Source organism: Heloderma suspectum, chromosome 1, assembly GCF_057233095.1.
Source record: "Heloderma suspectum isolate Gila_16-S chromosome 1, 16-S_ref, whole genome shotgun sequence".
NCBI classification, from domain to species: Eukaryota; Metazoa; Chordata; class Lepidosauria; order Squamata; family Helodermatidae; genus Heloderma; species Heloderma suspectum.
In genome coordinates, this window is record NC_139458.1 from 273,777,718 (window position 1) to 273,915,448 (window position 137,731).

Below are 137,731 nucleotides of genomic sequence, written 5' to 3' on the forward strand. Positions count from 1 at the left end.
ATTGATTATGTCCTTTGCAGCCAAAGATGGAGAAGCTCTATACAGTCAGTAAAAACAAGACCTGGAGCTGACTGTGGCTCAGATCATGAGCTGCTTCTTGCAAAATTTCGGCTTAAATTGAAGAACGTAGGGAAAACCACTAAAGCGTTCAGGTATGACCTAAATCATATCCCTTATGAATATACAGTGGAGGTGACGAATAGATTTCAGGGATTAGACCTGATAGACAGAGTGCCTGAGGAACTATGGACGGAGGTCCGTAACATTGTTCAGGAGGCAGCAACTCAATCCATCCCAAAGAAAAAGAAATGCAAGAAAGCCAAGTGGCTGTCTGATGAGGCTTTACAAGTAGCTGAGAAAAGAAGGGAAGCGAAAAGCAAGGGAGAAAGGGGAAGATATATCCAACTGAATGCAGAGTTCCAGAGAATAGCAAGGAGAGACAAGAAGGCCTTCTTAAATGAACAATGCAAAGAAATCGAGGAAAACAACAGAATGGGAAAGACTAGAGATCTCTTCAAGAAAATTGGAGATCTCAAGGGAACGTTCTGTGCAAAGACGGGCATGACAAGGCATGTCCTGTGCAAAGGACAAAGAAGGCAGGGACCTAACAGAAGCAGATGAGATTAAGAAGAGGTGGAAAGAATACACAGAAGAACTATACAGGAAAGATCTTAATGTCCCTGATAGCCATGATAGTGCGGTCACTGAACTTGAGCCGGACATTCTAGAGAGTGAAGTCAAGTGGGCCTTAGGAAGCATTACTAACAACAAAGCTAGCGGAGATGACAGTATTCCAGCTGAGCTATTTAAAATCCTAAAAGATGATGCTGTTAAAGTGCTGCATTCAATATGCCAACAAATTTGGAACACTCAACAATGGCCGCAAGACTGGAAAAGGTCAGTTTACATTCCAATTCCAAAGAAGGGCAACACCAAAGAGTGTTCAAACTACCGCACAATTGCGCTCATTTCACATGCCAGCAAGGTTATGCTCAAAATCCTACAAGCTAGGCTTCAGCAGTATGCGAACCGAGAACTACCGGAAGTACAAGCTGGGTTTCGAAGAGGCAGAAGAACTAGAGATCAAATCGCCAACATTCGCTGCATCATGGAGAAAGCAAGAGAATTCCAGAAAAACGTCTATTTCTGCTTCATTGACTACGCTAAAGCCTTTGATTGTGTGGATCACAACAAACTGTGGCAAATTCTTAAAGTGATGGGAGTACCAGACCACCTTACCTGTCTCCTGAGAAACCTGTACGAGGGTCAAGAAGCAACAGTAAGAACCGGACATGGAACAACCGAGTGGTTCAAAATTGGGAAAGGAGTACGACAAGGCTGCATATTGTCACCCTGCTTATTTAACTTATATGCAGAGTACATCATGAGAAATGCCGGGTTGGATGAACCAGAGGTCGGAATTAAGATTGCTGGGAGAATTATCAACAACCTCCGATATGCAGACAATACCACCCTAATGGCAGAAAGCGAAGAGGATCTAAAGAGCCTCTTGTTGAGGGTGAAAGAGGAGAGTGCAAAAGTTGGTTTGAAACTCAACATTAAAAGAACTAAGATCATGGCATCTGGCCCTATCACTTCCTGGCATATAGAAGGGGAAGAAATGGAAGCAGTGGCAGATTTTACTTTCTTGGGCTCCAAGATCACCGCAGATGGTGACTGTAGCCATGAAATTAAAAGACGCTTGCTCCTTGGGAGGAAAGCTATGGCAAACCTAGACAGCATAGTAAGAAGCAGAGACATCACCTTGCTGACAAAGGTCCGTCTAATCAAAGCTATGGTTTTCCCAGTAGTAATGTATGGCTGTGAGAGCTGGACTGTAAGGAAGGCTGAGCGCCGAAGAACTGATGCTTTCGAACTATGGTGCTGGAGAATACTCTTACGAGTCCCCTGGACTGCAAGGAGGTCAGATCAGTCCATCCTAAAGGAAATCAACCCTGAGTGCTCATTGGAAGGACAGATACTGAAGCTGAAGCTCAAATATTTTGGCCACCTAATGCGAAGAGAAAACTCTCTGGAAAAGACCCTGATGCTGGGAAAGACTGAAGGCAAAAGGAGAAGGGGACGGCAGAGGATGAGATGGCTAGATAGCATCACTGATGCAATGAATATGGACTTGAGCACGCTCCGGGAGAGAGCGGAGGACAGGAAGGCCTGGCGTGCTATGGTCCATGGGGTCACGAAGAGTCGGACACGACTGAGCGACTGAACAACAACAACAATAAACAGGGAGGTGTCAGGTTTTGGCCTAAATGGGAAACGTACCATCTAACTTGTGGGGGGAGAGGCTGCAGTTGTTCAGTTTGTTTGATTTGGGCCCAATTTCCAGAAAAAAAGGGGGCAAGATAGTAGCTTGGTTATTTTAAACTGTACACCGTAAGTCAGGGGTAAGCAACGTGGTGCCCTCCATATGTTTTAGACTACAACTCGCACAATCCCTGACCATTGGCCATGCTGACTGGGGCTGATGGGAGTTGTAATCCAACACAACTGGAGGGCACCATATTGCCTTACCCCTGCCTTAAGTGAAAGATAGCATTGGGTTCCATTCTTAGACTGAAATCCTATACCCATGTACCTGGAAGTAAGCCGTATTGAACTCAATGGGGCTTACTTCTGAGTAGAAATTTATAGCCTCAGACCCACTAAAAACTACCATTGGGCTCCACTCCAGATCTGTCAAAAATAGCTGGGCTATATTCCCTTATGCCATCACTGCATCTATTCAGGCTTCTACTCCTAGGTACGAAGTATCACATTATTTTTTCCCAATATTTGGCAATCCCGCTCACTGGACAGAAAAAGGCATTCGTTATATGTTCAGAGGTGCTTTTATTGTATCATGTTGCTTCATGGCTATTTCTTTTAAAGGAGGCGCTACAAAAAAGGGGGGGGGAAGAGGAAGGGGCATGTCCGAAAAGGTGGGCGGTGTGTTAATTCAACTTTTCTTTGTTGTTGTTGTTCAGTCGTGTCCGACTCTTCGTGACCCCATGGACCATAGCACGCCAGGCCTTCCTGTCCTGAGCACTCTCCCGGAGTGTGCTCAGGTTCATATTCATTGCATCGGTGATGCTATCTAGCCATCTCATCCTCTGCCGTCCCCTTCTCCTTTTGCCTTCAGTCTTTCCCAGCATCAGGGTCTTTTCCAGAGAGTTTTCTCTTCGCATTAGGTGGCCAAAATATTGGAGCTTCAGCTTCAGTATCTGTCCTTCCAATGAGCAGTCAGGGTTGATTTCCTTTAGGATGGACTGATTTGACCTCCTTGCAGTCCAGGGGACTCGTAAGAGTCTTCTCCAGCACCACAGTTCGAAAGCATCAATTCTTCGGCGCTCAGCCTTCTTTATAGTCCAGCTCTCACAGCCATACATTACTACTGGGAAAACCATAGCTTTGATTAGACGGACCTTTGTTGGCAAGGTGATGTCTCTGCTTCTTACTATGCTGTCTAGGTTTGCCATAGCTTTCCTCCCAAGGAGCAAGCGTCTTTTAATTTCATGGCTACAGTCACCGTCTGTGGTGATCTTGGAGCCCAAGAAAGTAAAATCTGTCACTGCTTCCATTTCTTCCCCTTCTATATGCCAGGAAGTGATGGGGCCAGATGCCATGATCTTAGTTTTTTTAATGTTGAGTTTCAAACCAGCTTTTGCACTCTCCTCTTTCACCCTCAACAAGAGGCTCTTGAGATCCTCTTCACTTTCTGCCATTAGGGTGGTATCGTCTGCATATCGGAGGTTGTTGATAATTCTCCCAGCAATCTTAATTCTGACCTCTGATTCATCCAACCCGGCATTTCTCATGATGTACTCTGCATATAAGTTAAATAAGCAGGGTGACAATATGCAGCCTTGTCGTACTCCTTTCCCAATTTTGAACCATGCGGTTGTTCCATGTCCGGTTCTTACTGTTGCTTCTTGACCCTCGTACAGGTTTCTCAGGAGACAGGTAAGGTGGTCTGGTACTCCCATCACTTTCAGAATTTGCCACAGTTTGTTGTGATCCACACAATCAAAGGCTTTAGCGTAGTCAATGAAGCAGAAATAGACATTTTTCTGGAATTCTCTTGCTTTCTCCATGATGCAGCGAATGTTGGCGATTTGATCTCTAGTTCCTCTGCCTCTTCGAAACCCAGCTTGTACTTCCGGTAGTTCTCGGTTCGCATACTGCTGAAGCCTAGCTTGTAGGATTTTGAGCATCACCTTGCTGGCATGTGAAATGAGCGCAATTGTGCGGTAGTTTGAACAGTCTTTGGCGTTGCCCTTCTTTGGAACTGGAATGTAAACTGACCTTTTCCAGTCTTGCGGCCATTGCTGAGTGTTCCAAATTTGTTGGCATATTGAATGCATCACTTTAACAGCATCATCTTTTAGGATCTTAAATAGCTCAGCTGGAATACTGTCATCTCCGCTAGCTTTGTTGTTACTAATGCTTCCTAAGGCCCACTTGACTTCATTCTCGAGGATGTCCGGCTCAAGTTCAGTGACCGCACTATCATGGCTATCAAGGACATTACTATCATGGCTATCAAGGACATTCAGATCTTTCCTGTATAGTTCTTCTGTGTATTCTTTCCACCTCTTCTTAATCTCATCTGCTTCTGTGAGGTCCCTGCCTTCTTTGTCCTTTATCATGCCCATCTTTGCACAAAACGTTCCCTTGAGATCTCCAATTTTCTTGAAGAGATCTCTAGTCTCTTCAAGAAAATCCATTATCTCTATGGATTCTCTGTAGACGCAGAGCAGCGCCGCTCTATCCCTCGACACCTCGATGGTGAAATCCTAGAGATAGAAAGAAGACTCCGCCGTGTATGTGGCAAACGCATCGATTACATTTTTATATCTATGGTTGGGGGTTGCCCATGCGGAATTACTCTCTCTCTCTCCAGAGTCTTTCTCAACTCTATGGTCGGAAATCTTTCCTCGTTGATTCCGGAAGGGAAAGCCGTTCGCTGAGGGAGAGAGTAAGTAGTCATGCAGGTTTCCAGCCTCAACGAGGTGAAGATCTACAGCCTAAGCGCCGGCCGGAGTCTGCCTGAGGTGAGGACGCGCGCGCCGCGCCACACTTCCGCGCCGCGCGCCCCAGCTCGTGCCCCCTTCCGACGCGGCTGGGCCCGTCCTGCCCCCGGCCTCCCTTCCCCGCCCCTTTCGTGCCCGGGGGAAGCCGTGGATTCACCTCTGCCGGCCGAAAGCGGCTCACGCGCTTGCATTCCGTGTCGATAAATCCGGACTAACAGCCGCCGTGTGTTGCTAGCGAGGTGTGGAATGATAATCACACCCATGAGCCTCTATTGGGCAAACATGCGGCCCTCCAGAGGTTTTGGCCTACAACTCCCCTCATCTTTCACCATTGGTTATGCCAGAGCTAGGCCTGATGGGAGTTGTAGGCCAAAACATCTGGAGAGGCACAAGTTGCCCACCCCTGCCTGTTGAAGGGGTGTGTGCTCACTTGGGAGTACCCCTCTGTGTATTTGCTGGTGCTTGCTCCTGAGTGAACATGCCTAGGGTCGGCCTCTAAGAGCCCAGATGGAATCCGCATAGGCCTGAGTGGATCCTGTTTAAGGAAGGAGATGAATGGTTACAGAACAAACAACAGGAATACCAGTAATGTTGTGGGTGAACCTTCCTGGACATTCTCTCAAAGTGAATGGTGCGCTGGAAATTTAATTGTGTGAACTAAGGTCTCTTAAGGTGCTTCCAGAAAAGGTTTTCATCATGCCATTGCCTTGGTTCATTTTCAGAATGTTACAGTTTGAGAATAACAGGCTTGGAGGATAGTGCTTGTTCCTATACAACAAGCTGTAATAACTAAAAGTGTACTTTTAAGTACCTAACGTCACTCACAGTGCAATCCTATACACGTCTACGCAGAAGTAAGTAGATATAGGATTGCACCTAATGTTAATAATTATTAGCAGATGCATGGAAAGCATAGCATGGGAGTTTTTCTTTCTCTCTCTCTCTCTCTCTGTCCCCCCTCTGTTTATGCTTCTTTTCTGTAAACATTTAAGTTTAAGTTTTCTTCCCCTTTTGACATAATTTAGGTTGGTATGCAACCTATCACCTCAGTACTATTTTACCTGTAAAATAAACCTTTGATCTTTAATAAAACTTTGACTCAGAATCACAGCCTTGCAGCTCAATCATGTATCTTAGTCTTCCCCAACCTGGTGTTCTCCAGATGGGTTTCAGTTATAACTCCCATCACCTTTGACTATTGGCCATGCTGGCTGGGGATGATGGAAGTTGTAGTTCAAAACATCTGGAGGGCACCATGTTAGGGAATGCTGCTATACATGTTTAAAGAGAGATAAGTCTCATTGAGTCTGATAAGATTTACTCTCAAGTAAGTATTCATAGCCGCATCAGTGCTGGTTCTATGGCTGTCTTGATGGCTGAATAAGCACATGGAGGAGGCAGTCATACCATTCTAAGTAAGCGGCTAGATGGCCATAGAATAGGTAGGTTCCTGGTGAACTGACCCCCCCCCCCCCCGGTGTCGCCTCATAGGCAGCGCAGATTGGCCCTGTGCTCTGCTCTCGGAAGAGCAGCGTAGAGCAGCAAAAATGGGGCGTTCCCATAGGCGGGTCAGGGCAGAGAAGTTGGAAATCTGGTACAACACATCCTATGTGTTGTCCGGCCGCTGCTTCCCACACACTGAGGTCCCGTGGCTAGACAGCTGAAATTGGCTGTCTAGCTGCAAAAGTAGGGCTGGGGGAGTGAGGAGGAGATCCGCTCCTCACCACTCCTCCCGCCCTGCACTGGATAGGCGGTTGCCCCTGGGGTCAGAGGCGACCATCAGTCTTGATAGGATTGCTCCCTCCATGAATCACATCTTCATTCCAGTGCGTCTGCATTGCTTAGCATCTATTTCTTTGCCAGCCTTCCTTTGCCTGGTAACACTTTGGCCAGGTTCACACAATTGGGAGGGAAAATAAGCCATTGTGCCTTATTTTCCCACTCTGCATGTGCCACCTAATTTTCATAATTACTCTCACCGGGCGCAGGTTGTTGTAACATCTGAACTCGGCAAGAGTGGGTGGCATGGGTGGTTTACATACAAGAACAAGCTACGGGTTCCAGGGTGGTTTGTAAACCACCCCCACCACCAACCCTCACCAGGTTCGGATGTTATGACAAGTCAAGCTTGGTGAGGGTCATTATGGAAATTAAGCCGCATGCACAGGGTGGGAAAATAAGGCACCATGGCTTATTTTCCAGTTGTGTGAACCCAGCCAAGGTGTTACCAGGCACCGTGGCTTATTTTCCCTCCCTGATCATACCTGGTCATTCTCTTGTAAACAGCTCTTTTCTGTCTCAGTTACCCAGTTTGCTTGATCTTGATTGCAAGATTTCAAATTTGTGAGCTGCCTGGCCTGGTGCAGTTTGCCTGTTTTCAACTCCCTGGGGAAAACCCCCCCACAGCATTGGTGTGGAGTTCTGTCAGTCTCTTGTTCAACCGGCATGAGCTTCTATAGTCAGTCACTTGGATATTCATTTATTCTTAGCAATCTGTTAGTTGCAAAAGTGAATGAGTGTCTGGCTGCCTTGATGGGTATCTGATCAGTACATCTGAATGCTCAGTTACAGGACTGGATGCCCAGAATAAAAAGTCTATCTTGGACTGCACTACAGTACTGAGATCTTCAAAGAGTATACATCCCTTGATTTAGATTTATTATTTGTAATGCTGTAACTTTTATCTGGCCTACTGCTTTACTGGTTTGTTGCTGTTTGACTTTATTGTATTTAATCCTGTACAAACCACTCAGAGAGCCCTTTGGCTGACATTTCCTAAATAAATGGATTAGTCTTATGGAACATAAGAGTTTATTGATCTTATTTTATTGTTTATATAGCACCATCACTGTTCTTTCCCACTGAACACTAGCCGTCAATTTTATTTTTTGTTTTGCTTCGTTACAGTGGCTGTCTGACAGAAAGAAGAGAGCATTACAAAAGAAAGATGTTGGTGAGTTACCCTCATTGTACAGTGGAAAGAGCACAGCAACATCAGTATGGGTGTCATTTTTGCTCTCAAAAAAATGGTCTGGTGTTACTGAGTGGAATGCATGAAAGCCATGGTTCTGTTGACTATAACCTGTAGACCATAGCTTGTGATGTGGGTCAGATAATTTTCTGCTACAGTGTTTTTTAGTGGAAATGTTTGTTTCCAAAAATGCATCATTTTATAACATTTAGGCTGCAGTCCTATGGCTGTCTAGTCAGCGGCTAGACAGCCATAGGATAGGTCAGTTACCTGAGAGCTGACCTCCACCACATCCCTGCACTCCACGCTCAGAAAAGCAGCATAGAGCAGCGAAAACAGGGCATTCCACAGGGCGGTGAGGGCGCAAGTGCCTCTCTGACGCTTCCTATGTGTCGTCCCCTGCCCTGTTCCAACTTCCCATGGCTAGACAGCCAAAATCAGCTGTCTAGCTGCAAATGCAGGGCAGCTGAAGCTGCCATGCATTGAATAGGCAGTCACTTCCAAGTTCAGAGGCGGCCGCGTATCCCGATAGGATTGCGCCCTCCATTGACCAGTTACATTGCTTGCTCTGGACACTTGTCTGTATATACCAACTGAAACCTACTTCTCTATATTTAGAGAATAAGCTGTTCGGAACATGAATGAGTGGGGGTAATTTTAACAAAGAGTCTTGTAGCACCTTAAAGACTAACTAATTTATTCTGGCATAAGCTTTTGAGGACACTGTCCACTTTTACCTCTAGTGCAATGATGATGCCTCCCATCTGCAGCTGTAGTTTTGTTCTGCTGGAGGACAGGCTGCAATTCAGCCAGTAGCAGTGTTCCTGATGGGAGTTTTATCTAATCCTTCGGAGCACAGCTTCTGTAATGTCAGGAACTTTGGTCAAGGTGGCAAACAGCCCTCGTAAGGTACGCTAGAGGAAATAACAGAGGCAAAGCCAGAGCTTTTCCAGGAAAGGGTTTTTTTATTGATGAAGTACAATAAAAAGAAAATTGTAAGGCAAATTACTGAAAGCTTGTCCCAGAGTGCAGGGGGAAGAGGAAGAGAAAAGGATGAGGTGGCAGTGAGCCAAAATCAGCTGCTCAGTGATGTTTCAGCTTTCAAGGACTGGGAGCATTGGAAGCTGTGAAGTTGGCGAGGGAGGGAGAAAATCAGAATGAGAGAGGGAGAGGCTGAGGTATGCCTGTCCTTCCTTTTATAATCTATCAGAGCACATTGGAGGGAAGGGGAGTGGCATTCACACTAAGCTAATTCCAAAGTAGGAATGAAAGCCAGCATTCCAGCAACCACGGGAAGGCTTTACCAGGTCAGATTGCAGCAAGTGAGGGTACAAGCAGGCACACTCTGATCAGGGCTTCCAGGACAGGGTTGGGCAAAATAGCTGTCTGCTGGACCACTCTGGGAGCAGGCAAAAGTCCAGAAAAGAGGCTGTAGCCTGTGCCTCTGTCAGGATCTTCAGGGAAGAAAAACGAAGAAGATCTAAGAGTCCAGGATCCAAGACCAGTTATAATCTTGAGGTGGGGGCGGGTGGGAAACGCACAAGGATGATGTCTGAAAGGGGGATTTCTGGGTGAACAAAAGAGGAGGGCGATTGTGTCTTCTAAAAACTTGACTCTTGATGGTTGAGGTTCTGTGCCAGTTGGAGGTTGCACAAGAACTCCGGGCTCTCTATAGTCAATTAATAAATTATAAGGTGTTGTCTTGATCGCATTAGGATACAAGAAGGGGGATTTTTGCTTGTCCAGGAGGTCCTTAGCCCAAGGCTAAGAGGGCCAGGGTGCTCTCTTGCCATATCAATGGAGGGTGGTGACATACCCTGTCTTGATAGCCAGCTCTTGTTCTACACATAAGTTTGCCATTACTGTTGCAGTTGCTGCTAAATGGTAATTTGGTTAATTTTGCTGCATTGGTTTTGGCCTATCCATCCCTAAGGCCAGGATCCAGATTGTCATAAGCAGCTGCTCTGCTTTTGTGTAGGACCTTTGAAGCTCCCACCTTTAAACAGCTACTACTGAAAAGTCCTTTTCCAAGGATGCAAGATCCTCCTGAGAGACAGCCTCTAAGGCACGCAGGGCTGTCATCAAAGGACATTTTGCTCTCCTCTCACCCTCATGTGCAAAGTGAAGCACTTTTCACATGCATTATTTGCGGGTGTGGGGGTGGATCTTACCCTAAGATTGGAAAGGTTGCTGTTAAAAGCATTTTTGAATTGCACTTTTCTCAGTACTTTTGCCATTTAAAGCTCTTATTACTGTGATGTATTGGCTAAGCAATCCTTTGTACAATTGTCGTTATTTTTTTAAAAAGATATTCATAGGAGAATTGAACTTATCCAGGATTTTGACATGCCTGCTGTTAGCACCAAGATCAAGGTGTCACGAGACGGGCAGTACGTGATGGCAGCTGGTGAGTATGCCAGCAGCCAGGTCCCTTTCAGGCTTGTAAATGTGTCTGCTCTGAATTGTAAAATGCTAGTAACTCTTGCACCAGAGATATCATAGTTGAGGAAGACTGGGCTCTAAAGATTGCATCAGATGTGTGCAAGTTCTACTGGACAGTAAACTCTAATAAGCTGGCAAAGGATAAGGTGGCAGAAAGCATATTTGTATTTGAGGATGGTGCAACTACAAGCTTAATCTATCATTCTGTATCTGTGCATCTTTCAGTTTGCTTTCACAGCATCGAAGCAAAAATTTGAAGCATTTTGGGGGGGCTGCAAATATAGTGTCTGAAATCTTAAATGACTTACATTCTGAGTAACGTGTATGGACTTGATTTTCCCCAACAATGTCTCCCCCCCCCCCCGCCCCCGGTCAATCATGTGGTTTGGTCCAATTTTAATACTTCCTTAGATATGATATGACCTATAAAGCCCTTTATGTCTTGTGACTGGGCTACCTGATATGAGTCTTCTCCCATATGAGCTTTCACAGGTTTTAAGGTCTTTGGGGGGGGAACCTTCTCTCGGTACTGCCACCTTCAGAGGCTTGTTTGGTTGTGATGCAAGAGAGGGCCTTCTTGGTGGTCACTCCTAGGCTCTAGAATTCCCTGCCAATGCAGGCTAGGTTGGTGCCCTCTCTGCTGTCTCTCTGACAGCAGTCAAAGATATTTTTATTCAAGCTGGCCTTTGGCAGGTAAGCTGGTCTGATGAGTTGGGTGCTGTTCTTATTCTGTAATTGTTGTGTTTCTTAATTGCCTTTTTAATGTATTTGTTTTATGATGGTTTTAACAAAGTTATAATTTTTTATTTTGGTTACTATTGTTAGCCATCTTGAGCACCATTTCCTTGGTGGAAAGGTGGGGTATAAATCAAATAAATAAATAAATAAAATCTATTTAAATTTCTTTTCTATGGTCAAGGGTAAAGAGAACATACTCTTCCTGGTCTGATTCTGTTGAATGTGTGTGTTTGGCACTGTCAGCTAAGCTGACACTGATCATCAGCAGTCACACTGATCAGCTGTTTGGGAGAGAGCATGAATGGGAGGCACTAAATCTAGCTCCCCCTCTCCTGTATTAGTCCAAAATATCTGGAGAGCACCAGGGTGGGAAAGCCTGGGCTATGGAATCATGCATGTAGCACCCATTTGTGTGCGTAGTTTTCCATCTGGCTGAGGATATACATGTGGAGGCTTGGATTGGGGTGTTCTTGGCTTGATCGTTTGGGATAAAATGTCAATAATATATATTCAGAAATTAGAACTTGGTGCCTTTCAGTCCAACATCACGTTGCAGTTGCTGGAATTTTTGGCAGGGTTTATTGTTCATTAGCTTTCTGTATTTGAATGTTATTCCATGTATGTTACATATATATACCCTCTAATAAAATGTATGTAAGACTTTTGTATACACGTTAGAGTTCAGTGGTTTAATTATAGTAGTTGTGTGCTCTCTTGCACTTGGTTAGTTGGCTGCATTTGCAACTGTTGTCCTATTTGAGTGAGTCCCATTGTTTTCAAAGTGATATAAGTGAGCTTTTTAAATGTATATCGCACTGAACTCAGACAGAGGTAAGGAATTAGCACTGAATAGAACTTGGCAGGGAATAGTATTTGATTGCTATTAATGTGCTGTTTTGTCCATTTATATGAGTCTTTTTTATTACAAATTACTTAGGTGGAAATAATGCAAGTTCACCGTTATAGTTACAAGGCATTGCAGATTAGTGAATTTTAATCTAAAATGTTATTTATATATAAACTGTGTTTTTAAAGTGGATGATGCATAAGTGGCTTGTGCTGCAGTCCTATGAACTAGCTATGTTTGATTAGTGCCATTGTTGTTAATAGGCTAAAACTCATGTGGACACAGGCTTGTAGACTTTTTTTGGAACACCCATTAATTTCTAGATCAGAGACTCGTTCAAAACCTTGAATCTTCTTTCCTCCTAAGCTAAATGAATTGAAGAGCATTGAAGCAAATTTATGCTTTTTTTTAAAACAGGGACATATAAACCAAGGATCAGATGTTTTGATACCTATCAGTTATCTATGAAATTTGAGAGATGCTTAGATGCTGAAGGTTAGTAAAACTAATTATGATGAAAACTAACTACATATTAGTGAAGGAGAAGAAAAAACATCTTAACAGTGCAATCCTATTCATTTTTACTCAGAAGTAAGTCCTATTTTGTTCCATGGGGTTTACTCCCAGGTAAGCATATAGAGGATTGCAGCCTAAGTGCCTGAGCCTGCATTGCTCTCTGTGACACTGCTGTGCTTCCTACATAGATCAGTTTTTCTGTTAGCCTGTTTGCCCTTCTTTGGAAAATATATTGATGTGGAAAATAGGTTTTAAAAAACACACACCTAAGTTCTAACGTGCTGCTTTTTAAACATTCCTGATTTTAAAAAGCAGTTTTTGATGGGAGGAGAGAGGGCCTTGATATTAATCCTGCTTATGCATGGATCTTCCAGTGGAGTTCTTTGGATCATGGCCATTATGTATGCCAGAGAATAATGTACACATGAATGTTAAAACTTTATACAATATGTATACACTGAGGAGAGGCATATATTTGAGAGTGTCTTGGATGATCTTCTTGTAAACCCTTGATAGAGCTCAGTCCTTGGTAGGATGTTGTACTAGTATATGGGCTTGTAATTTGTTGCTCACTTGGGGCAGATAGCTCTTGTCCATGGGCAAGCACTAGAGCAGTAAGCTAAGCTGGCTAAGCAGTAAGAGTAGCTGGCTGAGTGAGCTATATTGCAGGCTCCATGTTGTTTGAAATGGGAGCCAGAAGCCGCGGCTACCATGTTAGGTTTTGTGCATATCTCTGCTTCTCTCTTGGCTTATATGCTACTGGTTCTCTCTAAGGCAGAAGGAATTAGAGAGCCGTGAGAGTAGCTTACCAACACATGGCAAGTGGTGGTGGGAAACCTTCTGTTGCCTTCTTCCTGTGGCCAGAGGAAGAGCTCAAGGATGGACCCCTGCCACTTCAAGTGGGCACTCAGATCCTGATGTAGCAGTAGCATGGATCAAAAGCAACACTAAAGTGGCTGCCCTCACAACAGAGCGAACGCAGAGACGCGCTAATGGTGGTGCCTGTTTCAGCGCCTTCCCGCTCTTTGGCCTTAAGACCAGAATACCGACAGACAGGAGCATTATGGGGTTAAACCTGAGGTGGGTGGGATGTACTGTCTTGTGTAGAAGTGACTGTTTTAGTGACACCTGTTCATAATCTGCTTTTCCTCTCTTCAGTGGTTACGTTTGATATTTTATCAGATGATTACTCAAAGGTATGTCTACTTTTAATTTTTAAATTGCGTACTGAAACAGTAACAAATGTTGCATTTCAGAATTGTTCAAAGCATCTCATTGCTTTAGTTTGTAATTACCTTCCCCTTTTAAGAAACAGAAACTGAAATAAAATTGGTGTTTACCCCTCTGTTTATATTCTTTTGAATGTTTTGCTTATTAAACAAATGGTTAACCTATGTAGTGCAGGCGGGGAGCTAAAGCTGAGAAAGGATCGTTGGCCTGAGGCTGCTGAATGCATTCTTTGCTGAGCTGTGATTTGAACCTTCCATAGCTCACGTCATTAACCCCCGTGCTAATTATTAGTTACGTATTTTATTTCTGTCCTGCTTTTCTGCCAAAAAGTTGGCACTCAAGGTAGCTAACAAAATCCAGATTAAAAACAAAATCTGAATTAAAATATAGCATAAACACAAATCAATTAAAAACACAACTCCAACATGTAAGCTGCTTAGGGATTTTATTATATTAAGCAGTATATAAGTATTAATAATAGAAAATAAATAATTAAAATTAGCAGTATGCAAGGGTCAGTGTAGATTGCATGCTAGGTACTGGTAGCCTTTGTGGAAGCAAATATTCCATTGCTAGTATCAACTGCTAGATCAGCCTTCTTCAACCTGGTGCTCTACAGATGTGTTTGACTGCCCAGCCATGCTGGCTGGCAGTGATGGGAATTGTAATCTAACACATCTGGAGGGCACTAGGCTGGAAAAAGCTGTACAAGATCAACTTTGGACAAATTTTAACATCATAGATTAATGCTGTATCAAAGTTAGATATTCCATATTGCTCTCCTGCCATTTAAAAGTTGGGGAACAGTCTTCTCTATACCAGGTGTGCAGAACCAGGTTGGAGGGGGGGATAACTGTTTAAATTAAAGTAAAGGTAGATGTATAATCCAGGAAATATGATTTAGTAACTATGCAAAGCCTGTTTTACTTGGGTGGGGGGCCAGATGACATCCCTCCCAGCCCTCATGGGCCAGATGATGTCAGGTGGGCGTAGCCACACCCACCTGACATCATTTGCTCCCTGGTTCAAGCGCTGGGTAGATCTTCTATCTGGCACTTGGGCCAGAGACCAGACTTCCCTGTATGTGGGCTCTTCCGGTTAGCAAAGCTGGCTCCAGTGGAGGAGCAATGGGACTAGGTCAGCTCTGCTCCGTCTTCACCCACCCATCTCCTTCCCACAAGGGAAGGAAGAAGTTGGGTCGAGTGAAGCAGAAGCAGCAAAAAACAGTTTTTCCCCATTTTTTTCCAAGGGCTGTTTTTGTTTTTTTCTGAAAAATTTAACAGCTTTGGATTATGAAATATTTTCTTTCAGAATTTAAGACAAGGTGTTAATATATTGTTACCAAGCCTTTACTCCCCCCAAATGATTTCTAAAAACTACGTAATAAGAAGACTTTTATAGAAAGACTAGAGATGTAAAATGTCTGGAAATAATGAAGCCATGGGGGGAAATGTTTTTTATTCCTCTCTCTAAGACTCTCAGCATAGTTATTTCTTCTATTTCTTATTAAAATTATTGATCCAATGTATCTTTTACTGATAGACATTTTGGGGTGTTCTAAGTCATGCTCAATTTCCCAAATGTACATTCTTGACAGTTTGGGTTTTGTTGTACAGAGTCCTGTGTTTCTGAACTTGTCTTCCACTTCCTCCAGTTCTTCCTGCTTCTGGCTTCTAGGATGATTCAGATGTTTCAGGGATCATTTGCTGAAGTTCCCTCTGGTCAGACATAAACTAGGAATCTGGCTGGCTCGGGCATGCTGGAACTGTAGGACTTTTTTCTGTCTAAACATGCATAGGATTGCACCTTAAATCATTTTTCCTGGATGATAAATCTACCATTACTTTGAGTTAAACAGTTAAATGTATTTGTTTTGATTATGCATCTTAAAATAACTAGCTCCGTTCTAGGGGTTAAGCAAGGGGGAGAAATATTGCCTTCAAACTCAGTTTTCTGCCTTATATTTTTCAGATCGTTTTCTTGCAGTCTGATAGATATGTTGAATTTCATTCACAACATGGCCGTTACTACAGGACAAGAATACCAAAGTTTGGTAGAGATTTCTCATACCATTATCCATCATGTGACCTATATTTTGTAGGAGCAAGGTATTTTAAGCAATGACTCCTTATTTAATTCTACTTTTTAATTTAGTGCTTACTGAATGTTCATACTGCATATTTTAAATGCTTTCTGAATTAACAGGTACAAATACGTTGTAGGAAAATCTAAGTAGGTTAAGCAGGATTATTGGGATGTTCTTTGAAAGGTCAGTTTGGTTTCTGAAATAGATGTGGGGCATTTCAATTTTATTGTGATTTATTCAGGATTTAAGTTCATTTCAGTAATAATAAAAACAATTTTTAAAGTATATAAAATCTTAACTGTGGAATTCCTGGGAAAATAAGGGAAGGAGAAGATTGAATTCATTTGACACAATGCAAACTTTTCCATACAGTCTTAACAATGGAGTAAGCATTTTCATTGGCTTGTTGGAGACAGGGAAGGGACTTTCTCTAGTGGAGTGGTTTTCAAACCTTATACCGACCTTCCCCAACATGGTGCCCTCCAGTTATTTTGGACTACAAAACCCAACTGCTCCAACCAGCATGGCCAAGAATTATGGGAATTCTAGTCTCTAACATCTGAAGGGCATCATGTTGGGGAAGCCTGCCTTATACTTTCAAGTATCCCTTTCCACGTTGCAGAGAATCTTGGGGAGTGTTTAGAGCAGAGATGGATAGAGTGCAGGGGTTCCTGACTCCCAATTGTCTAACAATAGCAACAACTAAAAGGTTCCCCCTCCCACCTAGGAGAGCTTGCTAAAGAGGAATGCTTGGAGGGAAATCAGGAGTGGATTTGTGTTTGAAAGGACTTGTGAGCTTGGTTCTGGTAATGATCACAAATTCCTGGGCTGACCATGTGCACAGAGACACACAACTCCTTAATTCTTAGCATATGTCCATCCATTTGAGCAAGTGTTTTGCACCGGGCTCCAGTTGGTGGACCTCAGGATTTTAGTTAAAAAACCCAAAGTAGATCCTGCAAGCCTAAAGTCTGCTCAGCCCTGTTTTAGAGCACACACTCATTTCACTTTGGATCTCACTGTCTCCTTGTGTGAGTGGGTTCTAGAAAACACATCCAACATTTTCCTGATTGCAGGGGAACAATGCACAATTATTCTTCATGCAGATGTCATATGGTTTTTATATATACTTGAATGGCTCAGTAATCAAAAGGGAAATGAACAAGTATTGATTTTATTGTTGTTGCTTTTGTTGTAGTTCTGAAATATACAGGCTCAATTTGGAGCAAGGAAGGTTTCTGAATTCCCTGCAGACAGATGCTTCGTAAGTATCTGCAGTTTATTACTCGCATCTCCTTCTTCCAGCAGGTGGAGCCAAGTGACTGGGCGTTGTATTGCTGTAAGATCCACACTGTGAGCTGCACAGATGCATTGAAAACTGCACTTATAAATGGGAGGTGGTTGATCTGGTTTATATTTTAAAATATGATCTAACAAAAAGTCTAATGTGTTTGCTCATTGGTAGTGTTCGCATGTCACGCGAATCCCAAAATCCTGAATTAGTAAACGAGGATCTGCAAGAGCAGCATGCGCCTGCACACAGCCCATTTCCTGCCAGTTTGCTCCTCCGTTTGCATGAGTGGTAAAGCATGCCAGGATTCAGCCCTTAAACATAGCTTCCCATTACATATGAATTGGGAACTATAGTTAAGTGCTGAGTCCAGACTTGTTATGTGAAGGGGGAAGCAAAGATGGGTGCACACCATTCATGCTTATCCTGGTTTATTAATTTTTGTTGGCTTAGCATAATGTGCAGGCCATTGTTGCTCTATCACGAAAGGAGTATATTTCATATTCAAGGTATTTTAGAAGGAAACCAGCATGCAGTTTGTTATAGGTATAACTGATAAACAAACAAGTAGGCCTGTTAATCTCTTCAATGATAAGGAATTTGATAAGATATTTGCATAGCTATGCTGCATATGTTACATCAGATCCAAAATAGAGCGATCAAACACAAATAACTGAGAAATATTACATGTCAAATATTGCTCTTTCTGGCAATATTTATTTGGTTTTAACGCTTTTCACCAGTTTCACAAGCCTGCTTATTTTAATATTTTATTCCCAGTCAGTCATTCAGTTTGTTTTTCTTTTCTAGGGAGAATCATGTATGTGACATAAATTCTGCACATGGCTTATTTGCTACTGGGACAGTTGAGGTAAATCACCTTCCTAAGAAACATGACACTGACTGTTTTCTCCTTAAAAGCATATATAAACATATAAAAATAATCTCCTGGAGGGAGCAATCCTATGGCTGCTAGTCAGCAGCTAGATGGCCATAGGATATCTTGTTTTCCGGGAACTGACCTTGGAGCCTTTGCTCCCTTCTGCTCTGCCTTGCAGGCAGCACGGAGAAGCCCAGTGCTCTGCACCCGCAAGAGGAGCGTGGAGTGGCCAAAACGGGGTGTTCCGGGGCGGGGAGGGCGGAAATGCCTGTATGACACATCCTATGCGTCGTACAGCAGCTTCCTCCCCCTCTCTGTCCTCCTGCAGCTTTCAGCTGTCTAGCCAAAAAAGCAGGGCAGGAGGAGCACGGAGGGAACAATCCCCTCCGTGCTTCTCCTGCCCAACATTGGATAGGCAGTCGCCTCCGAGTTCGGAGGCGGCTGCCTATCTGCATAGGATTGCGCCCTTATGCTAATAGCAAACTAATTCTCCAAACGTGGATCCTTACTGTAGCTCAAACAGCACCATCCACACACAACGGGGGTATCCCCAGGCTTGGGGAGCCCCAAGGTTTACAGAAGTACAAATGTTTTTTAGGCAGAATCACTCCAGGATATCCCAAAAACATGTCGACAAGGACTGAGCATGCTCAGGGCACACAGAATGGCTGTGGGGAGTGGAAAGGAGTTTAAATGAGGGGAGCGGGAGCGGAAACAAGTATCCTGGGAAATGGCATGGCTGGAATCCTGATCAGGAACTTTCCACACTGGAACATTTTGTTGAAGGTCCCATTGTCTGTGTGCATGCAATATAATACTTTTGCTGGAGGTATTCACATTGTAAAAAATATATCAAGATAACAGTGGAATATGTTTTCATTACATTTGCATTGAACTCAGTGGGACAACTTCTGACTGGATATGTGTAGGGTTGCATTGAAAGTTCAGGAAAACCAATCCTGCAAAATCTGTTTTAGATATGGAGTGGTAAACAAATACTGTAAGTAAATAAATAAATTGTTTTCAGGCATGTAGAATTATTTTGTGGGACCAAGGATGCAAACTATATTTTATATGCTGGGTTGGGTAATATGTTGGACATGTCAGTAGAAACAGAAACCCAAATAGCTTTGGGAGAGGTCAAAAAAGCATGCTGACATTTGCAAACATTGAAGTTCTGTTGAGTAGAGACTAGGTGTGCAAGCCACTTGTTTGGATGATGAAGAAAAAGGGGAAAATAGATTGTCGTCTAAGTTGTAATTCAGTTGTGACATGCACTTTTGGCATCACTTCCATCAGTGTAGGCCTGCTTTGGGGGAAGAAAGCCCACCCACAGAGCATGGCATAATTATAGCATCCCACAGGGTGGTTTGCTGCCAGCCTAGGTCCCTAGTTGGCAAGATTTAACAGGAACCATCTTTTACGTTGCGCAGTAGTTGCAGGACCAGCAACACTGGGCAGTATTCAATGCTGCCACTCTGCTTACGCCACTCCATTAACGTAGCATTAGCATCCCTAGTGCAATGCCAATAGGGTAGGCTGGCATGACGGGTTTCCCCAGAAAACCTATTGTGCTAGCATACCCTGTTGGCTTTGTGCTAGAGGTCTAGTACTACATCAGTGATGTAAACGGAGCAGCAGTGTTGGATACTGGCTGATGACGCTGCCCACTGATTAATTCCAGGCAAGGGCCCTTTCACCCAGTCTTCCATAGGGTCAACGTTTCCCCTCTTAATATACTTATTCACACTGGGGAGGAGGGTGTGAAAGAGCTATTCTTACATCTCTTTGCTCCTGCAGAAAGAAGTAGCAAAGGATTAGCTGCTGTGCTGGGGGCATGCTTTGTCCCTTGCTGCCAGTTTCCTGTTCTTGGTTTAGATTAGGGGTGTTGAACCTCAGAACCATGGGCCAAATTTGACGCTCCAGGGATCCCAATCCGGCTTTCCAGGGTTCCTCAGATGGCCACACCCCTTTTCCCCTGACCACTGATCATTTGGCGGTTTCTCAGCTTTTGCTCATGTTTTCTCCACTCTAAAATGTTGAAATGCTTCTTGGAAGGGTTCATTACTGGCAGCAAGTGCTCTAAGCTAAACATATTTTGGGAATTTTGGCCACACCTGTTTTGCCTTCAGCTCCCCCCCACCCCATGAGTCCTCCAGGAGCTGCTCTGAAATGGAATTTGGCCCTCAAGCTGAAAGAGGTTTGACGCCCCTGGTCTAGATGGAACTTGGCAGGAAGCCCTGTCAACTGTGGTGTGTAATTCAGTTGTTTCGCATGCTGCACTGACCAGGACTCTGTAGCCACAGTTGTTGAATTCCTCCTGGTTATTATTAGGAATTGCTCAGTGCAAGTATCCAGATCAAATCACTTTTAAATGCAGCAGAAAATTGATAGCATCAGGATAGATCTGGCATGACTCAGAACATCCCATTGAAAGCTAGACAGAGCAGATGAAAAGGGAAAAATTTGATCACTAGGTACATCAAATGTGCTGAATAATTTGGAAGTACTCAGTGGTATTTTCTTTGTTTTCCTCAGGGGAAGGTGGAATGCTGGGACCCTAGAACAAGAAATCGAGTTGGGGTGTTGGACTGCGCTTTAAGCAGTGTGACGGCTGATAAGGAGTATGAAGGATATCTATTTTCTTTTAAGTTCTCTTTAACTTTTATAAACTTTCTCAGTGCAATATTTTTAACAGATTACTTTAAATTGCCACCCTTCAGCTGCAGATTGTACCTGATGGTAATAAGCTTTAAAATTAAGTGCAATAACATCTAACTAGAGTGAAATATATTTAAATTATTTCAGGATAGATGGCCTGCCATCTGTTTCAGCCCTGAAGTTTGACGGAACTTTGCATATGGCTGTTGGAACATCCACGGGGCAGGTAGCTATGCTGTCAACTTATTTGCTGTGTACCTTGAGTAAGATTTCTGCCCTGAATGGCGGCAGGAGTTGTATTAAGTAAACCATTTTGCTGTTCAATGTGGAGTGAGCCAAATTGTGTGGGGTGGTCATATATAAATTGTGGACCGTGAATTCTGTGGAGTGTGAATTGATTTTGAACCAAATGTGCATGTTACCGAGTTAGCTGACACTGAACTGGTTTGCATGTAATGACAGCCCATCAGTTCAAGAACCCATGGGTTGTTGTGCACGAGCGGCAGCACAACATCCACTTTTACTGCACAGGCCACAATCAGCTCCTCCGTAGGTTGTGGAGCATGACGTCTGAACCTAGACTGTTGGGTTGTTTAGGGACGAAACAACCAAGTAGTTAACCCAACAAATGACCATGGTTTAACCACTGGGTTGTTTAGCCTCTAAACAACCCAACAGTCTGGGTTCACATGTCACATTCCACAACCTATGAAGGAGCTGATCGTGGGCTGTGCAGTAAAAGTGGAAGAAGCGGGTACGCTACAGCAGTATGCCCGCTCTCTCCTGCTCATGCACGACAATCCATGGGTTCTTGAATTGATAGGTGGTTATGTGCGAACAGCCCCACCGTGTGATGGGGGTGATGCTGAAACTTCACAGTTTTCCTGTCTCTGCTTTGCAAGGACACCAGCATTTCAAAGCAAAACGAATTGTTCATTCTTTCATGCTCTCTTTCTCTTTTGGGGATAGTTGATTTGTTGCATATCCAGTTTGGTTGATGATTATTGCTTCTTGTGCCCTCTTGTTGCAGTGGTTCCCGATAAAGAGAACTGATTGGACATGATCTTGAAGTATATTAGGCATGCAGAGGATTTTTGCTTTATTTCCTCAGACTTTTTAAGGGTGAATAAAGACAGTAACTGGGTTCGGACAATCAGTGGGCGAAAGAACACAGCATTAGGTGTGTGCTGGTCTTGAGACCAGGATTACCCCAATTACCCGCATTGCAGGTTGCTGTGTCATCTAAACCTGGTGCACAGCGTGGCTGTGGTGACTTTTCACCCACCCTGCAACCTATGGTTTGCAGTAGCGGTTGTAGAGCGGGTGAAAAGTCACCACAGCTGCACTGCACGTCAAGTTCAGACGACACAGCGCAGGTATTTATGGTAAACCTGGTCATGCAACCAATGGGGACGGGGGAAACCATCAGCGCTGTGTTGTTTCCCCCTCTGATCGTCTAAATACCCCCAACAATTGGATGAAGTGATTGTACATTAGTACAAGCCTGGCCTGCCAGACACATGGCCAGATGATCCAGTATCACAGATTACAACCTGACAAGAACAAAACCCTGTTCTTGCAACCACTGGAACCCAATCTGGTGGGTTATCAAGCATATGAGTACAAGTGAGAGGGCTTTCTTAGTGGTGGCCTCACACCTCTGGAATCAGCTTCCATTGGGTTTCGTCAGGCCTCTTCTTTGCATGTCTTCAGGAGGCCTGAAGACCCACCTGTTTTTGCTGGTATTTCTATAAGTTCTTGGGTTGCTGCCTTTATCTTATATGCTGCCTTGAGAGGGTTTTACTTTTATAGGTGGCCTAAAAATGATTTTAAATAAATAAAATACATGACAGAGAGAGAGCTTAGGCAGGACTGGAAATTCAACAGCTCTTAGGCTCGCTCGTGTTCAAAGAAAATGTCCAAATGAGGGTTATGCTAATGCCTAGCACTGCTTATCTCATCTGCTCACCAGTAGATCTTAGTCCTTTTTATAGATTGTATTGCTTAAACGTTCGTGTATAATGCTTAAGAGACAACCACACCCCTCTGTCATACACAACCCTTCAGTAAGACCAAATTTAAAATTCTCTACATTTATTCATTTTCAGTGTACTAAGAATCTAAAATGATCTTTTACCTCTGCAGGTATATTAAATTTGAGTGAATGTTGAACACAAAATCTAGTTACTTTTTCTTGTTACCAGGTCTTGTTGTATGATCTCCGATCAAGTAACCCATTAATAGTGAAGGATCACCAATATGGCCTGCCTATTAAATCAATCCAGTTCCACAATTCGTTGGATTTAATTATTTCTGCTGATTCACGAATCATAAAACTGTGGAACAAGGACACGGTAGGTCTTCTATTGCTTTTGTCTTTCCATTGAGCAACTTCCAGTTTCATTACTTCTGATATACCTGAATCTTTTAGTTCACATGTAACAACAACCCAGAGTATGGGTTGAGTATGGATTGTTGATGAATTGTGGGTTGTTGCTGAATCGTGGGTTATTGTTACATGTGAACCCTGCACTATGGTTTAACTATGGGTTGTTAAGCACAAACAACACAGAGTTCACAACTCAACAACAAACCATTGGTTCTCTTCCTGGGCTGTTTGTGGTTAACAACCCATACTTAAATCATAGTGCAGGCTTCGCATGTAACAACAACCTGTGATTCAATGACGAGCCATTCTCAGTTATTACTCTGGGTTGTCGTTATGTGCAAACCAAGCCTATGTTTTGCTCTGAACGTTACATGCCAGGTAAGGAGAATGTATGTATTTGATTAGTATTGTTGTTCAGTGTTCCAAACTATGTTTCTTCTTTAGTGAAGCATGGGTGAAAATGCATAGATGCTTTTTGGTTTTTATAAAGTTAAGAAGAAACTCTTCAAGGCTTTCATTGAAGAGATTTGAATTTCTGTAATTGTGCAAGAACTGAAGGTAGAAAGCCATGTTCTGATATCTCAATCCAACGTAGTTACTTTCTGGGCCAAGTCATTTTTCTTGTCATCAATCCAGTCTGGTGAAGACAGCAGTGAGGTAGCACTCTATGATCTTGTGCAATCTCCTTCTCCTTTTCTCTCTCCTCTTGCCCCCTGCAAATAATCAGGTTGTATGGCTTTCTTCCACTCCTCATAATAGCATTTCCTTGCCAGCAGAGAGATCCAGAAATGACCCACTTCCACAGAATTGCAGATGGGTATCAGCAACTGAAGCAAGGAATATACCGTTTTTAAAGTTTTGCTGTTTTCTAATTGTGTTGACTGGACTTAGAGTAGACCACCTCCTAAACCTATGATCACTTTGTGAAATGGGCTAAAATACCTCTTAGTCCTCATCTCCACCTGAAACAAACATTTGCCTGCCTTCAACCTTTGCTTCCCTGGTCTCCTTAATTCCTTCCTTTCTCTCACTTGGATGTCTCCTTCAACTGTTGGCATTTTGATTGTAAGCTGGAGGGGAGGGGCAGAGACCTGTTTCTTTTCCTTAAGTTACTCTGTAAAGTGCCATGGACGTGATGCTGCTATAATACAAAGGGAACAGTGAAGCCTTTCACATTCCTGACTCTTGCGTGTGGCAAGCAGTAATTTTGGTAGGCTTAACTTCAAAGTTCTCTGATCATGTGGTTTGTCACTGTTTGTCACTGGCTTTTTCTGAGATGTTTAGGGTGATGGAATTCCTCATAGTTCTCCAGTGGCTGGGTTCCTGCACCCTCTAGCTTTCCAGAATATATGTATTTTATTATCGGGGTCATTTGCATACGTTAGCAGTGGAAATTTGCTGTCACCAGGGACCACAGTTTCTCTCTGCTATATATTTAAGAAAATAATATTCACAAACTTTTTGGAATGGCTACTTTGTCCTGGTGTATTGGTGGTTATTAACTACTGCTTTTGACACTAGTTCCCGTTTTATCCAGTTTCCCCAACTTTGCCTGTTCTCCAAAGCACAGTTAAACACACAGGCCACACAATCCTGCAGGTAGTTGAACGTGCTTATGCCCATGGTTGGGAGTCTACTTACCTCTGGAACGTAGGAAGTTGCCTTATGCTGAGTCCGGTAATTGGTCCATCTAGCCCAGTATTGTAAACACTGACTGGCAGCGGCTCTCCAGGGTTTCAGGCAGGAGTCTTTCCTAGCCCTACCTGGAGATGCTGCGGGTTGAAACTGGGACCTTCTGCATGCAAAACGGGTGCTCTGCCACTGAGCTATGGCCTGGATTTTGGTCATTACGCAGTCCTAGAGGCAATGGCGGGGTGGTGGTGGCTGTTTTCCAGATGATTTGTAAATTGCACCTGCAGCAAAACTTCAAAGTGGCTTTTGGTGTGACAAATGGGGAGATTTCTTGCTGTGAGGCAGATCCAGTTTCTTCCTCCTCTTTGAAAGTTTTGTGTTTTCACTGGCCTCTCCTTCTCTGATTATGGTTCCTAACTATCTCTGGCTGGGAATCAGTGGAAAAAGAGGACGGCACTGAGCAGCCGTTAACACACCAGATTTTGCCTGCAGGCTGGGGAGCATCCAGTCCTTTGTTTTCAAAGAGTGAAGGTGGGGGAAAACTTCCTTCTGTTAATTATCTGAGGGAGAAGCAGAGGCAGGTGGGGTGGCAAAATTAAACAGGGAGGAAAAGGAGGAAATGCCCATGAGGGAGGTGAGGCAATTAGAAAAGTAAACGAAAAAGGGAGGAGTCCAAGGGAAACAAATTGCCCCATTTTACTCTTTGAGAGTCAGACTTGTGGTCAGAATATCCAGCTGCTTGTATCCTTTTATCTGCTTAATTTGCTGATTTGGTGTGAAACTGGCTTAGGCTATATTTCTCCTCTTTCCACAGCAATGGCCACTAGGTGTGAATACAGGCTGCCTGCCCTCCCCAGGCCTTGGTGTGGCTTTCCCTCAGCTCTAGTGAGGCAGAGCATAGACCGGTTTCTGTGCCAGAACCAGGCATACAGTCCTCTCATTCTTTTCCAGGCACGCCGCAGACCTCTGTGCCACTTGTAGCAGGTGTGCCACAGCCACGAATTAGCATTTCACTTGCATGCAGGAAAAAGTTCTTGTCGTAATGGACAGGAAAGCAGAAAACAAGAAGGGGAAAGGGGGAAATTTGCACAGCAGCCCGTGATAGGGATATGCAATGCATTGCTCCCTCCAAAGCGGCAGCTCCCCCCCCCCCTTAAATTAGGGCTGGTTCCGACCAAACATCTTTTTCCTCTACGTGAATCCTTTGGAGTGATTTCTCTGGAGACATATATGTGGAAAATTTTACAGTGGAGTGGAAAATCCACACACTTCCCATGAAAGGGGGGAAGCTGTTTCTTTGAAAGGTCCAGCAAGTGAATGAAAAGCACAGGGCAATTCCTCTACTAGCCAGCAGGAAGTCATTCTGGTTTAGCAAAAGATTGCACATGGGTCCCTTCTCATCAGCAACTGTTAAAGAGAGGAGGTGCTGTCAGTGTGTGGGCCTTGCAGTGTTTCTCTCACCTTCAAACATGGTGAGAAAATTTTGCTGCCTGAAGCAGAGCCCAAATGAGGTCCTCCACTCCTACTAGGACCAACACTTTAAAAAAGATTTCACTGCTTTTTTCAGACCCCAGTTCCTGCCTCCACCTGTCTTCCCCAACCTTGGTACCACCCAAAGCAGGTTGCTTCACCCAGCTGTGTGGGAGGCCGGCCTTGGCATGATTTGAATAGAAACACAGAGGTGGCTGCTTGAACCATCATATAGTGTGGGGGTGTCGAACCTCTTTCAGCCCAATGGCCAAATATTGTGAAAGCTCTTGGGGGGGGGGTGCATTCCAGTCGTGGTCAGGGCCAAACGCAAAACAGGGCAGCCCTGAAGGCAAAGGGTCCTGCCAAAATACAAGCATATTCTAGGTTTCGTTTTTATTTCATTTATTTAGTGAATAGTAAAAAATATTTAAGCTTTTATTGCCAGTAAGGAAGACTTAGGGGAGGCATTTCAACCTTTTAGAATGGGGGGAAAACTGCACAAAAGCCAAGAAAATAACAAACCAGCAGGGAAAAGGGGTAGGGCCATCTAGGAACCTGAGGCTGCCTGGATTTGTCCACAGGCCGGAGGTTCAACACTCCTGCTCTAGTTTATGACCTGGATGCCAGTGTGTCATAAATCTCTACTCTTACTACCCACCTATTTCAGCTGGCAGGATTCGCCCTGTAATGGGGATTATCCTGGTGACATCTGTACCATGTTTAGCTGGAACCCCAGCACAAGTGCATTGAGCCTACAGTTCTTGTTAAAGCAGAGACAGACTTGTTCAGAAGCTGATGAGATTGCCTGAGGGGCATATTTTGATATGTGCAAATTGGAAGAGGGGTGTGTGTGTGTGTGTGTGTGTGTGTGTGTCAGGGAGGAGGGAACATTGCAGGCACTTTGTGCTACATCAGCATACCATGTGGGAATTGTGTTATGGCTCTGTCATGGGTATGCTTCAACATGACAAGCCAAGTACACTTTAGGAAGTGTACTTCTGAGTACTGTCCACTTCCTGTTTGCGACTTTCCAGAGGCATCTGGCTGGCCAGTGTTGGAGACAGAAGGTGCTGGACAAAACAGTTATGGGTCTGAGCCAGCATAACAAGGAATAAATTTGTTTATGTAGGACTGAGATAGGCCACCTTCAGAATCTGTTTCACCTGTCAAAAAGCAGGCTATAAAATGAATTAGGGCTACAAATCTGGAGCAACACAGACTCTGGAGCAACGCAGCAGTTCAGAGAGGCAATGAAAAAAAAACCTATTGTGAGAATTTAAGTTGAAAGTGTAATATGACAAAATGATCAATGTCAAACAAGGACTTTTGGGTTGTTTAAATTTGTTTGTTTTCAAATTACTACAGCAGTGAAATGGGTCACATTGGGTCACATTTCACCACAGTTGTATTTGTGTGGGTTAATTAGATGGCTGTGCATGCTCCCTCTCTCTCTGTCTGTGTATATGTGTGGTGTGTGTGTCTATTGTCTGTCTCGATGCTTCAGGTTTGTTCCAGTCCAATCTTTTCCTAAATGTTGATGCCTTAAAGAGTGCAATCCTGTATATGTCAGCTCCGATGTAAATTGTATTGAGTTCAGTGGGGCTTACTCTTGAGTATAGGATTGCAGCCTAAATCATAGCGTGTCTCACTTTGTCATATTTGTGTCATTTATAAGTTAGACAACTCAGTGCCTGTCTCAGTCATTGCTAAGTAAGCTAAAGCAATGTTTGGTGTCCTTAGAATGGTCTTAAAGAATATAAAACTCTGATTTGATAAGCAGTTGACATTTATCTGATTCTACAGTATAATGTGCCAAATAAAAACTCACCACCAGGTTTCTCGTTTGAAGAACAAGTACTAACCATGATTTGCCGACTAGGATGTCATGGCAAACTATGGTTAGTGCTAAGCAAGGAAGTGAGGGGAAAGCTACATGAAGAAGAGGAGGAGGAGGAGCTCTGAACTGAGCCAGCCTTTATGCATACATCTGTGTATAAAAGCATCCTTGTGAAATCATAACAATATGCTTCTAATTCTCTATATTGAATTAGTTGCAACTGGAAACATTTTATAGGACTTCTTAAAGTACAGTATACTACAGGTCATAAAAAGTATATAATGTCTCATTTTATGTCAGACAGACGCATTTGGTGGAACCAGATTCTGTGCTCAGCCTATCTGTGTGTTCATTTATATGATGACACAAGGCTACATAGAACTGCTATTGTTGTTGGTACTGCTGTTAACATTGCTGCTGGTTTTATTGTTGGCTTTTACTGTTGCTTTTATAGTTTTTATCACTTTTAATATTTTAACTGCTTTTATGTATTTTATTGCTGTAAGCCACCTTGGGGAGTCTTCTGCCCTGAAAGGCGGCCAAGAAGTATTTTAGATAGACAGACAGACAGACAGATCGATCTCACATATTCAGCCTAACTGGCTACTGTGACAAATTGCCAGAAGCACTTTGGGTGGCTTCATCTGACTTACAGAAATAAAAAATGGGGTCTGCTGCAGACACCTGCATAATAAATGTAGAGTGTCAAGCTAGAGGAATGCATAGTCCTACATGCAGTGTTTACCTTCTGAACTGGAAAGTCCATAGGCCACTTCTTGGAAGGGAAGGGAAGGGAAGGGAAGGGAAGGGAAGGGAAGGGAAGGGAAGGGCCACTTTATGCAGTATTCTTGGGAAGGGCTAGACAGCAAATAAGGTTGAGGATGACCTAGCTAAAACTCAACACTTCAGTCTCTCTGCTTTGAGTGGAAGAAGTTTGATATGCTTGACTCTCCCACTGAAGTCACTGGGGCACTGAACTCTTTAACTTGGATCATGCCTTCTGATGAAGCACAAGTTCCTCATTTGGTTTTATGCTTCTGTTCATAATACACATTTTGTTTTACAACAACATGAAGTTTTGGTCGTGGACTTTGCTCCTGAATATTTTTGCAATCATCTAAAGTTCAGACAGAGCTGAGAACATCCTGAATGTACAAGTTGAGCAATATCATATTTTTGCCCTTCTTTTTTAACAGTGCCCTTAATTTCAAACTACAGTAAGAAATACTTAAGTTATTTAGTAGGTTGGAAACTGCTGCTAATTCAGCTCTTGTGAAATGCAGAAAGGGCTCTCCGGTTCTGTTCTTCTCTTCTGCTCTTGTCCCCCCCGCCCGTCTCTCCTCCCCCCCACCACGTATGCACACATATATAAACACCATTCTTCTTCTCATCTTGACTCTTCTGCACCAAGTTCCCTCCTGTTCTTTTCTTTTTCACACTTTATTTCCAAAAGTTCAAACTGGGTGGGAAAGTTTCTGTTTTTCAGTTTAGTTCTTATCATAATGAGCTATGCAGGAAGTAAAACTTAGATATGATCTGACCATTTTCACAAGCATCAAATTTTAGTAGATGGAAATTATCCAAATGTTAGGCGAAAATTGATTTAATAAAACCAGCTGAAAATGAGAGAGACCCGGGCTACTTATGGTTGCTTCTCTGGTGCTGTATAGTTTCTTGATTGCTGCCTTAAAAAAAAGATTTTTGGTGCATTTATAATTTGATGTATGCAACCTTCAGAATCTGTTTTACAGGTCAAAGGGCAGGCTGTAACATGGATTAGGGCTTCAACTTTTCGTTGAATCATTTAATTGATGAAAAAACATTTTGCCCAACTAATTAGGTGTCTCTGATTAATCACGCTGCAGATTAAAAAATAATAATACAAGTACATATAAAAACTACAAGTGCCATGATAGAAGAAGCATTCCATTTTGTGTGACAGAAGTGGAGATGCCTGCTGTAACATGTCTGAACCAACTAAAAACAAAAGAAAGATGCATTTTTCTCTAGAACTGTTGATTTTTTTCGTATGGAAATTTGTGAAAAATTGATTGATTGACTTACTGAAACTCACATGATTGACTGAGATTTGTTTAATTGGGTGATAGCACTAACATTCGGGATGTCAACAGAGAGCATGTTCCTCTAGCTCAGCTTTTCCCAGCCACAGGTCCCCAGATGATGTTGGACTATCACTCCCTTAATCCCTGAACCTTGGCCATGCAGTCTGTGGATGATGGGAATTGTAGTCCAACAGCACAAGGGGAGCCTCTGTTGGGAGTGGCTGCTAGCTGGTAAGCATGAGTTAAGCTCATGAGCTAATGAGGTAAGCATGAGTTTACTTGGGCAAACATGAGTTTACTTTGGAAAGGGTTATACTGTGGCCAGAGTGCTAATTAGTTTTTTTAAATTGCATGCATCTTCATTTTTTCCCCAAATCGTGAAATTAAAATACTAGCAAGGAAATGGAAAAGAGCCATAACAAAGCACCTGGCCAATGGGATTGGGGCGGGTGGGGGAGAGACATTTGGAGAATCCTGGTCTATAGTATAGAACTCTTTGCATTGCCTTCTGCTATGGATAGAGTATATTATCTAGTTATGTTACTGGTTCCTTTGATTATATTTGCTCTGTGTGTTCTTTTCTTAAAAGAGCTGTGTTAAATCCTTGCTGTTGCATATCCTTCTATTTCAGGGGAAAATATTTACTTCCATGGAGCCTGAACATGATATTAATGATGTTTGCCTATATCCTAATTCAGGTATGTAGAAAATATTTCACCAAGTGAGAAACATGCTAGTCTAAACTGGACTCATAGCATTCCTGCCTAGTGGTAGTTGACTGTGGTCCGCTACTGGATCATAATGGCTTCTTGAGAGTTTTGAAGGAAATGACACCTGTGTTCCTTTCTTGTGATAGTGCTTAAAGGTTCGGGCATCTCTTCGCCACTTCAAAATTCCCAGCTGTTTTAACCAAAATAGGAATTTTACATCATGTCCAAGCCAGTTTGTGGAATATTGTATGAAGAGAACTTGTTTTGCTTTGGAAAAAGGATTGCTTTGTTCAGAAGAAAGTTGCCACAGTTAAGAAACAGCAAGCAATCAGTCATGTATCAAGGTTTTAGTTTGAGTAGAGTTCTTTAGCATGTTAGTTCATTCCTTAATTCCAATTCCCTCCCTTTCCCATTAAAATGTTGTCATGTTAGAACTGGATATTTTATTCTTCCATCCCCAAGTTTCATAGTGAATCACCTGTAATGTCTGATTTCTTAATATTGTCACCTTCAGTTCTGTTTAATTTATGGGGAGATTATTCAAAGTAGTCTGAAATATTTTTCATATAATCAGATTAGTCTGCTCTGTCGTTTAATGGGTGCGTCTCTCCTCCAGTAAAAAAAAATGACCAAGATTAACACGTTTAAGAGGTCTAGGAATCTCTTAATTGTTTTTCAGATTTCCTCTATGATATGCATCCAGCCACTGCCCCTTCATTCTGAGGAAATCTCACTTCTAGAAGGAAGCTTTTTCCTCTTCCGTATTGCACTAGTTGAAACATAATTAAATCCTTTCCCCCTTTACTTTCTGCTGAACAAAATTAGTTTCGCTCCTTGTGACATACTGGAAGACTTCTGAATGAGAAAAGTAGCCCCAAATCTACCAACATGTTTTCATTTGTGCAAGTTCTCACAGAAGGTGTTTTTATAGCCCGCAAGGGTTCCTATGCTACCATAGCCTGTATTTATCTTATTCACCGTATCTCTCATACTGTAATCCCCCCCCTTGTATTTATGGTGTTGCATTGGCAGAAGACTTTTGCTAACTTGCATAAGAGTTCACAGAGCAGCACTAACACACTTTCTTCTCCAACTCATGGGTTTTTTGGATCCAAGCCAATATTAGTCTGAGATTGATCCAGTTCACATGTCATAATAACGCAGATTTTTTTTAAAAATGTGGATGCTGGCTTGTAACAAGAGCATCTAAGCAAAGCACAGACCTTCCATCAATGCTTTGGTTGGAGTTGAACGTGAAATAAGAACTCTGGCTTATCTTTCCTGCAGCCAGCCAGAGAAATAACCCATAGATTATTCTTGCGTTATTTTCAGGTTTGCCAAGGGAGAGACAAGCCAGAGTCTCTGGTTCGCACATAACACTAACCAAACCATGGACAGAAAGTTCATGCTTTGTTTAGCTAGCCGTTCCCACTGATCAGATCATTTAAAAAAGTTCTGGGTTATTGCATCATGTGAACCAGGCCATTGTTTCTTGCATTCTTCTGTTCAAAATTATTTTCCAGAAACTTGTTTTAGTTTTACTTTGTTTATGAAAAAGTGTGTGGCTGTCCTGTTCTGCTACAGATAGCTATCTCTTTAAGACTGGAAAATGTCTTTGTTATTTACCCATTAATTTTTCTAAATATGGAAATAAGGCAGAAGTCATTGCCTCACCTGCATTAATTGTGTGCATCTAGCTGGGAAGGTTACATTGGCCCCCTCTAGCTATAAGATGATTAACCCCACATTCATGGATTAAGTTAGGTGGCATCTGTTAGGACACACTTTTAGACTGATTGTTTTTCCACTTTAAACTTTTTCTCATTATTATTAGAGGTCACTGACATGTGAAAATGCAGAACTGAGAAGTCAAAATTTGGCCTACGTTTCCGGCAAGATCTATGGAGGGCAAAATGACTGGGTTTACTAATAATTAAACCCACAACAGAAAGTTTAAGTATTTTGATACCTGCTCCATTAAAATCAATGGCAACTTTGCTATTGAATTCACTGGAAGAAGGATGACATTCACTATTTTGAGGGAAGAAAAATAATTTATCAGATATTTGGATTGCATTGAAGATTGGTTGAAAAGGTTGCTCTCTGACTTAAACTGCATGTACATTTGGCTGGGAGAGGGTGTATCTGGTGGGGGACAGGAGTGAGAAGGGAATAAACCTGAGCATTTCATAGTAGCAGGTTCTTTTTTTAACTGAGCCAGAGCTGCTATATTTATTGAGCTCTTCAATTTCTGTTTTGGAATGGCTTTGGAATTCATGAAACATTGGCTTTATTCTCACTAACAGTCTTGTTAAGTTCAAACTCCTGGAAGTTAAAAAGGAGGGGGGAAACTTCTATTTTTTCTCAATTCTGTCTAGGAATGCTGTTCACAGCCAATGAAGCCCCCAAAATGAACATCTTCTACATTCCGGTAGGTAAAGCAAAATTATTTTCTGGCCACTATTCTATTCTGGTCTCTGGACATTAAGTGATAGCCTCGTGCTCTTTGTTTTTAAAGCTGGCATAGAGGTCTGGTTATTATATGCATGTTTCACTCCGTGGCTTAAATTTGCTAATGAAAAGTATACAACAGAAATACATCATGGATGCATTTCACTCCCAGTCCATTGAAATCATGCAAATCCATTGATTTTAATGGAGTAGCATTATATGGCATATTGGTAAGAATTACCTGTATTATTGCCTTGAACCGGTCCTGAAGCTTTTCCTTGACTCTTGACAGTTCATTTTTGGGTTTGCAGCACTGGGAAATTCACAGAGAGAGAGAGAGAAAAGAGTTTTCTGTTTTAAATGGAAGTACACCTAAAATGTGCATAAATATTAAATCTGGGATCAAAGCAGCTACTTTCTGTATTTTATTAAAATGCAGCAGCTTGCAATATTAAATAAAAACTGATGATGATACGGACAACAACAAACATAATTAAAACAAACAGCTCAGCAAGAATAAGTCAATCAGTGCAAACACTTCCTTAAAAGGTCAGGTTTTGGCTATTTCACTGAATGGCTGCATTCAAATGTCACATTAAACCAATGTTTTATCACAGTCTTCCCCCAACCTGGCACCCTTCAAATGTTTTGGACCACAAATCCCATCACTAACCATGGGCTATGTTGGCTGGGGCTAATGGGAGCTGTAGTCCAGAAATCTGGAGGGCATCAGGTTGGGAAATGTTGGTTTATTGTGAGGGGAATGAGCCACTGCAAACTTCAGGCTCAGGTACTCCAACTCCCTTCTCTAGTACAGCAACAAGGAGTTTGGAAGCTTTTGATTCCATTTTTGTTTATCTACAGTGTGTTGTTTCGTCTGAACCCAACAAACGGGTTAATCTTAAGTGTGGCTTGTTTTAAACGAGTCAGCTTCAAATCATGGGTTATGAAGCTGGCTTGTTTCAACAAATCACAGTTAATATTAACCACAGTTTTGGCTTGGAAGTAACACTAAACCATGGTTAATTAAGAAACAATTGGATGTTTCCATTCTCATAGCTACACTGGAGTAGGGAAGCAGATGGAGCACAAAGGCCTGAGACTTGCTGTGGCTTGTTGCCATAATGATAAATCATGGTTTATCATGTCATCTGAATGCAGCCAGTGTATGTAGCAAGGTGGACAAATGGGCCACTCTAGGGAGGGAGGTGCAAAAGTAAGGGACCATCATCGAAAAGCCCTGTCTCGCATTCCATCTGCTGCATTTTCACATGACACGTAGGAGGCAAAACCAAGGTCCCAGACCATTTAGGGCCTCAAGGTTAAGAGCAACACTTTCACTTGGGCCCAGAAATAAACTGGCAGTCAATGAAGCTGGAATAACATTGAGCTAATGTGATCTGAATGTCATGCACCAAGTAACAATCTGGCTGCTGCATTGTGCACCACATGAAACCTCTGGACACTTCTTAAAGCCAGACACATGTAGAGTGTGTTAGAATACTCTAACCCACTTTAGGCATGCCAGTGTGGGATTTTTGACTTTTTCCTTTTGAACAGCAGATTCCCATTCCACATGACAACTGATATTGAAAGCCCCCTTAATTTCAAGAGTAGCTTGTGATATGGCATGACGGGGTGGAGTTGTATTATTTTGAGAAACACATGCAAAGCTCAGTTTGGCATGCAGAAGTAAGTCATGGTCATGTAATATTTTAAAGAGACATTCTTCTCATCATCAAGTGGGCCAGAGCAGGGAGAAAGAGAGAGAAAATAAACAGCCCATTCACTCTTGATTTCACAGAGTAAGGGCAAATTGTCTCATATGTAAAAAATGTAGGTGTTTATTCCCAGATTATATTGACATATTTTGGTTTCAGGTGCTTTGTGGCTTCTTTTTTCCCTCACTGAGCTTTGATAGAACTTGAAAATATCCAACAGAATTTTAGTGCCATCAGCCACATCCATCTGTGATGATTACAAGGAAGAACAGTGCTGTGAAATCCCCCAAATGACTGCAATCCGACTATAGAAAATCAGTTTGCATTTCTGCCTGCAGCCGTACTTACAGAGCCTGGCTTTCCTGGTTTTGTAACTTGGGGTTTTGATTCAGAAAAGAAGACAAATTAAAATTCTCCTTCTCCTGTACTCGATATGAAAGGATCTTGCTTATTCACCCCACGTAGAAAATGCAGACACAATGGATCCCGTATAGAAAGTGCACATACTAGTGGACTTGAGTGGGGAAAGCACTAGAGATGGGGAACTACCCCAGCACCACCACTGCTGTAATTTGCATAACTGAAATATAAGACCAGGAAGATAAGATTTGCACTTAAACAGTACATGCTTTGTTAACACCTTTGGGAAAACCCTCACTTGCAGAGAGTTTTATGTTAGGTATTTGTTTTGTTTTTAATTCTGTGTTTATTCCCACTTAACTCTAGCTATGCATCATGTGGCTTGCAGTGTATCAGCAGATTAGAAATTCAAATCCCACCACCACCCATTTATCCTCAAGCTTTCCAAAACTTTGGATTTACTTAAATTGATGTTTGCTTTTAATTCCTCTTGCACATCTTAAGGCGCAATCCTATGCATGTTTAGATAGAAAGAAGTCCTACAACTCCCAGCATTCCCCAACTAGCATGGCTGGCTGGGGATTGCTGGGAGTTGTAGGACTTATTTCTGTCTAAACATGCACAGGATCACGCCCTTTATATCTAAGTGACAGCAGTGGCTAATCTTCCCGTAGCTTGCTTAGACACACTTTGCCTCTAGATGGGAGTGAGGTTGAGAGCAGGCTTCTCTACTAGGATCAATCTCACATGGTTAGGGAGATCTGCATTTCAAATAAATGTGCAAATGTCCTAGTTTGTTAGTTACCTTCTACTGTGGGGAGAGGGGGTAGACAAGTGAGGGAGGGGAGAAGTGTGCATATGAGTCTGAGACGGGCTTTCATGTTAACCTAATAACAAAATCTTAAAGTGTACAGTTTGATTTTATGAGACACTCATATTTTCTAAGTGGGCTGTTATACTGACCTGTCCACTGGGTTTCTATAGCTTTTCTGGCACTGTTCAAGACATTGGTTGTAAGCCCTAACTAATATGTTCCCCACATATCAGCTGGATCTCACCTTTGTTCCATGGTGATCTCTGCACTTGGCAGAGAGTAACCTCTTGGTGGTGACCTCCACCCACTTAAGTCTGAACTGGCATATAGGGAGGCATTCTCATTGGCTGCTCCCCAACATTGGAACTTGAAATGTCTGAGAAATTGCAAGCTTTCTGGCCGTGATGCAAGACCTTTTTATTCAACCATGGCCTCGGAGCTGGTGGTTCCCCTTTCAGTTTGTTACTAGGTCTGCTAAGCATTGTCAATTAATCAAGGCAGTTTTTAAAGTGACTAAATGGGCTTTAATCTATTAAACTGCCTGATGAGGCAACCATTTTTAATTAAATAGTTTTTAATACCAGTACGTAAAAATAAAGGGGGGGGGCATGGATCTTCCTCAAAGATAGTAGGAATGCCTTTTCTAAGAAGATGTCTGCTGTGACATGTTTATGGGTCATTTAAGAACAAGGTAGGCTTTTTCCTTCAGGACTATTATTCATATATATTTATGCAGATTAATGGATTAAAAGAAATACTCTTAGTTGGCTAAGGTTTCTGTAGTTTGGCAACAGCCCTATTAGTGCATGCTCTTATTAACTTGTTTCTAAAGGTTGTTGCTCACTCTGAGACATCAAGAAAAGGCAGGAGAGAGGCTCTCAGGGATTACTTCAGTCATACGTTATAGGCATTTATATGAAGGATGGGAAAAGGCAGAGATGGGGCTGTGAAAGGGAATGGTGTTGTATCTTTCTTTTGGATTTCCATTGTCCCCCTTTATTTTGTGCCTTTAAATTTATATAAGCTCAGCAGGACCATGCTCATTTATAATAGAATTTATTTGCAAAAGTTGCTCCTTTGCTTTCTACTAGTTATAGGACACTGTGGGCAAAGTTTGGTAATGGGTACTTTGGTTGTTCAGTATCACTTTTGCTATTATGGTGAAGTGCAACATAGTCAGTATTCCAATTCTGTTAAAACAACATGTCTGTTTCCTTCTCTCTGCTCCCTGCAAAAACTACTCAGTCTTTCCATCCACAGCAGAGATGAATGCCTGCATAAAGCTACTAGAACAGAGAGAAATGTGGGATATATTGACTGCATTTCATCTGTGCAGCAACTACTAATTCTATATACATCCTTTGTTATTTCCATAGAATTTTAGTGTCACTCTTCTGGGTCTGTCTATAGTAGGATGGATTTCAGGTGAAAGGCTATGGTTCGTCCGCTGGTATTTTTAAGTATAACCTACTGAATGGTTGTTGTTTCTTCACAAAACAGGAAATGTGGGTTTCCTATCTGTTTTCAGATAAGTACTTTCAATCTAAAAAGTAGCACGTTGGGCTTATTCACAACAAAGGAAATCCTCTACTTCCCATCATAACATGTTGCCTCAAAGGAAATGCGCGTGTGTGGGCATAGGTGCGGAAACCATCCAATGTGTGACACTCAGGAAGTAATTTTGTGGCCATCCTGTAGGATCTTTTAACACATTTGGATGTCCTGTTGGGAGGCTATGTGTGCCTGGTAAACAGTGCATCAGTGATCAACAGGTGGGGGTGGACAGATTAGATGCAGCCTGTTGATGGCTTAAATAGAAGCACTTTGATAGGGTCACCTTAGGAGCTCTAGAGTTTGAGAACTGGAGGAGAGACACCTACAGAGAGGCACAAAGACTCTACATTGCTGTATTTCCAAGAGGTGCCATTGGGAAGAGAAACAGCTCTTTCCCAGTTACCAGTGAAACAGCTTAATTCAGGGCAGACTGTGTATTGCCCAGCGGGCCTGCCCAACCCACCAACATGTCCTAAGTAAAAAGGCCTTGTTTGTGCAGTTCTACAGAGTGATTGGAGTCTTGCGCACAGGGTAAAAAAATCTCCTGAGTGATTCCTGTGGTGTGCATCTTTTGAATGATAGTCTCAGAAGGCTTGTCGGTATATAAAACCCACAAAAATAATAAAATAAAAGAGGGTTTTGTGACTCCCCTAAAAGCTTACCAGGATAGGTAAGATATTTATGTTTGCAATCATGTGTACATTTACTTGGGAGTAAGCACTATTGAATATAGAGGGACCCGTTTCTTCATAAACATGTGTAGGATTGCACTGCGTGACAGTTACCTGGTCTGCACATAATGATAACCCATGATTTATTTAACCCATGGGTTGTTGTGATGTGCGAACCTAGCCACACTAACAACCCAGAAAGATAACCCAGAACTGTGGGCTGTTTCATCAGGCTACAGAGGCAGTGGGCAAGAGTGGTAAAAAACAAACAAAGCCACTCTATATGCCAGTACTACAGCGCTGCAAAGGGAGTTGTGATACAGGGAAGGAGAGGGTGATGGAGGAGGGAAATCCAGGGATTGAGAAAACAAACCACAGTTTGTTTGATCATCTGCCAGACAAACCCTGGGTAGGGCAACAAACCATGGGTTAAGTAAACCATGGGTTAGTGTTATGTGTGAACCAGGCCAGTGAATGACCTAGACCCAAATATGCAGTCTAGTGTGCCTGTCAAATATTAGAGATTGCTGGTAGGTCTGCTTTGTAGAAGGCTTTGTCCAGAATGTGTGGGAGGTGATGCACTATATGGTTTGTGTCCTATTTCTGACCTACCAAAATTCTTGCTTTTTCTTCACAACCACCATTACCAACCCTCACTGCCAGCCTCCATTGCCCTATGATGCTGTTCTGTAGTGGCAGACCTGCAGACTGGGGGAAGAGCTTTTGTGGACAGGGGTATTTGTAAAAGGCCTTGGCAGACTGACTGTGCACCATATATTTGCTCTTGCAACCTATATGACTCAAAGTCTATGAAGTATCTGACTCTAAAAAAAAGCAAGTTTGGACTCGGGAGGGAAATAACAGGAATCTTATACTGGGGACATTCAGAGGCCTCCAAAGACAGTAATTAGACCAACTGTAGAGCAGGGAAATAAACGATACCCAGTAAGAAGGAAATGAGTGGAAATTGTCAATAGTAGAGCTATTTGTGTTCTTTAGAGTTCTAAGGAGCAACTTACCCTGTCAGCTCTGACAAATTGTTAATGCATCCTCTTCCTTGGGGCAGCTTACTCAGGTGATGATGCATACATCCATAATCCTCACCAAAAAGCCACAAGGCACCCCTCGTATCTGGGCGTTCAACCTCTTGGTAATTAAGACTGAACAAAACTCTGGCAGATCTAAGGATGACACAGAAAGTATAAAGCCAAATTTGCCAGGATTATTAAAAAAAACTGGGTTGATTATCAGATAATACTAGAACAGAACTCTAATAGTACACACTATGCTTATTTTGGGCACTCATTCACAGCAGGATGTTTTTGTCTGTGTTTAGTGTCAAAAGACGTTATCACTAAAACTAAGGTTTTGATCTGCAGTCAATTAAGAATATTAGAAACAAAACGCCACCACAGGGCAAAATTTGGTATGAACTCCCCAGTTTCCACGTATACGTATTTATCCACAGTGGGAGTTTTCTGCAGTGCTTATTGAATTGCCTGCTGTTGAACCTTATTTTTAAGGATTCTGAAACTGCCGTTTTGCTTTGTAGATTTAACACATACCTGCGAACATTAGTTAGAAAAGAAAAGTAGACTGTGCATCCTAAGAATCGCACAAGACACTTTGGGGCTGTTGAAAAACTAAATCTGAGCTCTCCTGTTGACAAAGTAGAGCTGTTACTAACAAATGTCCAATCTACATTGAGGACTGAACATACAGTTATGGACAACCAGTGAAAACAGAAATGCTTCTCATCCTCTTCTTAAGATACAGAAGTCTGAAGGATAACTTAAAAGAATAAACTCTAAATTGAGTTGCAGTCAGAGGTTAAAAAGTGCTTGTTCTCAGGATTTCTTATTGATGAAGAAAATAAAAAATGGATGAAAGGGGTATTTCCCTTTTGTGAGGAAGGGGTCGAAGAGATCTCCTATGCTTAATTTTACAAACACCTCACACAGCAACTAAACACAGACTGGCTATATATTTTAGTTAAACTTACTTTAGTTAGCCTGGAGCAATTTTAGCAGGCACTATGAGCAGTACATGAGTAGGTGTAATTTCCCCCCCTTGCTGTACATTGCAGTAAAAAACACTTATGAGGTTTTCTCTAAAGCAGGGATGGGCAACTTGTGGCCCTCCAGATGTTTTGGTGTACAACTCCCATCTCTCACCATTTGGTTTGCTGGCTAGGGCCGATGGGAGTTATAGGTGAAAACATCTGGAGGGCTCAATCCTTCTCAAACTCAATCCATCTCTCAGACTTTTTCCTGCAAAATCTTTCTCTTTGCTGTGTGTGTCTTCATGTAGAATTAGGTAGTGAATTCATTTCCCCCTCCCCTAGTTTGGAAAAGAAATTAAATACTTTGAATTTAGTCTCTGTTGCCCTGGAGTTTTTCTTTTGTGTGTGTGTGTGTGTTACTATATCTCTATTTTTATCTCCCTCTCTTGCTTTGCTTTCTCACAAGGCAATTTACCATACCTTAGTTCTTCTTTCCCGTTATTGAGTTTTGGTAACGTTTTTTGTTGCCCCCCCCCCCCCCGTTTTTGGTCCCATTTTCCTTTTGTTCCTGGTTTCATTCAATATGTTTTGCATTATGTCAGCATTTATTAATTATAATTTATAATATTTATTCATTCGCTTTTCTCCTGAAATTCCCTCAGTTTTGTGTGTCTTAGGGAGGCAGTCCATCAAACAGGGCATGGCCATTCTTCCAATGCCACCAAGAGTTCACCATGGAAGAGCTTTAAACTGGTTTTCAAGAGTCATAACTTATTAGTCCCTGCACATGTCCTTCTGAAACTTTGCAGGCTTCATGCCTGGAGGCACCTCTATGACATGTGCCACTTACATACATATTGACCCTCAAACCATAGAGGGTGGAACAGAAAGCAACTCACTTCCTCCTCCCCCCAAAAATTTGAGAACTCCCTTCCACAGGAACTATTACACCTATACTTCTGAAACTTTTCAGGTTCCTTACTTAGGGACACCTCTAGGCTGTCTGTCATTTTCAGAACACTGTTCTGACCAAAGGGGCTCTTGCACAATCCACCTGCCCCTGCAGCTACCACTTTGAAATATGGCATGCTTGATTCCCTCAGAAGGAGCAGCTATCCCTGCAGTTTGCATTTAGTTCTGCCAAAAAATAAAAAAAAAGTTATTGATAGTTTCATTTACTAGATTGGAATTTACTATTTACTAGTAAATTTACTAGCTCTTATATTACTAGAGCCAGTGTGGTGTAGGGGCAAGAGTGTTGGACTAGGAGCTGGGAGATCCGGGTTCTAGTCCCCACTCGGCCACGGAAGCTCACTGGGTGACTTTGGGCCAGTCACAGACTCTCAGCCCAACCCACCTCACAGGGTTGTTGTTGTAAGGATAAAATGGAAAGGAGGAGGATAATGTAAGCTGCCTTGGGTTCCTTGCAAGAGGAAAAAAGGCGGGGTATAAATGCAATAAATAAAATAAATAAATAAATTTACATACATGTGCGTGCGTGTGTTTGCGCGCGCATGTGTGCATACAAAGCACAACACCCTTTCACCTATTTTTCTGAAATTTGGCAGGCATAATCCTTTCCTAAAGGGCTACTATGCCTGCACATATCTAATTCTGACCAAGAGGGAGAAAAAGGCAATAGCTGTTTTAAAATTTCCCATGATAGTCAATGTGAGGCATGAGGCCTTGGATTTCCGAACCTCAACTCTGGTTCGGGTTGCCAAACCCAGCCTGCAGCAATTTTTGCTATACTTTTTGTCTAAAGTGTATAAATCTGTAAATATCTTTAACTAGCAGCCAAGGGCTTCCTAAATACTGGAACTGCAGTTCAATAGCACTCGGCTCCAGCAAAATCCAAGACAGCATTGATGATGCCAAGGGTATATTTTAAGCAGCTAGGAACTGGAAAATATATCCACGAGGAACAGATAGTATGCAACATTCAGAAACCTTTGGGGCTTTAAGAAACAAACAAACAGTTCTTAACAGTTAGAAACTGCATTTTTGCAGAATACCTGCATTTATGTTGATTTTACAACCGTTGTTTTTACCCTAGTCTATTTTAGATGTTTTCCCCACCAAAAGATATGATCCAACAGTGTACAGTCTCTCTGGTTGACATAGTCTCAGTCATTCTGTTAAGATCATATTGTACAGCATAGCGCTCTCTCTGTCTCTCTGTCTCTGGTAATCAAGCAACATACATCTTTGGATAGCAGCCACTGTCTTTTGGTATTTCTTGTTTATTTCCATCAAAATTGTAATCACTGATATAATCAAAAAGGAAGCAGGCCATCTAAAGTTCCATTTTGTAGGTGCTTTGGGTTGGAATACTTGCCATTCTTTCCCATTTCCTTCCCACTGGAGAGAGGGCTTTTGATGTTCACCTTGATGCACTGTATTCAGTACAGTTACTCAATTAATCTAGGTTCAGTGGGTGTGACTGTGCTCATGATAGTGGCAGAGAGATTGATACCATCAGTGGAAAAGAGTTTAGCAGGTCTAAATTTTGGAGGAAATGGAAACCTGCATTTTGAGATACATCCGTAACATCATATCTAGGGTCATAACTGGCACCCAAAGGGTGGGTGGGGATCCATCTATGAACTTTTTTCCACTTCACATGTGCCATTTCATATTCCCACGAATTCTTGTGTAATGAAAAGGTTGATCATGGTGTTTCACCCTGCCCCCCTTCCCAGTGTTTGTGTGCTTTAATTTGATGGTGTGTAATGCTATATAAAGCAGGGACGGGAAACCTCTTTCAGCCTGAGGGTCAGATCCAGTTTCAGAGAAGCTCTCAAGGGCAGCATTCAAATGGTGGATGGGGCTGAAGGCAAAAGGGGTGGGGCCAGAAATGCCAGGAAAGCAGAGTTTAAAGTTCTTACTCCCAGTAGCTAAGCCTTAGGAGGGGCATTTCAGAGTTTTAGAATGAGGAAAAACGAGTAAAAGCCCGGAAACTACCAGACAGTAGGCAGTGGGAAGCATGGGGCATGGCTGTTTTGGGAACCCCGAAAGACTAGATTTGGCCCCCAGGAGGGCCAGACTTGGCCCACAGGCCTGAGGTTCCCTGCCCCTGTTATAAGGGCACATTCCAATTAAAGTGAATGGGGTTGAAATAAAACAAGGCATTTCCAAGGCACTGAGGGTCAATTCTAACCCCAGCATAGTAAAAATGTGCATTTAATGCCACAGTATGTTGATATGATAGTTAAGGAGATGTGCACTGCTTAGTATTTTGTTGTTGTTATTCATACTTTCAGAAATTAATGAGAGGAAGAAAAAATGTACGAGGTGAATCCTCATAACGGAATACTCATCTTCTTAACATTTGGGATCATTACAGACTCAAGATACCATTTCTTTATAGTTGTACAGGGCTACTATGTAAACAATCATCCCTAGTCTAGTGTTTATTTCTTGTACAATTATTCAGCATTGTTGACTGGGATCCAAAGAGGCCTGTATTTGCATATTAGGTATATGCATTTTTTTTTCTTTTGGTGACAGGCACTTCGGCCTAATGGGGTGCTTTTCTGGAGAACCCCCTGACCCTAGAAACAGGAACATTCCCATATGACCCCCCCCCCCCCAATGCACCTATGTGGCACTTTGGATCCTGGCAACTGTCAAATCCATTACTTAATTGGCATGTATTTGACACTGCTGTTAGTGTAAATAGGAGCATGTTACTACACATAGAAGTGTTAAATTTGTTAAACCTTTCACAACCAGGGATTATTTGAAATGTGGTAAAATACAGTCTGACTTGGATTTGTGCAAAACCCCAAACCTTTCTCAACTTACCTCAAAATAATTTTGATTTTTAATCTATGTCAGTCTGTTAGCAATATGTAACAAACCTATTTGTATTAAGTTTGAATATCTTAATATTGCATTGCAGTACAATACCTGCGCCCTTTGGTATCTGTTCAGGATGTACTATAACTTCCATTGCTTCTCCATCAAAGATGCTGTTTCTCATGAGCCTTTGCATATTTAAATCCTGGGACAGCTTAATCATGGTCACTAGTTACTCTGCAGTTTTGTACTTTAGTGTGGGGAGTAGACCACAACTATATTACAGTCTGGTTCACACATAACGACAACCCAAAGTACAGGTTGATCATGAGTTGAGTATGGGTTGAGAGAAGAACCCAGAGTTCACAACCCAACAACAAACCATTGGTTCTCTTCCTGGAATGTTCGTGTTTAACAACCCAGAGTTAAACCATAGTGCAGGGTTCACACATAACAACAACTGATGATTCAACAACAACCCATACCCAACCCAAACTCAGCCAGTAGTCTGGGTTGTCATTATGTGCAAAACAGGCCTTTGTGTAACTGAATTGCCATATTATTTGCATTTAAGCCTCAGTTCCCCAAATAATACTGTAATTTAATGTTTTTCTGTACTACATCTCTGCTGTTCAAACTTGCATGATTGAGCTTAACAGGACTTGTACCAGGTAGACATTTTGCTTGGTCATCTAGCTGTCTTCTATCAAATTACAAGTAAAATGTTCTGATCAAAGTAATGATAAGGAATATAACAACAGCTGCTGGACTTTCACAGAAATAGTGATTTATTATACCTAACCTTAATACATCTACAGGTTTTAGGCCCTGCTCCAAAATGGTGCTCATTTCTTGATAATTTGACAGAAGAGCTGGAGGAGAACCCAGAGACAACTGTGTATGATGACTATAAGTTTGTAACAAGAAAAGACCTTGAAAACTTAGGTAAATTGTTATTACTTTGACTAATGCAAGATTTTTTTTTTGTCTTGTCCTTTTCCTTTGGTTCCCTTCTCAGTGATTCCCTTTGTTTACATACTGCTTCGGTTGATGTAACACACTTTACAAAGGAGCAGTGCAGTGCAGTTGCTCCAAATCTGTCCCAGCTCATTGGGCTGGTTCTCACGTCATGATAAGTCACCTTGCAAATAAGCCACGGTGGCTTGATTGCTCTCTCAGTAACCCGCATTGCTCTCAAAAGATGGTCAGGCAATCTGTGGCTTGCCATGGCTTGTTCCCTCCTTAGCCCTCCCGCTTGCTCCCATCATGTATCCCATGGGTCTTTGCAGCACAACCTCAGCAGCTGACTCCGCTATTTTTTCACCTTTGAGGAGATTTGCACAAATTTGCTAAAGTGCAGTATTTAACACAAATTTGCGCAAAATTTCCCCAAAGTAAAAATTAATATTAAATATGTGCAAATCTCCCTGGAGGTAGGGAAAAACCTTAAATTTGCGTACATCTCACCAAAGGTGGGCGGGAATAATGTTAAATACGCACACATCTCCCCGAAGCTATAATACTAATAATAATCGTATTAAATATGCTCTAATAAATAAAGCTATCAAAGGAAGGAGTAGGTAATTTACAAGGAAATGGACAAGGTGAATGTGCTACTGCAGACTGTACATAGCAGACAAGCAAATCTGCATACTTTATCAAGGACCAGGAAAAAATAAAAATAAAAAGTTACAAACACGTTTGTGTACTTTGAAGCACCAGGCATGCCAAGAAGCCTTTGACAAGCCACGTCGGGTTCACATGTCATGAGAAGTCACCCTGAGAACAAGCGATCCTTAACAAGCCAACAACAAGTCATGAATTCTCAGAGTAGCCTGTGTGTAGTTAATAAATCACACTGAGGAAACTGTGCCAGGTTCAGACGTCACGACATGCCACCCTGAAACACACAAGGGTGACAACCCACTCTGGGTTGTTGTGTCGTGTGAACCAGGTCATTGTATAAGCTTTCAGTTCTGACTTCCCTGTTTTGCTGGTCAATAGACGGAACCCCATCTTCCTTTCTCAGTTCACTTTCAAGGAATGTTTATATTAGTTGAATAACCCTACAATGGCTACAATTCAAAGAAGCTTTATCAATGTACAGAACTAGAAATTTCCTTTGGCATTTTTGCAGGACCAGCTCTGCCTGCTGAAGAGAGAGGTCCACTCTTCAGTGTCAAAGTTGCTTGTCTCTTTGGCAATATGAGCCTCTGTCAGCAGTTTGGGAACAATAAAACTCAGCTGCCTTATAGGTGAACACTACAAAAACACTTCATAAACACATAGTAGTATATTGTGACAAAAGGAGACCAGTTAAACATGTGAATGTATCTCTTTAGATAGATAACTCTCCTAATAGAGTATGTTTTGGCATACAAGGTTCAAATGGTTTCGTACTAGTAATAAATCTAGTTCTTAATCCATTTGTTTCTTGCATTTTGAAACTTACAGGTACTCTACAAAAATGGAAAATCTCATGATACTACATTGAAGGTAGTCCATCTCATAGATTGACAACTGAGGCATGAACCGTTCCCCTCCGTCTTTACAGGAAGTCCATAATGGGACCCAGAATAGATCCTAGATTCAAAAGCCAAGTTTATAGTGATACAGCACCACCTGATTATTTTTCTGTGCCTGGGAAGGTATTTCTTCAGAAAATCCCATTCATTGTACTCCTCATATCACTATATACTGTACTATCAATATAATGCGGGGCAGGGTGGGTGGGAGGAAGCTATGAAGAAAGGCCCTCTACATTGAAAGATCCACTAGAAGAGTGCAACATTACTGCATTTCATTTTAAGACATATCTCACCCTCTCTTGTGGTCCCTGTCAGGTAAGAGCAGGCTGCTCAGCTGGTGGGCATTGGTGGCTTTGCTGTCACCACCACAGTGATGTCCCCAGGAGGGAGCTTTTAACCTCCCCCCCGCCCGCCCCTGACACACGCACACACATAGGAGTGAATAGTTACCATTTGTTAGCATCCTTGAAGAAGTCAGCAGTTTTGTCTGATTGTTTTTTATTATTAACCTTTATATACCACCTTATCTACTAAAAAGCCAAAGTGGTGTTCAACAATTTCACACAATAAGCCCTTAACGCAATAAAGCAAGAACATTAAAACTAGTAAAAACATTAAAATTACATGTTTTAAAAGTCTAAAGTAAAAAGTTGCATCTTCGCACCCTTTCTAAAAGCGAAGAGGGTAGATTTGTAATTATAATTATTTGCCAATTGTAATGATTGGTTTGGACAGGGTTTTGTCTACACCACAGTACTGCCTCCAAGTTCTGTGGCTTACTTTCTGCTGTAGTAGTGAATCGGCTGTGTTAACTTCTGTGACAGAAAGTTACAGGCTATGCTGGTGAGTAGGCCTCATCTGATGGCTTGGCTTTTCCTTTTGCCGCCACTGAGAGGGAGAGAGGCCTTGCCTCTTTCTCTTGCTTCCCCCCAGCAGTGGGACTGTTCCTCACTTCCGTATGTGCTGTAGAGGAACCTCTCGAGCAAAACTACTGCTGAGGGGATGGAATGAAGGTAGGGCAATTCAAGCCCAGTGCAAGCCTCTCCTTGTATCCCTCCTGTTAGCCATAATAACAGGCGAAGCATTTACAGTTGCCTCCTGCTGAAAGGAGGCCGGCAGCAGCTTTCCAGAGCCTGCAGTAGGCCTGTGGAGAACTTGCTGCCCCTCCCCACTTCTTGGACATGATGGTAGAACACACAGGTCTCCTCGTATCATTCTTCTGTTTACAAAGCTGTATTAAGCTAACAAGGAATTTTAAGTGACACTTTTTCATTGCTCACACATAGGGACATGTAATGAATGTACGCATTTTCTCTACGCTCATGCTGGAAAAGCGCCCAGAGTAGAGGGGCGCAAACTGACTGTAGGAGACTTTCTCAACCTGGGTGTAGGGAAAGCGGGTGTGCTGTGTATGCTGTAAAGTGTAAATAAATTACGAAGTGTCTCACCTGCACACTGGATTCCGAACATGTGTAAAGCCTGCAAAATAGATGCTTGTACAAGTTTTGCACATGATAGTGTGCATACAAGGTATACTGGCACCCCACACACACGCATGCATACCAGTGTGGAAAAATTGTCTTCTGTGAAGAAGCCTTACATTTATTCCCTGTATCTTACCAAACGATGTCCTGTTTTATTAACATGCTGGCCTGTGTGTGTGTGTTTCTTTTCTTTCCTCCACCAGGGATTGCTCATCTTATTGGATCACCACTTCTTCGAGCATATATGCATGGCTTTTTCATGGACATACGACTGTATCACAAGGTAAACTGGGAAAAATGAGATTGGTCAGATATATGGTATCTTGTGAGTTCTTCCTTATTTGTTGCTTGCTGTTCTGTATTTGCAGGTTAAAATGATGGTGAATCCTTTTGCCTATGAGGAATACCGAAGAGAGAAAATTAGGCAGAAGATAGAAGAAACACGTGCACAAAGAGTGCAACTAAAGGTAAAGGTTAAGGTCTTCAGGAAAGTGTCTGTAAAGGCTCCATTACACTATGACAGATTTATATATATATATATTTTAATAAGATAGGACTTACCCTACAAAACTTGTACATTTGTGGTCCTTTGAAGCTATAAGGCTTCGTGACTAGGACACATAATCAGCAGCCGAATCTTTATCTCATCTTGGCCAAGTATATGTAACTAGGTTACGAGGCAGTTAAGAAAAACAGCCATAATAAGGACTTGAATCATTCTCCTGTGCAGCATGGCTAACCTGAAGCTTAGACCTCATGTTATGCTGGCAGCGTGGGAGCCATTGCAATGCAGGTCCTTTCCCATGTCACTGCCATAACATGAGAAGATCTCAGCCACGTGGGGAGAGCCCAAGCTGCAGCTCCTTTCCACAGAAAACTTTGCCATGGGTTGGTTCTTCCCTTGTGGCCTGGGGCTTCTCAAGTTATTGGGGTGATGCAGGAAAGGCATTAAACTTGGATTTTAATTAGCTGAAAGTTAAAAACAACAACAACAACAACTTCTGAAAAAATTATTTGCCAGCACAATTGTTGGGTTGGATCCAGAACGGGGCTGGCAGAAGCAGCTTTCCCCATCCCCCTTCTCCCCACAGAAGCCCCTCAAGTCCCCTGAAAATGCTACACAGAGGGTTGGCCCCCCCTGCTGAATGGGGTGAGTTGTAGTGCAAGGGGGTCCCTGAAAATCAGGCAGAGGGACCTTCCATGGGCATAGCCCTTCCATCCATGGAAAGCAGATCCTGGATCCAACCCATGGTTTGTGCTATGCCTTGTCTGCTTCATTAGAAAATATGCTGAGCATGGCAAGGTTCGATGTGGAAAGTACAAGATAAAAGAGGTCCATGCTTCTTTTCATTTACTAGAAACTTCCCAAGGTTAATAAAGAGCTTGCACTGAAGTTGATCGAGGAGGGAGAAGAGCCACTAAATGCGAGAAAAAAGAAACAAAAGGTAGGATATCTTTCCCGGTTTCTGCCATTAATTTCATACAAGAGTAAAACTGGGGGTGGTGTGAGGTATTAGATCCACCAAGTGAGTCAAGGCTGCTGTTTTGCGAATGAGTGTGTTTCGGAATGTGAGCATTGGTGGGAGGGGCGGGGTGCAGAGCACGTGCCTTACAGAAGATGCCGGTTCAATCCTTGCCATCTCCAGTTACAGGATCTCTGCCAGCAGGGCTAGAAAAGCCATCCACCCTCAGGCTTGTGGAGCCAGCCAGTGTAGACAGTATTGAGACAGGTGGGCAAATAGTTTGATCTGGTACAAAGGAGCTTCACGTGCTCACCTGACTACTGTTAGCCAAACATACCTTTTTTGAAATCCATTCATTGGATAGCACAATTTTAATATAGTATTGCATGTAAGCCTGTGTATGTACTATATTTCTAATCAGTGCCTCCGTGTGTTACTAAGTGTGTTGGAGTTGAAGGATCACTTGATTTCATGTGGTTGGGGAAACGAACGAGAGACAGATAGAGAGCACATCCCACTATAGAGAAGTTATGTTAGAATTAATAGTGATCAAGACTAACTCAAACTGTCAGATGTGGCATCTACTAAAAATTTGGACAACTTGACTGCGATATGCAGGGGGTGATGCAGATTATCCCATGGCATTATGTCCTTGGCTCTTCTGGGATTTTAAACTTGGCCTTAAATTGATCTCAGTTTAACTATAAAATACATTATGACAACAACTTCTGACTGTGTCCCTGATGGGCCATAAAGCAGCTGGCGTTGGCAATATTCTTGTTCGTTATTCTTTCTGAATATTTTTAGACCTACCATTACTGCTCAAAGAATTTTCCTTTCTGGGCAGCTGTACAAACAAGTTGTTGGGCCAGATGTTAGTACTTTTCCAATGGCAGCAGTCTAATGGCTTTCTTCTCACTACTAAAAAGTGAACGTTTAATACATGGCTCGTTAAAGATTAATACATAATCTTCATTAAACTTGTAACTTACTTAAAAAGATGAAGCTGCCTCACTTGTTGCAGTTTGTAAGTGAGTTGTTCCTGATTTGCCTACACCCCTCCAAAGTTCCCATGCTAGCCCTGCTTAATTTAATGGTGGCTGTGACTAATACCCACCACTGCAAATTTTCTAGCAATGTCTGTTTAATGGTTCACCAGGCACCAAGTGGGAATCTACCCCAGTTTGTTTGTTTATTTATTTCTAGCATTTGTATGCTACCTTTGAGGGCAAAACCCTCCCAAGACAACTTAGATTAAAATCATGCTATCAATAAAACCACAATACAACATTACTGACTGTAACATAGCAGCAGCTAAACCAATACAGAGTACCATATACCTTTGGGATCATTAATGTTAGGGTTGTACATATCTCCCGGGGGAGGGAAATCCACAAGCATAGGGCCTCTACTGAAAAGTGACTTTGATCACACCTCAAAGAAGTCTATGCAGGCTGCCAGTACTAAGTCTGCCTTGTGCACCCTGTATAGTTAGCATTTTTCCAGCTATACATTTTAAAAGATTGGCCAGTATCCAATGCTGCCTGTGTGCTAATGGGATCCACCACTAGTGCAACTGGAAGCTAGAAGATCCTGAAGCAAACGGAAACAAGTGGAAACTCATTTTTGGAAAAGGACAGGTCAGTGGAGCTTGCAGAAGGGAACTCCACTGACCTGTCCCATTTCAGAAACTAGTATTTCCACGGTTGCTTTAGGAAGGACTATCTTCCTGTTATACTAGTGATGGGTTTCACTGGCCCAACAGAAACAGGAGCACAGCAGCAGTATTGGACACTACACACTGTCTTATTCTGAAATATATTGAAAGCGAGGTATGCATACACATATGTAGAAACAGCGATGTATACAGCTGGGATGATCAAGTAATTTTCTCATTTTTGTCATGAGACAAAAGGGAGGTGGTGAGCCTCCCTTGAATGCCTCCACACTGGAGGCATTCAAGATGAAGCTGGACAGCCATCTCTCAGGGATGCTCTGACTAGGATTCCTGCATTGAGCAGGGGGTTGGACTCGACGGTCTTATAGGCCCCTTCCAACCCTACTATTCTATGATTCTATGATCCAAAACAGGTCATTCTTAATACTTCACATCTGACCTAACATAGCTCACTTTCAACAATGCTACATAGACATTAAGATCTAGGCAAATGTGAAATGATAAGCACTGGGGAAACTTAAGGACTCCAGACACAATCTTGGAGGAACACAGCTGCCTCTGCATTGGCAGCTTCTGCTCCCACCAAAAACCTGCAGACTGCTTTTGACAAACTGCTCTTTGTTCAAGAGCATGTGAGGTGTTGATTTACATTTTAAAACATCATGCATGCACAGGAGGTAGTCTCTTGCCAAATGGCCCAGGAATTTAAAAAGCAGCTCTAAATTTTACAGCTGGGTGGTGTTGCGGAGGTCTTGTAGTTAAGGAAAGCACTCAGATAACTGTGGTTCCCCTCTGGATCATGTTCAGTTGGCTGAGTTAATTTGTACTGCTGTGTAACTGCAGCTCCATATAGCAGTGTATGCAGACTTTATTTTGAAGTATTACTGCATGTTCATGTTTTGTCTTAGCTGCTTTGAACAATTTTTTTATCACATAACACAGGGTGAATATTTACAATAGGACAGATCCATTTTCTATACCATATGTTTGTTGCCATTCCATTTGAGTAGCTTATAGTCAAATCTTAGGCAAGTTGGAAAAAAGATTTCATATTCCTAGTCACAAACTGCAAATTAGACATCCAGAATGTTTCCAGCCCTTCCCAAAGTCTGGCTCTTTGGTAGCTGAAAAGTATTTGGGTTAATGCCATTGGTGAGTCATCCTGGGTCTCAGTTTGTGTCCATCCGGTATTTTTTCATCACTGGCAGTGGGTGGTGGGTAGTTTAACAGTTGGCACCAGTATGCTGTGTCTAATCTGCAGGTACCACTGACCTCTTGCTGCACTGGTAAAATAGTCTATGATTATGTTCGAGTCTCACACTAAACCATAAACCATAGTTTAGCATGATGAGAACAAGCTATAGCAAGCCTCAGGCCCTCTCCTCCAGTGCAGCTGGGTCGGTTTTCCATTAATCCCAGTTTAACATTGTGTCCAAATCCTAAATTGTGGTTAAAATTAATTATCGTTTGTAACAAGCCAGTTTCATAACCCATGGTTTGAAGCGTGCTTGTTTCAAACAAACCATAGTTAAGGTTAACCCCAGTTTGTCAGGTTGAGATGCCATGGTAAGCAGTGGTTGATCTAAAATGGATGGAAAAGCTTCCAAATTCTTCCATGTGACAATGCTGGAGAAAGAGGGGGTGGTGGTGTTCCCTGTGGGATTAAATTTGAACACTTATCTCTGAATAAGAGAATTCTTTGATGTTTACGAAGATGGCAAAACATGCTAAACAAATGGGAGGACAGATGATGTTTTGGTGAAAAAAAATACCTTTATTTCATGAAAAGCCCTCTTAACAAAATTGTTGGAGACCATATTTATTTAAAAACATTTATTTAAAATGTTTTAAACTTTACATCCTGATCTCAACTTAGTTTCTGTGTTTTTTCCCCTAGAAAATGCCAAGCATTCTTAGTGATGACCGCTTCAAAGTCATGTTTGAGAACCCCGATTTCCAGGTGGATGAGAAGAGTGAAGAGTTCAGACTACTTAATCCCCTCGTATCTAAGATAAGTGAGAAAAGAAAGAAGAAGTTAAAGATGTTAGAGCTTCAAGAAACCCTGGGAGAGGTAAATTTGTGAGATTGTCTTTTATTCTCCAATACCCGTTCACAAGAACATGGGCGTGATCTACTTGCATCATGGGCTTGCCTCTTGTGTGCGGTGGATCCCAATAGGACTCTGTAGACATAGTAGAGCCCCCATTTTCTCATTCTACACACGCATGCACGCACCCCTACCTTGCCTGTTCTTACACGTGTGCACAGGCAGCCCAAGGCATTGGGCAGGTGGAGTCCTTGCATGCTTCCCATAACAGGGGTGGACAGCTGTGGGAAGCACACAACCCCCTTGTGGGCCACACTGTGAATTGGGTGGGGTGTTTTTTTTTAAATGCTGGTTCGCTGCCAAAATCTGGCAGCAAACTGCTCTATTGCTCAGTAGTGCTTAAAGAGCTAAATTTAGCTGGCTATCAAGCTAAATGTGATGCTTTAAGCACTCCATAGCGTGCTTTGTAATAAAAAACACTTCAGGGAGTTACAGCATTCATGGTCTCCTTGTCTCCTCACTGAAATCTGAAAAAAAACTTACATGTGTACTCTAGAAGACAAAGGAAAGGGAAAGGTCTGTCCAGGCATAATTAGATATGATGGTGAGTGCTTTCGGATTGGTATCAGGATGGACAGGTAAATCATCAATTCCACAACTTCTGAATTCAAGAAGGATGGCCGGGATAGCATGTAGGGAGGAAAAACAACAACAAAAATTATGTGACACCTTTGAAGCATGTCCACAACCTGGTGGTAAAAGATGAGCTTTGCTTGCATAAGCCCCTGGATTCACTCCCTGGCGTCTCTAGTGGGTAACAGGCCTGGGAAAGGCATTTGCTGAATGCCTCGAAAGAGCTACTGGCAGTCAGAGTCCAACAGTGCTGGGCTCAATGGGCCAATCATCTGACCTGATACAAGGCAGCTTCCTACAAGCAGGCGAGCAGACAGTTGGAAGTGTCATCTTAAGTGTCCACACTGGGGCAATGATTAAAGTGCTTCAGTAGCTCAATAGTAATGGTCAGTGTAAGATGTTGGAATGCGGCCAAACTACAGGGTGTTTCAAAATGATGGACCCAATTTCAAAGCAGTATATTTCATGATGGCAACATGTTACAATTACACCAAAACTTACAAATGGTTTAATGAGTTATCAAGTTTTACTAACCATTTTATAAATGCTCTATGTGCCCTCCACCTGCTGTATGGACAGTATCTAGATGATAGTTGAATTCATCCCAAACGTCTCTCAAAGTGTCTTCTTCCACTGAATTCACCACTGCCATGATTCTGTTTTTGAGGCCATCCAGATTAGTCGCTAATGGTGGAACAAAAACACGTTCTTTTGATGTATCCCCACAAGAAAAAGTCGCAGGGTGTAATGTCTGGAGATCTTGGGGGCCAAGTGTGTAGTGCCAAGGCTTGGGGTCCCGTGCCGCCTATCCAACATTGAGGCAGTGTGTCATTTAGAAAATGTCGAACCTGCAGGTGCCAGTGTGGCAGTGCTCCGTCTTGCTGAAAAATGAAGTCATCGGAATCTTCATTAAGTTGTGGAAAGAGCCAGTTCTGCAGCATTTCGAGATACGTTTGCCCCGTAACTGTGTTTCCCTTGAAAAAGAAAGGGCCATAAACCCTTTTTTGAGAAATGGCACAAAACACATTCACTTTCAGGGAATTACTCTAATTCTCTATTGTTTCATCTGGATTCCGTAATCCCCATATGCGCACGTTGTGACGGTTAACTTTACCACTTAGATGAAACATTGCTTCATCACTAAAAATCAAACTCGGTAAGAAGCTGTCGTCCTCCATGTTCTGTAACATCGCATCACTAAATTCTACATGCTTTCCTTTGTCACCTGCACGAAGAGCCTGTACCAATTGCAACCGGTATGGCCTCATGATTAAACGTCGCCTTAACACACGCCAGACAGTCGTATGGGAGATCGCAAGTTCTCGGCTGGCACGATGAGTGGACTTGCGCGGGCTACGCTGAAAACTCTTTTGAATTCTTCTCACGTTTTTCTCTGAAGTGCGTGGTCACCCTGTGCTCTTCCCCTTACATAAACAGCCTGTTTCCTCAAATTGTCGGTACCAACGACAAATGCGCTTTGGCATTGGCGGATCAGTGCCAAAACGCCGTTGAAATGCATGCTGCACTGTATTGCGGATTCCATCTTGCTGAACTGCAGAACGCAAAACACCTTGTGTTGCGGGGTCGCCATCTTGCGAATGACTGAGGTTAGGGGCTGTTTGTGCGCTGAGAGAGGCATCTAGCGGTAATCATTTGAAACTCTATGCCCCACCTTTTCAAATGGTAAGAGTTTCATTCATGGGTGGTTCGTGGTTGCAGAGATATATTGATTTCAAATCGACTCCATCTTTTTGAAAAACACTGTAAATCACATGCCAGGGGTGTTGGGAATGGAGTGACAATTCTCAGAAAGGGCTTCTGTTTCTGTGTATTTGGGTTTTTCCCTCATCCACTGTATGAATGTTAAATCTAACTGACTGAATATATTTTGTCCCTTGCCTTTATGAGAGAGTTTCATCTTAGTATATCCCATCTAGAATTGTAGATTTAATAACATCAAGGGCGTAATCCTATGGGGATAGGTGGCCGCGAACTCGGAAGCGACCACCTATCCAATGCAGGACAGGAGAAGCACGGAGGGGATCGTTCCCTTCGCCCTTCAGCCACTCTGCCTTTGTGGTTAGACAGCCGATTTTGTCTGTCTAGCCCATGGAAGGCGGTGCAGGGGACAAGGTTGCCAGATGACACATAGGATATGTCATACCGGCATTTCCACCTTCTCCATCCGGGATCGTCCCCCAGAATGCCCCGTTTTCGCTGCTCCGTGCTCCTCTTCGGGACTGTTCCACACTGCCTGTGAGGCAGCACGGAATGGGGGGAAGATCGGTTCTCCGGGAATTGACCTCGGCATGCGGGCTCCAAGGTCAGTTCCCGGAAAACCAGATATCCTATGGCTGTTGGCTGTCTAGTCGCTGCCTAGCAGCCATAGGATCGCTCCCTATATGTTATTAATGCTCCTGGTGGTTCCACATGGACCTATGGCCTGATTAGAGTCCACCAGAAGAAGAGCCTTCAGTGTGGTGGCCCCCTTTCTTTGGAACTTCCTGCCCCTGGAGATCAGGCAGGCACCAACACTGTGTTGTTTCCAGTGCCTCCTGAAAACACCACTGTTCCAGGAGGCATTCCTTAACTGACCAGCCACAGTTTCTATTGGCATTCTGTTTCTAAAAAGGATAATTTTAATATGGTGTTTTAATCTTTTTATTCTTTTACTATTTTATCTTTTATGTTCACCACACCAAAATTTGTTTTAGATATGGAATGGTTTACAAATATTGTAAATAAATAAACATGGATGACGATTATGCTTATACTTTTGCAAATGTATTCTGTGCCCTTGTATTCTTCCCCACCCCTCCACCCCTGGTTGAGTGTCTGTTAAAATCGTAGCCCTCTCCAAAATAGTGCATCTGTAGAGTGTCACGTACTCCTAATTGGGTAAATGGTTCTTTTAAGGAACATTAAGAGGGCTTTTTTTTAAAAAAAAGGTAACTATTTTTGTCTAACAGGAAGAGGAGGAAGAACCAGAAGGAAAACCAAGTGATGCAGAAAGTTCTGAGACTTCAGATGATGAAAAAGGCTGGGTTGAAGAGGTCAGGAAGCAGCGCAGACTTCTTCGCCAAGAGGAAAAAGTAAAACGGCAGGAAAGGTTCAAGGAGGATCAGCAAACAGTCCTGGAACCGAGGTTTTTTGAGATTAAAGCCGGGGAAGAATTTAGAAGCTTCAAGGACACTGCCAAAAGGCAAAAGTTAATGAAGTAAGATTAGAATATCTTATTTCATTTGCTAGGCTTGTACTTAATTCCCCCCCACCCCTTTGAATGTGATTGGTGGTTTCCATTGATTTCTTCTGGAGATAGTTTGTGTATATAGCCAGACGTGGTGATGGGGAAGAGGGAGTGTCTTAATTCATCCCATATCCTTAACTTCCACAGATGGGATGGCCCCGATTGAAGAAATTGTGTGGTGCAAAACCTCAGGCCAAATCTGGCTTTGCTGAGGTCCGAACCTTGCTCTCAAGAGTTCCCCAGAAGGCCACACCCACTGTCCCCTGACCACCTATCGTTTGGTACTTTCCTGGCTTCTGTGCAGTTTCCCCCCTTTCTACAGGGTTGACATTCATCGCCTAAAGCTTTGTTACTGGCAGTAAGAGCTTGAAGCTAAAATATGCCGGCATTTTTGGTATTTTGGCCAAACCCCTTTTGCCTTTGGCTCCGCCCACCACTGGAATGCAGTCCCCAAGACCTTCTCCAAACTGGAATTCGGCCCTTGGGCTGAAAGCGGTTCAGCACCCCTGTTCTAACAACTGAAACCCCAGTCTGCTTTCTAAAAGTCAGCTTAGAGCTGTGCACAGAGGGGCACAAGCCGTGTGTGGTGCCCCTTAAGCCTTGATGTGCTCCTGTGTGGAAAGGTTGTAGGGCCCATTTCCAGCCGGCCTTCAGCCTATCTATACTAGCCTAAAAAAAATGCCTATTAAGTGTTCTGCCTCCCTTCTTCTCTTGTAGACCAACATTTTATTGTGAAGTTCTGTTTACACTCCACACACCTTTATAATTAACATTCAAATGTTGATGAGATCTTTTTATCAAATTTCCCCACACCAGCAGTTTTACCAGTGCTAAAAAAAAGAGCATGGCTTGAGAATTGCTAACACAACCTATATTGATCATTTGACAGAAAGGGGCTTGACTTTTTGCCACTCAGCTTAAGAAATTACTAGATTTGTCAGGTTTGAGCCTACTTAGGGCTAGCACATTTTGAGGCTGCAAATTTTCACCCTGTTTTGGGCTAATCTAATTCAAGAACTTGGTATTAGAATTATAGCTCTTAAAATGCCAAGGTAGCCCTGTTGTCCATCAGAGATTGTCCAAAATGCATATTAACGTAACACCTTTATTAGGCCAACCAGTATAGCACAAAAAATGTGCAATCTTTTGAGATCACCAGATCTCTTCATCAGACAAGATGTCACAAAAAGCAGGTTGTGAGTGGGAGGGGGGGAAAGCTGATTTGATGTTGAAGCCATGTTGTCCATATGATCACAACCTTGAGATGGGGAAGGCTGTAGTATTTATATTAATGTATTTCTTTGTAAGGCATTATTTACTTTTATTCTAAATGTAGTGTTATGTATCATTATAGTGCTTTGGGTTACTCTGTTTTGTCTTGTCGAGAACCTTTGAACAATGTCTAGATTCAGCTGAAGAACATTAAAAATAAGGGCCATATTTAAATAGCAGGGTTTTATTACTACAGCATGCTTCTGCTGATATGATTTGAAGCAGGGGTGGGGAGCACATCACCCTCCAGATGTTGCTGGACTGCAACTCCCGCCAGCCCTAGCCGGCAAAGCTGGCAGTGGCAGATAAGGGAGTTGAAGTTCAGCAACATCTGGAGGGCCACACTTTCCCCATCCCTGATTTAAAGGAACAGGATTAGACCTATTTGTTTTGGAAAACCACTTGTGAATATTTGGTAAACTAAATTTGGTTGCTTTGACAGCAAAGATTCAATAAGGGCTATTGTTACTGCCAATAGAATTCATAGCTGCAAGATGTGGCGATAGCCTAACAGCTTAGACTTTTTGAGAAACACAGGTTGGACAAATTAATGGCGAAATAGACCTGTCAGTGCCTATTAGCCATGGTACTTAAAAACAGAGCCTCCCTATTCAGGGACTGTGTTCCTCTGATTACAAACACTGGAAGCAAGCCTGTCCTCCTTGGAGCTTCCTGGGAAGCAACTAGCTGGCCGCTATTGGAGACAAAGCACTGAGCCTAGATGAACCTTTAGTTTGTGTCAGAATGGTGCTACCTATGTTAATGACCCAAATCTTTGCAAAATATCCCTGATTATTTTCTTCAACCCCACACAAAAAGCTGTTACAATAGGGCAAAAGGGAGGGAGATGCTGAAAAGGTGTTGTGATGGTGACATCATCATCACATTTATATCCCAACTTTTTTTTCTCTCGCAAGGAACCTAAGGTAGCTTACATGGTCCTCCTCCTCTCCATTTTATCCGCACAACAACCCTGTGAGGTAGGTTAGGTTGAGAGTCAGTGATTGGCCCAGAGTCACCCAGTGAGCTTCATGGCTGAGTGGGGAATAAAACCCAGGTCTCCTGAATCCCAGTCCAACACTCCGACCACTAGACCACACTGGCTCTCTGTGACTGAGCCATAGCCTATTCCACAAAGAGACTGGCAGCATAGTTCATTGTTTCAATAGACATATGAATATGTCAGGCTGGGGTCAAGAGAAATTTGCTTGCATGTACAAAATGCTGCTATATGCTCATATGTAGGAGGGTGACCAGTTTTTCTACAAGAAGGCGAGAGCTGAAAAGCCTCTGTGCACATAATACACTGTGCATGAGACTGTGGCTCACATATAATAAACTGAACAGAATTCAAAAGAATCAGATGCATGAAAAAGCCAACGTTAGGCACGATTTAAAAAGTCAATTTGATTTAATGGAAGAGTTAAACTTGTTAGCACTCTGTTAGCCAACTTAAGGGTGCTTAGCTTTGGCTGTCATGTCCTAACTTTGTACTGAAGATGTGCTTCTGAAAAGGGGTGGGGGGAGGGGAAGCATCCTACTAAACAGGCACAACATTGTGCTGTCTGATCATTTTGTACACACTTGCCCTCCTTTCTTTCTTTCTTTCTTTCTTTCTTTCTTTCTTTCTTTCTTTCTTGTAGCATATGTAAGGGATAACTTCCTGAATCTTTCAGTGGGATTAGCCGTATTAGTCTGTTGTACCATCTTAAAGACAAGCAAATTTATTATGGCATAAGCTTTTGTGTCTGATAAAATGGACTCTAGTCCATAAAGCCTATTCCATAATAAATTTATTACTCTTTAAAGTGCGCTACAGGACTCTTGTTTTCCTGAATATTAACTGTCTTAATGTCTCACCAATCCAATTAATGGCTAGACATTTTTGTTTTTATGGTGGCATTTGTAAAGAGATTTATGACTTTTAAAATATAAAACTGGGTGTTCCTTTATCATGTTCCTGACTCAGTGTTGCTCGAAGCTTAATTTTTAAAGCACTGATGTCTTCAGCTTTTAAGTCCTGAGAACTTGCCCTTTTCCAGGTATTGCATATTAACAAAGTTTAAATCCATGTGCGGGTATCTTCCCTTTCTGTTCCTGCATTTTGTGCCTTAAAAATAAATGTTACTCTTGGCCTGAAGCTTGCCTAATCCATCAAACAAACTGTGTAATGTCTTAAAAGTTTACACCTGCATAATTGAAGAGCAGGGTGTTATTTGCTGCAGATTTACTCATTTCAGAAAGACATTTTAGAAAGTTTGATTTCTACTAAAGAGCTGGAAAATAATTGAGAACTATGGTTATGTTGAAAGATGCTGTGGTGACACCATACACTATGGGAGATGTATAGCTTATGTCTTTATCCTCCAATAATGTGGAAAAGAGTGCATGATGTGAAATTATTTCCCCATCCCTAGTTCACTTCATTAGGTGCTGCTTGTAGGCTGCACATGTGGAGTGTAATGTCACCTCACACATTCCCTTTTACCAAAAGTTAGCGGAGGAGTGAGGAGGAAGAGATTGCTGAAGCTGCTGTTTTATCAGCAACTATACATCTCTTGTAACATGTTCTGCCCCAAGTAGGTTAAAAAAAAAACTTAAGGCAGGAGTAGGCAACATGTGCCCCCAGGCACCTTTCTTGGTGCCCATCAAGGTAACAAATCCCACTCTGTAAAAAAAAAAAAATTTACACGTGTTCCTACCAGCAGCTGGGGTTGCTGTGAAATGGGTATCCGTGCTGAAACATGTGCGTTCAAACGAATTGTTTATTGTGTTGGGGCTCACCTCTGTCTGTACTCAATCTTTGGGGCAGGTTACTTGTTCTTTGTCACACCTCCCATGGGAGCCATTTTGTGGTAGTGCCCAGGAGAGTTTGTCAAATTGCCAAATGTGCCCAAGAAGGTTGCCTGCCCCTGACTTAAGAAGCAGCCATTCATCCATCGATGGAAACTTATTCAAATCTTAGCTCCTTGTCCTAGAAGATAACATGTCTGGGAAAGAATACTCAAAAATGTGCTGGATTTGGAAATGCAGGGTTGCATACAGAATTTTGGCTTCTTGACTCCAATAGGGTATATGTAAGATTCCCTGTTAAGATATTTGTGCAAAAGTTGCTTGGTGCTAAGACATCCTCTGTCTGAGGTGGAAATATGGAATTGTTGCAAATGTTGGGATAGAGGCTAAGGTTGAAGCTGCTTCACATGCTTGTTTTGTTTTCCCTTAAAATTTGTTTTCCATTTTGTCAACAGGAAAGTTAACTTCAGTAAAAGATAACTATTTTGTGTTAGAGATTAGAAATGCAAGTACAGTGACCAAGTGCTTTGGGTTGGGGGGGGGTTGAAGTGTGCATTTTTTACAGTTAGAGCACTTATGCATTTTGTGGAAATAGATCATGAATGTATATGTATGCAAGAGAGAAATACAAAACTTTTGTTGGTGTGGATCAGTGTAATATTTGGGAAGATAACATTTGAATTGAAACTTTTGAATTGAAACTTGATATTTTGCAGGGCAGCAGATTGGCTTGTTCTTTGCATGCTCACAGATGGTTTATTGTGTGTGTGTGTGTATGTGTGTGTGCCTATGATATGCTGACCAGAAAACTATACGAAACTGATTTTTCCCTCTCCTAACGTTTGCAGGAAAACACTTGGAGACCGCTTGCAGCTTGAAGAGAGAGTTGGTGCACTCAGTGTAAATGATACCACTGTAGGAAGTAAACAAGTTAGCTTTAAATTAAAAAAGGTGAGTTTAAACCTGAAATAATATTATGCTACTAACATTAAAATGTGCTATATGAGCGCCCTTGTGATGGCTACCCCCCCCCCCATACTACAGTTTGATCATTTCTGTGTTTGGGCTGTAAAAAAAAGATATGCGTATCTCTGCTTGTTTTACATAATCTATTTGTCTGCCTCTAGCCATTGGGAGGGGCAAAGAGGTATGGTAGGTGCTGAATCTCTCTGTGAATCTCTGTCTTGATGGCTAGGAATGCTATTTAGTCATCCATCTGGGGTTCACTGCATATTACCTTGGATCCAGCAGAACTCTTGCATGCAGAAATGTGTGTGGGAAACTCTAGTTTCTACCAGTTCTCCCCCCCCCCTTGCTTCCTGCAGCCCCCCCACCCCATGCTGCATCAAGCATTGCTCTGGCATGTCCCCAACCCACAAAGAGTGGCTTTTGAAGGTCATGCAGAGGGCTACAGGAAGAAGGAAGAGGTGGGGAACTTCTGACTTACAAGTAGAACTCAACTCACAGTTCTTGGGATCCAAGCCATAGTCTGCCTTTCAGGCTTCAGTTCACACTAGGGATGTCAGAGTAATCCACAATAGATTCAGATCAGATTTCTATAAATTCGACCTGAGGATTCTGCAACTTACCAGCTTTTTCTGACTCATATGGATTCCGTGGATGTGTGGACCATTTTTTCACTTTTGGGAGGGATTGGCGTTAATTTGCATTAGTACTAATCTGCATTAGCACAAGTGTGCACTAGCACTAGTGTGTACTTGCGCAAATGCGTTAATGCAAATTAGCACAAGTAGAATGAAACTGGTTTTCAAAAAAAGTTGATTCCGTCAATGAGCAGAAGATGGCACAAAAGACACCTGACAATCTGTGAAACAAAGACAGAATGGATTTAACAAAATTTGTACAGCCCTACTTTCACACCCATAACAGCTAGCATTATTTTTTTTAAAAAAGGTTTCATATTCTCAGGAAGTTGAATTCTGGACCCAATACTACATTTTACCTTCTCCCACCTTGTGCTTCAAAGACATCCACTTGGCTACTTTGTTATGGTTTGTGCTGGGCTGAATTTTGCAGGGTGTGCCCTTGTACTTGGGGCTATTTTACAGTCAGAAGTAGTTGAGGAGGAATAATATTATTTACAAGGCACAAAAACTTACAACGTTCTGTGTTACATTTGGTGTATCTGTGTGGGAATGCTCTGTTATCATATAATTGGTTGCCAAGCTAACGTGCACCAAATGTGTTCTCGCTAGAGTACTAGTGATATCAGTGAGGCACACAATCAGATATAAGTATCCATAACATTTAACTTGTCTGACTGAGATGAAAGGGAACCCCTCCAAGTACTTTCACTGGATCACCGCTGACGACTGCACACTGGCTATGAGAAGGAAACCACGAGTGGAAACATGGCAAAACATTTAAACAATGTGTGCCTTACAGTTAGGGATGTATTAGGGATGTATGAGAATATCCTTTCAGTTTGCAAATCACTTGAAAATGCTGTGTTCGTAATTCTGAAAGGGAGCGCATTTCCTCTGAAAATGTTCGTAAATTCCCAAACTTGCCTTCATATTTGCAAAATGTGTACTTCAAAAATGTACAGCTTTCTCAAAATGCATACATTTTCAATCACCCGCGCTTTAGTCTATGGGAGAAATTTGCACAATTTTAGAAATTTGTGCAAATTTGGGGATTGTTTGCACAACTTCCATGTTCGATAGTTGTTCATTTTGTGCAGTTTTCCCATTGCGCAAAACAAACCGTGATCACAAACGCGAGCACAGATCGAGGAGAGACGAGCAGCGAGCTGATGTTCAGAGACTCTTGGCAAGCTCAAACATGGCTCGTTCCCCCATCCTGAAGTTCTGTACATGACTGCTCAGAAGTAAGCCCCATTGTATGCAATGAGGCTTACTTCCAGTTAAGTGGATATAGAGTTGCAGGCTTAAGTTTACATTCTAGAAATAGGGTTTTGGACAGAAGCACAATTAACATGACTGAACGACAGAACAACAACAATAATATTTAGTGAGACAATTCTTGTGACAACTCTTATATTTGGTGCTGCAGATTAAAAAACCAATTATCTGCTGATTTGCATCTACTTAGTAAATTGCTTCTTTTTAAAATTTGGCTAGAATAAAGTAATATTTCTTCATCTCTCTGGTTACATAAGTATTGGTTTAGAAGTGCACTTCTCATTTGAGTATTTTCTGCAACTTTTACAGTCAGAGCAACAGAAAAAACAGCAAGAAGCAGAGAAACAACACCATCAAGAGAGGAAAAAACTCAGGCGTTCAGCTGGCCATCTCAGAAGTAAACCGGGAAGAGGACGATCCTTCCATTGACTGAACATTTGTTCTTTTTTACTTGAGGGACTTTGAGATGTACTCTCTTTTGTATAAATCATGGACACAGGTCAAGACCTCTTCAAGTCCTGTTTGACAGTGCAGAACTGTCCATAGCATAATTATGTTGTGGGGGAAAAAACATGGAGAATCTTATGTTTGGACCAGAGATATTTATGTTTCTAAAGAAGCAGCAGGTGGTTATCGTGTAACCTTGTGTGTGATTTGTAATCAAACCTTGCTATATGAACTGAATGCTAGCTTTTTAAAATTAAGTTTTAACAATAATGCACTGTTTCAAAAGACTCTGGTTTTCAAGAACTGGAACACTTTGATCTGCCGCATCCTAAATTAAAACTGTTAAAGCAGTTTTGTCCTGCAATGATGCATAGTCATGTTCATGTAGCATTAGAGAACCAAATGATTAGAGTATTGCCAACAAACATTTGCTTCAAGAATATCACACAGAGCCAGCCCAGAACTGCCGTCTAAGTGATCCTATTAAATCAAGTTCTCCTCCACTACAGTTAATAAGTTTGCTCATACCCTTAAACAAACCTGAAAGGTTATGAACAAACAAACAAATGCAGGTGGCGCATTTGTGTGTGCGCACATATGTATAGGTGCCAGTGTTACTATATAAAGATCTGAACAAGTGAGTTAGTGCTAATAGTTTTCAGCATTATACTAATGCTGGCTCTGATTTTGAGACATTTTACCTAATATGACTGCTTCTCTCTATTTTCACAGCTAACAGACACTGGACACTTAGGTCTTGTATTCTCTTATCCAAGCATTAACTGTATCTTTAATGTGACTTCTCCTCCAGCATACATAGTATTAACTAGCTAAGGGTGAGTTTACACAATCAATGTGAACGTTTCTGTGATTGGCTATCTGAGTTTGGGAACAGGCATCTGTGGGTTATCGTGTTAAATCCACTTCCTCTCTAGATGGGACAGTGTAAGTCTCTCCCCACCGTCTCTCTTTGGTAATATAATGCTTGTATCTTACCAGTAGATGTTGATATAGTGTAGTACAGGGGTTGGCAACATAGTGCCCACAAACACCAATGTGCTTCTGAATACCTTTCTTGTCATGTTTCTGTTGGTGCTGAAAACTGTAGGTTCAAAGGAGTCATTTACGGTGTTGGGGCTCATACCCCACTTCTGCTTTGTAGAATCTTTTCGGCAGGTTACTTGTCCTTTGCTACACCTCTGATGGCAGCCATTTTGTGATGCTGCCCACAACAGTCTCAAATTGCCTGATGCGTCCACAGCTCAAAGTGGGTGCCTACACCTCGTATAGTACCTAGTGTCACAGTAATACAAGCATTGCTCCCACAGAAGAAAGGGACATCCGTTTAAATGTCAAAATAGCTACACCTTCCATCGTTTTCTGTGGTAAGAGAGTAAATATGCGTTACATGAACAAGCAAATATTGTGGAAAAGTCAGAAAAGAAAAATCACATGAGGACCTTTCCAGAAACGGAGCTATTCCAAACTGCAATGAGAAAAATTATATTTAGATTTCTCTACAAAAGAAGACCTGTATGGAAACAAAGGGTTGGATGTGCCTGATCTCGGAAGCTAAGCAGGGTCAGCCCTGGTTAGTACTTGGATGGGAGACTGCCTGGGAATCAGGCTTCTTGCATTGAGCAGGGGGTTGGACTCCATGGTCTTGTAGGCCCCTTCCAACCCTACGATTCTATGAAACGCACATGGGGCTAAGATCCCCCTAACATGTCTAGTTTCAGTTAAAAAAATAACGAGGTCACTTTAAGGAAGTAAAAAACAACTTGCTTTAAGATTGTTCCCTTTCTTTTAAAAAGAAATTGGCATCCCCTCTCCCTCTGGGACTTACAGGAATTAAAGGTCTTTGCATAGACACCATTGTCTACAGCAGCCTTCCCCAACCTGGGGGATGCTGGGAGTTGTAGTCTGCTCTACCTACTTTAGAATTGGTTCCTCTCTTCTGTGTGTCTTTTCTTTTGAGATTTCTGTGCTTTCAGTCTGGGTCTGAAATATGTAGAAGAGTTGCTAGAAAAAGGGAAAAGAGGCTTTGAAATGTTATGATTCTACTTGTTCTGTTTATTTTTGTCTTGCATTAGTGAACATAAGAAGTAATAGGTAGACAGAGGGAGAGCGACTAGGGATAGGAGAGTATACAAAGAGCTATTAAGATGTCTCACCTGCTGGTTACGATTACTAGGTATTCCAGCAGAGACTGGGCAGCCATCTGTCAGGGATACTTCAATGTGGATTCCTGCAATGAGCAGGGGGTTGGATTCAATGGCCTAAATAGCCCCTTCCAGTTCTATGATTCAGCCTTCCTACAGTGACCTCTGGTTTCTAAGCCTTTAACCAGAAACTATTTCTACATCTTTCAGAATGTCCTCCCCCCACCCTCGCCCCCACAACTACGTGAACTAGAAATATTTTAACAACAAAAAAAGCTGATTATTATTATTCAGGACTTCATGGAAACATTAACTGTTCCATCATCCTAAGTACTTAGTCATGTCTCTGTTGCTTCTTGGACCCTGGTAATGAAGATTCCTTTACAGATCAAAGTTATGTAAACACTGTTCTTTGAGAACATGTTTCTGCGGGACAATTCAAAGTAGACCACTTATTTTGCTTTGCAACACTCTTTTAAAACTCACTGTTCTTGAAAGTGATAGTGATATCCCATGTTGACTATATGTAGTATGTTTTTGTTTTTATTTTTATTTTAAGTATTGCATACACTGATTCGTGTAAAGGCTTTCAAAACAGCTTTGCAGATTTTTTAAAAAATTGGTTCAATGAAACTATATCGGAAAAAGATGGGAAAAAACACACTGCAGAAATTAAAACTATAACTAAAGTATATCCTGTCTATGAGGTGACATTGCAGAAGTTTTAATGCCAATCAACCCATTAGAAGAATGCAAATATAACCAAATGACCTACGGCTCTCTGCCTCATGATACGCTTCCAGAGCAGTCCTTGGTGCTGAACAAATTCCCTATCCTCATACTTCAAGCATGAAGCGGTCTATGACATCTTGAGCCAAGAGATGTTCTTTACTAAAAGCGCAGAGAGTTATAAAAGAGCTCCCTTAAACGTTGCACAGGTGTGGATTACTGCTGATGGAGCAGTGTCTGCCTTCCTTCAATTTCAGGTGTTTGCACTCTTGAGCTGACACATTTATGAGAATTATGTATTGGTATTTATTAGAGACATTCAGTACCAGTGCTCCCGTAAGGCACCCCTGCCCCCGGGAGTGAGGTTGCAACCACAAGGCTGGAACACAAAACATGCCACTTCAAAACTGATGCACATCTGCCTGTTCGGCAAATTGTAGCTGTAAAACTCTTTCAGTAAAATTTAAAATGAGCCTCTTGAAAAAATCGCTTTGATACTGAAAGAGTTGTTTGAGTCACGCCTGCATGGAGCAGGGGGTTGGACTCGATGGTCTTATAGGCGCCTTCCAACCCTGCTGTTCTATGATTCTATGAAAGCATGTTGCTTTGACTTCTAAAGGGTCTGTCACTCCCTGTACGTATTGGCGCATTTGCTTCAGACAAGGGGTGGGCCACATGTGCCACCTGCTGCCCCACCGAATTTGGGGGTGGAGGGAGGAAATTGGTGGTTTTAACACTACAGAGAACTAAGTCACATTTAGCTTGAAATCGAGTTAAATTTGACCCGTTCAGCATGCCAAAGTGATGTGCCACTGAGTGTGTGTGGCAGGCGGCGGGGGCGGGATTGGTGGAATGGCTCCCAGAAGTTGCCCACCCCTGCTTTAGATTTTTGATAAGGTCTAGGAGTCTTCAGGCTATGCATGCCATACAGCAGAGTCAAGTGACCTGCTTCAGGCGTAGCAGCATGAGGGAGAGCGGGAGGGAGATGACGGCAGGAACTAGCATCTGATTCTTGCAGCAAGACATCTTCAGGAGTTTTGGCCTTAGCCGTCTGGGACCACAAGTTGCCTACCCCTGCTCAACACACAGCCTACCTGAGGTTAATGATGTGGAAACCACCACAGGACAGACCCCTATTGGTATTGGATTTATTCTAAAAGAAGTAGCATTACTGGACACATTTACAGGCTGACGGATTTTTGTCCATTCTACAATCAATCGATCATTTGACCAGAATAGCAAATAAAAACACAAAAAACACAAAACACATGAGATAAAACAGGATAAAAACATAAGGGGAGAGAAAATGGAGAGAGAAATAAGGCAACAATATTATAAAGTTTGTGATCATGTGGCAATCTCCCACAGAGGGTTACAGAGGCTGAGGTCAGTTCCTGGCGAGTTTTGCATGCTGCAGCACAGGATTTGGCTACTCTAAGAGTGGTGGCTGCATTTTTATCAGAAAGAAACATCCATTATACATTGGAATGCGAAAGTCCAGGGTAATGTTCGGTTGCGAGTTTTGATTTTACTACTGTCTTTGGGGGGTTGTTTTGTACTGTGTTTTATAGTAATAATAAGAATATGTTAATGGCTATCTTAATCACAGGTAATGCTAACCAAGCTTCCCTCTTAACAAAGGTCTCAATTTTATTTTATTTTTTTAGCAAATCATGGTGAATGGATAACCTGCTTAGTATTATTCAGAATTTTACAGGTTGATAGAGACCAGTGGAAGAATATTTCACAGGACATCCTGTTGCTTTCCCTGAAAGGGGCCGCTGTTGAACAAAGAGGCTTAACCAGCATGAAACTGCTGCATTGTAACTTATCAAGAAGTTTATTTTATTTATTTAAAGTATTTTTGTCGCACTCTTTAGCCAAAAAGAGAGAAAGAGAATGCTCCCAGAGCCACTTAAAAAGATCAGTAATAAGACAGGCCCTTTAGGAAATGGTACATGAGCCTCCCCCACCCCTCCTTCCCTCCCCTCCCCTCCCCTCCTTCCTTGTGTGTCATGTCTTACAATTTAAAAAGACATGGCGCACAAGGAAAAAGGGGAGGGAAGGAAAAAGGGGAGGGGAGGGAGGTGGGGTGTGGGAGGCTCATGTACCATTTCTTAAAGTTTATTTATTTATTTATTTACAATATTCATATACTCCACATCAAAGATTTCAGAGCGGTGAACAACAAGATAAAAGAATAAAAACCCATAATTAAAACAAAACATCTTAAAAGAACAGATTCTGAACTTAATAAACTGCAGCTGGTCACTCAGGGAAGGCTTCTTGAAATAATGTCTTCAGAAAGTACTGAAAACAACACAACTTTGGTGTCTGCCTGACCTCCAAAGGCAGGGAATTCCACAGGAAGGGGGCCACCATGCTGATGGCTTTTTTCCCGGTGGACTCCAACTGGGCCATAGGTCCGTATGGAACCACCAGGAGCAAGACCTCCGATGATCTCAGTGACCAGGCAGGTTGGTAAAGAAGAAGGTGCACTCTCAGGTATCCTTCTCCCAAATTGTTACAGTTCTTATAACTACCATCTTGGCTGGAAATGGTTGAGGTAGCCTGATGGAATGCCACTAGGCAACAGTTGAGGGGCAGGCCGAAGGCAGCTGATCTCTTAGCAGAGGTGATGGAATAGACCTGCTTCTCTCCTTCTGCTCTGCAGCCTGATGCTTTACCTCTATCGCTTCTGGACTGAATTGAGATGATGTGTATTTATTTCTTGGATTTGTACCCCAACTTTCTACCAAGAAAAATGGCAGCCTACAATCATTCATAAAACCTGATTAAAACAATAATGAAATAATGCATTAAAACACAATGAAAAACAATAACAGAATAAAAGCAACACCCAAGCCAACAGACCGATTTACACGCCAAAGGCCTACTTGACTAAAAAGGTCTTCGCCTGCCAAAAAGCAGGGAGGGAGTGAACTTCGCCTCCCTCGGCAGGGAGTTCCACAGCCAGGGAGAGGCCATCGAGAAGGCCCTCTTTCGCATTGCCACCAAAAGCTCCTCTAAAGGCGGCGGTGTTGAAAAAGGGGCCTCTCCCGAAGATCTTAGGACCAGGGAAGGCTCATATTGGGGGAGGCTGTCTTTTAAGCTTTTAATTAGCTGTGTAGGGACGCCCCGATCCGACTCAGAAGCCGCTTCACTTCCGAGACCCCGACTCGCCTCGGCCCCAAACCCGAAGTAGGGCTCAGATGGCGAACCCTGCTTTGGGTCCCCCCTGACACCCCCGCACAACCCCCCAGCTCCTTACCTGGGCTGCCTCCTCCTCTGCTGCCACAACCACCACTGTCACCTTCTCTGCCACCACACCGCGTTCTCCGTTACGCTGCCTTCGCCTTCTTAGCCACCGCTGCCTGCTGCTGCTGTCTTCGCTGCTGCCACTGCCATCTCCCTGGAATGGCGATTTAAAAATGGTGACTCCCTGGAAGAAGACCAGTCACCACGCATCCAGGCCTCAGGAGCTGAAGGTGGTGGTGGTGAAGGTGGCGGCAGCGGTGAAAGTGGGAGTGCCGCGCCACCACTGCCCGCTGCCACCCGCCACCAGCTCCTGAGGCCTGTATGCACGGCAATTCTTCTTGCAGGGAGTCGCCATTTTTAAAATGGCAACTTCCTGGAACTTCCAGGAGGTTGCCATTTTAAAAATGGCGACTCCCTGCAAGAAGACCAGTCACAACATCTGTCCTTTGTTCACAGTTTCATCACAAATCTGATGAACAGATTTCCTGTGGCCACATGAAGCATTTGCAGTTGGATGGGTTGTGGAGAGGGAGGAAAAACAACAGCTGGGGGTGGGGGTGTTGGGGGGAGAATCTGCTTTCTTCTATGTTGTAGCAATGAAACTATTGAGAGGGGCCTTCAATCTTTAAAACTATACAACTTGGTTCTCACCAAATATGACTCATAAGAGTGCAAAGGGGCCCCAAATTTCATCTACTTGAACCTTCTACCACAAGGTAGACTTCTCCACGCATGGATATGCAAATATACAAGCTATTGCCTTCTTGCAGCATCACCCAAATCACCATGTGTCACAAAGAGAACAAAACCCCACCACAGTGGCTTATACATAAGTGAACAGCATCCGTACCTCTGAGTGGAGGATTGTGCCAAGACATTCATCTTCCATACAAAGAAGGGAGAGGAGGAGCATCTCTACACCAGCCTAAAATCCCACATTTAAAATGGGGCTTTCTGCTTCCGTTTTAAATGCAGGATCACAACTGACTCGCTTGACATGTGCTTCCTTTCCCACCTTTCCCCCTCCTTTTCCCCTTATCTGAATCTTCCATATGTTTCATTATACAGCGACTAGATGGCGCTGTGGTCCAGCTCCTCTTATTGCTGCTTTTCCTCTTTTCATGGAGGCAACTCAAGCTGAACTCAAACCCTCTAATTGGTAGCTCATTATCTCCAATCTTTAAAAAAAAATGGGATAAAGGTCATTTAGTGTGGGAGATGCCCTGGAGGTTGATGACATCATCTAAAGGACCCACAAACTTACGTGAGTAACCAATCTCAATAGCAGGATAAACGCTCCATGCGAAGAAGCCCTAGCTCCTTACAAAGTCAACATTTGCTGCTGGGATGCAAACTTCTGGGGGACAGGTGGGGAGAGTGATTGGCTTTTTATGTTCAAACTTTCACAATGCAGCCAGAATTCTGCTGAGAGGTGCCTAGGGTTGAAGGCGTTATTTTGGGAGGATCTTCTGTATGAGAAAAGTTGTGAACAGAATTTCAAAGAGGGGTTCTTTGGCAGGAGAAGTCTCTAAAATATTCCTCCCGAAGATGTAATGTCTTGTTTTCACTTGGATGATTAAAATGTAAATCCCACCACTTTTAGTACGATTCACATTCAGATTAATATGTTTAGGACTGCAGATGTTCACCTTAATCAAACATTTCACCAGTTGTACAGTTGCAAACTATTTCCTCAACTTTGGATAGAGACCATTTTGCTGATAAACCTCATAAATTTACTGCATGGCAGAGGAAGTTTTGTGTTCTGGTCAAGCTCAGGCAAAAATTTATGTAGGAAAGAACAGCAGCTTGTAAGCCTTTCGTTCCAATGGAAGCTATGTTACTCGCAAGTAAGTTCCTTTGAGTGCATTGGGCTGTAATCCCAGGAAAATGTACATAGGATTGCAGCTGTAATCTGTAACTACTACTGTTTAAAATGGCTTAATTCAATACTGAATATAGGATAAAACATAATTTAGCCCTTTTCCTTAATAATATCAGCCTCAATATTCAGGTTTAGCCATTGTTACGTTTGCAGATAAACATGATGCCTATATCTTCACAACAGTTTGCTGCATAATCTAATACAGAGGTGGGCAGACTTTAGGCAGGCAGGATCTACTTTGTTCTTGACTAGAACCCTGAGTATCAGAACTGAGCAGAGCTCACAGTCTGTCAACACAAAAATCCACTCCTGGCCTCACCCACATTTTTGTTTCAGCAGTACAATTTACAGTGGTTGGAGGTTATTTCATTGCTGCTATAGTTAAATAATTGGGAGTCTGAAATCCTGGCTGATATACTACAAATCACCCAGAGATCTAGCAGTAGATCCAGATCCACCTTTTCCCTGCTCTTGGTCTAATATTACCTTCCCCAGTCTGGTGCCCTCCAGATGTTGTGGATTACAATTCTTACAGTAGTTCCCTGAACATTGGGCGTGAGGGATGGGGCTGATAGGAGTTGAACAAGCTGGGTTTCGAAGAGGCAGAGGAACTAGAGATCAAATCGCCAACATTCGCTGCATCATGGAGAAAGCAAGAGAATTCCAGAAAAACGTTTATTTCTGCTTCATTGACTATGCTAAAGCCTTTGACTGTGTGGATCACAACAAACTCTGGCAAATTCTTAAAGTGATGGGAGTACCAGACCACTGTACCTGTCTCCTGAGAAACCTGTACGAGGGTCAAGAAGCAACAGTAAGAACCAGACATGGAACAACCGAGTGGTTCAAAATTGGGAAAGGAGTACGACAAGGCTGCATATTGTCACCCTGCTTATTTAACTTATATGCAGAGTACATCATGAGAAAGGCTGGGTTGGATGAATCACAGGTTGGAATTAAGATTGCTGGGAGAATTATCAACAACCTCCAATATGCAGACGATACCACCCTAATGGCAGAAAGTGAAAAGGATCTAAAGAGCCTCTTGTTGAGGGTGAAAGTGGAGAGTGCAAAAGCTGGTTTGAAACTCAACATTAAAAAAATGAAGATCATGGCATCTGGCCCTATCACTTCCTGGCATATAGAAGGGGAAGAAATGGAAGCAGTGACAGATTTTACTTTCTTGGGCTCCAAGATCACCGCAGACGGTGACTGTAGCCATGAAATTAAAAGATGCTTGCTCCTTGGGAGGAAAGCTATGGCAAACCTAGACAGAGTAGTAAGAAGCAGAGACATCACCTTGCCGACAAAGGTCTGTCTAATCAAAGCTATGGTTTTCCCAGTAGTAATGTATGGCTGTGAGAGCTGGACTATAAGGAAGGCTGAGCGCCGAAGAATTGATGCTTTCGAACTGTGGTGCTGGAGAAGACTCTTACGAGTCCCCTGTACTGCAAAGAGGTCAAAAAATCAGTCAGTCCTAAAGGAAATCAAGCCTGAGTGCTCAATGGAAGGACAGATACTGAAGCTGAAGCTCAAATATTTTGGCCACCTAATGCGAAGAGAAAACTCTCTGGAAAAGACCCTGATGCTGGGAAAGACTGAAGGCAAAAGGAGAAGGGGATGGCAGAGGATGAGATGGCTAGATAGCATCACCGATGCAATGAATATGAACTTGAGCACGCTCTGGGAGAGAGCGCAGGACAGGAAGGCCAAGCGTGCTATGAACAACAACAAGGTTGGGGAAGGCTAGTCTAATAGACTGCTACCTTGGGGAGATTAATGTGTAATTCACTTTTGTGCTAGAAATGGAGGGATTAAAACATGTTTTCAATGGCATTTTCTCATTACACAGGCTTGAATCCTAAATTCTAATAAGTGGAACGCTGCTCAGGGGATGTTTCTACTGGTGGAAAGGGGGCCAGATTTATTTATTTATTTGCCAGTTCAGCCAGCTGTGCCACCTGAAAATCTGCTCCAGAAGGTTGGGGGATCCTTGGAACAGTGTGGAAGGTGGCCCAGAGGGAAGGAGAAATAAGCACAAATCACTTCCTCCTGCTAGCAGGAGCCTCTGCTGGTTCAGTGTCTGTTCGCGGAAGCACAGCTCAGGATCCAGGCCACAGTAAGTAACTCACCTTCACATCTTTGCTAATGTTCTGTCTTAACTTTGAACCCAAACAAAGAATAGAATTCCCTCCATGAAATAATGTTGGGCTTGGGGGAGATTCTAATCTTGTAAAAATCAACCTCGCTCCATTAAAGTCTATGATAGGAAGGATTTCTTCCTGGAAAAGAAATCTTCCTTAGTTAAAAACCACATTTTTTAGAATCCAAGCCAAAAGAAAACTCTGCTGTGGTCAGGAGAAAAACGTTGGATCCATAGGGTTGCCATGTTTTAACTGGCCAAATGTTTAGTGAGTTAGTTCGATATTTCACTTTATTTTAAAAGCAACTGTTTCTCAACTTTCCTGTCTGCTGTCCCCCAAAATATCAATTTGGAGCAAGTGCCACCCTATCCCTCTGCTGCATGTGGAGCCATGAACATGAACAGTCACCCTGTGATGGCAGCAACTACATCAGGCCTATGCGTAGGGTGGCCATGTCTCTCTTCTACAGAGGACAGTCCTGTATTTGAAGGGTTGCCACAGGACCGTCATCTGTTGGAAGCTGCCCTCTGTTTGAAGGGCTGTCCAGTCGAAGTCCAGTATAAAGATAAAGTACCATAAGAACTGTTCCCATTTGACAGTTAGCATCTGGACAGCAGACTGAACAGGCAGACACACAGGTCACTTGGCTGCAGTACTCTGCACTATGGTGAGATGTACTGTATTTCTATTTAAATAGTAAGTATGTCTACATTTGCTTCTATACATACAAGTTGTCCTATGCAAATTTTATGCAAATTACAGCCCTCTCTTTTTGGTAATTCAGAAGTGGCCACCCTACCTATGCAGCTTGTAATCCACCAAGCCAAGCTGAACGTGGCCTCCTAGCTGTATCTATTATGGCCTGCCAGGTGGTTGGCAGCCCCTCTGTCTTTGCAGACCCAGGCTAGCTCACCCCTGGTAAGCCAGCAAGATAAGTGGCTGGTGAGCGGCATTCAGCCCTGGTGGGTGTCCGCATAGTGCAGGCCTATACTATGTGGAGTGATGATCTGGTAACTGATTAAAGTGACGATTGGGTGACTGATTAGAGGAAGCATGTCAGCCCTAAATCTTTGATCATTTGCCTTCAAGTTCTGAGATCTCCCTCTGTACATCTTCTCGGAGGCTTTAATCTGGTTTAACAGATTTCTGTCAATGAATATAGCTTTTCTTCTTGGCTGCTATGGATTTTATATCTATATCTAACTCATTAAAGTGATCATCTCCCATGGAGAAGCACCAAAAACTTTTTAAAAGCAAGGCAATGTGATGGCTGAGATTGATTGTTGATAAGGCATTAATACCATTTTAGGTTCTAGTTTCAAGTTCTTCCAAGCAATGCTATAATACAGCATCAGACTGGTATTTGCAGCTACATAAAAATTTGGGGTTCACAACACTTTTTTTTCTTTTTGTCCAGAATAACCTGAAAATGGCTTTGATGTTAATGCTGTTATGAATATCTAGTACATGGTGCCAACTCCATCTGATACGGTGGCTGCACCCCTACCTCCCTAACCATCTGCTCCCCTCAGTAGTTCATGCCCTGGTCTCCTCTCGCCTAGGCTACTGTAATGCGCTCTGTGTGGGGTTATCCTTGAAGACGGTTTGGAAGTTGCAGCTGGTGCAGAACGCAGCGGCCTGCCTAATTAAAGGCAGCTGTTGGCAAGATCACATCAATCCAGTGCTAAAGGAGTTGCACTGGTTACCAGCTGTTTTCTGGGCCCAATTCAAAGTGTTGGTATTGACCTTTAAAACGCTATACAGTTCCAGACCAGTCTATCTTAAGGAGTACCTCCAGCAATACCAGGGTTGCTGCTCAACAAGATCAGCCTCAGAACACCTTCTGTCTGTCCCATCAGCCAGGACAGCTAGGCTGGTGAGGACTAGGGAGAGGGCCTTTTCTGTGGTGGCCCCCACTCTGTGGAATTCCCTCCCTAGTGACCTCCACCATGTCCCCTCTTTGATGAGCTTCCACCGGGGTTTGAAAACCTGACTGTTCAGGTGGGCATTTGGGGTGGGTTAGGGTTTTTTTTTAGAGCAATATTGTTTTGTTCAGTTGATTATGTTGTATTTTGTGTTGTTATTCGTATTGTACACCACCTGGAGTGGCCAGGTAGCTCGCCAGATGGGCATCTAATAAATCTAATTTTTTTTAAATGGTAGCTGCTCAGTTCTCAACTGGCATTCTCTTTCTTCAATGCACACTGGTCAATGTCAAAGTCCAAGGACCCAGGGCCCTTGAGGAGTTCCCAAGAAAGAGTGGGAAGCCTCTGAGGGAAAGTCAAACTCCTTCCCACTGTAGATTTGGCTTGACCTGGTTTGTAAAAAGGCATGGCTGTCTGCAGGAAAGGGCAAGGGACAGTTGCACCCCCTGGATGTGCCATAATCTCCAGATTCCCAGTTTTCATTAAAAACAGAAAAAAAGTATCTAGCCCTTGTAAAACTTGAGGCATGAGGTGAATTGTGTAGCCACTATCCTGACCATTCGTTTTGTGAGGAAACTAGTCTGCTCTCACCTTTCAGTATTTTAACCAATGAATGAAGTCATAGGAATGGTAAATACACCCACTATCTGGAGAAGGAACTTCCTGGTTCATTTTAAAAGCCTTTTGGGGGTCTTCCCTGTTAAGAAGTAACTGCAGTCTCCTAAAAAACAATTTAAAAATCTGGGCGTTTAATTCAGCTGAGACTGGGCAGTAGTGTCTACGCAAAAACAAAACATAGCAGGAAAGACAGGAGTTCATGGTCTTTCTAACCCAGGTCTTGTTAACATTTTTTCTGAGTTTATAAACGTTAACAAAAATTACCCTGACAATGCATACAGGTAAAATTCATCATTATTATACCCATATTATAGGAGACAGGGCTGCGGCTGAGAAAGGGTCACACAAGTCCTGCAAAGTTGCCCAGTGCTGTTGTTCCCATTGTGTGTGTGTGTCGGGAGGTGGGGGGGGGGGCGGGGAGGTCAGAGTACTGTATGACAGCTCTGCAGTGTAGTCCAGTGATCATGTGATGTGGTCATGTGATGTTGTCAGTGTATGATAAGGGCAGCAATGCCATAAAATATCCTTAGTACAGTTTAAGATATATTCTTAAGACAGCTGTACCGTGTTTGTACATTTGGGTGTGTGTTTTTGTCTTGTCCTAGGTTGTTGTTTTTATTCCTCACTCCAAATAAAGGTTTGTTGGAGTTCATGATGCATCTTAAATATAACACTCTTCAACATCAGTGCTATTCAGTTCCCAGGATCTTCTACTCCTCTGTTTAGGCTTCTAAATATCATGGAATGTGATGATAAGCAATAAAGCACACACAGAAGAAAAATGCACAGAAGTGAGAGTTGCCCATAGAAAACAATGAAGAAATTGGGATTTTAGCATTAGCCTAGAGGCAAATGTCAGAAAAGGTCCTAGAAATGATGTTTGTGCAATGTTTGTGTTACAAAATGGAACGTGATGTGTGTGCTTTCAAAGGAAGATTTCCTTGACAACAAAATCCATCTTTCTACTGCAGGAGATAATATGGAGAAGAATTATAGCAGTCTATGTATTTCTGACATTAACTGAGTGTGGCAACGTATCTCAGCTTTTCAGAATAATTGTGCATTTTTTCATAAAAGCACCAAATTTACACCATGTGGACTAATACATATTGATTGCTTTCAGATATTAAGGCATGAGATATTGCACATGTGTGCATATGCACAGCCAATTGAATATTTGCACATGGTATATAAAACCATGACTCGTATAACAACTGTGCACTTTGTAATAAAATCAGCTTTACACTGTATGTGGAGTATTACATAGTGATCATTTTCAGATACTGGGACATATATTGCCCAGCTGATTGAGCATGGTATTAAAGGGACAGCCAGGCGCTGCAGGAGGAGACAAAGAAACTCTAGCCTTAACTAATTGCTCTGTGTGACTGGATTCAACTTTTTGAGCAAGGCTGGCTGTGAGTCATAGACTGGCTACTAGTCATGAAGGCCCTAAATTACCTCCAGTATCAGAAGCAGTATGCTTCTGTACGCCAGTTTCTGGGGAATATAAGCAGGAAGATGCAATTGCACTCATCTCCTACATGTGTGCTTCCCAAAGGCAGCTGATTGGTCACTGTGTAAACTAGATAGGTCTTTAGTCAGATCCAGCATGGCTCTTCTCATGTCCTTATCTGCCGGCACTAATCTGCCTGATTCTGCTTTTCTCAAGGCTTTGTTTAGGCCATCACAGCCTTTTGTACATTTGATGTCAAACCTATGGAACATTAGCCACTTCTGTTTAAACATTACTCTGAAACTGGGCTATGCTGGCTAGCTAGGGCTGGTGGGAATTATAGGCCAAACACCAGGAGAATCACATGTTGCCCATTCCTGCTCTAAAGTGAAAATGGGTTGCCTTGGTATTCAAAAACTGTGCTTTTATGAATGTGCATATCAAACAAATAACCCCAGGACTCTGATGGTGTTCCTTTTTTAAAACAATTTTCTTTCCAGAGCATTAGTTTTTACCCAGAAGCATGCTTATATCACACAGTGATCATGATACTGCTTTGAGGTTCCTGATCTTGTGCATGTTGATGGATACTTGGAGCTTTGTGCTTCAGATATTCCTTCCCCCAAACCCTCAAGCCATATGCCTTCAGATCTACAAGCAAGGAGAAGGAAATGCACCATTTCTCTTTCCCTGACATTTGTGAACGTCTCTTTAGCTGCCTCTTTTCCTTTTCTAATCGTTTTCTTGGTGTGGATTATCACCCATTATCTGCTTTAATCCAGGATATGATTAATTGGTCACAGTGATTCTGTAACCCAGAAAAGCACGGGGCTGCGTGACCTGTGTGATGCTCCAAGCACCACGTGAGGCGGCTGCCCAGTGGCGCACCCAATGCTAGCTTGCCCCACTTAGAGCACCTTGGTCACCTTGCACCTTGGTCTCTCCTTGGTATGGTGACTAATTGAAGCAGCTTAAGGTAGAAGGCCAGGAAGGAGCGATGCTCTTCAGGAGAGCGGGGGTGGAGGGGGAGAGAGAGAGATTTCATGAACTCGTTGTAAGAAGAGCACTATCTCATTAGAACCATTCATTTGTGTTTTTCATACCTTAAGATTCTTCAGCCAACAGATTTCTTGGTTATGAAATATTTTTGATTTCTTGAATATTGAACTATCAGTGGTGGTGACTCCTCAAAGTACTCAAGTTGAAATTTTAAGTGTTTCCTGGTTTCTATGGGCAGTATCCAAAGCTGTCTGTCTGTGTGTGGGGTCCACCGCTACTTCTATTCCACGAGCAGCCAGCCCCACCAATTCCCTTCCAAATGACACCCGTTGCTTATGGAACAGAGATTTAGCGCTTCTGGGGGCAAGCCCCCAAATGAGCATTTCTGGAATGGGGCGGGGCAGGTCAGCAGAGCTCCCTTATGGTGCTTCGCTGGCCTGGCCTGTTCCAGAAATGAGCATTTCACCTTGTGGGCTCTGCCTGTGGAAGGGATTTGATGGGCTTGGCCACTTGTGGGTGGTCTCCAGTGGATAGTGGCCTGTGTGATGCCTTCAGCTATGGTGGAGGGATGCTATAGTGCCCTAGGAGTGGCAAGTGTGCTGGAAATGCCCAAATCAGACTAAGGATTGGGTATATTACCTTCTGAAATGTCCTCTGCTTAGTGACATCAGAGTTAAATTTATAGTTGGTATCCTGGGATCTCATGAATTTATTTCAGATGTAGAAACAGTTATTTGCTGTCAGATCTGGATATGACAACTTCATATAAAGTATCAATGCTTGCAGTAACCGCAAAGAAAATCCGAGCAAGTTTTGTTGGTAAGTTGGAGGAACCTGGGCCCCAGGATCTACACTATGCTGTATACATATTTCTCTTTTTTCGAATTCCAATTGTTCGCATTTTTTGATGTGATCTCCTTTTTGTCATGGCCCTTGGCTTGTACAATAAACACATGATGACTAGTTAACGAGGTTGCGAGTGCTTGGTGAAGGCCTGGGCACAGAGTCCCTATGCTTCCATTTTTATTGGGAGGGGGGAAGACCCCACCCATGTGCATGCCTTGTAGTCTTCCCCTCACTGTTAAACATGTCTTGCTGGGATGTCAACAATTCTCAGGTGTGCGGCAGGTCTTTCTGCATATCCACTGCTCTGCTCAGAACTCAGCCTCAGTTCTGGGTGACCGTATTGATCTACAAACTTTTATACAGGTTCCTGAGCTCTGTTAGATGGCCATCCTCTTTTTCAGTCTGTTTGGATTATGGGGTGTGCTCATCTTTCCCCTCTGTGTGGTATCCTGTTGCATGCAGGAGACACTGTAATAGTTCACACGATCACCACAGCCCACTGTGGTTTATTAACCATGGTGAGTTGTAGTGCCCCCAGGTGCTAGGTTGGTGGTCTAAGTCCCTGAGATCATGGCTTCTTGTTATGTGCGAACTCAATGAGGGTGGATTGTTGGGGTGGTTGACAAACCACCCAGAACCCATAGGCTGATTTAGGGTTGTGGGTGGCTTGTCAACCACCTCACAACCCATCCTTGCCAGGTTCCTACATAACAAGAAGCTACAGTGTGACCCTGCCACACCACAAATATTCAAAATGGAGGGGGAGATGCTTTACAGGGAAATTCACCCATGGTTTCTTCTCATTATGTGCGAACTGGGCCACTGTTTGCAAGCTATTAAGGATCTAACTGTACATTATTTCAATATGTCATTTGAAGCACTATCAGGGCTTTAAAAAAATTAAAACCAAGTACAGGAGGGATCTGGATTGGGACCACAGCACATGGGGAGGGGAAGTTTATCCACGATCCTAAAAAAATAATAATCATGTCCCCCCTGCCCTATGGAGCAAATAGCAATAGGTTAAAAAAAATCAAACACACTTCCCCCATTGGCGCAATGGGAGGGGGTTTTTTTATTATCACTATTTGCTGGGCAGGGAGTAGTTTTTCCAGGATCATGCTTGGATATCACTTCAGGCAACACATTTGAAGTAACACGTAGTTAGGCCCTTAAATGGAGGAATATCCCTGGTTGCTTTCCTATCGTGAGTAGGTCAAGAGCTTGAGGTGCTGCCCAGCAGTAGTGAAAAACTACTTATGCTTGTTCAATTTAGCAAAGATATTAAACATCATTGATCTTTCTGCTTGTTAGTTCTGAGTTTATTTTGAGCTTCGAAAGTTCAAACAGCCCTGAGGCCTGGATGCTTCCTTCCTCGTGGTATGCTAGTCGTTTGAGCTAGAATCTATGAAACCAACCCTGGGGAAAAAAGAAGTCTGCTAGCTGCTGGACAGTGTGCTATATGTTTTGCAGTGTGATGAATGAGCCTTATCCTGCCAAAGATTTCCAGCATTCATTGGTGCCCTGGTCTCCGGGAGCTACAATTTTTAATCTTTGAAAATGTTAAGTGGCATTTCATCGTTTCTAAAGAGCCCCTTTTAAAAGTTATAATAGCAGGATTGAGCATGTAGCCATGACAATGCCCATCATGGTTTGAACATGAGGAGCAAACACCATAATCGTCCGTTCCCAATATACTGAACATAAGCCAAATAGCCTCTCCCTCACCTGTATCCTGCATACATCTGAAGATGTTCAGGCTAAAATGAGAGAAGGAAATATTCCTTTCCTGCCGTCCCTCAGGTCTCTGTTTATGCCAGAACATTTCCCCATGCTTATAATTTGAGAAAACAGGAAGTCCCACAAGGTAGCAAGAAGCTTAGCCATTGGTTCCTGTCTAGTTTACACAACATGAGGGTGGTTAATAAGCCACGGTAGCTTCTTAACCACCTCTGTGCGTGCCAGTTGCATGCCAGCTCTCTTCCCTAATTACCCTTGCCGGGCACGGGTTGTCTTGATGTTGGAACCCAGCAAAGGCAGCTTGTTGGAGTGGTCAACAAGCCACCCAAAACCAATGGCCTGTTGTAGGGTTGTGGTCAACAAGCTACCCTCACTGGGTTTGGATGACAGAAGAAGCCATGGCAGGGGGTTGAATCGGGAACCTGGTGTACACAGGCATTATTGTGCATTTGTGTTTCCTTACTCAAGGTTGTTTACAGGTTCTTCAGATGATGACATGATCCTCCAGTTTCCCTTCTGTTTTTTAAGAGCATTTTCCAGGGGGGGGGGGTGTTAGAGTGAGGAAAATGGGGTATTATTTACTTATGTCATTTTTCTACCACCCAATAGCCAAAGGTCTCTAGGCAGTTCACAAAATTAAAAAAACAAAAATACAACAGAAAATACAATATAAAATATGATAGATTACAACTACAGAATAAAAATATAAATAATAACTTTCAGTATTATTTCTGAAAGCAAAAGAAAAGGTATTTTCCTAGTTATGTAATTGTGATATTCCACTATAGCACGGTGTCACCTAGAGGTTAGGTAGCAGAAAAGCAGGAAAGGAAAAGCTCCTTGTGTAGAGCTTGGATCTCAATTCTGCGATGAAAACTAAAGTAGATACAGCGGTTAACAGTCTCTGTCCTGCTCTAGATTGAATCTTGGCTATTTGCAAGCAAATGGCCAAGCACACAGGTTTCAGTCCCAGAAGGCTTAAGCTAAGGAAGGAGTGGTCAAAATCCAGGCAGAGGTCAGAACACAGGCAGCCAGTCAGGCAACAAGGATCAGGCAGCAGCAGGAGTAGTCAAGATAGCAAGCAAGAGGTCAAACACAGTAAATCAGCCAGGTATGTTACGCGGTCCAGAAGCAGGGTCACCAGTCCAAAAGGTCAGGAAACAGAGCATCAGTCACAGGGCACAGTTCAGGAGGCAAGGCATACGTCAGAGGCTGGATGGACCAACTTGTTCCAACACTAGCTGGGTTTCCAGGGAAGGCTTTTAAGCCCCAAACCAGCCAGACCCCACCCAGAGCTCAGCTATAGCAATCAGAGCTCCTAAGGAATCCCTTTCTCCTGAGGAGGCCTTTTCTGGAGGCGAGCACTCCTTCGCACAGGAGCCTTGCTAGCCTGTGACTTGAGGTGACGATGCTCCTGGGGATCAGGAGGTGGCTCAGCTTTTGCCTCAGGGACGGAGTCCCTTTCTCCTGACAAGGCTGGCCATGCAGCCACTTCCCCTGCAGGTTCAGGCTCCTGTGGGTCTGGTGGCAGTCCCTGGTCTGGGGTACCCTGGGCTTCTGGGGCCTCTAGCTCCTCCTCAGAGGAGGACTCCCCCAGTCGGGGCATGACAGCTTCGTGTAGAAAAGCTTTGAAATAAGCCATGGTGGGCTGTGGTGAACCTGTGAACCCATGTGTGTCCTGCCATGGTTGCTGGTCTAAGCTTTGCTTCTTTTCCCAAGCACTAGCACTTCCTATTGTCCTCTCTTCCCCACCAGCTTGTCAGACTTGATTGCTTTTGGCCCACTGCCCCAGAAGTCCTCTTCTCGGCCACTTCTGGCTCCATCCGAAATCATGCATGCTTCCTTGTTCTCCCCTCCCAAGCATCTAGTTGGGCTCCCATGCTGACACCCAAACTACTGTCCTGTCCTCTGGCTTATATGGCAATGGATGTGCTATGCTTACACTAGCCTTCCACAACCTCCTGCCCTCCAGATGGGCTGGACTCCAACTCCCATCATCCCCTGATGAGCACTAAGGGCTCCAACCACTGTTTTGGGGTTTGGTAGCAATTCCCAGCCTCAGCTCATGGATGATCCAGAGCTCTGTGTTTCCATTTAAATGTGAAGTTGAGAGAGGTAGGAGTTTCAGGCCATTTTAAAGTAAAGCAGCAGCAGCAGCAGCACCCCTCTTTTTGTCACTGTTGAAAATACAGCATATGGGTCCTCTGGATTGGCCAGACCTGATATAAGTACTATTTATTTATTTATTTATTTATTTATTAAATTTATTAATCGCCCATCTGACTGGTCACCCAGCCACTCTGGGCGATGTACAACCCACCATAAAACAATTTAAAACAATAAAATTTTACCATAAAATTTTTTTTTTTTAAATACCCTAACCCACCCCAAATGCCTGCCTGAACAACCACGTTTTTAATGCACGACGGAAGCTCATTAAAGAGGGGGCATGACGGAGTTCCCTAGGGAGGGAGTTCCACAGAGTGGGGGCCACCACAGAGAAGGCCCTCTCCCTCGTCCCCACCAGTCTAGCTGTCCTGGCTGATGGGACAGAGAGAAGGCCATCCAAGGCTGATCTTGTTAAGCGGCCTGTCTGGTGTTGCTGGAGGCGCTCCTTAAGATAGGCTGGGCTGGAACCATATAGGGTTTTAAAGGTCAAAACCAACACCTTGAATTTGGCCCGGAAAACAACTGGTAGCCAGTGCAACTCCTTCAGCACTGGAGTGATGTGATCTCGCCGGCGGCTGCCTTTAATCAGGCGAGCCGCCGCGTTCTGTACCAGCTGTAGTTTCCGAACAGTCTTCAAGGGTAACCCCACGTAGAGCGCATTACAGTAGTCTAAACGAGAGGAGACCAGGGCATGTACTACCGATGGGAGCAGATGGTCGGGAAGGAAGGGGCGCAGCCGCCGTATCAGATGGAGTTGATACAGTGCTGTCCGGCTCACAGCTGACACCTGAGCCTCCATGGACAGCTGGGAGTCCAAAATGACCCCCAGGCTGCGGACCTGGTCTTTCAAGGGTAGCCGTACCCCATTCAACACTAGGTCAACATCCCCCAGCCTCCTCTTGTCTCCCACCAAAAGTACCTCGGTCTTGTCAGGGTTGAGCTTCAGCTTATTCCTCCCCATCCAGCCACTCACCGTCTCCAGACATTTGGACAGGGATTCTACGGCCAACCTTGGTGAAGATTTGAATGAGAGGTAGATCTGCGTGTCATCCGCATATTGATGACACTGCACCCCAAACCTCCTGATGATAGCCCCCAGTGGCTTCACATAGATGTTAAATAGCATCGGGGAGAGGATGGAACCCTGTGGCACCCCACAAGTAAGTGGCCACGGGTCCGAAACCTCCTCTCCCAGTGCTACCCTCTGGTACCTGCCGGAGAGGAAGGACCGGAACCACCGCAATACAGTGTCTCCAATGCCCAACCCCTCCAGGCGGTCCAGGAGGATACCGTGGTCAACGGTATCAAAAGCCGCTGAGAGGTCGAGGAGAACAAGGAAGGAGCATTCACCCCTATCCAGAGCCCTCCTCATATCATCCACCAAGGCGACCAAGGCCGTTTCTGTCCCATGCTCAGGCCTGAAGCCCGACTGAAATGGGTCTAGATAATCAGTTTCTTCCAAGTGTGCCTTCAACTGCACCGCCACCACCCGCTCAATCACCTTGCCCAAAAATGGCAGATTTGAGACTGGGCGAAAGTTGTTCAGAACTTGAGGATCCAAGGAGGGCTTCTTTAAGAGCGGTCTTATCACTGCCTCCTTGAGGGCTGATGGCATCACTCCCTCCTCAAGGGAGGCGTTCACCACCGCCTTGATCCCCTCACCCAGTCTCTCTCTGCAGCTCATAATGAGCCAAGATGGGCAAGGATCAAGTAAGCAGGTGGTCGGCCGTACAGATGAAAGCACCTTGTCCACTTCATCAGGAGGAAGAAGCTGGAACCGATCCCACAAAACCGGTTTGCCACAGGCCGCCTCTTGCTCACTAACTGTATCCACAGTGTGCAGAGTTAACACACCTAATTTGATCAATTTTATCTGCAAAGTGCCTTGCCAAAGCCTCACAGGAGGTCTTGGAATGCCCCAGTGGTTCCAGAGCCACAGGACCGACCAGGCTCCGGACCACTTGGAACAGCCTCCTGGGGCAGCACTCTGCAGACGCGATGGAGGCAGCATAATATTCCTTTTTTGCTGCCTTCACCGCCACGTGATAGGCTGAAGATATAGCTCTAGCCCGTGTCTGATCGTCTTTGGAGCGAGACTTCTGCCACCGGTGCTCTAGCCGTCTCACCTCCTGTTTCAGAGCTCGTAACCGCGGATTGAACCATGGTGCAGTCCGAGCCCTGCTCAGGGGGAGAGGGCGTTTTGGAGCCACCCGATCTAATGCCCCAGTAATTGTGGCATTCCAGCCACCCACCAGGGTCTTGACCGAGTGGCCGTTGGCATGCCCCAGAGAATCCCCAAGCGCATTCAGGAATCCATTTGGATCCATAAGACGCCTGGGGCGGACCATTTTAATGGGTCCTCCACCCCTGCGGAGGGGTTGTGGAACCGAGAAGTCCAACATCACCAGATAGTGATCTGACCATGACAAGGGGGTGGTGGATATACCCCCGACTTCCAGATCACTGCCCGCTTCTCCAGAAACAAACACAAGATCTAGTGCATGACCGGCTACATGGGTGGGCCCAGTTAGAATATGGTGCAGCTCCCAGGAGGCCATGGTCTCCATGAAGTCCTGAGGTGCTCCTGTGAGGATGGCCTCCGAATGTACGTTGAAGTCCCCCAACACCAGTAAGTTAGGGGACTGTACACGCACATCAGAGACCACCTCAAGCACCTCGGCCAGGGAGTCAGTCGTGCAGCGGGGTGGACGGTACACGAGCAGAATCCCCAGACTGCCCTTCGGGCCCAACGTCCAATACATGCACTCAACAACCTTGGTCTCCCGGAGAGGGGGTCTGGTGAAGACCAAGGACTCTCGGTAGATAACAGCCACTCCCCCTCCCCGATCCCCAGCCCTCGGCTGCTGTGCATACGAAAATCCAGCTGGACACATGGCTGCAAGGGTTGGAGCAGCAGCCTCGGCCAGCCAGGTCTCCGTAATACATGCCAGGTCTGCACCCTCATCCAGGATCATGTCATGGATGAGGGAGGTTTTCTGGGTAACAGACCTGGCATTGCAGAGCAGCAAACGAAGGCCAGAAGATGGGGTCACGCCTCCCCCAGCCATCCTTTGGCTCTGGACAGGCCCGGAGCAGGGGACAGATACTACACATCTCTCCCTTGTTCCCCTTACCTGGCATGGCCTGCCCCTAGCGCTCCGCCAGCGCCTGCCGCCCAGCCTCAGTATGTTCTGGCCCCAACACTCTCCCCACTGCCTCCATCAGGTGGACACATGCCCCCTCGCTCCCGCCTATCAGGCAGGCTACCCACCCCTAAAAACACAACAAAATAAAACAAACAAAACAATTAAAATCCCCTTAAAAATGCCAGGCAGGAGTCCACAGGGAAGGCTTGGTGGCGGTGGTAGCGGCGACGGCGGCAGCAGGCCCAGCGGCGGCAAGCACGCCTCTTCCCCCGTGGTGGTGGTGGTGGCTTCTCCTGCAGGCCCTGGCTCTCCCAGGCCACCTCAGCCAGCCAGCTTATGTAGCCCCTCCAGGGAGGGGCAGGTGGAGCAGCACAGCTGGCTCGGTACCTGGGGGCCTGGTCCTGCAGGGACTGGCAGTCTGCCAGGCAGAAGTCCACAAGGAAGGCCTGGTGGTGGTGGCAGCGGTGGCAGCAGCAGGCCCGGCGGCGGCAAGCACGCCTCTTCCCCGGTGGTGGTGGTGGCTTCTCCTGCAGGCCCTGGCTCTCCTAGGAACTTACTTTTGTCTGGTCAGTGGAGCAGCATCGTCAGCCTCTTGCTTCGGGTTTAGGCTGCAGGCCTAGTAAATTGCTCTGACTTGACCCCTATCCCAGGTCTCGATATGCATTTGTCTGCCTGCACTCCCAGCCTGGCCTTGACGATCCTAAACTCATTCTCTACACATGTCTTACATTACATGCACTTGAGCCCACGCTTACCACTCAGCAAAGTGAAGCAGCCATTTTGAGTGGCAGATTCCAGCAGGGGTGCATATCTTTGCCTTCAGCCTCCCTCTGTGCATGCTTTTATCTTGCCTCTCCATTTTGATTAAGAAATGCCCAAGAAAGCTAATGTCAAAAAACTATAAAATAATGAGAGTCAACAATCAATTCAAATAATAAATTCCCAAAATGAAGCAAAACAAAAACAGGAAATGTTTTAAAAAACTGTCTTTAGCTGCTTACAAAAGAGAAGAGGGCAAGCTGGGTTTCCCTGGGCAGGAAAATCCATAGCCTGCATGCTGCAGTCGAGAAGGTGACCTCACGCACCCTCACCAACCGCATCTCAGAAGATGGCAGGACACACAGCAGGCCTTCCCACCTGACTCAGTGATCATGTGGGAGGAGGCAGCCCCTGGTCCTGTGCCATTTAGGGCTTTAAAAATAATAACTAGCAGTTTAAACTGAGGAGTTCATCACATGGGGGAAGAAATCTGCCTCAGTACCGGGACTTTCTCCATCCGGTTTCATCGCGGGTTTAGATCGGGCCCTTTACACTGTTGTTTCGACCTTGTTATATTCATTCCTTACCTTTTCACCGAGTGGCTACTTTTCTGCGAAAAGCCATTACACGCCCAGGGGGCGTTGCGAAATTTCCTCCCTGGTTCCTGCCCCTTTCCCTCCCCTCGCAGTTTGCTGGTGGTTTGGTTGAGATTGACATGCAACACGGGTGGACAGCAACCGCCACTGAACTGTCCGAATCCCACCCCTGCAGGTACCTGTTTCCCAGTGAACTGCTGGCATGCCGGCACGCTCGCCATTCTGTGTTGTGGAGTGAGCAGCTGAAGTCAGGAGCAAAAGTCGGTGCATTGCATTTAGTCTTGGCAAGGCAGAAAGCTGGCAGGTCCATATACTGACATGCCCACTAACTGCCATCGTCATCATGACAGTGCACCCAACAACCCCAAACAAAGTAGGGGTTTTGCGCTATGGGAGAAGTACATGGCCAGGCCATGGTGCTCCTTTTTGTGCATTTACTGCATTTTTTCCATTTCGGGATAACACAGGATAGGCAGGGGGAAATGGCGAGAAAATCACTGGAGGATTACGATGTCGTGTAATGCCCCCCACCCCAAACTTCCTTGAGTGGCCAATCATGAAAGTGCAATAAATTGCAGGAACAGAAATACCCTGAGTTTGGAAACAGATTGGCATCCAGTGAAACTGATCTAACAAAAGAGTCACTCAGGGACATTTTGCTACTGTATTTTGTACCACCTGTAGTTTTCGAATGTCCATCAAAGGCAGAGTGTGTTACAGTAGTCCAATCTCAATGTCACACGTGCCATCTTCTCTAGGAAGAGGCTGAATTTGTGCACCAGCCAAAAAAGTAAAAAAGCACTTCTGCCACAGCTGACACGGGAGAACCTACGGGCAAGGCTGGCTGAAGGAGCATTTCCCAACGGTGACATTGGTATTTCAAGGGGATCAAAACTCTACTGAGAGCCCCTATCACTGGGCTGGTAGTCCTACTGACCAAAAAACGTTCTGTCTTGTCTGGACTCAGTTTCAATGTAGAGGGTGCACAAATGGACACTCCACACACATTCAGGAGGAGCAGGGTTGTGCCCATCAGTTCCCCTCCCTCCTGATTGTGTGGTCAGCAGGGGTTGCAGTGGGGGCTGGGTCCCCACTTATTAGGCCACATCTAGTACATTACAGGCTCTCAGAATCCCTGTGGACTCTCTGGACTGAGATGGAATGGAGAGGTAGAGTTGTGTATCATCAGCATGCTGATGACAGTGAACTCAAAATCCCCAGGCAATAATTGCTTCCAGATGAGGCTTTCATTGCCTCATCTACAGAATTTTACGGGGGGGGGGGGGTTCAGATGACAACATCTTCCACTCGTAACCCTCCCATATTTTCCCACCGCTTCTTCCATCCTTTTTGTTACCACAGAAAACCCATTAAGAAGAAAAAGATGGGATAGGTCTACAAGGCCTTCTAATTGGAAGCACTAGTCAATAGGTCCCAGGACATGGTCTGAAGGTGCATGAGCCAGCCACCTTGCTGGAGCTAAGTGGGTCTCGACTGGTCAGTGCTTGGAGGGGAGACCACCTGGGGGGAACCACATGTAGCCACCTTGAGTTCCATGATGGAAGAAAGGTAGGATATAAATGTAATAAAAAAAATAAAAAAATAAAAATAGGAGCCCTCTGTCTGGATGCACCCCAGCAGTAGATGTTGAAGAGCATGAGGGATAAGAAGGAACCCTGTGGACACCATAAATCAAAGGCCAAGGGGTCAAGCAGGAGACCCCAGCACTACCACTTGAAGTCTACCCTCCAGGAAGGACAGGGACCACTAAAAAATGGTGCCCCCTAGTCCCATCCTAGCAAGTAGTCTAGAGGGATACCAAGGTTGATGGTATCATCAAAAGCCGCTCTGCTGTCCTCAGCAGAACCAACTCTCCCTGTTTTATTCCCAGCATAGATCGTCCCCCAGCCTAAGCCAGAAGCCAGATCATAATGAATCTAAATAACCTATAAACATGTCTTCTCAAATGCGAAGTTCTGTCCAGTCTTCCTCTGTTTCAGTGGAGGCTGGTGGCTCCAATTCCACTGGGGGTGTGATTCTGTTCTGGATTAAAGTCAGAACCAGGAGTACCTCTAAAGGAGCTGTCCAAGGTGCTGAACCCTATCCCTTAAATGGAGTCCGCACCTTGGATAGTGCCTTTAGAGTTCTGTTAGGTTCCAAATGACACCCAGAATGGAATCACAGCCCCACCAAAACCGGAGCCACCAGCCTCCACTGTCTGTGTTGCCATTTGAGATTTCCGGCACTAAATTGGTCTTATAACCCTGCATGTGAGAATCTGACATTAAATCCACGTGATTGCAAAATCAAATGCTGCATATCACTGCTCTTTGAAACAAGAAATCCAGCCTCTTGGCAAGGCAGGAAGTAAAACCACAAGCACCAAAATCATGCTCATGTGTGAACTTTAGAGGCTAGATGAGCACCCACAGTAATTCACGGTCTGGTATTCCAGCGAAGTCACACTTTAACTCGTGGCTGTTGTTCAGTCATATTGGGGAATAGTTTATAGTTGAATGCTAGTTTTTAAATGAAGCAATTAACCACAAATGGACTCCCTCCTTTCCTCCCTCCTTTCCATGTTTAGTAAGAACAGGCTCTGATTTTGGTAATTCTGTCCACTCCTTCTGAAAAAAGTATGCTTTAAAAATCCTATGGAGAGGTGTCTGTACACTGAGGACAGATAATAACGTAGTGGACACCTGCATTTGTTTTATAGGATCCATACCATGAGGTAAAATGGTGGTAGATATTTTATTTATCTTGTGTTGAATTCAAAACTTTCCTAATACAGCAATATTAGAAACACTGAATATATGGGTACTTTTTAAAAATCTGGCCTGAATTTCATTATGCAGACAAAAAATTGGATGAACTGCAATTCGGAATTATTTAGAGAGAAAATCAAGTAGGAAACTTTCTCAGATTTTTCTTATGTGATGTGGATTTTACCCCCCTCCCCCCACTCACAATATCAAGAGAAAAAATAAATATGAAAGCATGTGGCGTACTTTTTGGGGTACTTATTTTGAAACCAACTCAGGCTAGCAACAGCTCGGGCAAAAAATAACAAGCACTGGGGAGACTGGCAATACGGGTGGTATGCAAAAGGTTTCCTCAGTTGCCAGTTCTGAGCTTCAAATTAGACTTGTCATCAGGAGATCCCTAGATTTATTTTAACAAATAACTGTTGAAGCCCTGAGTTGTGTCAAGGCCACTGCAAACAGCACCTTCGAGGGAAATAGTAGCAGAGGGGAGATGTTTGGCGTGAAACTGGTGCAGAGCCCTGATCCAGATTGGGAACATGTTCTGGACTGGAGCTCTGTGGCTGCTTTTTCTTCCAAATGCAAGTGGCCACTTCTATCACACCCTTTTCTATAAGGGTAAATTAATAATGAAGCATGCAGGCTGACCCTCAGTTATTCTTCCTGTCTTTCTTAACTAGCTTATTTAGTTCTACCTGCTTCAAAATACTCTCCACATCCTGTTTTTGGCTTGATATGTGACATCTTAAGATGTCTTTAAGATTACTCTTAAAGTCTTAAAGACACTTTCACGAAGACCCTCACTTCTAAAGTCTGATATCTGCGAAATAACCTAACACCACTAATATCATCAATGGAGTAATAAGGATTAGATGCCAAGTTAAGATAGAACTTCACATTATTAAATGGCATTTGTTAAAAAGAGTGGTTCTTTTGCACAGTGGGATTTGTCTCTGATTTACAGAGATCCCCTAGGATCTAAAAAACACAACACTCACTGGACCAATAATCTCCTGTGTATTTTAGGCTCTGCTCCTCTATCAAGATTAGCTGGACAGCGCTTCAGACACAGTGGACACAATCCAGTGAACATTAAGCCTTTTCGGGCTGTGTTTGCACCAGCAATTTACTCCAACCTGCCTGCGCCGTGGGGTCTCTGTGGTTCCATGACGTTGTGGCCATTCAGCCCCAGTGTCACATTTTATCGCTGAAAAACCACTTCTTCTGAGACTGCCTATAGTCCGACTTTTCCCGGTTATGGCGGCTCCATTACTGACCTGTTTCCACAATCGCACTGGGTTTGCTGTCTTAGCCCTGCCCATGGGGTGTGTAGCCTGGCCTTTGTGGGTGTGTCACTCTGACCTCAGTGGCCCAACACTTTCCCTTCCAGTTTTCCGGAAGTTTCATCGCCGTTTTGGAGCAGGATGCGGAGGAACCAACTTTTAAAACATCATTGAAAACAAGCACTAGAACACAGCCCATGACCCCAGTCAAGGGGTGTTTTCTACCATTGTGCTGAATGAGGCTTGCCCTCTCAGTGACCACAGAAATGACAGAGAAGCCCCTCAATTGACACGGCACATATCAAAGCCCTCAGTTCTTGAAATGCAATTAAGCGTGGTCTCGAGGCTTCGGTCCACGTAACTCCTTCACAGCTTCCAGACAGAGATCCTGTGCATTAAAATGGGGGCTGGTTTCGGTCTCTTTCCCACAACTAACCCATTAGTGTCTCCTCAAAAGTAACTCCCTTTGCTGTGGATGAGACTGAGATTCCCCCTCAATTGAAATGGCACACATTAAAGCCCAACTGCTTAATTGCCTTAGGAAGAAAGTACTTAGCAGCTTTGTTATAACTATCCTGCAGGTTACAATGGGGGCTGGATTCTGTCTTGGTCTTTACTACTCTCTTTCCCACAACAAACCCATTAGTGTCTCCTCAGTAGTAACTCCCATTGTGCTGAATGAGGCTTGCCCTTGAATGCCTACATCAGAATTTACAGAGATTTCCCCCTCAATTGAAATGGCAGACTTTTAAGCCCAATTCCTTAAATGCGATTAAGCGTGGATCTCAGGGCTTCGGTCCATTGCCTTAGGACGTAACTCCTTCACAGCTTCCAAATAGAGATCCTGTGCATTAAAATGGGGGCTGATTTTGCTCTCTTTCCTACAACAAACCCATTCCTGTCTTGTCAGAAGTAACTCCCATTGTGGTCAATGGGGTCCTCTGGGTTAAAATGGGGGCTAGTTTCCCTAATTTTGTCCCCCCCCTTTCCCAGCACAAACATATGTGTGTCTACTTGGAAGTAACTCCCATTGTGCTCAATGAGCCTTGCTCCTGAAATGCAGGTGCATCTGGACTTTCAGGGGAAAGGAGAAGGGGGGGGAGAGGGGGAAAGCCTTTTTAAAAATCCCTGTACTCCTCCATTAGCTTCTTCTTCTGTTGTCCTGAAAACACTGCCGAGGAGGCGGGAACACTGAAGTTGTGTGAAGGAGAGGGGGAGATGGTCCTGGAGGGAGCAGTCAGGCAGAGGTGAAAAGATGCACACATAAGCACCCATTTTAGGGGCAAGTAAGAAAGTTGAAAGGGGTGTGGGATGCTCCAGACACAGTACTTTGATTTTTCGCCACTTTATTAATGCACAATTGCACTTTAAAGCCCCTTTTCAGGGGCAACAAGGAAGGTTTAAAGGGGGTGGGGATGCTCCAGACACGGCGCTTTGATTTTTTGCCCCTTCATTAATGCACAATTGTGGTTTCAATCTCTGTTTTAGAATCATAGAATTGTAGGGTTGGAAGGGGCCTACAAGGCCATCGAGTCCAACCCCCTGCTCAATGCCGGAATCCAAGTCAGATGGCTGTCCAGCCTCATCTTGAATGTCTCCAGTGTGGGAGAGCCCACCACCTCCCTAGGTCATTGGTTCCATTGTCGTATTGCTCTAACAGTCAGGAGATTTTCCTGATGTTCAGTCGGAATCTGGCTTCCTGTAACTTGAGCCCATTATTCCATGTCCTGCACGGGATGATCGAGAAGAGATCCTGGCCTTCCTCTCTGTGACAACCTTTCAAGTACTTGAAGAGCGCCATCATATCTCCCTTCAGTCTTCTCTTCTCAAGGCTAAACATGCCCAGTTCTTTCAGTCTTTCTTCATAGGGCTTTGTTTCCAGTCCCCTGAGCATCTTTGTTGCCCTCCTGTGAACCCTCTCCAGCTTGTCTGCATCCTTCTTAAAGTGCGGTGCCCAGAACTGGACACAGTACTCCAGATGAGGCCTAACCAGTACTGAGTAGAGGGGAACTAATACTTCACATGATTTGGAAGCTATGCTTCTATTAATGCAGCCCCAAATACCATTTGCCTTTTTTTGCAGCCACATCACATTGTTGGCTCATATTCAGCTTGTGATCTACAACAATTCCGAGATCCTTCTCGCTTGTAGTACTGTTGAGCCAAGTCTCCCCCATCTAGTAACTGTGCATTTGGTTTCTTTTTCCTAGGTGCAGAACTTGGCATTTATCCCTATTAAATGTCATTCTGTTGTTTTCTGCCCACCACTCCAGTCTATCAAGATAATTTTGAATTTTGTTTCTGTCTTCCAAGGTATTAGCTATCTCGCCCAATTTTTTGTCATCTGCAAATTTTATCAGCATTCCCTGCACCACCTCCTCTAAGTCATTAATAAAAATGTTGAAGAGCACTGGGCCCAGGACTGAGCCCTGCGGTACCCCGCCCATTACCTCTCCCCAGTTGGAGAAGATCCCATTGATAAGCACTCTTTGAGTCCGATTCTGTAGCCAACTATAGATCCACCTGATGGTTGTTTCATCTAGCCCACTTTGAGCTAGTTTGCTTATCAGGATATCATGGGGCACTTTGTCGAAAGCTTTGCTGAAGTCGAGGTATATGATGTCCACTGCATTCCCACAGTCCACAAGAGAGGTGACCTGATCAAAAAATGAGATCAGATTTGTCTGATAGGATTTGTTCTTGACAAATCCATATTTTGCTTTGAGTAATCACTGCATTGTTTTCAAGGTGCTTTATAATCTGCTCCAGAATTTTCCCAGGGATTGATGTCAGACTGACTGGTCTGTAGTTCCCAGGTTCCTCCTTTTCACCCTTTTTGAAGATAGGGACAACATTAGCCCTCCTCCAGTCATCTGGCACGTCTCCCATCCTCCATGATTTCTCAGACAGTGGTTCTGAGAGCTCTTCTGCCAGTTCCTTTATTACTCTAGGATGCAGTTCATCTGGCCCTAGAGATTTGAACTCATTCAAAGTAATTAGGTCTTCCTTGACCATATGCCTATTGATCTCAAGCTGCAATCCTGACCCTTCAGCCTGTACTTTGCCTTTGCCGATGGTGTGTGTGTCTTAGACCCTCTTTTGGGAGAAGACTGGGCCAAAGTAGGAATTGAACACTTCTGCCTTTTCTTTGTCATCTGTTACCATTTTGCCATCCTTATTTAATAGTTGAGCCACCATTTCTTTCCTCTCTCTTTTACTATGCATGTATCTGAAGAAAGCCTCTTTGTTGCTTTTAGCATCCCTCTCTAACTGCAATTGTTCTCAGCTTTAGCCTTCCTGACACCATCCCTGCAATTCTGTGCTACCTGCCTGTACTCTTCCTTTGTTGCTTGTGCTTTCTTCCACTTCCCATATGTGTACTTTTTTGTTTTCAGGTCAAGCTTTTTGTGAAGCCACATTGCCTTTTTCTGTTGTCTTCCACCTTTTTTTCTTGTTGGAATTGTTTGTAATTGTGCCTTGAGATTTTCCTTTTTTAAAAGCTCCCACCCATCTTGGACTCTTTTTCTCATTAGAGTCACTTGCCATGGGACCTTACTTATCATTGTTCTGAGTTTATTAAAATGGGCTTTCCTAAAATCCAGGGTACGTGTTTCGCTACACTCGGCTTTTGCTTCCTTCAGAACCAAGAACTCAAGTATAATATGGTCGCTTTCCCCCAGAGTTCCTGTAACTGCTACTTGATCCACTAAGTCATCTCTGTTGGTTAGGATCAAGTCAAGGGTAGCCGATCCTCTAGTTCCTTCCTCTACTTTCTGTAGGGGGAAGATATCAGCAACACAAGTCAGGAATTTCTTGGAGGGGCCATGTTTTTGTCTCCCAACAAATATCGGGGAAATTGAAGTCCTCCATTAGTACAACATCATGCTTCCTTGAAACATTGGCTATTTGCTTTTCAAAAGTTTCATACCCATCTTCTCCTTGACATAGGGGATTGGAATGCTAAAGTAGGAAGTCAAGAAATCACCGGGATAACAGGCAGGCATGGCCTTGGTGTACAAAATGAAGCAGGACAAAAGCTAATAGAGTTTTGCCAAGAGAACATGCTGATCATAGCAAACACTCTTTTCCAACAGCACAAGAGACGACTCTACACATGGACGTCACCAGATGGTCAATATCGAAATCAGATTGATTATGTCCTTTGCAGCCAAAGATGGAGAAGCTCCATACAGTCAGTCAAAACAAGACCTGGAGCTGACTGTGGCTCAGATCATGAGCTGCTTCTTGCAAAATTTCGGCTTAAATTGAAGAACGTCGGGAAAACCACTAAACCGTTCAGGTATGACCTAAATCATATCCCTGATGAATATACAGTGGAGGTGAGGAATAGATTTCAGGGATTAGACCTGATAGACAGAGTGCCTGAGGAACTATGGACGGAGGTCCGTAACATTGTTCAGGAGGCAGCAACGAAATCCATCCCAAAGAAAAAGAAATGCAAGAAAGCAAAGTGGCTGTCTGATGAGGCTTTACAAGTAGCTCACGAAAGAAGGGAAGCGAAAAGCAAGGGAGAAAGGGGAAGATATACCCAACTGAATGCAGAGTTCCAGAAAATAGCAAGGAGAGACAAGAAGGCCTTCTTAAGTGAACAATGCAAAGAAATCGAGGAAAACAACAGAATGGGAAAGACTAGAGATCTCTTCAAGAAAATTGGAGATCTCAAGGGAACGTTTTGTGCAAAGACGGGCATGATAAAGGACAAAGAAGGCAGGGACCTAACAGAAGCAGATGAGATTAAGAAGAGGTGGCAAGAATACACAGAAGAACTATACAGGAAAGATCTGAATGTCCCTGATAGCCATGATAGTGTGGTCACTGAACTTGAGCCGGACATCCTACAGAGTGAAGTCAAGTGGGCCTTAGGAAGCATTAGTAACAATAAAGCTAGCGGAGATGACAGTATTCCAGCCGAGCTATTTAAAATCCTAAAAGATGATGCTGTTAAAGTGCTGCATTCAATATGCCAACAAATCTGGAACACTCAACAGTGGCCACAAGACTGGAAAAGGTCAGTTTACATTCCAATTCCAAAGAAGGACAACGCCAAAGAGTGTTCAAACTACCGCACCATTGCGCTCATTTCACATGCCAGCAAGGTGATGCTCAAAATCCTACAAGCTAGGCTTCAGCAGTATGCGAACCGAGAACTACCAGAAGTACAAGCTGGGTTTCGAAGAGGCAGAGGAACTAGAGATCAAATCGCCAACATTCGCTGCATCATGGAGAAAGCAAGAGAATTCCAGAAAAACGTCTATTTCTGCTTCATTGACTACGCTAAAGCCTTTGACTGTGTGGATCACAACAAACTGTGGCAAATTCTTAAAGTGGTGGGAGTACCAGACCACCTTACCTGTCTCCTGAGAAACCTGTACGAGGGTCAAGAAGCAACAGTAAGAACCAGACATGGAACAACCGATTGGTTCAAAATTGGGAAAGGAGTACGACAAGGCTGCATATTGTCACCCTGCTTATTTAACTTATATGCAGAGTACATCATGAGAAATGCCGGGTTGGATGAATCAGAGGTCGGAATTAAGATTGCCGGGAGAATTATCAACGACCTCCGATATGCAGACGATACCACCCTAATGGCAGAAAGCGAAGAGGATCTCAAGAGCCTCTTGTTGAGGGTGAAAGAGGAGAGTGCAAAAGCTGGTTTGAAACTCAACATTAAAAAAACGAAGATCATGGCATCTGGCCCCATCACTTCCTGGCATATAGAAGGGGAAGAAATGGAAGCAGTGACAGATTTTACTTTCTTGGGCTCCAAGATCACCGCAGACGGTGACTGTAGCCATGAAATTAAAAGACGCTTGCTCCTTGGGAGGAAAGCTATGGCCAACCTAGACAGCATAGTAAGAAGCAGAGACATCACCTTGCCGACAAAGGTCTGTCTAATCAAAGCTATGGTTTTCCCAGTAGTAATGTATGGCTGTGAGAGCTGGACTATAAGGAAGGCTGAGCGCCGAAGAATTGATGCTTTCGAACTGTGGTGCTGGAGAAGACTCTTACGAGTCCCCTGGACTGCAAGGAGGTCAAATCAGTCCATCCTAAAGGAAATCAACCCTGAGTGCTCATTGGAAGGACAGATAATGAAGCTGAAGCTCCAATATTTTGGCCACCTAATGCGAAGAGAAAACTCCCTGGAAAAGACCCTGATGCTGGGAAAGACTGAAGGCAAAAGGAGAAGGGGACGGCAGAGGATGAGATGGCTAGATAGCATAACGGATGCAATGAATATGAACTTGAGCATGCTCCGGGAGAGAGCGCAGGACAGGAAGGCCTGGCGTGCTATGGTCCATGGGGTCACGAAGAGTCGGACACGACTGAACGACTGAACAACAACAGTAGACTCCGACCACCATGTTCCTTTTATTCTTTGCTCCATTTATTTTAACCCAGATGCTCTTGATGGGGCTACCAAGCTCATCCTCCTGTATTTCTGTGCAGAGGTATGTATTTTTAACATATAGTCCAACCCCACCTCCTGTTCTGTTCCTCCTGTTCTTTTTGGACAAGTTATATCCTTCAATTGCTGTATTCCAGTCATGAGAGTCATCCCACCAAGTCTCAGTTACACCTATCAAGTCATAATTTCCCTCCTGTATTAAGAGTTCAAGTTTGTTCTGTTTGTTTCCCATACTCTGGGCATTAGTATATAGACATTGAAGACCATGTGCTTCATAGTCTGGCTTTCTTCCTACAAGTTTCTGAAGACTATTATTGGGCTCTATTAGAGGTGTTCTCTCTGTTGCGGTACATGAGCCTTCGTTTAAAGTGGGGTGGGGAATGCTCCAGACACAGTGCTTTAATTTTTTGCTCCTTCTCTAAAGCAAAATGAAAGGGCTGGGAAAGCAAGGAGGGGATTGGCCAGAGTGGGAAACTTCAGCAAGGCAGAGGGGGAGAGGGAGGGGGGAATTGGAAACAGGAGGAGGAGGGAAAACAGATGGGGTAAGCAGCCCCAACCCACTCCAAAATGGCCCCACCCAGCCATCAAGAGAATAACGTGATTAAGGCTCCATGGAAACAGTGCAGCCTGCCAGGGTACAATGATGATAGACCGCGTCCTTTTGGGATATGGAAACACACGAGAGAGAAAATGCGCTTGGGGAAACAGCGCAACAAAGTTGGAAAAGAAGGGAAGGCAATAGTGTGGAAACACACCCTCGGTCTAATTGATTACCCTGATCGTGTCTTGTAATTTTACCCATATGATTTGCAACATTCTTGGTTGTCTTCACTATCCACCAGTCATGGCCCTGTTCTCACTGAGGAAGTAAATGTGTCTGGACTGTATCACTTCGGGCTCCAGGGGCGGGGCTCACGGAACTGAATGTTCCTCCATATAAACAAAAAAATCCCGGCACATAGTAAACTAGATGTCAGGGAGAAGAGTTCTAGACAAAGCTTTTCTGCGATAAACCATGTTTTTAATGGACAATGTGCTGTTTTGGGTTTTGGTATAAGAACATAAGAAGAGCCATGCTGGATCAGACCAAAGGTATATCTAGTCCAGCATTCTGTTCACACAGTGGACAACCAGCTGTCAACCAGGAAACCACAAGCAGGACACGAGTGCAACAGCACCCTCCCACCCATGTTCTCCAGCAACTGGTGCACATAGGCATACTGCCTCTGATACTGGAGATAGCATATCGCCATCAGGACTAGTAGCCATTGATAGCCTTCTCCGGGAATTTGTCTAACCCCGCTTTTAAAGCCATCCAAATTGTATGGCAGAGCATTCGATCATTTGAGCCCCCCACAGGAATTCTAAAGGGGCACAGCCCTGACACAGGCTTACTACCTCCATAGAACTTTGCCTATGGATTGTAGTGTGGTGTCCTTCCACCAACAGAATGGATAGCACTGGTGGATCGAATTTCCCCTCCCCACTGCAGCTCCCTGTGCACTCCCCAGATCTGATCCAGAGAACTGGGGGAACCTGTGGAGCAGACGTCCAGCAGATCCACTTGGATAGCATTAGATTTAGGCCTATGTCAGCTATCACTGATGTAAAAAGGACTTGCTTTTTGTTCAGGTAAATGTTTCTTGTTTCCTTTAAAATAATGCCAAAGCCTTAATAATTGGAAGGGAATTTCAAGGAGACACATCTGCAGGATGTACAAATCGGGGAAGAACCTTACGCTTTGGCAGTCCTACCGGAAAGGATGATGGTGGTGGAGTGAATGGGTATGTGTTTTAATTAGGTAAGGAGGGAGCTATTTCTCAGTTCAGCTGGGATTTTTCTTCCTTTCTCAAGATGTTTCCACATACCAAGTGTGCAGGGAAGATAAGTGCAGTCTATGATTTGATGGTGGTGATTTCCAGCAAGAGGTCAGAGGCAAACAACATTTTCTTAAAACCACTGCCATTAACACACCTGTCTGTGTTGATGTGCATACAGAGGAACAGGCAGTAAGAGCAACATCAGGAATTCAAATAGAATCTGTACTTCATGATGAGCACATGAGTCCCAGATCCTCACAAATACCTTTAGCCTGGATACTGAACCAGGGTTTTGCTTACCACCATCAGAACTGTCATAGACAGTACCCCTTACATTGCATGTTTTTTTGGGCTCACTATTTCATACAACTGAGAAAATGACCTCTAGTCCACAAAAGCTTACAGCACAATACATATGTCATGTGATAAGACGTGGTGTGATAAGATATGATAAGACAACTCCTTGTTTTTATCAACTGGACTGTTATTTATAAGTTATAACTAGTCTTCCCAGAAATCTGGCTTATGCACCATGATAGGAGGAAGGGCCATAGCTCAGTGTGATAGAGCACATGCTTGGCATGCAGAAGGTCCTAGGTTCGATCTCTGGCTTCTCCAGGTAGGGCGAGGAAAGAACATGATGTCAGTAGCTAAGAGGCTGTAAGATAAAATGTACATGGCCAGTTTATATGAAAAGGATATGGATGACATAGCCCATGGCACAGGCTATGAATGTGTTAGTATTGTATTTTGAGCACATGCTGGTATTATATATTGTATGTATGTGTGTTGTTCTCTGTATTATTGCACTTCACATTTTTAATTGCTTTCCTACAGAAGGCTGTTAATCCGCTGTATCTACTTTTGCTTTCATAACAGAATTGAGATCTGAGCACTATACGAGGAGCATTTCCTTTCTTGCTTTTCTGCTACATAACCACTAGGTGACATGTGGTATAGTGGAATAGTGCAAATACGCAACTGAAAAAAGCGTTTTCTTTCACTTTCCCAATTAAATGCCGCATTTTCCCTGCTCTAAAACAAACTTGCCAAAAATGCTGGTTAGACAGAGAAGCAAAACTGGAGGGTCATGACATTGTCTAAAAAACCCATAAACAACTGTGAGTGGGGAATGACGAGTGCACGATAAATGTCTTGGGTAGAAAAGACCTAGATCTGTGGCTACATGTCATGAACCTGAGTTAATGAACACATGGGGAGTATCTTCAGATGTTATAGCCTTGTTTACTTTCTCCTGAAACCACATTTTTCTAATGAGATCCTTGTCTTTTATCCCTCCCGCAAGGTTTACTAACATTCAAGACTATTCTTAGTTTTATTTTATTACACCTACATGTATACACAGTGTTTTACGTAAAGTAAAACCATGCCTGTAGCCCAAAATAGGGTGGCAATGGCAGGTCCTAAAATACTACTACTACTACTAATAATAATCATAGCAACAACCACAATGATGGTGATGGTGATGAGAAGGGGAATCCCTTCCAAAATGGGCAAGCTGAAATCTGAGTTTGAAAACTTCTTTGTGAACCCAGTCCTCCAGAGCTCCCCACCCCATGTTCGCATCCCAGCAATCTGCTTCAAATTCAGTCTTCAAATTCAGATTTCGGCTTGCCCGTTTTGGAAGGGTTCATCATCATCAAATGTTCCTCTTTTTGTTTCTCAGAACTTCTCTGGCTGCAATTCTAAACCCACTTACAGGGGAGGAAGCCCCATTGAACCCAACGGGGCTGAGTTCTGAGTAGATATGCATAGGATTGCAGTGTTCCCCATTTCTAGCTCTCCACCCCACCTCAGTTTCTCCTAGCAATCTTCTGTGGAGTTACTGTTCCCCACCCCATTTTCCCCCATGTGTACACTTTTGCCTACTGCTTCCACACACACCCTTTCTCCCTTTCTCCTTCCCCCACTCGCAATGCAAAGGCAAGATCTCATTACTGTGATCAAGTGATCAAGTGGAGAAGTGGTTTTCACATAACAGAGAAACTACAGAACATCAAAGAAGCACAAAGTCGCAATCACAATCTAACAGAGCATCGGAGAAGCGAAAGAGCACTTTAGGGCAAGTTACTTCGTTTTTTAAAAAGTGTGTGCGTGTGTGTGTGTATTCAAAAGGAATTTTTTTTAAAAGTTAATATTAATTCAAAATCCCTCCCCAATCCCTCACCCAGCTCAAACAGTTTCAGGATTCTTCTTCTCCCCTCCTTTATTTTCTATTTCTATTCCAGGGAACCATAGGAACCTGGAATGTAAGATCTATGAGCCAGGGCAAACTGGATGTGGTTACTGGGGAGATGTCAATATTAAATATAGCCATTTTGGGTGTCAGTGTCAACTGAAATGGACTGGAATGGGCCACTTCACATCAGATGACCACCAGATCTACTACTGTGGACAAGAGGACCACAGAAGAAATGGAGTAGCCTTCATAATTAATAATAAAGTGGCTAAAGCAGTGCTTGGATACAATCCAAAAAATGACAGAATGATCTCAATTCGAATTCAGGGTAAGCCATTTAACATCACAGTGATCCAAATATATACCCCAAACACAGATGCTGAAGAAGCAGAAGTAAATAAGTCCTATGCAGATCTGCAGCACCTACTGGATAATATGCCAAAAAGAGATGTTATTTTCATTACAGGAGACTGGAATGCTAAGGTGGGTAGTCAAACGACACCTGAAATTACAGGCAAGCATGGTCTGGGAGAACAAAATGAAGCGGGACATAGGCTGATAGAATTTTGCCAAGACAACTCACTGTGCATAACAAACACACTCTTCCAACAACCTAAAAGACAATTTTATACATGGACTTCACCAGACGGTCGACACCGAAATCAGACTGACTACATCCTTTGTAGCCAAAGGTGGCGGACATCTATACAGTCGGTAAAAACAAGACCTGGAGTTGATTGTAGTTCAGATCACGAACTTCTTATTGCACAATTTAGAATCAGACTAAAGAGAATAGGGAAGACCCACAGATCAGTTAGATATGAGCTCACTAATATTCCTCATGAATATGCAGTGGAGGTGAAGAATAGATTTAAGGGACTAGATTTAGTAGATAGGGTCCTGGAAGAACTATGGACAGAAGTTTGCAACACTGTTCAGGAGGCGGCAACAAAAAACATCCCAAAGAAAAAGAAAACCAAGAAGGTAAGATGGCTGTCTGTTGAGACACTGGAAGCAGCCCAAGAAAGAAGGAAAGCAAACGGCAACAGTGATAGGGGGAGATATGCCCTATTAAATGCAAAATTCCAGAGGTTAGCCAGAAGAGATAAGGAATTATTTTTAAACAAGCAATGCGCGGAAGCGGAAGAAGATAATAGAATAGGAAGGACAAGAGACCTCTTCCAGAAAATTAGAGACATCGGAGGTAAATTCCAGGCAAAAATGGGTATGATCAAAAACAAAGATGGCAAGGACCTAACAGAAGCAGAAGAGATCAAGAAAAGGTGGCAAGAATATACGGAAGATCTGTATAGGAAGGATAATAATATCGGGGATAGATTTGATGGTGTGATCAGTGAGTTATAGCCAGACATCCTGAAGAGTGATGTTAAATGAGCCTGAAGAAGCATTGCTAATAACAAGGCAGCAGGAGACGGTATCCCAGCTGAACTGTTTAAAATCTTGCAAGATGATGCTGTCAAGGTGATGCATGCCATATGCCAGCAAATTTGGAAAACACAAGAATGGCCAACAGATTGGAAAAAATCAACCTATATCTCCATACCAAAAAAGGGAAACACTAAAGAATGTTCAAACTATCGAACAGTGGCACTTATTTCACATGCCAGTAAGGTAATGCTCAAGATCTTGCAAGGTAGACACCAGCAATTCATGGAACGAGAATTGCCAGATGTACAAGCTGGGTTTAGAAAAGGCAGAGGAACTAGAGACCAAATTGCCAATATCTACTGGATAATGGAGAAAGCCAGGGAGTTTCAGAAAAACATCTATTTCTGTTTTATTGACTATTCTAAAGCCTTTGACTGTTTGGATTATAACAAATGGTGGCAAGTTCTTGGTGGTATGGGGATACCAAGTCATCTTGTCTGCCTCCTGAGGAATCTGTATAACGACCAAGTAGCAACGGTAAGAACAGACCACGGAACAACAGACTGGTTTAAGATTGGGAAAGGAGTACGGCAGGGTTGTACACTCTCACCCTACCTATTCAAGCTGTATGCAGAACACATCATGCGATGTGCTGGGCTTGATGAATCCAAGGCTGGAGTTAAAATCACTGGAAGAAACATTAACAATCTCAGATATGCAGATGATACCACTTTGATGGCTGAAAGCAAAGAGGAGCTGAGGAACCTCATGACGAAGGTGAAAGAAGAAAGTGCAAAAGCTGGTTTACATTTAAACCTCAAAACCCCCAAGGTTATGGCAACCAGCTTGATTGATAACTGGCAAATAGAGGGAGAAAATGTGGAGGCAGTGACAGACTTTGTCTTTCTAGGTGCAAAGATTACTGCAGATGCTGACTGCAGCCAGGAAATCAGAAGATGTTTACTTCTTGGGAGGACAGCAGTGCCACATCTTGATAAAATAGTTAAGAGCAGAGACATCACACTGACAAGAAAGGTCCACATAGTGAAAGCAATGGTATTCCCCGTAGTAACCTATGGCTGCGAGACCATAAGGAAGGCTGAGCGAAGGTAGATAGATGCTTTTGAACTGTGGTGCTGGAGGAAAATGTTGAGAGTGCCTTGGACTGCAAGAAGATCAAACCAGTCCATACTCCAGGAAATAAAGCCAGACTGTTCACTTGAGGGAATGATATTAAAGGCAAAAATGAAGTACTTTGGCCACATAATGAGAAGACAGGACACCCTGGAGAAGATGCTGATGCTAGGAAAAGTGGAAGGCAAAAGGAAGAGGGGCCGACCAAGGGCAAGACGGATGGATGGTATTCTGGAGGTGATGGACTCGACCTTGGGGGAGCTGGGGGTGGCGACAGCCGATAGAAAGCTCTGGTGTGGGCTGGTCCATGAAGTCACAAAGAGTTGGAAGTGACTGAACAAATAAACAACAAACAAATTCCAGGGTAATATATTAATTCATCCTGTTTAATTCCTTTGTTGTCTTCTTTACATGAGTCCCACAGATTTTGATAAGCTTCTACCAAGGTTGTTCCATTTGGCTCTTGTTTCATAATGTCTATATATTTTTGCCAAACCTTCTTGAAGGTGTCTCTTTTCTTTATTGCTCTGTGCACTCTTAGCTTCTGTCTCAACTTTTCATTTATTGCTATTTCCCAGGGGGCAAGTTACTTCAGTTACCCTTTAGCCCTTTCACTGCAGGGGAGTTAGATTTATTTATTTCTAAGTAAACATGCACTGAAGGGGGGGATGTTAAAGATTGGGGGAACACTCCTTGACCAGGGTCAGTGAGGTCACAACCAGGTGCAAGACACACCCCTGGACAGGGCTATCATGCCAAAGTAAATGCAGAGCATTGGTACACAGTGCAACAAAAGCACAGACAAGCCAAATTAAGGAAAACAATCAGACCAAAAGTAGTCTCAGAAAAACCATTTTTTCCATGAAAAGCTCCAGGACAGCTGCGAGATGGCCATAATGTCATGTGCCTTGAATGACATTCCAAATGCAGCAAACGTGCAGTAAATTTTTCGTGGAGATACCCCGCTGGTTTACTTCTTAATGAGCAATTGGGTAGAATAATGCCTTCATTGTTTTCCTGTTATAGCTATAAATAAATGGGTTAGAGATGGGTTGTCATTTGTTTAAAATGGAAACTGAACATTTCAGGAAGAGGCTTGAAATCGATTAGTCTGTCTATAAATGGTCAGCCAACCCCAAATTAAGCATAGTTTAACATTCTAAATTAAACCTTAAAAATATAGCCAATAAAGACTATACCCCCATAGCTATTGCTGGCATAGATGCCTTTATTGTCCAAAATCGACAACCATAAAGTGGAGTTGCACATTTCACACACACAGAGACATTGCTGGCAGAGCCGCTTCTGTTTGTATAGCACTAAAGCACCATAGCGCTTTAACTCTAAAACAAAATTGTGCAAAAGCCCCCCCCATCCCCATCGCTGGCATGAAGACTTTATTCTCTCTCTCTCTCTCTCTCTCTCTCTCTCTCTCTCTCTCTCTCTCTCTCTCGGAGTTGCGCATTTCACCCCCCATACACACACATTACTGGCAGAGCTGGTCCTGTTCTCTATAGCACTTTAGCACTAAAGCAAAATTGCATAAAAGTGAAATTGTACATCCCCCCCATCACCATTTTGCTTCTTCTTGGAAAAGTGACCAGAGAAGGAAAAGGGGATTGCAAAGCTATAACTCCCTGATAGTTTGCTGGAATGGGGCAAAATTGCACAGGTGGGATGACTTCATGGGGAACTTCCAGAAGCTTTAGTGGATTATTGTGGAACTATGCTTCTTTAGAGGGCCGCGGTGGCTTAGTGGTTAAGACGCTGAACTGCAGACCGGAAGGTCGGCAGGACAGCAGTTCAAGACCCGAGTGCTGCGTGATGGAGTGAGCTCCTCTCTTCAGTCCCAGCTCCTGCCAACCTAGCAGTTTGAAAGCAAGAAATTGCAAGTAGATAAATAGGTACTGCCTCGGTGGGAAAGGTAACAGTGTTCCGTGCGCCTCGGTGCTCAGTCATGCCGGCCACATGACCACGGAAGCGTCTTTGGACAGCGCTGGCTCTTCGGCTTAGAAACGGGGATGAGCACCACACCCTAGAGTCGGACACGACTGGTTGGGGACACCTTTACCTTTACCTTATGCTTCTTTATGGAAAAGTGACCAGTTCTGTCCCTATTCCTCTATTTACCGAGTTGTGCAGTTTCAAAGTAGCCATCACAGAAGCCTGTAATTGTGTAACTTTGCTGTAGCGGGGTAGTGCGATGGTGCGAGGCTGTTATTGTACTTGCGGCAGCTGTTATTCTGTAATTTTAGCACAGTATGAGGGAAGGCTGTGTTGTTTGGTTGAAGGGCTGTCCAGTCCAAGTCCAGGGTAAGATAAAGAACCATCAGAAGGGAGAGCTGGGCTCGGAAGTTGCCCATCAGTATTACCTGGACAGCAGACCAAGCAAGGCGCACAGGTTACCTGGTCACAGTCTTCCAGACTAGAGATGTACTGTTTTTCTATTTAAGTTATAATAATTATTTCTAAACTTGCATCTTATACATATACATTAGCACACGCAAACACTATGCAAACCACTGTCCTCTTTTGTCCTCTTTTTTGGCGATTCATAACTGGCCACCCTAGAGGTGTTGCGGTGGTTGGGGAGCAATTTTGCTGGGCTTTTCAGCCTGACAGATCCGTGTGTTTCCAATTGACAGCAATGGGGGGAGGGATTAAGAACATAAGAACATAAGAAGAGCCCTGCTGGATCAGACCAAGGCTCCATCTAGTCCAGTATTCTCTTCATACAGTGGCCGACCAGCTGCCCATAGGAAACCCACAAGCAGGACACGAGTGAAACAGCAGCTTCCCACCCATGTTCGCCAGCAACTGGAGTACATAGGTTCACTGCCTCTTACATTGGTGGTAGCACATAGCCAACAGCACCAGTAGCCACTGATAGCCTTCTCCTCCAGGAATTTGTCTAATTCCCTTTTAATGCCATCCAAGTTCATGGCCATCACTACATCTTGTGATAGTGAATTCCATAGTTTTAACTACGTGCTGTATGAAGAAGTACCTCCTTTGATCTGTCCTGAATCTCCTACCAATCAGCTTCATGGGGTGACCCCGGGTTCTAGTATTTTGAGAGAGGGAGAAAAATGTCTCCCTATCCACCTTCTCCACACCAGGCATAATTTTGTATACCTCTAAATTAACTATGCAGCCCCAGAAGTAGAGGCAGTTCTCCACCTGCGTGGGTGCAGAAAGGGTCTCCAACTAGGAGCAGAGACTGGTAAAGGGGCACTGTACTGTCTGCATGATACTGTAAATGTTTGTGTTTGAGCTGTGAAATGTTATCCAGGTAAGTTATAATAGAATGTTTGGGGGGGGGAGTGAACGGTGGAAGGGCTTGTGAGTGAGAGAATTTTGAGGAGTGTAAAAGGAGAGGACAGACAGTTTAAGGTTGGAGAGGGTTTAAGGATTCAGTGAGTGTACAGCTAATGAGTGGGGGTTTGGGGTGAGGGGTTTAGAAAGGGCAGGTAGGCTAGGACTAAGTATAGAAATATACACACACACACACACACACACACTTAGTCCTAACCTACCTGCCCTTTCTAAACATATATTCTTGTGTTTAATACAATTTTACTAGTTTTATTATATACGTATATATAATCCCATCTGTCAGTTTAATTTATTAACTCTACCAAATAGAAAAGTCTATCTTCCTCTTACTACTCCTGTATGGGTTAAAGGTAACCAGTTAATCTTTTGGTTGTCTCCTTGATACAAAGTAAAAGGGCTGAAACTTTCTGTTTCAGTGAGGACAACTGGCCAAAGTTGAGGCAGAGATCCTAGAGTTTTTCCAGTTTCAACAGGTGGAAACAAGTAGGAACACCAGAGGCACCAGCCCCCTCCCGTCATTAACATTCAGGATTACACTCTTCTTCTTGCAGAAGAAACAGAAAAGAATGGATTTTAGCAGTATTAAAAACTAAAAATAAGCTCTAGTAACAATCAATCTAGTGAGGAAAGGGGTGGGCAATCAACAGTAATGAAAATTCTCCACAGAAAGAGTAAGAAAAACAGAGCATTATATTTATTTTTTCATTTATTTATGTGTGATATTTATATATTGCCCTATAACAAAAAGTTCTTGTGGTGGCTCACACAACAGAAAGGTGATTTTGGAAAGAGGCAAATCCTTGTTTTTTCTATATTAAACTTTAGATGGTGCTGAACTAAAGGTCGAAAGGGTGATGAGAAATACAGAACCAAACAGAGGAACAGACAGGCAGGAAAGTTCAATATGAAAATGATACTGAAAACCAAGAGTTGGGGCTCTTCCAGAAGGGGGTTTTAAGGTACTATTGCCTTGCCTTGTTAGTGAGATCTTTTGGGCTGTGAGCACAACACTGACAGTGTCCTGCAGTCGTCCCATGTCATCCCGTGTTTTCCCGTTTTCTCCTGTATTTTCTCACACCAGGGAAAATCCATTAATTATTTTCTGGTGCCCCTGATCTGCAAAAAAACAGTGGTCTGGCTGCCTGATTTTTGGAGCTAGTGGTGTTTTGTGGAGATGTGGCGCTGTGGCGTGTAAGGTGGTATTTTGGGCGAGGGGGGGGGTGTTTTCATGGCTTCAGGCTAGCCAGACAGCCACATTTCTCCCTCACCCATGAAGCTAATCACGCTTCTCCTAGCTGCTGTTGCTCTTTCCTTCATCCTCTCCCAACATGCATGGTCCTGTTTTAGCAACAAAATAAAGGGTGGTGTGTATGTGAGGCAGCTAGTAGTATTTGTACGGAGGGGTTTTGTTGTTTTTTGTTGTTGTTTTTCTCCATAACTGTGCAATTCTGCAAGTCCAAAGGTTCAGTGTTGTGCTTTTAGTCCTGTGTAAGCCAACGCAGCCTCAAATTGGGACCATGACATTCTGGGAGGAGAGAGTTAAACCCTTTCCCCCACCACCAGTTTTCCCCCCTGAAATTCTACCTCCACCATGGGAGGGTTAAAAAAAGAAAATGACTAGAATGGATCCTTCCCCCCCCCCCCAGAAAAAAACAGTGGGGAAAGTGGTGGTGGTGGGGTTAACCTTCCATTCCCGGAACACCAGGATCCTGATCCAAATCAGGACAACATGCATTTACATAAGAGTAAAAGTACAACAGTGAGCCTTCAGACTTTCAGAACTGTACAATTCTGGAGAAGAAAAAATCACCAAAAAGGGAGGAAAAACTCCTTGACACAAAATACGTGATAGGAGAGAGCAGCAAAGGGATTACTGGTGCGGATAGACAGTTACAGCATGTAGCAGCAATTCCCTATGACTGTGTGGGCAGTACATGGAAATTTCGCTTGTACTTTACAGCAGAAGTCCAATAATTGGTGGTGCTTGGAGCCATCTGCCTGGAAGAGTCATTAATGAGTCTAACAAGAGATTTTTTTAAAAGTGAAGAGGGCAAATTTAACACACTAGGAATAACCACAGGAAGTGGTAAAGAAAATGAAAAAAATGCTTGGAGACATAGGAACAAAAACCTATAGATGTGCAGAATGGTAGAAACAAAGGCTAAGGCCACCTTCACACCTTGGTTTTTTTAGCAAGATCGTTCTTCTTTAATCACTGGTTTTCACGGGAGTTTTAAACGATGCCACTGCTTTCCAGCTGCTATCTCACAACTTCCCCTCCCTCTTCCCATGTTATCTGAGAATGGGGAAAACCTGGCATTTCCCCTTCAGCGCTTAGTCCCGCTTTGTGTGGGCATGTGCTAGGGGGTGCTGAATAACATTGTCATGACAACAAATCGGTGGGAGGGTGGGGTTCCAGTGATAGTTTCTGCCTCTCTCCCATTCCAGTACAGGCACTTGAACTGTAAAGTGGTTAACCATCCCAAATGCTTCTCTGAGATCCCCCTGAACACAGCAGTGCTTACTTCTGAGTAAACTGATTGGATTTCCTTTCTTGGGAGTAAGTGCCCTTGAAATCTGTGTGGCTTGCTTCAGAGTAGGCATGCATAGGAGTGCATTGTAAGTCTACTTAGAGTAGCAGTCTTAAGGTCTCTGATCCCCTTCAATGCATTTACTTGGAACTTCCTCCTTCCATTGACTTCACTCACTGCTTCTTCTCCCTTTTGCTCACCAGTTTGTTGGGCTTTTTTCATACAGCCATTGAACGGACTTGCACTCATGACTGTGAAAACATCCATATGATTGGGAAGCAAGCAAGCCACTATCTCTTCTCCTAGCCCACCTTACAGGGTTGTTGGGAAGCAGAATAAGGGCAACAACAGTACGGGGGGGGGGGGAGAAAGCCAGTAAATGGGAAGCCTCTTGTGGAAGCACTGTGAGGACCCAAAGAAATGTATCTGGAAGGAGGGCTCCCTCCACCTTTAAAGTCACTAGAAGGGCTTCTGACTTCCCTCCAACTGGGAGGAGTGGAGGGATGGGCGGAGCCATCAATCATGTTACAGGAACCAATGATCAGCCTTCTGTCCTAATTTTTCCATGCAGCCATGGAAAGGTACAGAGCAGAGGAAAGCACTATGAGAGATGCCTGTATACAGGGCCAGTCTAAATCCTGGAAAGGATCTGGAATCAAAAGGACCAGTTTGTAGTGGGATAAAATGCCAGGGGTGAAGAGATCCTAAAAGGAGAACTACAAAAAGAGTAAACAGTATCAAAACCATAGAAAGGTCTAAAAGAATAAGAACAGAATAAAGGGCTTAACTCCTTTAACTCCAATATTTTAGTAAGAGCAATGTTATCCGACTGAGAACAAAATTCAGATTTAAAAGATGAAGAACAAAATAATGCTAAGATATTCAAGACAACTGGAATAAAACACATACAAGAAAAAGAAAGCAGATGATAACTGGACAGAGAAGACAGATAAAGGAAGGGTGTTAAACAAACCAAAAAGTGTGTTTAAAGACAGAAGTAAGTATACCTGACAGACTAATGAGTTAAAGAAAGTAAAACTGTAGGAGCAATAGAAGATAAAGATTAGGAATAGGATCATGCAAACAAGTTGATGAAATTAAAGAAAGAAGAGGGGAAACTCTAGAAGGATGGACAATCACAGTGAACCCTCAGAGCTGACTCTTGGTTTAATCCAGGGGTCCCCAACATGGCCCCCACAGGCACCATGGCACCTGCTGGGACCTCCAATATATAGCAGTAGTATAGATCTAGCCCAGCCAAAGTTGCAATCGGTTTGTTTTCTATGCAATGATGTAGTGTTGTGCAACGTTCACAGTTAATTGGATTCCAGAGACTGATTTGCTCTGAACCTTTAATGTGACATTGCTGTAGGTTGCTTCCCCAACCTGGTGGCCTCCAGATGTTCTGGACTTCAACCCCATCAGCCCCAACCAGCATGGCCAATGACCAGGGATGATAGGAGTTATAGTCCAAAACATCTGGAGGGCACCAGGTTAGGGAAGGCTGCATGTATGTGCTTGCATTTGTATGCATTGTCACCAAAGGGAACGCTGAAATGAAATACTTAGTCTAATGGGAACACATTAATTTTGCACACTGGCATGCTTAGTAGACACATCCATGGAACAGACGTGTGTGTGTATGTTTTTAGCCCAACTACTTCCTTATGCAAGAACTTGAAGAGCAAATCAAATGTTTGATGTGAGCTCCATCCTAGTGCTCTTCATCTGCACTTTCCTGCAAGTGGCTTGATCAGCTGTTTTGTATTGTTCCAGTTATTCTTTCATATGAAACACTGTTATGCTTTAGGACAAAGATACAGTGGCGCCTCCTGTCTGACTGCATTTATGCTACTAAAAACAGAACTTCGTTGAGGCTGACCTTAAAATTCAGCTCCAGCAGAGGTCTTTTGAAAAATATAGAGAATTTGCTGTCCACTTCTAGTTAATGCTTGATTTACGCTATTGTTACTGCACCCCATAAAAAGAGTTTCCTCTATCACAACATTTCTAGATACATAAACAGTCATGACTCACTTGTCTGAAAGTTCCTTGCGCTTCAGACCAAAAATACCCTTTAGTCCTTTTTGCTTTGATCTCATGCCTGGAAAAAATCTTTTCCTTGAAATGGGTGAAAGTTATTACAATTCTAATAATGCATCAAAGCCAAAACAGTATGTAGTTGAGCCAAACCTCAGGATCTCTTTCTCCTTTTCAGTTTTAACTTCTTGTTTTCTTTTCGGCAAATTTGGTGAGAGACTTTTTATGTCTTTTGATGCTTATGAAAGCGAGAGATTAGGAACTTTATAGGAGCATTCGGCAGCCATGGATGCTTCATTGCATGAGTCTGCCATGGATTGTTACCCATGGGTTGGAGAATGTTGGGACTTCTTCTAAGTACTGATGACTTCTCCCTTCTGATTTATGGAAGAGCCCTAGGGCTCTGGCTCTCATTGAGGCACTTGAGCATGGATTAAACTTCCCCAGGATAACTTTTACATTCCTTCCAATATTTCACAGGTAAGAAGTAGGGGCAGTCTTGTATACTGCTAATACTCACACCAGTAAACTCTGAGTGGCCACTTTTTGCTTCTCCAAAAATGAAAACAAAAAACCCTGCATCACCAAAAAAAAAAGGAGGGGGCAAAAGGGGACACAGATTTGCATAAAAATTGCATATACTAATGTATATGTATAGATACATATGGAAATAATTACTATAATTTAAGGTCTACAATTGTCATGCTTCCCTCAGACTCCTCTGAGGATGAAGGGGAATGGCAGGCTCCAGATCCAGGGAAAGGGACCAGTGCAGAAAGAGCCCGAGCCCCTCACCTCCTGTGGATGTTCCTTGCCCGGCTGCAGCCTCCGCAGAGGATTCAGAGGGCAAAACACCCCCAACCCCAGCAGAGTGAAGGCCACTGCATGTAAAAGAACAACGTAGGTGGGCCTCTGTAGGTTTAAGAAAGAGAGGCTCTCAGAAGCAAGAGGACTGATTGCATACAGCTGCTTCAGGACACTGCAGTTAAAAGCAGGAAGCAGGCAGGGGCAAGGCTGCTGGAGAACAACATCATTTTCATATGCCAGATCTTGTCAGCCTCACCTCGACTCTGAACCTGAACCTCAGCCTTGCTCATGTTCTCTTGTGTGTTGGACTTTGGACTGGAAAACTGACTTCTCTTTGCCACATCCCCTTGGATTTGAATGAACTGGTAACGTTTCCTGCTTCAGCCACCTTTTCCCTCTCAGCCTTGGACAGGTTTACAGCCCTGTTATCAGCTAAGGAGTTATTGCTGCCCGTTGCAGTTAGCTGGCAAGAACTGACAACAATGCATCTCACTATAGTGGGGAAAACTGTGACCAGATTACCTGCTCAGTCTGCTGTCCGGTTGCTAACTGTTGATGGGCCACTTCAAGGCCTCTGCTCTCCCTTCTTACGGTTCCTTATTTTTTAAACTCAACTTCAGCTGGACAGCCCTTCAAATAGAGGACTATCCCCTGTAAAGTAAGACACATGGCCACCCTAGCAAACCCTCTCTCCCACCACCACCACCACACACATTGCTTTAAAAGGGTTATTCTTCACTGGCTATGCACGGTGCAATAGTTTCTTCTGTGCTGTCTTCTGAATCAAACATGTTAGTACATTGACTGACACACAATCACACACACCCAATTTGTGGAATGGTCTCCCAAGAGAGGCTCACCTAGGCCCCACTCTAATGGCTTTTCAGTGCCAGACTAAGACATTCTTATTCTCCCAAGCCCTTTTAATATGATTGTATTATTACCAGTCTGTACTGGCTGGTTTTTACTTTTGGTGAGTTGGTTTTAGCTCTTTTGTGTGCTTTGTTTATTTTTATTGGTGCTGGCATTTGTTTTATCTTATGTTGGAATGGGATCTTATTGCTAATTATGCATTTTTAGTGTTTTAATTTGAGTTTATATATACTCTTGTACATCACTTAGAGAATTGTATTTTATAAAGAAGCGAATAAATGTAGTGAATAAATAGAAGAAAATACTTGAAAGATAAGAAAATTTAATACAATGCTCAATCCCATAGTGGATCTAGTTGTGCTTACTTTAGATTAGCTGCAGCTCCAACATCACAAAACACTACATGAATAAATAAACATATTTACCGACATTTACAGAGCAAACCTGTATATGTTTACACAAAAGTAAATCTGTGTGTGTTTAATGGAGCTTACTCCCAGGTAAAGTTTACATAGGACTGAAGCCTTAGTATTGTGATAGACAGATTAAGGAGTAACAGAGGGGGAGATTTTCCTGGGCCCAATCCGCACAGCCAATTTACTGCGGAGAGACAGCACATCAGTGCTTTGTGACAGATGACATTGCAAAAATGCTGTGGATTGGTGACAAAGTCGTTTTAGGGTGGTTTTCCTTGAACGTGGCTCCTTCACGGTTCCTCTGCAGTGTGCCCCATCCCCTTGCATTAAATCCTGGGTGTGCCTAGGGGTGTTGTTGTGGCCTGGCTGTAACCTGGCAGTGATGGTCAAGGGGTGGGCCACCCCTTCCCTCCCATCCCCTCTTTTCCCCCATTCACAGTCGGGCACTTTTGGACACAGGCTTCCTTTCCTTACTACTTCGCAGTAATGCGGTTTTAACCATTTACAATATCACAGCAGCACCCTTTTAACCTTTCACAATATCCCAGTGGTGGCTGACAGGGAAAAGGTGTGGAGTAAACTTGTTGTTGTTCAGTCGTTAAGTCGTGTCCGACTCTTCGTGACCCCATGGACCATAGCATGCCAGGCCTTCCTCTCCTCCGCTCTTTCCCGGAATGTGCTCAAATTCATGTTCATTGCATCGGTGATGCTATCTAGCCATCTCATCCTCTGCCGTCTCCTTCTCCTTTTGCCTTCAATCTTTCCCAGCATCAGGGTCTTTTCCAGGGAGTTTTCTCTTTGCATTAGATGGCCAAAATATTTGAGCTTCAGCTTCAGTATCTGTCCTTCCAATGAGCACTCAGGGTTGATTTCCTTTAGGATTGATTGATTTGACCTCCTTGCAGTCCAGGGGACTCGTATGAGTCTTCTCCAGCACCACAGTTCAAAGGCATCAAGTCTTCGGCGCTCAGCCTTCCTTATAGCCCAGCTCCCACAGCCGTACGTTACTAGTGAGAAAACCATAGGTTTGATTATACGGACCTTTGTCGGCAAGGTGATGTCTCTGCTTCTTACTATGCTGTCTAGGTTTGCCATAGCTTTCCTCCCAAGGAGCAAGCGTCTTTTAATTTCATGGCTACAGTGACCATCTGCGGTGACCTTGGAGCCCAAGAAAGTAAAATCTGTCACTGCTTCCATTTCTTCCCCTTCTATATGCCAGGAAGTGATGGGGCCAGATGCCATGATCTTAGTTTTGTTAATGTTGAGTTTCAAACCAGCTTTTGCACTCTCCACTTTCACCCTCAACAAGAGGCTCTTGAGATCCTCTTCACTTTCTGCCATTAGGGTGGTATCATCTGCGTATCTGAGGTTGTTGATAATTCTCCCAGCAATCTTCATTCCGACCTGTGATTTATCCAACCCGGCGTTTCTCATGATGTACTCTGCATATAAGTTAAATAAGCAGGGTGACAATATACAGCCTTGTCGTACTCCTTCCCCAATTTTGAACCAATTGGTTGTTCCATGTCCGGTTCTTACTGTTGCTTCTTGACCCTTGTACAGGTTTCTCAGGAGACAGGTACAGTGGTCTGGTACTCCCATCACTTTAAGAATTTGCCACAGTTTGTTGTGATCCACACAACCAAAGGCTTTAGCGTAGTCAATGAAGCAGAAATAGACTTTTTCTGGAATTCTCTTGCTTTCTCCATGAGGCAGCGAAAGTTGGTGATTTGATCTCTAGTTCCTCTGTCTCTTGGAAACCCAGCTTGTACTTCTGGTAGTTCTTGTTTCACATACTGCTGAAGCCTAGCTTGTAGGATTTTGAGCATAACCTTGCTGGCATGTGAAATGAGCGCAATTGTACGGTAGTTTGAACACTCTTTGGCATTGCCCTTCTTTGGAACTGGAATGTTTTAGGTCATACCTGAATGGTTTAGTGGTTTTCCCTATGTTCTTCAATTTAAGCCAAAATTTTGCAATAAGAAGCTCATGATCTGAGCCACAGTCAGCTCCAGGTCTTGTTTTTACTGACTGTATAGAGCTTCTCCATCTTTGGCTGTAAAGTACATAATCAGTCTGATTTCGATATTGACCATCTGGAGATGTCCATGTGTAGAGTCGCCTCTTGTGCTGTTGGAAAAGAGTGTTTGCTACGATCAGCGTGTTCTCTTGGCAAAACTCTATAAGCCTTTGTCCTGCTTCATTTTGTACACCAAGGCCATGCTTGCCTGTTATCCCGGTGATTTCTTGACTTCCTACTTTAGCATTCCAATCCCCTATGATGAAAAGGCCATCTTTTTTTGGTGTTAGTGCTAGAAGGTGTTGTAGGTCTTCATAGAACCGATCAATCTCAGCTTCTTCAGCATCAGTGGTTGGGGCATAGACTTGAATTACTGTGATGTTGAATGGTTTGCCTTGGATTCGTACTGAGATAATTCTATTGTTTTTGAGATTGTACCCCAGTACTGCTTTTCCCACCCTTTTATTGACTATGAGTGCTACTCCATTTCTTCTAAGAGATTCTTGCCCACAGTAGTAGATATGATGGTCACCTGAATTAAATTCACCCATGCTTGTCCATTTTAGTGCACTGATTCCCAAGATGTCAATGTTCAATCTTGCCATCTCATGTTTGACCACCTCCAGCTTGCCTTGATTCATTGATCTTACATTCCAGGTTCCTAAACAATATTATTCTTTACAGCATCGGATTTTCTATTCACCACCAGACACATCCACAGCTGAGTGTCCTTTCGGCTTTGGTCCAGCCGCTTCACTCTTTCTGGCACTACTTGGAAATTCCCTCTGCTCTTCCCCAGTAGTATATCGGACACCTTCCGACCTGAGGGGCTCATCTTCCGGCATCATATCTTTTAGCCTTGTGATACGTTCCTTGGCAAGAATACTGGAGTGGGTTGTCATTTCCTTCTCCAGTGGACCACATTTTGTCAGAACTCTCCGCCATGACCTGTCCATCTTGGGTGGCCCTGCATGGCATAGCTTATGGCTTCACTGAGTTACTCAAGTCCCTTCGCCACAACAAGGCAGTGATCCATGAAGGGGGTGGAGTAAACTACAGGGGCTTAATTCAGGATTTCCATTAAATTTCCCTGAGCCACGGGAGCGTGGACATGGCAGGAGAACAAGCCTCTCTCATTGGCTGAGCAGCACCTATGCAGTTGATGACATTTAGTTCTATTCACTGGACTCCGCCCACCCAACCCCAAAGTATGGTGGTCTCAAATGCCACGTGACCCGTGGAAGCAGGGTTTTAGGTAGTGTATACTCTCCACTTTTCTTGCTTCGTGCGCTGCTGACAGACCAATGCAATTTCATGAACATCTGGATATAACAATACAACGCTTCAGAAATCATCACCATGTAGATTCCCCCCTGGTGTTCTGTATTTAGGCAATGGTGAAAGAATGAATTTAGCCACAGCTTGATTAAAAAAATTAAAAGGATATAGGTCTGGATGCAGAGATCCTGTAAGTGGCATTCTGCTCATGGAACATTGCAGCTAATGCAAGGGGAAGTTGATTTTCAGTTATGCTCCATAGAGTTGTTAACCTGCTTGTGCCAGATGTGTACCCTTGCAAGCTCCATGGCAGACTGTGTGTGTGTGTGTGTGTGTGTATGTATTTACTTACTTACCTTCCCACCTTTCTAGTAAAAATAGTGCTCAAGTTGGCCAACAATAATAAAACACAGATAAAATGTAACATAATTAAAACATTACCGCCCCAATTAAAAGCCATCAGTTAAAAACAACATTAAAGACACATCAGTTAAAAGGAAATAAGCAATAAACAGCACCCACAGTTAAAATCCAGTTCAGCAAACAAAACAGCTCAATAGCTCCAAAGCATGCCTGAATAAAAATGTCTTTGCCAGCCGGCGGAAGGGCGGTAAAGATGGAACTAGTCTTGCCTCCCTTGGCAGGGAGTTCCAGAGTTAAGCAATAGGTGAAGATATTCCCACCATGGAGCTGGAGCCATAAGAGACACTCCATCGGATTCACTGCTGTCTGTCAAGCCACTGCCAAGGCACAGAAGCCTTCCTGGGGTGAGTGGTAGGCAACCCCACACAACCCGATCCCAGATTCTGATAGCTTTATTAATCAGAATAAGGGCTTAAAGTGGGTAGAGGGACAGGGCTGTGCACACTGCCCTGCCATCTCCGGGTGCAATGGCCTGGCCCCTTAGTCCAGACTTCGCCAAGTTGAATTGACAAGGTCTGAAAGGGAGTTCTGCTCTCATTTACTTGAACGAGAGTGGAACTCTCTGTACGATTACGGACCCTGCCTTATCAGGGTTCCTGATCGTGCAGAGAATTCTACTCGCATTCAAGAAAATGTGAGTACAATCCCCTTTCAGACCTTGCAAGTTTGACCCAGCAATGTCTGAGGGCTGAGTGGGGAAGGGCCAGCATGCCCAGAGATAGGGGGCAGGGGAGGCGGAGGGCTTTCCCACGCCCCAGTACAAATCGTCTTCAGCTGGTCTCAGGATAGGCTCAGCTCTGCCTGGGAGTGGGAGCCCCTCCCCATCTTTCCTAATATGTGCTTGTACTCTGGATTTGAACTTGGGTCACACACACCCCAATGTAAAGTGTGGGGTGCCCCACCATACTGGGCTCCTCCTGCAATCACGGTGTGCCTAGCACCTATGACCCAGTCTTGAGGCTGGAATTGTGGGGGGAGGGAAAGGCAAATGCCCCATGGTGTGTCTGACTCCTGTCTGCTGCTATGGCTGAGTGGCTAAGGAACCACTCTGTGGTGTTTGTGGCGTGCACTGGAATCTTGAGAGATCCTTCTCTTTTGCCCCTGATGTGGCTGTTTCTGACCAGACATTCAAAAGGTGCATTTCCCCCTGGCAGTACCAGGGTTATTGCTGCTATTAAAATGTGTAGTATTGTTATATGTTTTTTATTTTTAAATTTTTCCTTATAACTATTTTGCTTCACTGTTTTTGAGAGTGGCTAAGGACAGAACCATCATTGGAAATTATTGTTGTTACTTGTGCAACTGGGACTGATGAAGTGGAGGCACTGTGGCATCATTCCGTTCCTTGTGTGAGGATGCGTCGGTGTGTGCTGGGGGGGTGTCCTCAGCACCATGAGTTCATTGCCTCTTTCAAAGCGTGGGCAACATTTGGGTGTCACTGCCAGGATAGCACAGTGTCTGATTGGTTGTCTTTAGTGGTGTTTTTCCAGGGATGCTGAGTATGTGTGTGTCTGACATTTTTATGCTGTGTTCTGATTTTCTGCGTTGTGTGTGTCCCCCTTCCAGGCTGAGTGAGTTAGATACAGTGGCCATTCCCCCAGTGTAGTGGCAGCTGATTTCCCTACCCCAGCATAATTGGTGCATATGAGGATTGCTTTGCAAATCTATTACTGACCCAGGGATGGTATCAGTATTACTTGCTCACACTGACTGAAGTGAGAAAATCATAGCAATAAATGAAAATAAAGGTAGAGGAGATTCTACTTATGAGAAATGGAAAAACAACATGAAAAACGGCAAATCACAAGACCAGTCTTTGGTTAAATGTGATGTTGCTTGAGTTTTGTAAATTAATGTTCCTGAGGTGCTCTTGTGGAATGGTGTTCTTGTTAGGCTCATGCTGAGATATTTGTGGTGCCTGTTGAATAATGGACTGTGGGTCTGGTGGTGCAGAGAGATGCTTCAGGATGCGAGTCACTGTAAGGCCAAGCAGCATCCCACTGGTTCCAGTTGCTGACCTGGGGGCTAAACGTTGCCTTGCATTTTCTGAGGGTTTAGTAACACACGAGACAGTGACCCTGATCTCTTGAAGCTGCCCCTGAGCTAATCTGTGTGCAAATCGGTTTCTCGTAAGTTGTACGAACAGGCTTATGTTGCACTGGAGCCTGCTGTTTCTGGAAAACAGGCTGGATTTGGTGGGTCACAAGAGAGCCAGTCAGCTCAAGATGGGGGGGGGCGTCTCTCAGGGGTCGGCCAAGTGACTCACCTCCACCAAGCTCAGAGAATGCATTTTGTGGGGGTGGGAAGGTATCAGATCTGATTGTTTTCTGTTGTGTGGAAAGCAAAGATCACCATGTTCGTCCATGAGAAAACAAAGTTGGGCAATACCTTTATTAAGACCAACCAAAATGTCACAAAAGTGGGTTCAAGCTTTTGGGTTTTCTGGGACACTTCATCAGGTTTGGTGATACAAAAAGTGGAGGATGGGGGAAGAAACAAGGAAGTCCCCAAATTAGGCTAGGTGTCCTGGGCCGCATCTACATGGCACCGATTTCATTGTTTGCTCGATAGGCGCTGCACAATATTAGTGCTGCGAATGAACAACTGGGGTGGGGTGGGGGGTTAAAGCGGGCTTCCCAAGCTGGGAAGACCAGAGAGCGCAGAGCTGGGAGGAGGGTGTGTGACTAGCACGTAGGACTTGCTTGTGAGTAGACGTTCGTAACAAGCCCCGCATACACATTTCTGAGGCGGGCAGGCAAGCAGGCAAGCCTCTGGAGACTGAGCTGGCGCTGAGAGCATGAAGTGCTTCTGAGTACACGTTTATGGAACTTATCCACCCTGGCACCCAGCCTTCTTCAACTTCGAATCCACAGGCATCCACTGTTTCTCTGCTGTGTTCCTTTGTAGCAGCACATCTCCACCCTCAAGCTCGACTACTTAAAGTGAGAGGCAGCAACGTGGAAATGAAGGCAATGAGTTACTTCCCAGTAGACATGTTTGCCCCTCCACTCTGCCCCCCGCCCCACCCCTGCACCAGGCCACTTTCCCTTCTGCCAATCAGCGCGGCTTCCACCAGCCCGCTTCTTCGCGCCTCTGTAACTGCGGAGCTGCAGAGGAGGAGGGGCATCACTCACGGCGCTGTGATGCCAATCCGAGGAAGGGACAGACAGCTCAACCACCCGCAGTGAGCCCGACGCTAGCGAAACCTTCGCAGCAAATGGACCCTGAGGAAACCCGGATTTCTCTGTGAAAACCACGATTGGGCTGCGAAGCGGAGACTGCATCATCTGTCGCAGAGATCTTCCCTTCGAAGCAGCACCAGGGCAAATGGCTCATGTAGATGGGGCCCTGGCTGTGACATCTGCAGTTCAGGCCCGGGGTGCTTCCAGATGAGGCTTTTCTTGTGCAGTTGCCCTGCCTTATTCATGGAATTTATGGGGGGTCCAGAGAACAACATCTTCCACTCGGAACCCTTGGTGTTTTCCCACTGCTTTTTCTGTCTTTTCTCTTACCACAGAAAATCCATTAAGGAAGAAGAGACAGAATAGCTACACAATGCCTTCTCGTGGGTAGTGCTAGGAGCCCCCCATCTGGAAGCACCCCATTCTCATGATGCAGGGAGGCATCCGTGTAGGGAAGGTGAAGGATAAGTGAAGCCAGCTCCCTGGCCAAAGTGCCAACTGGAAGAGGTACAGACAGTGCTTTGGTGAGGCCCCACCCCCTGATGTCCTCTGGCCCATGCGGGCGGGGGGCCCTCCAGCCAGGGCCAAATATGGTTCCCCACCCCTGCTTTGAAGAGGTGTGTGGTGAGTACCCCCATCCTTCACATCACCTAATAAGTCAGGGTGAGTGAGCAGGCTGAAGCCCTGCTTATATTTTGCCTCATCGTCCTGTTTTTCTGTTTCCTCCTCCCCTTACTAATCTAGGGATGTACGAAAGTCACTTACAGTTTCGCGGATCTGCTTCGCGGTGGGGGGGGGAGGCACTTCATCCCTCCCCCCGGAATCCTGCCTGGCTGGCTCCGCTCCACGGGGATTCCACGGAGCTGCCAGCCGGCTTCATCCGCAGCCGGCCATCCGGCCGTAGCCGCCACCGTTTGCGTCCCTGTACTTAACTGTGATAGGCTACATAAATATTTACGTAGCCTATCATGGCAAAGTAAAAAAAAACACATACGCAAATGGTGGCGGCTACGGTGGCCGCCATTTGCGTTCGCTATTTTTAGCCGTTCTAGCCTATGTAGATATTTACCTAGGCTAGAATGGCTAAAAATAGCCGCCCTCGCCGCTGCTGCAACTGCCGCCCCCGCCGCCACACCTGCCACCCCCACCGCCGCCCCTTCTGCCGCCGCCTGCCGCCGCCCCCACACCTGCCGCCGCCTGCCGTCACCCCTTCTGCCGCCCCTTCCGCCACCGCCCCTTCCACCGCTGCCGCCCCTTCCACCACCGCCCCTTCCGCCGCCGCCCCTGCCATCACCCCTGCCACCACCCCCACCGCCACACCGCTGCCGAAGCCACCGCATCCGCCGCAGGTAAGCTTTGTCCCGGGGGGTTCCGCATTTGGCATTCGGCCTCACTGGAATCCGTGGCGGAATTCTCCGCCATCCCTAGCCTACCTGCTGTGGAATGACGCCACTGTTTTTACTGCTGTGACATTCAACTGTGCAAGAAAATGGCTGGTGGCAGCTCCTATTGGGCTTTCTGGAACACCTACACCAAACCTTGCTTTGAGGAAGGGACTGTCCCTCAGAGTGAGGCATTGCAGGCAATTTGGCCCTGGTGAGCACCCACAACTCTGCCCTTTGAGGCAACTAGGGATGGCCAAATCCATTCGTTTCACTTCATTCAGGCTTTTTATAACTTCCAAGTTCTTTCTCTCCTGGATCTGAACTTTGCAAATTTTAGTAAATTCTTATCAAAACCGAACTGAAACTAAATTCTCACCCATCTGCACCTGCCAAATTCAGTTGCTCTTGCTCCAGCTATTACCAGGCTGATCTGCTGCCTGTAATGGCAGTTTCTGGCAAATGCAGTGGCAGTGCAAAGCATGGGGCAGGAGGGGGGGCACTACCCTTCATGGATTTGGTCCATAGAGTGCTAGTTGCTGATCTTTTGCCTAAAACGATCCTGTAATTTTGCCATCCAAGATCCCCCAGTTCAAAGAAAGCAATTAGGTCCTGTACAAGGAACTGAGGAAAGCTTTAATATCAGTTTAATTGAGTGTCTCATCTTTTCTTCTCCTCTAAACAAATCAGGCTGCATCATCACTTTACAAGGGTGAAGATGGATTCATTGTATACATGCAAATAGCAAACGGTACAACATTTACATATTATTCTTATTGCGTTATTATCAGACTAAATGGATGAGTCAGCTCATTTTCCCATCTGGGCTCATCTTCTAGGTTAGGCAAGGAATGGAATATATACTGCCTATGTTTTGTATGTCATCAAGAATGTAATTACACATTTTAGGGAGGTTCTTTAGCCTCAGGGGCTAAAAAGAGATGAACATTACAATCTATAACATCATCCCAGTCCGCCTTCATTACTGTGTGCAGACTGCAGAGTCACCTTTCTAGACAGTGGGCACAGAGGCAACCAAAGTCACACTTTTTAAAGCCCCATTAAGTTCAGCGGAAGGATTAAGCACATGCGTAAATTCCTCTCACAAACATCAGTGGGATTTACAGCACAATCCCATACTTTTTTACTTAGACGTAAGTTCCACTGAACTCAGTGGGGCTTATTCCCAGGTAAATGGGTACAGGATTGCTGCCTTAAAAGTGCCTACCATTGGCTGGATTGTGTCCAATATTTTTACATGTAATAATTGCACAGTTGTTGCTCCTTTGCTGTACAGGACCCAGATGCGGGAACGGGACAGGACGGGGACCACATTTTGTCAGCATTCAAACTACATTTTGTTTGTTTCTTAATGGAATAACCCCCCACCCCCCCATACGCACATTTTTCTTTAGCCAGTGTGATAGTGATAGTAAGCATCATATGCAACATACTTGTCTGTGTGTCGCATGCACATTTGACTAGTTATCATGACACCACTGATGATGAGTGACACAACTCCACCTCAATAGTCATGCCATGTTGTGTACTTTTTTTAAAAAGGTTATTGAAAAATTTTTTTAGAAGCACTGTGGTTAGAGAATTGTACTGGGATTAGGAAGACCCAGGCTGGATCTACACTTACTGCCTTTTTTTCACTTCCAATGAGGTTTCACCGCCCGCCTTTCACACTACGCAGTAGCCACCTCGAATTGGAACCAGAATTTCCCACTTGCGTGCTCCCGCTTTCAATACCCTAATATCCCGGTATTTCCCCTTAATGTGCTCTGATTTTCCACCTTCGCTACCATATCTGGTCCTAGTTCCCTCCCCTGCCTGTCCATATGCGGCAGTGTTTGTATTTCCCTCCTGTCCAATCACAGCTCTCAATGGCCCCATGTCTTCTTCTGGCTACCGATCGCATAGCTTCCTCAGCAGCCCCTGCTTCCTCAGCAACAAGCAAAGGGCTGGATGTGTGTGTGCTTGTCTGATCTTGGAAGCTAAGTGGGGTCAGTCCCGATCAGTGCTTGGATGGGAGACCGCCTGGGACTCAGGCTTCCTGCATTGAGCAGGGGGTTGTTGTATCCCTTCAAATGAGATTAAGTTTTACCCCCTCCTATCCCCCGCTCAGGATGTTGTTTTTTAAATTAAGGCAATATCCTCGCAGAATCAGGGCTTCTCCAAGATGTTTTTTTTCTAATCGAAGCATGATCTTCGAAGCTTCGAAGTTGTGAAGCTTCACAACTTTGAAGCTGCGAAGATCATGCCTGAATTAGAAAAAAAAAACATTGTGGAGAAGCCCCGATTCTGCGAGGATATTGTCTTAATTTAAAAAACAACATCCAGAGTGGGGGATAGGAGGGGGTAAAACTTAATCTCATTTGAAGGGATACAACAACCTCCTGCTCAATGCAGGAAGCCTGATTCCCAGGCAGTCGCCCATCCAGCTACTGCCTGGGCTGACCCCGCTTAGCATCCGAGATCAGACAAGCATGCGCAGGAAAACAGCAGGAAAACAGCACAGCGCTTGAGTGTGAACCGAGCTCGTGCATTCGATGAAGCACTGTAATGGGAAAAATGGGTGAGTGTGAATAATCACATTTTAATGCGAGAGCGTTTAACCCAACGGGACACCGAATTCATTGTGATGGCGGGCGCAATGTAGATCGGCTCCCAGTTTCAAACCTCTGCTCAGCCACAATGCTACTGGGTGATCTTGGGCCAGTCACATTATCTCAGCCTGAACTTCAGCACCTGACCTTTGGCAGAAAAGACCTATCTTTTTTCCCAGGCATTTGGCAGCACATGCTGAGTTTTAGTTGGTCCTGGATGTGTCTTTAGTCATGAGTGACTGTTTTGTTTTTAGTTATATATTGTTTGTGTATATTGTCTGTGTGCTTTTATGTAAATGGCTTTTAAACTTTGTGTATTGTATTTTTAATGTTTTAACTTCTGTAAACTGCCCAGAGAGCTTTGGCTATGGGATGGTATAGAAATGTAATAAATAAATAAATAAATCTTTACAGGGTTGTTGTGAACACAAAACCAAGCATGCTGCCTTGGGCTCCTTGGAGGAAAGGTGGGACAGGAACACAGGAACAAAGAGAGCTGCCTTATACCAAGTCAGACCCTTGGTTCATTGAACCCAGTATTGTCAACGCTGACTGGCAGAAGCTTTCCAGGGTTTCAGGCAGGATTCTTTCCTAGCCCTATGTGGAGAAGCCAGGAATTGAACCCGGGACCTTCTGCATGCAAAATATGTGCTCTGTAACCCTTTGAGAAATAATTGATAAAGGAACATCAGCAAGGCTTCTCCCTCTCCCACATCAATGCCTTGCTATTCAGGACTGGCCCTACCATTGGGCAGGATGAGGCAGTCCATCTTGAGTACTCAGTATGCAGGTTCCATTAAAGAGCAACACATGATTAATTGATTCATTTATTATATTTTTCCCAGGGCTAATGCTATTTGACTTTTCTGCTTCAGACATTAAAATGCCTCCGTTATCATTTTATGACTCTTCTGCTTTCTTAAAATATAGGTATTTGAATATTGTTCTCCTTGTGCTCTGGGGCCGTGCACACATCTCCCTTGATTTAAAAACATACTAGGACTTCAGTTTTAATGTAATTGTTATATTAATCAAAGCTAAAGCTTTAATTCATTGATGAATGGAGATGAGATTAAGGTTGCATTCCAATACACTAGGGGTGGGCAACTTGCGGCCATCCAGATGTTTTGGCCTACAACTGCCATCAGCCCTAGCCAGCATAGCCAATGGTGATGGACGAAGGGAGTTATAGGCCAAAACATCTGGAGGGCCACAAGTTGCCCATCCCTGGTATACATCACTTTTTGTTGTTTATTCGGTCAGTCACTTCCGACTCTTCGTGACTTCATGGACCAGCCCACACCAGAGCTTCCTGTCGGCCATCGCCACCCCCAGCTCCCCCAAGGTCGAGCCCGTCACCTCCAGAATACCATCCATCCATCTTGCCCTCGGGCGGCCCCTCTTCCTTTTGCCTTCCACTTTCCCTAGCATCAGCATCTTCTCCACGGTATCCTGTCTTCTCATTAGGTGGCCAAAGTACTTCAGTTTTGCCTTTAATATCATTCCCTCAAGTGAACAGACTGGCTTTATTTCCTGGAGTATGGACTGTTTTGATCTTCTTGCCGTCCAAGGCGCTCTCAGCATTTTCCTCCAGCATCACAGTTCAAAAGCATCTATCTTCCTTCGCTCAGCCTTCCTTATGGTCCAGCTCTTGCAGCCATAGGTTACTACGGGGAATACCATTGCTTTCACTATGCGGACCTTTGTTGTCAGTGTGATGTCTCTGCTCTTCACTAGTTTATCAAGATTTGTCATTGCTGTCCTCCCAAGAAGTAAACGTCTTCTGATTTCCTGGCTGCAGTCAGCGTCTGCAGTAATCTTTGCACCTAGAAAGACAAAGTCTGTCACTACCTCCACGTTTTCTCCCTCTATTTGCCAGTTATCAGTCAAGCTGGTTGCCGTAATCTTGATTTTTTTGAGGTTTAACTGCAACCCAGCTTTTGCACTTTCTTCTTTCACCTTCATCATGAGGTTCCTCAGCTCCTCCTCACTTTCAGCCATCAAAGTGGTATCATCTGCATATCTGAGATTGTTAATGTGTCTTCCAACCATTTTAATTCTAGCCTTGGCTTCATCAAGCCCAGCACATCGCATGATGTGTTCTGCGTACAGGTTGAATAGGTAGGGTGAGAATATACAACCCTGCCGTACTCCTTTCCCAATCTTAAACCAGTCCGTTGTTCCATGGTCTGTTCTTACCGTTGCTACTTGGTCGTTATACAGATTCCTCAGGAGGCAGACAAGATGACTTGGTATCCCCATACCACCAAGAACTTGCCACCATTTGTTATGATCCACACAGTCAAAGGCTTTAGAATAGTCAATAAAACAGAAATAGATGTTTTTCTGAAACTCCCTGGTTTTCTCCATTATCCAGCGGATATTGGCAATTTGGTCTCTAGTTCCTCTGCCTTTTCTAAACCCAGCTTGTACATCTGGCAATTCTCGTTCCATGAATTGCTGGAGTCTACCTTGCAAGATCTTGAGCATTACCTTACTGGCATGTGAAATAAGTGCCACTGTTCGATAGTTTCAACATTCTTTGGTGCTTCCCTTTTTTGGTATGGGGATATAGGTTGATTTTTTTCCAATCTGTTGGCCATTCTTGTGTTCTCCAAGTTTGCTAGCATATGGCATGCATCACCTTGACAGCATCATCTTACAAGATTTTAAACAGTTCAGCTGGGATACCGTCATCTCCTGCTGCCTTGTTATTAGCAATGCTTCTTAAGGCCCATTCAACCTCACTCTTCAGGATGTCTGGCTCTAGCTCACTGACCACACCGTCAAATCGATCCCCGATATTATCATCCTTCCGATACAGATCTTCCGTATATTCCTGCCACCTTTTCTTGATCTCTTCTGCTTCTGTTAGGTCCTTGCCATCTTTGTTTTTGATCATACCCATTTTTGCCTGGAATTTACCTCCATGTTTCTAATTTTCTGGAAGAGGTCTCTTGTCCTTCCTATTCTTTTATCTTCTTCCGCTTCTGTGCATTGCTATAAAAATAATTCCTTATCTCTTCTGGCTAACCTCTGGAATTTTGCATTTAATTGGGCATATCCCCCCCTATCACTGTTGCCTTTTGCTTTCCTTCTTTCTTGGACTGCTTCCAGTGTCTCAGCAGAGAGCCATCTTGCCTTCTTGGTTTCCTTTTTCTTTGGGACGTTTTTTGTTGCCGCCTCCTGAACAATGTTGTGAACTTCTGTCCATAGTTCTTCCAGGACCCTATCTACTAAATCTAGTCCCTTAAATCTATTCTTCACCTCCACTGCATATTCATGAGGAATATTAGTGAGCTCATATCTAACTGATCTGTGGGTCTTCCCTATTCTCTTTAGTCTGATTCTAAATTGTGCAATAAGAAGTTTGTGATCTGAACTACAGTCAGCTCCAGGTCTTGTTTTTACTGACTGCATAGATGTCCGCCACCTTTGGCTACAAAGGATGTAGTCAGTCTGATTTCGGTGTCGACTGTCTGGTGAAGTCCATGTATAAAGTCGTCTCTTAGGTTGTTGGAAGAGAGTGTTTGTTATGCACAGTGAGTTGTCTTGGCAAAATTCTATCAGCCTATGTCCTGCTTCATTTTGTTCTCCCAGACCATGCTTGCCTGTAATTTCAGGTGTCGTTTGACTACCTACCTTAGCATTCCAGTCTCCTGTAATGAAAATAACATCTTTTTTTGGCGTACTATCCAGTAGGTGCTGCAGATCCTAATAGAACTGATCTACTTCTGCTTCTTCAGCATCTGTGGTTGGGGTGTATATTTGGATCACTGTGATGTTAAATGGCTTACCCTGAATTCGAATTGAGATCATTCTGTCATTTTTTGGATTGTATCCAAGCACTGCTTTAGCCACTTTATTATTAATTATGAAGGCTACTCCATTTCTTCTGTGGTCCTCTTGTCCACAGTAGTAGATCTGATGGTCATTTGATGTGAAGTGGCCCATTCCAGTCCATTTCAGTTCACTGACACCCAAAATGTCTATATTTAATCTTGACATCTCCCCAATACATCACTTTACCTGGGAGTAAGTCCCATGGAATTCAGTGGGACTTCTGAGTGGATATGCATAAGATTGCTCTGTAAATGCCTCCAGTGTGTCAGTGCAGTAGGACAGGGGTGGGGAGAAGATAGAACTCCAAATGTTTTGGACTTTAACGGCCAGAAGCCTCTGCCAGCATGGCCAATGGTCAGGAATGCTGGGAATGGGTTTTAAAAAAACCATCTGGAGATCTACCTTCTGCCCCCCCCCCCCACTAGGAAGGACTTCATCCATACTTATTTGGACCCTTCTTTATTTTATTGTTTTATTTATGTTATATATTTATTAGTAGCTCTTTAGCTAAATAAACACTCAAAGTGACTTGCCAAAAAGAACACAAAATACCCTTATTACCCTTACCTTATGCAATGAATATGAACTTGAGCACGCTCCAGGAGAGAGCTCAGGACAGGAAGGCCTGGCATGCTATGGTCCATGGGGTCATGAAGAGTCGGACATGACTGAACGACTGAACAACAACAACAACCCTTACCTTAATGCATGTAAGTTAAAATTATTACTCCTCATAGAATCATAGAACCATAGGGTTGGAAGGGGCCTCCAAGACCATCGAGTCCAACCCCCTGCTCAATGCATCAGATGGAATGTTGCTGTGCACATATGAGAGAGCTGGTGTGGTGTAGCGGTTAGGGTGTTGGACTTGGACTCAGGAGACCTGGGTTGTGTCCCAACATGGCCATGAAACTCACTGGGTGACTTTGGGCCACTCACCGACTCTTAGCCTAGCCTACCTCATGGGGTCGTTGTGAAGATAAAATGGAGAGGAGGAGGACCATGTGAGCTGCCTTGGCTTCCTTGCAAAAAGAAAAAAGGTGGGATGTAAATGCAACAAATAAATCAATATGATTGCAGGTTTGCAGACCCTGTTCACATGATCATCCCTGACTTTTTCTTCTCTTTGAAAAAGAACTATGGTGCAAATTGGGACTATGTGCACAGTGCCCAAATCACACACATTACCTCACATCTGTCAGCAGGGGAGAGGGGAGATTATATGCAGCCATACCTACTGGATGCTTGGGCAGCTGATTGTGTGAACCAGCCAGTTGTCAGCACATGCTATTTTTATGGATCACTGCAGCCATCTCGAGCTATAGGATCTTGCGCTTCTCTTCAGGATTAAACCTTTGGTTTTACTGAACCATGGATTGGGCTACCCAGAGCTCATCCGGAAAACTGGTACATCTCTAGCATTCATCCAAACAAGTGCCAGCAAAATCAATAGTGTTTCAATGCTTTGCTGTGCTTAAATACCATTCAGTTATAAAGGACCTGAGCAAATGTATGGAATGTTTAGTGTTTTTAGTGTTTCAGTGAAAGATAGTGTATCAGTAAAGCATTGCTTTTAGTGCATCAGTAAAGCTAAAGCATAGGATCTGTTCCCCTCTCATTTTGCATTTCATGACCCCCCCCAAAAGGAAAAAAGCCTGATCTTGAATATAATAAATCATGCTCAAAACAGATAGTCCATGTTTTTCAGCGTTTTCTGTCATGCCTTAGCACTCTGGCATTTGGAAGCTTTTGATGCCCATTTTCTAATACAAATTGCAGCACATCAAAGAGGTGCCTACAGTATACAAAAACCATCCTTTGTGATCCAAATTGTGGAGATGTCGGCCAGAGAGGCTGGCAAGCAAGCAGTGAGTGACAGCTTTTTTGTTCTCTTAAATTCTGTTGTTACAGCGATCTCCGTGCCCACAATCAAGCCTTATTTCGTGTTTTATCATTTTTACATACCTTTGAATGGGTTACGTGTATAGGAGTGGTGTATATGGAATTGCCCTTAGTTTTTATTTTATTTATTTATTTCATTTCTATACCGCCCAATAGCCAAAGCTCTCTAGTTCTAGGAACCGCAGCCTGGGTTCTTTGTCATTCATCCTAAAGAAAGGAGCCATTAAGGGTTTAACTAGGAGTTGGCTCCAGACTGGGGGGTGGGGGGATGTGATAGAGCTTGGGCAACATGCCCTATGTGGACCACCTCCTTGCCAGTGTCACCACTGCCCAATTTCTTGCCCTCTCCTGCTGGCCCAATCCACAGCACCACTGCCCAGAAGGAGAGTGCAAGACAGCCAGTGTGGTGCAGTGGTTAGAGTGTTGGATGGAGACTCGGAAGACCTGGGTCCTGGTCCCCACTGGGTCATGAAGCTCACTGGGTGATTTTGGGCCAGTCACTGACTCTCAGCCTAACCTACCTCACAGGGTTGTTGTGAGGACGAAATGGAGAGGAGGAGGAGGATGTAAGCCACCTTGAGCTCCTTGGAGGAAAGGTGGGATATAAATGTAACAAATGAAGCAAATACCAAAGGAAAGTGGAGACTCCTCCTTGCTCTTGTAATTGCTTGCACATTTGAAGAGGGAAGGTGAACAGGCAGCAACAGCAAGGAGAAAGAGTGGCAGGGTGAGGGAGGTCAGCAGTGGACCCCCTGCTTGGGTGTGGGTCTCAGCAGATGCCAACTGTGATGTGACACCAGCTCTGACTAGACTTTACAAGTGTCACAGAGCTGTGGCTTCTTTGTCTGTTTCCCCAGCTTTCTAGTAACATCTAGGTAAACTCCAGATATGTCATCATTGCGTTGTGCATCGCCTTGCACAAGGTGGAGATATAATTGCTCAAAAGCTGGTGTAAGGCATAATGAGCCAAACCCAGTTATGGCTAGGATTGCGGCAGCCCATGGGTATAGGATTTTTTTTTTAAGCTGAATTCCAGAACATTGCACTATAAATGGATGAAATGAATTTCAGGGCTGATGGCATGAATAGTTGAAAATAGCAGATGACTGGGAAACTTGATAGCATTATTAATCATGAGTCAGTTTCTGGAATAGAGACCCATTTTAACAATGAACGATTTAACACATTTTCGTAGCATTTGAAAAGGCCTATTTTACTTATAGCCACCAACGTCTGCCTCTGTGCTGGAATATCTTCTTACACAACTGCTAGATGTCCTCAAGTAGCCAGGAGATGTGGCACTTTTAGATCTCTCGGTGGCACCCATTGAATTCGCTGCCCACCTGCCAGGCACAGCATACTGTGGAGGTACATAATATGTGATGGTAAAGAGTGAGTCGTGGTCACAATAATGTAGAACTGCAACTGATTACGAAGAGTTTAAAACTAGGTCTCACAATGATTCACCACACATTTAGGAGAAACACACACACACACACACAAAACCACACACAGCTGCTAGTATATTCTTAGTCTAAGTTTGCTTATAGTTTTCCTTTCCGTCAAACCAATCAGTCACAGCAAATTCATCTCCTTTTACAAGATGTCTAAGCGCCTTACGTCTAATCAACAAAGCATTTCCGGTCTGGCAGATGTGTTCAAGACAACGGCTGTTTTCTTGTGAAGCAGTGGGTTCAGAGAGTGAGCTGCTGTTCATCCTTCATTCTTTCTTCTGTTTATTTTTAATATTTCTGTCCTGCCTTTCCTAGAGGCTCAAGATGGCATACAGTTTTAAAAACATGAGAAACAATATGACAGTTAAAAAGCCCCAAATCACACAAAGCAGAATAGAACCATCCAGCATTACATAACACCCCTCCTTCTTAATGCCTGAAGTCTTTCCTAAATGCTTGCCCACCTAAAAATCAGGAGTGAGGTACACAATTGCATGTCCTGAGGTGCCACTCCTGAAAAGGCCTGTTCTAGTTCCCATGTCCTTGAATCTCCTTAATGTGGAAAAGCAAGAAATGTTCAAACTGATGCTGAGCTGAAAATGCTGCCCCACAGCATTTTTTGCCAGCATTGCCAGGGAAGGGAGAAATTCTTTTAAAAACTCAGTCCAGGGCAAGGGGCTTATCATGATAATTGGTGGCATGGCAGTAGTGGCTTTTTATTTGGGTTCTTTCTTTAGGGGTGCTTCCAGACAAGGCTTTTAATATGTAATCACACAGTCCCATTGACAGAATTTTAATGGAGGTCCAGATGTTGTTGTCTTCAGTTTTGTCAGAGATGAGTCTAAACGCATTGAGATGTCTGACAGCTCCTATTCTGAATCAGAGTTGGAGTGGCAGCTAGATCAGAGGCCAGGGGAGGGACCCTCCTCAGTGCGTCAAAAAAGAGAATGTTGCCGGCAGTTTAGGGTATGAACCTCCCAGCCAAGCTAGCTTCACAGTGTCCACTCCCTTAGGGTGGCTCTCTCCTATGTTGGCTTCCAAGAGTGACTATCCTAGCAGAGTGTCTGATCCCTGCCCCTAACTTTTCTCGCTTTGCTTTGCCTTGTGCCCTAGCATCTCTCAAGTCACACCCCTCTTCCTCCTCCTTGCTGGAAATTTGCATTCTCACAGTGGAGGGGGGTGCAGGGACTCAGTCTGGGAGCTTCATCACATGGAGCTTTTATGCTGCAATTGCGATTGCTCCTTCACAGAAGTTTGTGGGCTCTTTACATGGCGCTGTGAACCTCCAAGGCATCTCCTGCACTAAATGCCCTTTGTTCCATTTTTAAATAGATCGCAGATAATGAGTTATCAAATTACCCCATTGTGTTCCGCTTCAGTTTCCTCCGTGAAAGGACTTAAAGCGGCAAGAAGAGGAGCGAGATCAATGAAAGATAATGGAAGACTCAGATAAGGGGGGAGGGGGGAAAGGAAGCACATGTAAAGGGAGTCCGTTGTGACCTTGCATTTAAAACGGAAGCAGAAAGCCCCATTTTAAATGCAGGATTTTAGGCTGGTGTAGAAATGCGCTGGGCCATCTGTTGGTCAAGGTCTTGGGAGGACTCTCTTCCAGTATTTTGGCTCACTAGGGAGGATCCCTCCCCTGGCCTCTGATCCAGCTGCTCCTCCGACTCTGATTCAGAATCAGAGGTGTCAGACATCTCAGGGTGCTTAGACTCATCCCTGACAAGTTTGTAGCCCTCCCGTGTTTTCCCAATGCTTATTCCATCTTTTTCCTTACTGCAGAAAATCTGTTAAGAAAAAAAGATGGAATAGCCACACATTGCCTTCTGACTAGTAGCATTGGGAGCCCTCTGTCCGGAAGCATCCTAGCTAGCAGCTCTGCCACAGTTGCAGCAATGGAGCTGCAATCGGCGGCCCTGTAGATGCCAGCCTCCTCAATGCCTCTGTTTGAATGTTGGACATCACATTTTTCCAGAGGTATCGTTTGAAGAAAATATGGCCCAGCTCTAGTTCAAACATTCAGTGCAATGTCAAGAAAGTTAGCAGCAATTCACGTAGGGCTTCATCACACAGAGCTTTTATCCTGTGATTGAGATTGCTCCTTCACGGAAGTTTGTGGCTCTTGACATGATGCCATGACCCTCCTGGCCTAAATGCCCTTTGTTCCGTTTTTAAATAGATCACCGCTTCTGTTTCCTCCATGAAAATAGTAAAAGTGGCAAGAACAGGAGTGAGATCCATGAAAGATAATGGAACTCAGAGAAGGGGGCGGGGGAAAGGAAGCACATGTAGAGGGAGTCAGTGATCCTGCACTTAAAACAGAAGCAGAAAGCCCCATTTTAAATGCAGGATTTTAGGCTGGTGTAGAAATGGCCTAAATCTCATAAACATAAGAAGAGCCATGCTGGAGCAGACCAACCAACATTCTGTTTGCACAGTGGCCACGCAATTGCCCATGGGAAGCCCACAAACAGGAAAAGAGTGCAACAGCACCCTTCCGCTTGTATTCCCCAGCAACTGGTATTCAGAAGCATACAGTCTCCAATACTGGAAATAATATATAGCCATCAGGACTAGTAGCCATGGATAGCCTTGTCCTCCATGAATTAATCTAATTCCCTTCTAAAGCCATCCAAGTCGATGCTCATCACTACCTCTTGTGATAGTGAATTGCATACAGTCAGGGCCAGAAATATTGGAACAAGGATAACTGTTTTGGCAGTTGGCCTCTGTACACCACCACATTGAATCTGAAAGGAAACACACCCAGATGGGAGCGAAGTCAGGACTTTCAGCTGTAATTCAAGGGGTTTGACAAAAGTGGGGCACTAACCATTCAGGAAGGACAGCCAGTGGCATACACACACCCCCATCGTTGGTGGCTCATAAGTAATGGAACAAACCAACGTCATTTAAAACTTAAGGATCGCCTTTAATACCTGGATGAAAATCCTTTGCAGTCAATGACTGCCTGAAGTCTGGAACCCATGGACATGACCAAATGCTGAGTTTCCTCCCTCGAGATGCTTTGCCAGGCCTTTACTGCAGCTGCCTTCAGCTGCTGCTTGTTTGTGGGTCTTTCTGCCTTCAATCTTGTCTTCAGTAAGTGAAAAGCATGCTCTCTTGGGTTGAGATCAGGTGACTGACTTGGCCATTGAAGATCATCCCACTTCTTTGCCTTGAGAAACTCTTAGGTAGCTTTTGCTGTATGCTTTGGGTCATTATCCATCTGCAATATGAAGCGGCATCCTATCAGTTTGGCAGCATTCAGCTGAATCTGAGCAGAAAGTATAGCCCTATACACTTCAGAATTCATCCTGCTGCTTTTATCAGCAGTCAGGTCATCCATAAACACCAGTGACCCGGTTCCATTGGCAGCCATACATGCCCATGACATAACACTGCCTCCACCATGTTTGACAGATGATGTGGTATGCTTTGGATCCTGAGCTGTTCCTTTCCTTCTCCATACTTTTCTCTTCCCATCATTCTGGTACAGGTTAATCTTGGTTTCATCAGTCCAAAGAATCTT

The 137,731-nt window shown here is 43.9% G+C and overlaps 1 protein-coding gene and 1 pseudogene across 3 annotated transcripts; one reads left to right on the forward strand and one right to left on the reverse strand.

Annotated features, from left to right (window-relative positions):
* The first annotated feature begins 4,872 nt into the window (after window positions 1-4,872).
* On the forward strand, window positions 4,873-64,995 carry NOL10 (nucleolar protein 10). 3 transcript variants are annotated; one of them, XM_084826636.1, is made up of 21 exons: window positions 4,873-4,975; window positions 7,938-7,983; window positions 10,310-10,408; window positions 12,446-12,523; window positions 13,703-13,740; window positions 15,746-15,882; window positions 17,059-17,124; window positions 17,962-18,022; window positions 20,570-20,655; window positions 20,840-20,918; window positions 22,897-23,046; window positions 30,715-30,781; window positions 33,172-33,224; window positions 44,986-45,112; window positions 48,383-48,462; window positions 48,548-48,646; window positions 49,538-49,624; window positions 53,218-53,391; window positions 56,970-57,217; window positions 62,161-62,263; window positions 64,507-64,995. In XM_084826636.1, exons 1-21 carry the CDS (start codon window positions 4,874-4,876, stop codon window positions 64,624-64,626), a joined length of 2,100 nt encoding a protein of 699 aa, XP_084682762.1. In that variant the 5' UTR covers window position 4,873; the 3' UTR covers window positions 64,627-64,995. The 3 variants fall into 3 exon arrangements, with proteins under 3 accessions (XP_084682762.1, XP_084682763.1, XP_084682764.1); XM_084826637.1 differs by having other exon boundaries at window positions 4,940-5,051; XM_084826638.1 differs by lacking the exon at window positions 13,703-13,740 and having other exon boundaries at window positions 4,940-5,051.
* Window positions 54,539-55,591, reverse strand: LOC146359118 (uncharacterized; annotated as a pseudogene).
* Window positions 64,996-137,731: the final 72,736 nt, after the last annotated feature.

Coding starts and splice junctions, on each gene's coding strand:
- NOL10 (XM_084826636.1), top strand. CDS start 4,874: ATGCGGAATTACTCTCTCTCTCTCCAGAGTCTTTCTCAACTCTATGGT. Junction 10,409..12,445: donor GCAGTACGTGATGGCAGCTG/GTGAGTATGCCA, acceptor TTTTTAAAACAG/GGACATATAAACCAAGGATC. Junction 12,524..13,702: donor GAGATGCTTAGATGCTGAAG/GTTAGTAAAACT, acceptor TCCTCTCTTCAG/TGGTTACGTTTGATATTTTA.